The sequence below is a fragment of the Acomys russatus genome, chromosome 12 (assembly GCF_903995435.1).
Source record: "Acomys russatus chromosome 12, mAcoRus1.1, whole genome shotgun sequence".
NCBI classification, from domain to species: Eukaryota; Metazoa; Chordata; class Mammalia; order Rodentia; family Muridae; genus Acomys; species Acomys russatus.
The window spans coordinates 48,544,274-48,688,452 of NC_067148.1; positions in this window are offsets into that span (position 1 = coordinate 48,544,274).

Sequence of the window (144,179 nt, forward strand, 5' to 3'; positions counted from 1 at the left end):
TTAGTGATGATAAGAGTAGGTTTTGAAATCATAACTTCTACAAAAAGGCTTGTTTTGTCACAACTATTGTATTACAGAGTTATTACCAAGGAAAATATGAAGTTCCTAGCATGTTGCCCCAGTGAGCTGCACACACACCCATGCCATCCCATGTCATGTAAGAAGGTGAGGTGTATAGACCTTACATTAATTGGAAGAATATTTTTCTTCATTAAAGTTTATGCATCCTATGGGAGGAAGCTCACTTAGTTCAAGGTGCACAATGGACTGGCTCAGTAAAGAAACACCAAGAGGCTAAACCCTCTCCAGGCAAACTACTGCAGTTCATTACATAGTGAGATTTAGGTCTGGACTATTTGATCCTGTATTGCTTTCTGCAGTCTCACAATCTCTTTAATGGAAACAATTTGTTAATAAAACAAGCAGTCATAAAACAAAAGTATCTGCTTACAGCAATCCCCTTATATTTTGTTGCTTGTCATTATTCACAGACAAAGGAAACAATTAGGTCTGGAATACATCAGGAAGAAAAGACTCTACTTTTAAGAGGATCAGAGAAGACACCATCAGTCTGGTATCATGTCTGCCTCTGGGATTCTTGTTGTCATCCTCCAGAATTTCTCAACCTATGAAAGTAATAGATCTTGAAGCAGTTAAAAGGTATAATAACAGCAGCTTTTATTCTTGGCCTCTTGAAAAATATTGCCTTGATCTAAATGGTCTCTGTGCTTCAGCAATTACCTCACAAGATTTTCCTCTCTCTCAACTTGGGATCCTTCCCCCTATCCTGAAACAAAAGGAAAAGTCTAAGAACAACATATGTTGAAAGTAGATGATGATCCAGCCATGCAGTATATTTGTGGGAGTTTATCTTTTTATTCTGTTTGATTGTATTTTTGATAACTTATTTGGGTCATTTATATAATTGCCCTGAAATATTGAGGTCCATTAAAGAAAGCACAAGAAACATAATGAGACTCTTACAAAGCCAAAACAACATAAAAAGCTAATAATAAATAGCTATAGGCGGTTTTGATCTTTTGAAAGAAAAATGATTAGTTACATTGTTTCAATTTCGATGAAATATCTAGTAAGTACAGCAAATAAATAAGTTAGAAATAAATCTTTAAATTTTTTATTAATAAATATTAGTTTTATATAGATATTTATATTGATATTAATCAAAACTAATTTTTTATATCAATGGGGATAAGAATCATGAAAATATCTTCATATATCATCATAACTAAAGTCATTAAACCAAAGCTTTCTTTTACTTCAACCTTTCTTTGAAATCTCCAGCAACATAGACATCAAAATACCTTTAAGTTGTTATTTTTATTTTTGTATTTTAATATAGAAGAATGAGGAAAAATGAGGGAATTATCTTCCTGTGTGTAGCTTATTTCATTTAATGTAACATTCTCTGACTCCACACATTTTGCTAAAATGTCATGATTTCCTTCTTTCCTAGGCTGAATAATACTCCATTGTGTATTCACGTCACAGTCTGTTTATCTCTGTTGCTGGATATTTGGTTGCCTCTCCGTCTCTAGTAATAGAATATTAAGACAAGAAAGAAAGCATTCAATATTTCAAATATGTTTATCTGGTAACATTGCTCCAAATGTGTGATAATAAAGAATATAATATGAAATAAAATAAAATTTAAAATGCAGCTTCCTTAGTTTTTTTTTTTTTTTTTTTTTTCTGAACAAAACTCTTCTTCAATCATAGTTTTGTTTCCAGTAGCTTTCAATGTCTTAGATAAAAAGTTAAATTCTTTCAGAGTTAGTGCACAGGATTTGGAGGTGTGGCAAATGTTTTATTTAGGACTCCAAAACAATAGTTTTAATTATACTGGAGTAGCTCAAACTTAGTTACATGTGAAGTTATGGGAATCCAATGACTATCACACTGCAATTAATTATTTGTTGGGGGCCGAGTGCCTTGTGACTACTAGGTAATCGCACTTCCATCTGTCTTCACTCTCAGGCCCACCCACTTTAAACTTAACAATAAAGTAGATTTTCTATGGACTGACCTATCTTATCAAGGGTATCAACAGATGTGTTTCATTCAAGTTTATTCATCATTCTAGGGAAATAGAGATACAATAATGAAGGTAGAATTATATAACTCAAATCACCTTCTTGTTTAAAGTAGCTATAGCATTATTTTAAATATTAATTGCAACTGTATTTCCTAAAACATGCTCATACTAAAGGGATTTTAACATCCCATTATCATTCCCAAACGAAGGATATTCTATTGCAGATGCCTAGCTAATCTTTATATTGTTATAGAGCCTCATAAAAGCATTGCTATAACTCCCAGTTTGACACATTTCATAGCTGATGTCATTGCCTATTTTTAAAGCATTTTCTCTAATGTAAAACAGGAAGAGCCATATCCTGCTGTAAGTAGTATATTATTAAGCTAAGTCATGTTCAAAGTACAGAACCAGAAATACAATAAACACCCATAGTATTTTTGCTCAACACCAGTAGATATTAGATATATAATTCAATCACCTACAATCACTCTTGAGTTAAATTAGTGAAAGAAAACTTATAATAAGGGAAAGTATTTTTTTTCTCTTTTTTTTTTATTAATTTATTCTTGTTACATCTCAATGTTTATCCCATCCCTTGTATTCTCCCATTCCCCCTCCCCCATTTTCCCATTATTCCCCTCCCCTATGACTGTTCCTGAGGGGGATTACGTCCCCCTATATATTCTCATAGGGTATCAAGTCTCTTCTTGGCTACTTGCTGTCCTTCCTCTGAGTGCCACCAGGTCTCCCCCTCCAGGGGACATGGTCAAATGTGAGGCACCAGAGTACGTGAGAAAGTCGTATCACACTCTCCACTCAACTGTGGAGAATATTCTGACCATTGGCTAGATCTGGGAAGGGGTTTAAAGTTTACCTCCTGTATTGTCCTTGGCTGGTGCCTTAGTTTGAGCGGGACCCCTGGGCCCAAATCTGCCTATCATATTGTTCTACTTGTAGATTTCTAGGACCCTCTGTATCCTTTTATTTTGCTGTTCTCCCATGCATCTCTCATTTAGAGTCCCAATAGGATGCCTTCCCCTCTGTCCCAGTTTCCTGGTAAGTGAAGGCTTTTGTGGGACATGCCCCTTGGGCTAGTATGCAGATATAAGTGAGTATATACCATTTGATTCTTTCTGCTTCTGGGGAAAGTAAACTTTAGGTGTTTTTGAGTAATAACTTTCTTTAAACTAACTCTTTCAGCTTTAAAAAAAAAACCTATAAAGTTGGGGTATTAAGGTTACTTAATTTGTATTCCAACACCCTCCAGTTTCTAACACAGTGACTAGTAGAAACAGAAATATAATTATATAATATTATATTCATAGGGAGAGGCCATTTGCCTATGAAAAACATGCATTATTAGACCTAGGCAAAATAGGGCAAATGCATGTAGTTTCTTTTACTATCCAAAAATATGTATAGAGAGTTCTCTATGAGGAAGGCTACATATTTGTGAGACTCCAAGACAAATTCCGTTACAGATTACAAAAAGCATGTGCTAGTACAAAAGTATAAGCCTTTGAAGTATCACTCAACCTTAAATATAAGCTTTAATATAAGCTTTAAGTTTGCTTTTAACTTAGCAATTTATTGTGTTTGGAAATACCCATGCTCACTGTATACCTTGGTTTGTAGAGAGCTCATGTATCAACCATATAAACATGTTCAAGTTCATAGAGAGCCGATGAGTTAAAGGCAGTCACAAGCTAGGCAGTCCTGCACTCTAAAGAATATTCACTGCCTGACTCTAGAAACTGGTGGTGAGAGCAAGAACAACCTAGATGAGTTGTGGTAGAGACTAGCTAACAAATATTCCAGGCAAGAGGGATGACATTGACCAACTAGAATGTCATGGATATCGCCAGACCTCATTCTGCTTTATCCCAACACTCCTCATGTTAAGGAGCCCAACTTTTTGGTCTCTGGGTACCCCATCTAGGGACCAACGTAGCAGCTGTGATGAGCAGGAGGAGGAGGATATCAAGAACCATTCCCTTGGAAGACGTAACAACAAAAATAAAATTATTAATATTTTTGAAGATAGGGGGTATGCTGGTTAAGTCAACTTGACACAGATTAGTGATTTGAGAGAAGGGTACCTTAGGTGAGAAAACACTTCCATAAGATCAGGCTGTGGGATAGCCTGTAAGACATTTTCTTAATTGGTGATTAATTTGGGAGGGCCCATCCCATTGTTGCTAGGGCCATCCCTGGGCAGGTGCTCCTGTGTTCTGTAAGAATTAGGTTGAGCACGCCACAAGGAGCAAGCCATGAAGAAGCACTATGCCACGACCTTTGCATCAGCTCATGCCTGCAGGTTCTTGCTCTGTTTGAGTTCTTGTCCTGATTTCCTTTAATAACAAACTATGCTATGGAAGTGTAAAACAAATAAGCCCTTTCCTCTCCAAGTTGCTGTTTGTAATGTTGATTTATCACAGTAATAACAACCCTTGTTTAGACAGGGAATATGATTTCAATCATTGGCAGATTATTTTACTAACATCCATAAGATAATAGCAGGTATACTCAAAAGAAAGAAAAGAGGAAAAGGAAAAGGGAAAATACGTAATGTATAGACAGAGTCCTGGGAAATTACTCTATAATTGCTACCTATTCTGTAGCCAGAGCCCATTGCCAATGATCAGATGTTCTCTGGTTCCCAGTGAAAAACAGAAGGGAGGGAAGGAGAAAGATGGGGTGGGTAAGAAGGCTCCTTCAATGCAATCTTTACTAATGTGTGCACGTCTGGAATCACCTTGTCTTCCCATCACTTGGACAGCTTTCTGGCTGCAGATGTTTGGAGTTTGTGTTTATTATCTGCGGTGACTTTCCCTGCTGTCATGCCCACTGCACTCCTTGACAGATGTATCTAAATGTTCTCCCTCCTATCCTGGAGATAGCCTATTAGGGTTCTGCCTGTGACTTAATTAACATACTCCCCGGTATTCAAGGACAAATTCAGAAACTACAACTTGGAATTGAAACAATTAAGTACACACAGAGAACATGTGAAATTAGGTGGAACGATCTTGGGGATTCTGTTTCTATGACATTTATCTTCAGAGAAAAATGCCTACTCTCTCATCCCCACAGAAATAGAGATAGCACCAGGGGTGTGGATAGGGAAGTTTTCTCTCCTAGATCACATGATTTCTCCTTAAATGCTCAGAATACTCTTTTGTCGCACTACTCCTCAGCTCCATATACTTCTATGTGTTCAGCAACAGACCCTTAATTCGCCATCCTTCTTTCAGAACCTGCAGGTTCTATGGTTGCTATGGTGAATGCAATATCCCTTCCTGACCTGATTGTGATCCCACACCTGACATCACATATGGAAGCCTGGCATCACTGACAGCTCTCAGTTCTGGCACCTATCATCGGGCCCATTACTTTCATCCTGGGATTACCCAGAAGTTCGTATTCTCTTCATTTCCTCTTCCATGTCCATCATATTTTGCAGACCTGTACCTATTCCCTTGAGTAAGCCTTCCTGTCTTCTCTTTCATCCATTTCCATTTGATTTTGGAGACCCCACCCTAATAAACTTCCAATCTGTTTTGCCTGCCATCACAGTCTCCTTGCAAAATGTTGACTTTGATTCCATTTAGATATCCTATTTCTGGATATTTTCTTTATAGGAGGAATATTAAAAGGCAAAAATGAGTTGTTCCATCAAGTTCTGTTTTACCTTTATAGTATTCAAATCCTTCCACATATTTGATCAAAAACAACATATTTTACCAGCTTCCTTTCTACATTGATTCTATTGTCTTTATCATCCCTAGGGCAAACAGCCTTATTATTTTTCAGAAAAGCTACAATGGACTTGCCAAAATCTTAATTCACTACTTTGTTTGAAACTCTAAAGGCTTTGGGTATATACCAATTCATTCTTTCTAATGCTCTCCATGTGTGTTTAGGGGGAATGGGTTCAACTAAGCTTACTATCCACTCTTATTTTCACTATTCCACAGTTTTACTCCAAGATACAAGTAATTGGTGACTTGCTTTACTTTCTAAATGTCAGAAACAAAGACTTTTTTATACACCATTAGCTACTGTACCAGCCTCGCTGTTTCTAGTCCACAGATAGATTTGCAGCAAGGATCATCAGTTTAGATGAACAAAGTATCTGTACATTGTCAACTGTAAGCAAGCATTTACTTCCATCTAATTACCAACCATATTCTCACCAAGGGCATTCTAAGTAGTATTTAATCTTCTTCCTTTAAAGTATAGCAGACATTTTGCATTATCAATTATCCCTCTAGTCTTCCTACTCCCTCTTGAATTTAGACCTATATGTTTTTCTACTCTTTTCTATAGCAGCTATTTTTTTTGTTACTTTTATGGAATTTGTTTCATCTTCTCTATTACTCTTTGTATTATATTCAGGTCATTACCTGTATCTCATTTATCTTCCTTTAGTTTTTAGGTAAATTAATGTAAGACCAGGAGCTTGACCTCCCTCATGTGACCCAGAGAATATAATGAGGAAGAGATTATCTCTTCACTTTAAATAAGTAAAATATGCAGTAGAAATAATGATGCAACAATTTTTAAAGTAGCAAATAATCATCAATGAATGGCAGTATACCAAAAAACACAGAAAGAGTACAAGCTGTCTAAGTAAACGGTGCCCAGATATTGCTGCTTTCCAAGGAGTTTCTTGGTTGCAGTTTAGGAAAAATGTTCCAGGGAGAGATTAGCAGAGCCAGAATACTGAATTCCTGTAGCCAGAAATCTGGAGCCTTCACAATAGGTCCAGTTAATCGTCAGAGTGCCAGAGTAAGGAAGGGTTTGGAACAAAGTCTAGAAGACTTGTAGAGAGTCATCCTTTAACAAAACATTTGAGAAACTGCCTCAGATGTAGGAGAGAATCATTCATAAACACTAGTAGACACAGATAAAGCTAATACAAGGTAATGAATAGGCTCTGTTCTCCGCTAAAGCATATGCCCCACAAGGTAGATTACCTTAAGGTTGTTCCAGGAGTAAAAAGGATTATCTCAACAGTAAATACTGCTTTAGTTAACTAACAGTTCTTAATAGCATTCCAAAAGATTTAACTGCTTACGTATATGTTTTCCATATTCTTGAGAAAAGATCACACACACACACACACACACACACACACACACACACACACACACAGAGTAACAAACCGAGGAAATGTACTTTTTATTCAACTAAATGAAATTCACAATGCTTGGAATGCAAAAATAATTATATAGAGCATGCAAAACAAAACAACATAAATACTACTTACAAGGAAGAAAAGAGTACCATGTAATCAAAACCAAGATAAAACTTACACTCATATTATGATTAAGCAACATAGATATCAAAATATTTGTTTTTTAATTGAATTTGATATGTTGCAAAAGATCAAAGCATGTTGGTAGCAAAATTGAAGTTACAGAGAGTTCTTACTATTTCTCCAAAAAGAAAAACTATAATGTCTGAAAAAAGAATTAATGTATGAAGTTAATAAAGAATTTCTAAGGAAGAAAGACAGTGTGGTGGGGGCAGAACTCGAAGCCATGGCTTTATGAACTTTCTCAAGGGCTGTACTGCTTATATTCCTACCAGGTGTGTGGGAGGGTTCACTTTGCTCCACTATTTTGCTGACATTTTTTGTCTACTTAAGAATAATTATTATAGGTGTGAGGCTGTATTTTGTTTAGATTTTTATTTTCAGTACCTTGAGTTGTAGTGATGACAGTTTTTCATTTTTGTTTTAGCCTAGACTTCTAATCATTCTATCTACTCTTTTATAGAGATGCACACTAAGATATTTATCTGTTCTTCAGCTGAGGGGCATCTGGGTTACTTATACTCTCTGCTTATTACAAATAAAGCTGCTATAAACATAGCTGAACCAATGTCCTTGTTGTATGGTGGAGCATCTTTTGGGTACATGCCTAGGAGTGGTATAGCTGGGTTTTGAGGTACAGCTATTCTCAATTTTCTGAGAAACCACCAGATTGATTTCCAAAGAGGTTGTACAAATTTGCTCTCACACCAGCAATGGAGGAGTGTTCCATTTGCTCCACATCCTTGCCAGAATGTGCTGTCATTTGAATTTTTGATCTTAGTCATTCTTGCAGAAGTGAGAAGGAATCTCAGAGTCATTTTGATTTGCATTTCCCTCAAGAAGGAAGTTCAGCATTTCTTAAGAGCTTCTCAGCCATTAGATATTCCTATATTGATAATTCTGTTTACCTCTGTACCCCATTTTAAAATTTGATTTAATTCGTTTGTTGGTGGTTAACTTTTGAGTTCTTCATGTATTTTGGATATTAACCCTTTATCAGATGTAGGATTGGTGCAGGTCTTTTTCCAATCTGTGGGTTGCCAATTTTTCCTATTGACAGTGTCCCTTGCCTTACAGATTTTTTTCAGTTTCATGAGGTACCATTTATTAATTGGGATCTTAGAGCCTGTGCTGTTGGTGTTCTGTTCAGGAATTTGTCCTCTGTGCAAATGAGTTGAAGGCCCTTCTGCACTTTCTCTTCTAATAGGTTTTCTCTCCTAATAGTGTTTCTGGTTTTATGCTGGATTTAAATTTTGTGCAGGGTTATAAATATGAACCTATTTACATTCTTCTACATGCAGACACCCAGTTGGACCAGCATCATTTGTTAAAGATGTTTCCTTTTTTTCCATTGCATGGTTTGACTCTATTAATGATACTCTGCTATGCTTGCTGATGGGAGCCTGGCATAGTTGTCTTCTGAGAGGCTACAGCCAGCAGGGGATCAAAATAGATGCTGTGACTCACAGCCAAACATTAACGGGAACATGGTGGTCCTTATGGAAAAAGGAAGGGAGAATAAAAGGTCCCTGAGGAGATATAAACTCTACAAGACCAACAGAGTCAAGTATGCCGGGCCCAGGAAGGTATAAGGAGACTGAAGCACCAATAAATGGCCATGCACATACAGAATCTAGGTCTTCTACACATATGTAGCCTTTGAGTAGCTTAGACCTCATGTGTGTCCTCCAGTAAAGGGAGCATGGCCTGTAGCTTATATGGACTCTGTTGTCTGCTTTTCCATAACTTTCCTTTGGCAGAGCTGCCTTGCCAGACCTCAGTGGAAGAGGAAGCACTCAGTCCTGATGTGCTTTGATGTGGTATAGCAGGTTGGTAGGAAGGAGCTCCTGTTTCCTAGGGAACAGGACAGGGGATGTAGAGGGAAGAAAGAGAGAGGGTAGGACTTGGAGGAAAGGATGGAGGAGGGGGGTCATGATTATGATATAAAATGTATAAAAAGTTTTGGTTGTGAGCCTACCCTTGAACCGCTGAGCCATGTCACCAGCCCTAAACCTAGACTGGCTTTGAATTCATGATTCTCCTGCCTCCGAACCTTCAGCAAATCCTACTGGTGTGCACCACCACAATTGTCAATTAGACTTAGTAGGTTAGGGGTTAAGATGCTTTTAGATCAAGATAGATGTTTTAAGTTAATAGAGATAAGATATGATAGATATCAATCTCCATTCAGAAATTTAGACACAACAAGACAGGAAAGATGTTTACTAAGTTTGCCAAACACAAATAGCCAAATCACTATGAATGTAATATTTATATATTCCTGATTGTCTCATGGTTCTTCCTGCTGTATGTGGTTTATTTTACCCATATGTAATAATATAAATGTATATGTGAAAAAGAGACATAATAAACAATTAAAAATAAAGTGAATAAATAAAAATATTTATCTTTTTCTAAAATTTAGTGACTATGTGCCTTGATTTCTTTCTATTGATAATGTACAATGAATTCATTATAGGTTTTGAGAAAAACAATTCTAAAGGTAATTAATTTGCAAATATTCCTGACATTTTATAGATTAGTTTCTTACTCTGATGACCTCCTATTGGGTATATTTATCACCAGTCCTGTCAAGATTTCTTTTATATTCTTAGTGCTCCAATATGGTATATATACAAAAATCAAGCATGCATTTATTTAAGAATGATTAACACCCTGACAAAACTTTTCATTATTAAATAATGATCTTATCTGTTCTTGTGGATTTTTGTTTAAAGTTTATTTGTCTGATATAATAATGCTACCATTGATCTTTTTTTACTTTGTCTGCATGACATATGTTTTTCTCTCTTTACTCTCATTCTGTTATATTTTAAAAGCCCATGTAGTCAGTACAGAGCTGACTTCTTAATTTATGTTATTTGTCTTGATTTAAAAAAATAGCCATTCTTCAATTTTTTTGGAAAAAATATTTTTAATTTGCTTGCATTATATTCTGATTGTAGCCTCCATCTGTAGTTGCCTCCTAGCCCCACCCCCTCCCTCCCCTGCCATCCCCCTCCCCTTCTCCAAGTCCTCAGCAAGAGGGAGCCCTGCTCTCCTAACACCTGGAGCCTATCAAGTCTCATCTGAACTCCCTGTATCCTCTTCCTTTGTGGCCTGGCCCGGCATCCCCACCAGGGGGAAGTGTGATCAACTTGTGGATACCAGTGTCTAGGTCAGAAGTAGTCCCTACTCCCCACATTACGGGACCCAGAAGGAGACTAGGAGACTTGCTGCCTATCTATTACATCTGACCAGAGGATCTAGATCCGCACCATGCATGGTCCTTCGAGGGTGCATCAGTCTCTGCAGCACCACCACCCCCTCTTCCACCTGGGTTTGTTGGCCCCTTTGATCTCTTTGTAGAGCTCCCGTCTTGATTTTTTAAATGACATTTCATTAGTTCTTCGAGAATTCTGATCACATTCGACTCGTTCCCCAACACTTCTATGGTCCACCCACTTTCCCTATCCTTCTAAATTATTGCCCTTAATTTGTTCTGTCAGGGTCAGTTTGTGCTGCCTAAATAGTCTTGGATGTGTGGCCTGCCACTAGAGCATAGTCTAATTATCAGGGCTGAAACTCTAGGGAAAAACGCTGACTCTTTCCACAGCAGCTAGCAATTGACATTAACTCCTCAGCAAAGGGGAAGTTTCATACACAACTCGGCTCTCCATGACATGATATGATCTGCCTTGACCCTGATGGGTCTTGTGCATGATGTCACAACTCTCTGAGTTTTTCTATACATGCGCCTTGCTATTGCCAGAATGCATTGTTTCCTTGCTGTCATCTATTGCTTCTGACTCTTTGTGCAACACCATTTCCAGAATGATCCCTGAGTCTTTGAAGAAGTGAGTGTGGTATATTTGTTCCATTTAGAGCCGAGGAATTCGTAGTCCTTATTCTCCGCACCTTGGGACAGTTGTAGATTTCTGTGTTGATAACCGCCTTCTACAAATAGGAGTTCCTCTGGCAAACACTTAGAGATAATTTAACCTAGTTTTGAAGATGTTATTAGGACATGGTTTAAATTATGAAAGCACAATAAATATAAGTAAATTTTTCATTGGAATAATCACAAACATGGACCATCTACTTCATATATTAAAACTTTTCAAGAGGGAAAGCTCATAATTTTTGGCTAGTCTTTTGCACTGTCATTACAGCCCAGTTATTTATTTATTTATTTATTTTTTCTTTCTTTTTTTTTTTTCCGAGACAGGGTTTCTCTGTGTAGCCTTGGCCATCCTGGACTCACTTTGTAGACCAGGCTGGCCTCGAACTCACAGCGATCCGCCTGCCTCTGCCTCCCGAGTGCTGGGACAATTTTGTTTCTGAAATTTTTCATTTTAACCCATCTTTGTTTTTTTCAACCTGCAAATAAAAAGTATAAATAAAGACATATATGTAATTTAAAATTTTAATTATTTTGTAATTACACTTGGTAGTCAATAATTTTTAAATGTCAATAAAATTTTGTTATACATATTTAAATATAACTAACTTTTCTAACTCTAATCGCAGTGCCTTGCTATTAAATTCTTCATCAGAACCTCTTCAAACAATATTTGATTGCTGTAAGAAGTTCATGGAAGTACTTTAAAAGCTCCCAGTTAATTAACATGAACTTGCCAGGTAGTGGTGGTGCATGCCTTCAATCCCAGCACTAGGGAGGCAAAGGCAGGTGAATCCCTGTGAGTGTGAGGCCAGCCTGGTCTTCAAAGTGAGTCCAGAACAGCCAAGGCTACACAGAGAAACCCTGTCTTGAAAAACCAAAATAAATAAATAAATAAATAAATAAATAAAAACATGAGCTTTTAAAAGAAAGAGTTTGTAAGTTGTACTGTGCAGAATATTCTAGATCAAGGTTATTTAAGTTAATTGCACATTAGTGTTCATAGTGGCACTACTCATTGCAACAAGATAAAAGTGACCTGTATCAACACGTGAGTAGATAAGAAAAATTTGTACATATTGAGTATATAGAGACCATGGATGTTTATTCAGAACTTCAGAAAAATCAGATTATGTTATTCTCAGGGAAATAAGTGGAATAGGATATCATCATAATAAGTAGATATGCAAGGCTTATGCAAGTATCACATTTTTTTATACAAATTTTTCTGTCTTTGCCTCTGTCTCTGTCTGTCTGTCTGTCCGTCCGTCTATCTTTCTGTCTGTCTGTCTGTCTGTCTGTCTGTCTCTCTCTGTCTCTCTCTCACACATACACTGTGTGTGTGCATGCATAGAAATTGGAAAGGAAGAAATAGGATAAAAAGAATAAAATGTGGAGAATAGATAGCAAGGTAAAATTAGGGAAAAGACATATCTTGAGTATTTTCTCATGCACAAAACGCACACACACACACAGACACACACACACACAAATACACCCATACTTACATATATGAAAGGAAATCATTGAGCCGGGCGTGGTGGCGCACGCCTTTAATCCCAGCACTCGGGAGGCAGAGGCAGGCGGATCGCTGTGAGTTCGAGGCCAGCCTGGTCTACAAAGCGAGTCCAGGACAGCCAAGACTACACAGAGAAACCCTGTCTCAAAAAACCAAAAAAAAAAAAAAAAAAAAAAAAAAAAAAAAAGAAAGGAAATCATAAGTTAACTGGGTAAAGTAAATGGACTACAAGAAAGGAAAATGACCAAAAACATAAGGTAATATAAGGTAAATATGAGTCCAGTACAATGATAGGCATGCATGTAAATCCCACAATTATCACATTTTTGGGGATTTTAACTAAACAAAATAAAAATAAAGTTATAAGAGGAAGCAAATAGAACATTGTATATCCTAAGCACATCGGAAAACATTGTTTTTGGAATCTGGTATAGAAATACATATTTGTCTCGCATCTACCCAGTATTATAAAAGGCTAACTAAAGAGAAACTTATCACTTTGAAAAAATAATTTTATCTTTTGTTTGATAAGTCTATTACAAGGAGATCGAATATAGTAATGGATAATTTTGAAATTTCATAAATATTTAATGAAACAGATGAAAATTGTAATAAAAAGGATGTGGGGACTCTTCATATGTGCTGTCACAGAGTGTTTGTTTGCATCTACAGTCTGTGCATTTGGACTGTAGAGATGGTTCCATAGATAAGAATTCATCCTGCTCTTGCAGAGGACCTGGGTTCAATTTCCAGCTCTTACCTGCCTACCTCCAAATCTCTGTGTGCAAAGAGTGTGCATGTACGCACACTAGTACTCATTTAAACATGTCGGTTAAAAAAGAAAACATTTCTCTTAAGACTAAAAATATATTTTGAGTATTCCAAAGGAAACATGTATCTGAAGATTAAAAAGTACCATCTAAAAATGAAAGAAAAACATATTTCATTTGTATGTCTGGATCTGGGTCATGTAAGTCAAAGTGGCTGTTTCTGGAATCATCCATGTTCCTGTGCTTTTCCTAATTTTACTGTTTTTTAATTCCTGAATAATATTGAATTAAGTAAGTGAACAGCATTTTCACTAGTACCTGAAGTGGTGGTAGACATCCAGCCCGCCTCTGCTTCCTGGTTATTGTGAATAGAGCAACAATGAACATGGTAAGACAGATTCAGTGTAGTATTACATAGAGTCTGTGTGCACATATGGCCAAGCTAGTTATAACTGTGTCATCTAGTAGATCTATTAAGGGCCCTGAAAGGAACCTTTAATCTAATTTTTGTAGTGACTGCAACCCTTTGCTCTCCAATTAGCAATAAGTAACTGTTCCCCCTGCCTTACCTCTATGTTACCATTTGACCAGGCTATTTATTTTTATCTTAACAATTATGACTGTGATAAAATGACAGTTCAGTGTTGTTTTAATTTATAGTTCCCTCATTGCTAAGGAAGGATGTGCTATATTTTTTACAATTGGAGATCAGAGGATTACTTGTGGGAACTGGCTCTTTCCTCTTTTTACTATGTGAATTCTGAAGCTTGCACTTGGGTCATGGGTCTTAGTGGCAAATAAATGATAAACCATGTCATAAACTAGAATTGAACAAGTCTTACTTTGAATAAGTGATTAATATGTTCATAGTACCAAAATCTATGTTAGTAGCAATATGAAGATATGTCCCCCTCCCTCCCTTCCTCTGTAGTATCCTTTCCTAAATTTTGGCTGGAGGCAGTCTCTTTAATTGGTTTTTGTGTTTTGGTCTTAAATGAAAATGCCATTTCTCAAACAGTTGTCAAAAGCTTTTTATTTTTGTTTTGCTGTCATGGTTTCTTGTCTTATGGTTGTTATTTGTCTTTGCTTATTTGAAACAGAGTCACACCATGGCTGGCTGGAAATCATTTTCTAGAAAAGGCTGACCTGAAACTCACAGGAACTTACGTGTTTCTGACTCCCAAGAGCTGAGATTAAAGGTGTGTTTCAACAAATCCACCTATTTAATTATATCTACATGTATAGATATCAAAAATCTATAATACATTATATATTAATATATGTAATCTAGGAATAGTCCAATTATATATATATATGTATATATATTTCTAATTCCAATTTGAGTATATATAGTTTCCCTATACCATTTTATTGATAACATTAATGTGTTTCAACTTTGGATTTTTTTAAAATTTAAATTTATTTTTACATATATATATTCATATTATTATACAAATATACAATAAACTACCTACAATAAGAATAACTAAAAACAATCAGGAATTATACAAATGTTACATTCATAGTGTTTTGGCTATATTTGACAGTCTTGAAGAAAACATCTTTTTTATCTTAGTACATCTAAAATTCTGAAGGTAAATCAATATCTGTCATATCTCATCATTATCAACTTAAAACATCTATATAGACCTAAATATAAGGTCTTAACTCCTAAACAACTAAGCTTAATTGTAAGCTTCAAATGTGGCAAACAAGCTACTGGGCAAAATGTCCTCGTTTCTACCACAGACAGAATTCTGCCTCAAAATGAAAAAGCTTGGACACAGGCAGAGTTGATGGCCAAACTCTGTCAAGACAGTGTAAGCAAGTTGTCAATAGTTTCTTCCTCACAAACATGTCTTTCAGATATATTAGGCCAGAAGGCTGAAGATGATGCTCCAACATTATAGAGAGTGTTGGGTGACTACTCAGGCAGCAAACTTACCCCATCATCTTCTCATTTGGAAGCTGCTAACCTGCATTCCCTGTATACTCAGGTAATTAATTTTATTCCTTCTAAAGTCTCTAATGGGGGTGAGTACCAGATAGTTTTATTCTACAGAATTGGGTTTTTGAGAAGTTATCAAACCTCAGATCCTCATAGAAGGAAATGAATGTTTATTTCTTTTCTGTTTTCCTGAGTGTCTTTGTTTATTACAGAACTATTTCTTTTTGACTATCATAGCCTTGTAGCATATGTTGAACACTGCCTGTTTGGTGCTTCTATTACATTAGTCTTCATTTAGGCTATTTTGCATGCTTGTAGCTTTTGTGATTCTATGCACAATATATGAGGTATATTTCTGTGAGAAATACCATTAATATTTTTATATGGTTTGCATTTCATCTATATATATATATTGTATCTTTGGGTAATGTACACTAAAATATTATTGAGTTGAATTTTTGACATGAGATTTTTTCCCCATTTACTTGCATTTTCTTTAATTATTTTATCAGTATTTTAAGATGTTCATTTAAACATATATATTGCTACCTTGTTTTATTTCAATCATAAATATTTAATTATTTAGGCTGCTATTATATATGGCATTTCTATCTGTATTTGGTTCTGAGAGAATTTTTGGTTAAAGTACTTGCATAAAATTATTTGAAACCAATTATTTTACATATTTGCAGATTTATTCATTTAAATAGTTTTAGTTTTTCTAACATAAGATAAAACAGAGGGACACTCACTAATTATAATGTAAATGCTCCTTTCCTTTTCTTCACTAATCACTCTGAATAGAACATTTTTTATTGAATAGAAAAGAAGCAGTGAGATGGTCCATTCGTGTTTTTCCATGACGTGAAATAAAGTTTCCGGTTGACTCAGATGATACTGGAGCAACCTAGTGTCCATATGCCAGAAAAATGAGTGTAAAGACAGACTTTTCACCTTTATATAAAGTTAAAGATCATAGATTACAAGGCTAACTGTAAAACAAAACACTGTAAGGTAATGTAAGGCAACACTTTGTATATAGAGATGGGAACAATTGCATTCTGTGTCATTACAACTTCATGGTGCTTAGGAAACACCCAAATTATTGAAGCCAGAGAGAGAGCTGATGGTGTCAGGGATTCAGGAGAGACAAATTTATGTCTTGATCCCAGAGCATCTCTATCACCATAAAAAGGGTGCATAAGACACCCTACTGCTGCATTTATTTTTTGTGTCATGGATTCTGTTCTTATTGTTCTTTTTTGTTTGTCTAAATGTGTATCCCTGGCTGACATGATACTTTCTATGTAGCCCAGGATAGCCAGTACTCAAAAGAGATCCACTAGGCTAATGGCAACTTACTTTCCACCTGTTTACACTTTGTCATTATCTGTTTGTCTGTCTGCCTGCCTGTTGTCTGACTGTCTGCATCTATCTATCTATCTATCTATCTATCTATCTATCTATCTATCTATCTTCTATCATCTATCTATCCACAGATGGTGTATCTCCCATACTATACCTAACTGTATATAATCAATCACTATATATCTAAGTATCATCTATTTCCTGTCAATTCACTTACCTATCTGAAGGTCAAAAACCTAGTCTAATTTTTCTAACATATGCAAATATACATATTTAATCAGAATTATACATTTTTTGTCTGTTAAACTTTTTTACACTACTGAAAGTTTTAAATTAAACTTTGATTTGCCTCAGACTATTTACAAAATTATTCTGAATTATACAAAGAACCCCTAACTAATAAGTTAAAACTAGTCTGAGTTGCCCTTTAATATGTAATGCATTTCTAAATCTGTTTACTTTATGGAAGCTCTCCCTGCTAGGAAGGATAATACTATAATACTATTTACTATTTTTTGTCCCAATTATTGAATTGGATAAATAATTGGAAGGGGAAATTTAATGTTTGAAATGCTTTTGACTTTCTGTCCCCAATACTTTTTCACACCTAACAGTGAAATGCTAATTGTTTATTAGGACTGAATAACAGCTGCAGCTAAGGCAGCCCTTCTCAATGTTTGCACATAATACAAAGATGAAGGACTATAGATCTAGAACTACAATGAGAGTTAAATCCCAAATGATGTAAGATTGGATGGACAGAATGCAGGGCTCAGCTTCTTGTACTTTCCAAGCCTGCATGTTTCATTAAATATCCAATGACATGAGGTGATGACGATAGATAAGTGCTTTTAAAAGCTTTGCGAATTGATTCTGCGACTTACTCCTAAAACAACTACATGGGCACAACCATTGGGTTTTTTTTTTCCCTATGTTTTCAATAGCAACTCAGAAATGGTTTTCTTTTATCCATGAAACACTAGATTTTTGGTTTATTTTGTCCTCAAATAATACACTCAAAAGTGAACATTGCTCTTATTTGGATAAGTGAACACTAACAGAATGTCTCCTCACCTTGTTATTAGATTTACCGTACAATTGATTTATTTATAATAAAGAGATTCTTGTTATTATGATCATCCCATTATTCCAAACATCAACTTATGGTATATTTTATATAGGCATTCTTGTTTTCTTGGGGATAGGAAATGGGACAAAGAAAATATAACGCACAAAATTCAGGCCATGGATTCATAGAAACCTGATATTAATTGTGGACTTATCATTTTGTCATCTTTATACCTGCGGAACTTTCTCCCTTTAAAAATGGATATTTTGGAAACATAAATTATGAAGAAAATAGAAATATCATGGTATTTTGCCATGTATTCAAAGCATTGTCCAGAGTTTCCATTTTCATATGTTTCTTGCTAGCCTTATAAAATTTCAAATATGTTGTACCAATTCCTCTCCAAATATTCATTATTATTTTACATTGGAAGAAATTATTTCCTTAAAGTAGATGTTTATGTTCTTAATTGGGAGACTCATTTTTATCATTTATAATGTGTCAATGACTTATTGTCAAAAAAATGAGAAATGCAAATACTGATATACTTAAGCACATTTTAAAAATTAAATTTTAGAAATTATAATTAAGAATCCATGAGGGGAAACAAAATAACATTTCTTAACAATGTATCTATAAAAACCCAGGTTCTCAACAGACATGGCATAATTGCTTGAAAATAGAAAGTACTTAGAAAACTGTGTTTTAGTTCTTTCCTCTATTTTACTATTTTTATTTATTAAATCTGTAGACTTATTTTGCCTAAAATTAGCCTGCTCGTTCATGTGTCAAAGTTTTCTGAGTTGACCCTTGGGGCAAAAGAGACAGAAATATGTTATGTGTGCAAACTTGGATTAACTTAATCTTAGGCAAATCCACACTATGCAAACTGAGTGTGGTTTGCAATGGATTATAAATACAATGTAGTTAGATGCAGTTTGATATCTTGGGTTTTTTTTTTTTTTTTTTTTTTTTTTTTTTTTTTAGCTTCAAATTTTCTAAAAGCTCTCAGAATCACATACTAAATTTTTGGTATGCAAAATCATACAGAAAAAAAAAAACCAATTGATGAATAAGTCAAGTTTAATTTGGAGTGAATACTAAAATGTCTCTTAACTATTCAAGCAGTAATCAGATTGATGCAATTTTAAAGTCATCTCCAGTTTTTTTTTCCCCTTAGTGACAATCTCCTTGTCTAGAGACATAAGTTGAAACAATCCTGTTAACTTTGGATTTCTGTTATACATTTTACTTCCCCTAGTGTTCATAATTATAGGGTGTACTGTTTTTCTGGTAGCAGCCCAAGAACTCAATGGTAGATGAATTTGGTTGTAAGGGAAGGAGGGAAAATGAGGAGAAAGAAATCCAACAGTCATAACAGGGCCAGAAATTATGTAACAGGAAACCAAAAGCCATCATATTCATCCTATGTTTAAGCTTTAGATATTTCTGTGGTTAAAAAAAACAGTTTGTCAAGATTCACTTTCATCTAAAATCAATATACAACGATTGAAGTTATTTTTCTAAGCCTTCATGAGAAGAGAGAAAGACATGAACGTGACATCTCTAATAGAGGTAAACTGAAAATATCAGAGATGGACACATCAGTTTAATAAAGAGTAAAATAAAAAGACTAAATCCCATCAATGGAATGCCAAGCCAAGGTCATGGTTTGAGATTGACTAGTCTGGTGTTTTGTTTTGTTTTCAGAAACTCATAGCAGGGTAGGGTCAACTCCTGAGATGTTCACAGATATTAGAAACTGGATTATAGAACATAGCAGATACAATTAAAACAGTAGAGAACAATGCATTTGGAATGAAAGAAAAGGGGTACTTGATGTCATGAACTCTCAAGATGAATCAAAGAATACAACAAGAGATTATAATCACAAAGAGTAATAGTGACCACAAAGTGGAGCATCAGGAAAGAGGAACCCACAAGCTACATGGTGTAGGAGAGAAAACAGTTTCCTTAACTACACCTGTGAGCTTCTGTGATTAGAACCATATGCATTCTGTTTCATCCAAGTTTTGGGTAAGATATAGAACATGAAGAAAAATCTAAATTTGAAACTCAAGGTGTCCTTTCCCATCACCCAAAATCCTTATGTACTTACTTCCAAAATAAAACTGTGTAAAACAGAAAAGAAAGTCTAATTTAACTAAAAATGCCTTAGAAAGATAACATTCACTAAATTGGGATTTGGATTTTATTTTAAAGAAAAAAAATGAAATGGTTCTTGAACAGTGCTGTAATTACTTAAGTTTCAAATAGATGCATTGTGTTTTTCTTTCAGAAAAAGAACCTTTACTTGTTTATATTCTAACAAATATAAGAAAGATATATAGAGCATGACAAAAAGCAAAGAGTTAATAACTTCATCATGAACTCAGATCCATTCTGCCTTCAGTAATTAGAAGAGACTCTAAAGTTTATTAAAATACTTTCCTTAATTACTCACTATTTAACCTTTGCTATATTCTAAGTATCTCATTCTTTAGATCTATAAAAGCTGACACCATATCTATCTGGCTATTTGGCTATATTCTAAATGGACTTTCCTCTTGTTTTTATAGCTGTAGTAAATTGAGGGCCATTATTCTCTTGATTTTATTTCTCTTATCAGTGGTTCTGCTTAGATTTTAGTGACCAAGCATTGTGCAGAGAAGAGTTCAGGGAAGCAGGAGTATGGTGGCTAAAATACAGATAAGGTTTCTCACACCAGCTACAGTTGACTTCAGCAGGATAACAGGGCATTTTACATCTTTTTGAAAGCCTCCATATCAGAATAGCATTGAACTACCACAATGAGGCTGCTTTACTTTCACAGCGCAATATTACCTTTTGATATGCAATGCTAGTGTCCACCAAGACTGGAGGTTTCATTACATGACTGGACTACTGTTCTCATGGATTCATAGCAGATCTGGTTCTCTGCAAAGTTCAGGACAATAAACATTGCCACGGGGAGTGGTAAGAGATTCACAAGCCCCACTCTTACATAAGAACTGATGGGCTGGTGATAGCTTCTATGGGAGGTAGAGTTCGTTCACTTTAAGACATGTCTTCTGGTAGGGCAACCACATTTCAGAGGCTGAACCCCTGCATCCAACAATATATGAAAACAAATATTGAATTTGATCACAATGGCTTTGTTAAGAATATGAAGTTGTAGGGGTAGGGAAGATGAGGCTGTGCCTTTGAGGAGTTAGGGAGTTGGGAGTGAATATGATCAAAATAAGTTATATAAAATTCTTTAAAAGTTAATAAAATACTCCCTGTTTCCATCCTCACCTGTCCCAGTTCATCCAGAGTCTATTCTGTGTCTCCTTCCCAGGGAGGTATGTCTCCCACAAGACCTTTCATCTTTATCTCACTTCTCTGGGATTGTGGATTGTAGTGTAATTATTCTTTGCTTATCAGATAATATCTACTTACAAATGAGTAGATATATTTTTGTCTTTCCTTATTTGAGTTATCTCACCCAGGATGATTATTTCATTTGACTGTAAATTTCATGATGCCATTTTTTTTTCTAGCAGTCAAGTAATACTCTATTGTGTAAATATACCAAATTTTCTTTGTCTGTTCTTCAGTTGAGGGACAGTTAGATTGTTTCCAGTTTCTGGCTCTTGTGAATAATGCTGCTGTGAACATAGTTGAGCAAGTGTCTTTGCAGTAAGATGGGCATCTTTCGAGTGTATAGCCAAGAGTAGTGTAGCTGAAACCTTAGGTATTCCAATTCCCAATTTATTGAGGAGCAGCTATATAGATCTCCACACTGGCTGGAAGTTTGCCATCCCATCAGTAATAGAGAAGTGTTCCCTTTGCTCCACATGATCTCCACCATGAGCTGGCAGATGTGGTATCGAACTTGGACATTCTGACAGGTGTAAGATGGAATCTCAGACCTTGGGATTCTTGTTGGGGTCCTAACAATGGGACTGGTGTTTCTCTAACTCTTTTGCCTGTTCATTGGACCCTTTTTCTACTATTGAGTTGCCTCGTCCATCTTTGATATGAGGGTTCGTGCCTAGTCATATTGTATCCTAATATGCAGTTGTCAGTTGCTACAAGTGGGAGACTTCTTTTCTGAAGGGAAAAAATGGAGGAACAGCTGATTTGTGGAAGAGCAGAGGTGGGACCCTGGGTGAGGAGGCTGTGGTCTGGATCTATTTTATGAAAGAACAACAAATAAAAATAAAATTACTTTTGAAAAAGAACTCAAGATTTATAAAACTTGGTTACTAGGTTATATCATGGTGATGATGATAAGAGTTCTAATATTTGCTCCTCCTTGGCTTTTTATTTTATAATGATTAAACATGATCACCAATGTATATTATACTTAGAAAAATCTTAAAAATAAGTGATGTGTTTATAATATTAAATTTATGAAAGTTAGCCAGCTCATTAAGTAAGAGAAAATTTATGAGTCAGCTGGCAAAGCTGGCATTCATTTCAGAATCCTGAGACTGGAGAACTATCTCACTTGCCAGAGCAGATTGGCAGTGATTGTGAGAAGCTACCTAAAATCAAGCTTTGAAAACAACTCAACTTTGGTTAGCACTAATGGCATGAACTGGGTGTATGTCCATTCATGGGCAAAGAAGAATGTAAAGTAGATACCAAACAGCTTGAACATCTAGAAATAGGCGCCCCATTGCAACTAACAAAAGCAGGATGCAGATGTCCCCAGGCACATTTAAATATAAGTAGTCTAAGCCCCGTCATCTTGCTTTTGCCAATTTTGCTTCCTAGACCATCACTATCGACTTTGGGGAATGAGGTAGATGCACACACTCTCAGCTTACACCTGAAACAGTTTCAGAAAACAGAGTGTGCAGCCTAGAAATCTGTTCATGGTTTATTTTGGGAACTGATATGCAGTGCATTTACAAGCAATGCATTAATGTCATATGAAATAAGAGAACATTTTAGTGAAGAGAGGGCATCCCGAGAGAGTGATTTTAATCAAGACCTTGTAAAATTAGTAAGAAAGAAGTGAATATTTGTTGAGAGTTTCTTCTATTCTTCAGTATTTATTTAAATTTTACAAAAATAAGCTCAGTTTCTTTCATGCTACAGTAGGTGAGATTATCATGGCTATCTCTGTAATTACCCATGATGGTCATGGTTTCAGGTGGGAAAAGATGCATTCATAAGTCAGTGAAAACAGAGGGGTTATTTGAGAATGAAACCTGATTCAAATACAAGTTTGTTAGCCCTTTTGAAAACATGTTAGCCAGCCCTGAAGATTTCTCATCTTGATAATATTATACTCTTCTTTTAGCAATATAATCAAAGCCAAACCTAACCTTAAAATAGAGATGCTATCTAGCTGGGTTTGATGCAATGTCATTGGGTCTTTACATCTCAATCACGAGATCAGAAAAAGATGAAGTCTGGTTTGAAATCTGAGAATTCAATTGTTGTTTTGCTGCTTTGCAGTTAAAAATGAACATTAGGTAAGGGACACAGGGTATCTCAAGTTTGGGGAATGGCTTTAGGATTACACCCAGTAAGACAGTAAATGTTCATCTTTTAAAAAGGAAGAGGAAGGAAGGAAGGAAGGACAACCAAAAAAAAAAAAAAAAAAAGAAAAGAAAAGAAAAGAAAGAAAGAAAAAGATGTTCATCAAAAACTATCAAGGTTGGAAGAGTACCAACCTTATGTCCATATGGGAGCTATAGCCTTGACTGAAACCATTTCAGAAAGGATAGTAGGGCCAAAACAGACAAGCTGAGCTCCATCAAACCTCCAGACTCTAAGAAAGTATGAGTTAATAATTGTTTGGTAATTTTAAATCATAGTGAGCATGATAAATTGTTTTGCAGTATTAAAAAATGCTTATATGTTAAGAAAAATCTTTTTTGTTTCCAATTATATACTTATTTAAAATATATTTTATTAATTTATTCATATTACATCTCAATTGTTATCCCATCCCTTGTATCCTCCCATTCCACCCTCCCTCCCATTTTCCCTTTCTTCCCTTACCCTATGACTGTGACTGAGGGGTACCTCTTCCCCCTGTAGATGCTCATAGGGTATCAAGTCTTTCCTTGGTAGCCTGCTATCCTTCCTCTGAGTGCCACCAGGCACCCCACCCAGAGGATGTGGTCAAATATGGGCCACCAGAGTTTGTGTGAAAGTCAGACCCCACTCTCCAGTCAACTGTGAAGAATATCCTGTCCATTGGCTAGATCTGGGTAAGGGTTTGAAGTTTATGGCCTGTATTGTCCTTGGCTGGAGCCATAGTTTGAGCAGGACCCCTGGGCCTAAATCTGCCTATCATAATGTTCTTCTTGTAGGTTTCTAGGACCCTCTGGATCATTCTACTTTGCTATTCTCCCATGCTTCTCTCATCTAGAGTCCCAATAGGATGTCCTCCCCTCTGTCCCAGTTTCCTGGTAAGTGGAGATTTTCATGGGACATGCCCCTTGGGCTAGTATGCAGATATAAGTGAGTATATACCACTTTCTGCTTCTGGGTTAACTCACTCATTATGATCATTTCTAGTTCAGTCCATTTGTCCACAAATTTTGGGAATTCCTTGTTTTTAATAGCTGAGTAGTATTCCATAGTGTAAATGGACCACAGTTTCTTTATCCATTCTTCTACTGAGGAACACTTAGCCTGTTTCCATATTCTGGCTATTATGAATAAGGCTGCTATGAACATGGCTGAGCAAATATTCTTGTTGTGTGCTGGAGCATCTTCTGGGTATATTCCAAGGAGTGGAATAGCTGGGTCTTGAGGAAGCCGTATTCCAAGTTTTCTGATATAGTGCCAGATAGATTTCCAAAGTGGCTGTACTAGTTTGCATTCCCATCAGCAATGAAGGAGTGTTCCTCTCTCTCCACATCTTTACCAGCATGTGGTGTCACTTGAATTTTTGATCTTTGCCATTCTGATAGGTGTAAGATGGAATCTCAGAGTTGTTTTGATTCTCATTTTCCCGATGACTAAAGAGGTTGAGCATTTCTTTAGGTGTTTCTCAGCCATTTGATATTCCTCTGTTGAGAATTCTCTGCTTAGTTCTGAGCCACATTTCACAATTGGGTTATTTGGTTTGGTGGTGTTTAATTTCTTGAGCTCTTTAAATATTTTGGATATTAGAACTTTGTCAGATGTAGGGTTGGTGAAGATCTTTTCCCAGTCTGTAGGCTGTCACTTCCTTCTGTTGACAGTGTCTCCTGCCTTACAGAAGCTTCTCAGCCTCATGAGGTCTCATTTATTAATTGTTGACCTTAAGGCCTGGGCTGTTGGTGTTCTATTCAGGAAGTTGTCTGCTGTGCCAATGTCTTCCAGGCTCTTCCTCACTTTTTCTTCTAACTGACTTAGTGTCTTTGGTTTTATGTTGAGGTCTTTGATCCACTTGGACTTGAGTTTTGTGCATGGTGACAAATATGAGTCCAAATGCATTGTTTTTACAAGTAGACATCCAGTTAGACCAGCACCATTTGTTGAAGATGCTATCCTTTTTCCATTGAATAGATTTGGCTTCTTTGTCAAAAAACAAGTGACCGTATGTGTGTGGATTCATATCTGGGTCTTCAATTCGATTCCACTGATCAACCAGCCTATTGCTGTGCCAGTACCATGCTGTTTTATTTTATTTAATTTTTTTATTAATTTATTCTTGTTACATCTCAATGGTTATCCCATCTCTTGTATCCTCCCATTCTTCCCTCCCTCCCATTTTCCCCTTATTCCCCTCCCCTATGACTGTTCCTGAGGAGGATTACCTCCCCCTGTATATGCTCAAATAGAAGATAATGATAGACAGATTTGGGCCCAGGGGTCCCACTCAAACTAAGGCACCAGCCAAGGATAATCCAGACGGTAAACTTTAAACCCCTACCCAGATCTAGCCAATGGACCGAACACTCTCCACAGTTGAGTGGAGAGTGTGATATGACTTTCTCACGGACTCTGGTGCCTCACATTTGATCATGTCCCCTGGAGGGGGAGACCTGGTGGCACTCAGAGGAAGGACAGCAGGTTACCAAGAAGAGACTTGAAACCATGCTGTTTTAATTACTGCTGCTTTATAGTACAGCTTGAGATCAGGTATGGAGATTCCTCTGGAGGATCTTTTTTTGTACAAGATTGTTTTAGCTATTCTGGATTTTTTGATTTTTCCATATGAAGTTGAGAATTGATCTTTTAATGCCTTTAAAAATTGTGTAGGTATTTTGATAGGAATCACACTGAATCTGTAAACTGCTTTTGGTAGGATGGCCATTTTTACTATGTTAATTCTACCAATCCACAAGCAAGGAAGATCATACCATCTTTCATGTCATCTTCATTCTCTTTCTTCAGAGTTTTGAATTTTTTTCAAAGAAGTCCTTCACTTGCTTGGTTAGAGTAACTCCTAACTATTTTATATTGCTTGTGGATAATGTGAAGGGTGTAGTTTTCCTAATTTCTTCCTCTGCATGATTGTCATTTGTATATAGGAAGGCTACTGACTTTTTTGAGTTAATTTTGTATTTAAGAAAAAGCTTATGGTGCTTTTATACCTACAAATGTTGAGAGTGCATCTTGGAACTGGGCAATAGGAAGAAAACCAAAGGACTTTGAGATAAACAGATGTACACTCATTTAAACAGACTGTTAAGTATAGACAAGATTCCCCACAGTTCTGACAACGCATCTCACAGCTGAGTCTCTGTTTCCTGGCTTTTGTCTCACCTTCTCTGTGAAACAGCAATACTGATGGGAGAGAGGTGGAAAGAAGGTTTAGAAAGTCTCTCATTCTCTAATATGGCTAATCCATTAAAAAAAAAACTCACTCTCTTTTACCAATGTCATTTGAAATACAGAGAAACAAAGACGGTGAGTTTAAGCACCTAAGTGACTAGTAACAAGAGGGACACAAAAAGAGGGAAACGTTGTCAATAAAGATTAGGTTTTGAGCATATGTCCCACGAAGAAGGCAGAGTTAGGAGTGGAGTTAGCTCGACCAGATATGGTGCTTAAGCTCATGCAGAACAGAACAGTGCTTCCCATGCCATTATAAGAAACGATATCCCTTCTTGGCTACCTGCTGTCCTTCCTCTGAGTGCCACCAGGTCTCCCCCTCCAGGGGACATGGTCAAATGTGAGGCACCAGAGTACGTGAGAAAGTCATATCACATTCTCCACTCAACTGTGGAGAATATTCTGACCATTGGCTAGATCTGGGAAGGGGTTTTAAAGTTTACCTCCTGTATTGTCCTTGGCTGGTGCCTTAGTTTGAGGGGGACCCCTGGGCCCAAATCTGCCTATCATATTGTTCTACTTGTAGATTTCTAGGACCCTCTGGATCCTTTTATTTTGCTATTCTCCCATGCGTCTCTCATTTAGAGTCCCAATAGGATGCCCTCCCCTCTGTCCCAGTTTCCTGGTAAGTGAAGGCTTTCGTGGGGCATGCCCCTTGGGCTAGCAGAGACTTGATACCCTATGAGAATATACAGGGGGAGGTAATCCCCCTCAGGAACAGTCATAGGGGAAAGGAATAATGGGAAAATGGGGAGGAGGGAGGAATGGAACGATACAAGGGATGGGATAAACATTGAGATGTAACAAGAATAAATTAATAAAAAAAAGAAAATAAATAAATAAAAAATAAAAGATATGAGCACTACCTACTACACCCTGCCCTTTCCCTGCCATGGTAGATGCTTATCACTCTGAAAACCTTGAGACCAAATAAACTCTTCATTCTTAAAAAAAAAAAAAAAAAAAAAGAAACGATATCCCTATAGAGATGATCAAAGTAAGTAAATCAAGGTTATTAGTCACAACATGATCTTTTATACATTCTTTTATACATCCTGCCTATAGGATGCCTCCCTTTCCCCCCAAACAAGGACTGATTGATAATTTAGGAAACTTTTAGGCTGTCCATATAATAGATTCTAAATTTAAGATATTCCAAAAAAAAATTTGCACATACATTAGTAAAATGCTAGGGTATGAACTTGCAATCTGCTAAAATATTTGAAACAAAGAATATGCAAGAGATCCTCCTAACATTAGGAATGTGGAACACACTACAGTGGTTCTGTAAAGCCCCAGACTGCCTTCTGCTCCTCTCTGCAAAGACACATATAGATGTGCATAAGGAAGGAATCTCAGGTCAACGTACTCACAATGTGCTTGAGAAAATTCCATCAGCAGGGGTACTTCCAGGTTGGATTGAGAAGTGAGAATAAGATTAAAGGAGGCTGTCACACTCTCAACACTTACTGTGAGGATTCAGTCTGATAAAAACTTTCATTGACAACATTTTTTGCTTTCAAAGACTAAGGTGGACTAAAGTGGAATAACCTAGGAGACAGAACCAAATGCCCAGAAGATGGAGATATAAGTTGTTAAGGAGGAAGTTCATACTTTTCAGTCTGATAAAAGATTTTCAGATGAATTTTGCCCAAATGGGTAGCAAAATTCGTTGGTCCTGGTAATTCCTTTTGCACTGCATTCCTCCTTAATGCCAGTAACTTTTTTCAACTATGATAGGTTGTTTTTTGCATAATTAAGACAAAGAGGTATTTTTAATATCAAATGTTGAAGATAGAAATTCGACTCCCTACCCAGACCTAGCCAATGGACACGATATTCTCCACCATTGAGTGGAGATTGAGGTCTGACTTTCCTACAAACTCTGATGCCCCATTTCTGATCACGTCCCCTTGATGGAAAGGCCTGGTGGCACTCAGAGGAAGGATACAGGTCACCAAGAAGAGACTCTATACCCTATGAGCATATACAGGGGGAGGAGGTCCCCCTCAGTCACAGACATAGGGGAGAGGAGTAGAGGGGAAGCAGGAGGGAGGGAGGAATGGGAGAATACAAGGGATGAGCTAACAATTGAGATGTAATATGAATTAATTAATAAAAATAATAAAAATATAATTTTAAAAAGTAAAAAAAAAAAAAAAAAGAAATAATGACCAAGGATGAGTTATGTCTATAGGCATGTTAAGTTTTAGTTTAGTCATTTAGATGTGTGGTTTTATTTAGGTGGTTGAACTATGTCAGAGTCTATTGCACAGTAAGTATCTTATAAGTCTAAGAAATAAATTGAGGGTATTTTTCATTTAAGTGGGATATAAGTCTTTTGGTGTTGAGAAGGCAGACTAAGGTAGAATTTCAGGATGCTGCTGTTTCTAGTGGATTAGGAAGCTTGGCCTTGCTGGAGGAAGTATTACCATGGAGGTGGGCTTTGTAAACTTAAGGTCTCTCTCCCTTCCTTTCTTAGTCCCCCTCCCTTTTCCCTTCCCTATCACTTTCACTTTCTCCTTCCCCATCCCTTTCCCTCTCCTCTTCCTCATCCCCCTTCTCTCCCCTTCTCTCCTTCTCTCTTGACATTTTCATCCCTAGTATAAAACGACAAGGGCATAGAGTTCTGTGATCAGGTGTCTCCCATAGTCTCAAGCATGTAAACACTTGGTCTGCAAGTGATGCTGTTGTTTGGTGAAGATTAGAAAGCATGGACTTGTTGGAGGAAATACTACACTGGAGGTGGGCTTTGTAATCTTAAGGCTTCCCTCCCCCTCCCCTTTCCTCCCTCTCTCAAGATGTATACTCTCATCTTGCTGTTCTAGCCTTCTATGCATGATCTTGAACATGGTGTTTGTCATAACATCAGAAAAATAACGTATGCAGGTTCAATATCTAGAAATCCACATGCACATGTACGTGTAAACATATGTATGAATGCACACATGCACACAGACACAGACAGACAGACAGACACACACACACACACACACACACACACACACACACACACACACACAAAAGCTGTCAAGATTTCTGGTCATTATTGTGTGTAAAGTAGATTGTTTATTCAATTACAGTTGTTTTAAATAATGAAACCAAAGTATTGATAAAATGTAACTTTTGTTCTTTTAAACTGAATGCTGTATACTTTCCTTTATATAGGAGATTTATTGCAAACAATTTTTACCTTAACTAAAAGGGAACACAATCTTTGCCCTTGCTGTCTATTCCTATGAATGTGTGTGGCAAATCCCACTTCTAGGTCAGCAGCATTCATCCCAAAGGCAGTTTCTCATTTCAGTTCTTTTTATTTTATGCAGTTATCCTTAGAGTTTACCTAGAGCCCCAAGGTATTTTAACTCAACCTCTAGACTTTGAAAATAAAGTAGTGATTCCATAGATCATAAATAATTTTATTGGATTGATTCATTTGTTTCTTTAGGCAAATGGTACAGAAACTTTATTTTAGGCTATTCTTGATGCCCCAGACTTCCTTGCATTCATTCGTGCATACTCATTAAATTCTGTTTGTCTCTTTTTAAGAGACAGTGCTGGGAGCAGGACTTCACACAATAAGTTGTTGATGTTTCTAAGTGTCTCATAGAGATAGTCCATTCCTTTAGAAACATATATCTACTGGTAGCCAGAGAATAAGTGCTTTTTATCCTTAATGACACTACAAGTTCTGTCATCACATGGGTTGGACATATAACGTTTTAAGCCGATAGATTCATCAATGTTGTGGATTGCTAACTTATGTATGACTGAATTTAAAGTAGATGACAACATAAATTCTCTCGGGTATTATAGGGGGAGAAAATGAAAAAGTAGCAACTAAGTCCAGCTACTTTATGACATGTAAAGACAGGCTTCAAGCACTTTATGGTAAACACCACATTTGAGGTTGCTGTGGGTTCCTGGGTGATAGATACAGTTGAGAACAACATGTTAGTAAGTTTTAGACACAAATTAATGTGTGAACCTTTTATTCTAAGTGAAAATCAACTAAAGATAGCACTTGTCTTAAGTCAAACTTCATTTCTTCCTTGGGTTTAAATTCTCTCTGTGGAGTTGTAATTGTGTAAATCTTACTCTGTTGATACTGTCATATGTTGGTTTGAATATACTTGCTTAGATAAAATAATTGGTTATGGGAAATCTGAATGGAGACCTGTCTGACTCTGAGACAGAGAGCAGTTCTGCATGAAAGGAACATCTTAAACACCCAGAGTAGCAAATATTTCCTTGGGACCAAGATCCTTAACCAAAATAGTATTGCTATTTGCTATGATTCTAAATCTATTATGAATCTTAGCAGAAAGGCCTCTTTCTGAGCTTTATGGCTTTTCTCTGTGTAGCTAATAGGCTTTGCTTTGGACAAAACATCGCATTTTATCAATTGGGCTTTGAGACAATAACACATACATGCAAAGACAGATTTACATGTGTCCTGTTTATCAGACACCCTCTCTGAAGCAGCCCTGGAAATGTCAGCAGACCTCCTGGAGGCAGGAAGTGAGACTCATTTTAATTTCAAACTAAATTAATTCTGAGTGAAATCAAACCTATTCTCACATTTATTATGGCAACCTGGTCTGAGTGAAAAATTGCAGATTTTTAATAAGGACATTTCCATTGGTTTCCTTTCAGTCCCACAAACTCATAAATCAATTCCTGTCTGTCAGCCATTATAAATTTATCAGTTCTTATGAGTAGATGTGACAGCAAAATGTTATTTAAATCTGCAAGGCTATATCTCTGTTAGTGAGCAAAACAACCTTGGCCTCTATGACACTTCTTTGTATTCTAGGGTTTATTTATCGCAGCACATTTAAACTATCTTCAGTAATGGGGGAAACTATATACACATCATCAAAAAAGAACAAAACTAAAAGTATGCATTTCCTTGAAGATACTAGGAAAAATTAAATGGAAATGAAGTTAAAAAAGGAATTGTTCAAATAGTCTGAGAAATAAAAGAATCACATCCATGCTTATTAAAGAAGCAAATAACTATTAGGAAATTTAAAATTCATTCCTCAGTACTTTAACGTCTTTGTATACACTCAATGGACATTAATTTGTGGGTTATAAAATGTGGGTAGTGCCTCATCCACGACTTTATGCAGATCTCAGAGTCTCGGCAGACTAATTAGAAACATCTCATTTTAGGGAATGATCTTGCTCTTTTCTTCCTTGGTCTCTCACGACTGTATAAAATTTAAATAAATGGAGTATGTCTCCAGCTGAGAAAAGAGGGTAGAGAAATGCTAAGTAGAGCTACAGGCAGGCTAATAATGGGAATGCGTTGGGTCTGTAATTTATGTACCAACAAAAGCCCTTTGACATGGTCACAGGGAAAAAGCTGTGGTAATCTGACAAGTAAGATATTTGAATCTTGTAGAACGTACGGGGCTTCTCTGGACAGTCACATGCCAGGTGCAGTCAATAGTACTAATTGGTGCCCATCATTTCTTCTTGCCAGTCATGTCGCTCTGTAACTGAAATGCTCAGTAACAGTTTTCTACCTAAATTCTAATGATGCCCTTTATAATTTTCTCCTTAATGCAGTGCCTGAACTTTAAAAGGTTGTTCAATGCCAAATGTCAGTTCATTGTGAAGGGAGGTATCGAAAAATCCATTGCTCTGAAAAAGAGCATAGTGTTCATTCTGCCTGTTCAAAATCATGTTGTCGAATCATATGCTTAAATGGCTCATTAGTTTTCCACCATTAAAAAAAAAATACTACTGAAAGATCACTGAAAATTAACAATTTATTGCCTAACTTTTAAAACTGTGCCTATGAAAGATATGTAAAAATATTTTCAAGGAATATGTTTGGTAAATTTATTAAATGGTACAAAAATAAGTAATAATGTATTATGTTTTAAAATATATTAATTTTTTAATAACTTAACATAATGTATTTTGACCATACTTACTCACTATTCTTTCCCAATGCCTCTCAGATCATCCTCTTTTTTTATTTTTATTTTTATTTTTTTAAATTTATTTTTATTATTAATTTTATTAATTTATTCATATTACATCTCGATTGTTAGCCCTTCCCCTGTTTCCTCCCATTCTTCCCTCCCTCCCACTTTCCCCCTTCTCCCTTCTCCTATGTCTGTGATTGAGGGAGACCTCCTCCCCCTATCTATGCTCTTAGAATATCGAGTTTCTTCTTGGTAACTTGCTATCCTTCCTCTGAGTGCCGCCAGGTTTCCCCATCCAGGGGACGAGGTAGAAAAGGGGCACCAGAGTTCGTGTGAGAGTCAGATCTCACTCTCCACTCAATGGTGGAGAATATCCTGTTCGTCGGCTAGGTCTTGGTAGGGGTTCGAAGCTTACTGCCTATATTCTCCTTGGCTGGTGCCTTAGTTTGAGGAGGACCCCAGGACCCAGATCTGCCTGTCATAAAGTTCTTCTTGTGGGTCATACTATTTCCCCATTCTTCCATGCTACTCTCGCCTAAAGTCTCAATAGGATGTCCTCTCCTCTGACCCACTTTCTTGGTAAGTAAAGTTTTTCATGGTACGTATCCCTTGGACTAGTGTTTTGATATAAGTGAGTATATACCGTTTGTCTCTTTTTGCTTCTGGGTGAACTCACTCATTATGATAATTTCTAGATCAATCCATTTGTCCACAAATTTCAGGAATTCCTTGTTTTTAATAGCTGAGTAGTATTTCATAGTGTAAATGGACCACAGTTTCTTAGTCCTTTCTTCTACTGAGGGACACTTAGGCTGTTTCCATGTTCTGGCTATTATGTATAAAGCAGCTATGAACATGGTTGAGCATGTGTCCCTGTTGTGTGGTAGGGCATTTTCTGGGTATATTCCAAGGAGTGGGATAGCTGGGTCTTGAGGAAGCCCTATTCCCATTTTTCTGAGAAAACGCCAGATAGCTTTCCAAAGTGGTTGTACTAGTTTGCATTCCCACCAGCAATGAAGGAGTGTTCCTCTCTCTCCACATCCTCGCCAACATGTGGTGTCATTTGAGTTTTTGATCTTAGCCATTCTGATGGGTGTAAGATGGAATCTCAGTGTCGTTTTGATTTGCATTTCTCTGATGACTAACGAGGATGAGCATTTCTTTAAGTGTTTCTCGGCCATTTGATATTCCTCTGTTGAGAATTCTCTGTTAAGTTCCAAGCCCCATTTTGCAATTGGGTCGTTTGGTTTTGTATTGTTTAATTTCTTGAGTTCTTTATATATTTTGGATATTAAACCTTTGTCAGATGAAGGATTTGTGAAGATCTTTCCCACTCTGTAGGCTGTTGTTTTGGTCTCTTGACAGTGTCTCCTGCCTTACAGAAGCTACTCAGCCTCATGAGGTCCCATTTATTAATTGTTGACATTAAGGCCTGGGCTGTTGGTGTACTGTTCAGGAAGTTGTTTTCTGTGCCTATGTGTCTCAGGCTCTTCCCCACTTTTTCCTCTAACCGAATTAATGTGTCTGGTTTTAAGTTGAGTCTTTAATCCATTTGGACTTGAGTTTTATGCATGGTGACAAATAAGGGTCTAATTGCATTTTTCTACATGTAGACATCCAGTTAGACCAGCACCATTTGTTGAAGATGCTATCATTTTTCCATTGAATAGATTTGGCTTCTTTGTCAAAAATCAAGTGAGCAAATGTGTGTGGATTCATCTCTGGGTCTTCAATTCGATTCCATTGATACACCAGCCTATTGCTTTGCCAGTACCATGCTGTTTTGTTACTGTTGCTCTGTAATACAGCTTGAGATCAAGTATGGAGATTCCTCTGGGGGATCTTTTATTGTATAGGATTGTTTTTGCTATTCTGGTTTTTTTATTTCTCCATATGAATTTGAGAATTGATCTTTCAATATCTTCAAAATATTTTGTAAGTATTTTGATAGGGATTGCATTGAATCTGTACATTGCTTTTGGTAAGATGGCCATTTTTACTATGTTGATTCTCCTGATCCACAAACAAGGTAAATCCCTCCATCTTCTGATGTTATCTTCAATCTCTTTCTTCAGAGGTTTGAAGTTTTTTTCGAATAAGTCCTTCACTCCCTTGGTTAGAGTTACTCCTAGATATTTTATATTGTTTGTGGGGCTATCATGAAGGGAGTAGTTTTCCTAATTTCTTCCTCTGCCTGTTTGTCATTTGTATACAGGAAAGCTACTGACTTTTTTTTAGTTTATTTTGTATCCTGCCAATTTGCTGAAGGTGTTTATCAGCTGTAGGAGTTCTCTCATCCTCTTTTTTTTTTTTTTAAGTGACCAATCCACTCAGATTTATGCTGCCCATATCTTCTTAGGCATAGAGTCCACCCACTGGAACAGAGCAGGCCTACCTGGAACACAGCCTTAAAGAAAATTGTCTCTCCTTCCTGCAACATTCATGTGTCCAAAGGTGCAACAGTGATGTTTACGCTGTATCACTTTAATTAGAAACATCTAGGATGGAATTGTTACTGTAGCCTTTGTTATGAATATCTCCAGGTAAAAGGTGCTCTTACTTCCCACTCAATATATCCTGCAGGAGAACAATTTCTTTTTCCTTTTTTATTGTTGAAATAGAGAACATTTTGTCATGTCTGATATTACTTGAACATATTGTATGAATCATAAATTTCTAAGATCCACAAGATAATTTCACTAAATTATAATTTAGTGAAAATCAGAAACCTTCAGAATATTTCAGAATGAATAACTGATTTTTATTTTTTGTCTTAAACTTTGATGATAAATGTACATCTTATATTGCCCTGAGAAAAATGTAGATCAGTTTTTATTGGACACACACACACACACACACACACACACACACACACGGCTTTTAAATGTTGATTAATGTTATTAAATGTAGAGGAACTAAATTAAAATCAATAGCTTTATTTATCATGTTTGAAAATTTACTGCATTGTTTTCTATTTATACCCATTTGATCCTAGTCTCTATAACCTTATTGTGTAAACACGTGTGTATCATTTGTTCGGTTACAGTTTTGAAAGAATAATAACATAAGTTTGTTTTTGTTATGGAGCTAAGCCAGAATCATTTACAGGCGAACTATTATGATTAAGAAAGATGGTTACTAGATATGCCATAAAATAATTTTAAATGCTACAGCAGTACGTCTGGCCTGACAACACTCTAATTAAAGAAACACCACACATTTGATAGGTTGACAGCCTGGATGTTAAACATGGGGGTGTGTAAGAGAGAGTAATTGCCTTCATAGCCCTTTAAACCTCCACAGTGCTTGTGGCCAAGAACTGAGTGGCACTGTAGGAAAAATATCCAGAAGCAGAAGGCATATGCTCCAACTCTTGCAAGAGTAGAACACCTATAAAACATACGTCATTAACTAAAAATCTCAATTTTATGTTTGACAGACAAGCTAAATATTTGAGTAGTTATATAACCATGGTAATAAAGGAAAATTCTTCCAATGTAAATTTCATTTCCTTGGTTCAGGTGAGTTTGGTGTGTGTGTGTGTGTGTGTGTGTGTGTGTGTGTGTGTGTGTGCGTGTGTATAAAATAAAACTAAACTAAAAGGAAAGCAGGCCATTTGAACTTGAAACCTGAAGACATTTATCACATTAAGATTTCAATAAGCACGAGGATCCATGGGAGTGCTTGCTGGGCTCTAGGATGGAGACGCTATACCTTATGCTCTAGCTGAGAAGACATCTCTGACAGAATACAGACTGCACTGTAAAAAATGTTTGCTGGTATAGCTTACACTTCTTTTTGAAATGTGGCCCTTGTTTCCAGATCAATTTAGTAGGTCCAACTACAGTTTGTGCTAGACAGCTATAAATGTGGCATCTCAGAGTGAAGAAAAACACTACTCATAAATGGTAAATTTTCATGTGAGTAAATTGACTGCACTGACTTTACCTCTTACTTGAAAATATCAGATGGAGTGAGAAGTTTGAGAAGAATTCTTTTAGCATTTTACTCTTTGTTCAGATGAGGAGGAATATGCTCACTTCAGCCTACTACAGGGTAAGGAGCACTTACTCTGCTGTAGTCAGTGTTGGCATCAAGAGTCACACTGAGCTGACATATAAGGTTCTATAAAAACCTTGACATTCCCTCTAGAAAATAGCTGGTGACTCTTTTTTTTTTTTTTTATTAATTTATTCTTGTTACATCTCAATGTTTATCCCATCCCTTGTATCCTCCCATTCCTCCCCCCCCCATTTTCCCATTATTCCCCTCCCCTATGACTGTTCCTGAGGGGGATTACGTCCCCCTATATATTCTCATAGGGTATCAAGTCTCTTCTTGGCTACTTGCTGTCCTTCCTCTGAGTGCCACCAGGTCTCCCCCTCCAGGGGACATGGTCAAATGTGAGGCACCAGAGTATGTGAGAAAGTCGTATCACACTCTCCACTCAACTGTGGAGAATATTCTGACCATTGGCTAGATCTGGGAAGGGGTTTAAAGTTTACCTCCTATTGGGACTCTAAATGAGAGACGCATGGGAGAACAGCAAAATAAAAGGATCCAGAGGGTCCTAGAAATCTACAAGTAGAACAATATGATAGGCAGATTTGGGCCCAGGGGTCCCGCTCAAACTAAGGCACCAGCCAAGGACAATACAGGAGGTAAACTTTAAACCCCTTCCTAGCTGGTGACTCTTACATGCTCCCCAACCAGTGAGAACAAGGACCAAACCCATAGATACATAATATTTATCATATTAAGAATGCAGGAGGCTACAAAGGTGACTAGGTGGCCAAAGCAGGTTTGTGAAGGCCTGAGTGCTGATGAACAGGACCCAGATAGAGGCAGATATGCTATGTAAACCTATGATATTGTTCTCATTGCTAATGAAAGACTGAGCTGAAGTCAGGAGGTTTCCTGGAGGCTCATGGCCTACTTAGCCTGACATATGCAGGAGTACGGAAGGTTAAGGATAGATACCCAAGGCTGCCTATTGATCTTTGTGCTTGTCCTGCAGTATGCATGTACCAGGACTCACACATGAATATGCACGGATACACACACACACACATGCACGCACCCACGCACACGCATGCACATGCACATGCACGCACACGCACATGCACATACACCACAAAGGAAAATTTGAATGGGAATTTTGAGTGACCATAAAATGGATGCCAAATGAAGTTACCAACTTTAATAGATGTAATAATTAAAGTTACATTTACTCATATTTTGAAATCAGTTCACTTATATTTGGAAAACTATTTTGTATTGCAAATACAACTTTTTTTTTAAAGGACTATATTTTTAGTCACGACTGCACTCTCTTGAGGAATGTGCTTTTGAAACCTCTAGTATACTTATTTGAAGATGTTCTCTCTTTTTATTAAGAAGCTGATTCTTTGCATATGTTCAGAAGTGATATTAGGCATTGTTCAATACTATTAGCAAAGTACGCCATTCAGTCACGGAAGTGACCACTGGAAATGTAACAGCCTGTCAGAGGAATGTCTTGCCAAAGCGTCATGCAGCACTCCAGAGTGAGAGCTGAAGGGAAGCCAAAGTATTTAGTTCCAAGAGGGCCACCATTCCTTATCAGTGAGTTTAATTAAAATGTCAGAGTAGTGGTTATATGGAAGCACTAATACCTCTATCACAATAAACATATCAGGGCAGTTGTTTGTCATACCAAAGGGTAACTAGCATGACTTGAAGCGAATTTCTAAGAGTTTACATAATAACCTGAAAATTTGAACAATTTACACTTTCCATGTTGCTTCAAGCGACTGTTCCTGACTGTACGTGGCTTGGCTCTTACAGTAGAGAAATAAGCTCACCGTTTTCTCCAGACAGAGATATTGCATTTGTCAAGAAGATCTGAGTGTAGGTGAACCACACATTTGATCGCATTACAGGAAAAAGTAGAGTTTGTTGAATTTGTATGTCTGTATGGCATTGAAAACTAAAACAACAACAAACATAAAAAGTTCTCTACAGGAAAAACTTCCCAAGACAGATGGTGGAGACAGCTCAGTGGGTAAAGCCCTTGGTCACTCAAGCTTGAGGACCTCAGGCTGAATACCCAGCAGTAGGAGTGGTGCACACACATCTGTAATTGCAGGGCTCCTAGGAGTAGTAGAAGGCCCACACTTATATTTACAGATGTATATGCACACACACGTGCACACACACACATACACACACACATACACACACACACATTGAGAGAGAGAGAGAGGGAGAGAGGGAGGGAGAGAGAGAGAGAGGGAGAGAGAGAGGGAGGGAGAGAGAGAGAGGAAAAGAGAGAGAGGAGAGAGAGAGAGAAAGAGAGAGAGAGGAAGAGAGAGGAGAGAGAGAAGAAGAGAGAGAGAGAGGAAGAGAGAGGAGAGAGAGAAGAAGAGAGAGAGAGGAAGAGAGAGGAAGAGAGAGGAGAGGGAGGAGAGAGAGAGAGAGAGAGAGAGAGAGAGAGAGAGACTTCCGAAACTACTTGAGGAAAAACTATCAGTGGGTGAGAAAAGTGATATACATTGAAAAATAACAAAAAGAAATGTATGAAGATACATTTTAGAGGTCAACCAATGTGATGTTTGATTTATGATTCCATTTTAAGAAATGACATCTTTGATCTTTTCTTGCAAGATGGGTCAATGGATATTTCTCAGACAATAACTAGGGAATAATACAAAGAGAAAGGACAATTTACAGAGGTGGCATATATTTTGGGACTAGAAAATTGTTCTTTTACCAGAAAATAATTTTGACAAAAGTATTTCAAAATCTTTTGATTTGACGGGAAAGTTGCTGCATATGAGGTTGCAGTGTCTGAGTAAAGGTAACTTGATAACATGAAGAGTAACTTGCAGAAAGTCGGTTTGAAGGCGCAGGTGGCAGGTGCAGTGGAGGTGTCAGCTGAATATTAATTTCTTGCAGGATCACATTTTACTTGTTTTCAAAAATAGAAACTTTCCACCAGAGCACCAGAAGGTGACATTCAAAAATTACGTATTGAAGGGTTTTTTCCTCATAGTTTTCAAAGTAGTGAATGTACCTTTTCTTAAACACTGGGGCTAGTGAGAGGGCCCGGTGAGCAAAGAGGTCTGAGGTTTAAGCTGGACCACCTGAGTCTGATGCCCAGACGCCACATAGTTAAAGGAGAGAAACAACCCTAAATATTATCCTCTGGCTTCTGCATTACACAGGCAGGCTCCCAGTCAAAATACATACAACACCTACCCAGCACACACACACACACACACACACACAAATAACAAACACATGCATGCATGCATAGCACACACAGGCACAAATAATAAAATATAAAAAAAACTTAAACTTTTCTTGTTAAGAAGCAGAACAACAGTGACAACTACAATAATTATTTTTAAAAAAACATGCACCTACTTTTTATTGGAGAGGCTTTAATACCTTGTATCACTGTTTATTAGAATGGAGAATGAAATGATTTTTGATTCATAAGGCCAGATTTGAAATTGTTTTCTAATGCTAAGATGCATTAGATTTTCTGAATACCCCAAATTTTGGATTTCCTTTTCCTTTCCTATAAAATGGAAATAATAATATCAAGTACTTATTAGAAGAATCAGAGGAAGGACAGCAAGTAGCCAAGAAGAGACTTGATACCCTATGAGAATATATAGGGGGACGTAATCCCCCTCAGGAACAGTCATAGGGGAGGGGAATAATGGGAAAATGGGGGGGGGGAATGGGAGGATACAAGGGATGGAATAAACATTGAGATGTAACAAGAATAAATTAATAAAAAAATAGAAAAAAAAAGAATGCATATAGATAAATTTCTGAATTTTCTGGATCATTGCCTAATAAACAGAGCTTATACACTGAGTGTTGATTTTTCTTTTTACATCTGGGACTAGAGACATTTCTGATTTTCCCTACTTAGCATAAGCATTCTTATTTTTATACAGAAACAAGAAAATCCATTGCAGTTCTTTCTCCCCACTCTAGTCAAAGTAAAGCCTTCTATCCCAATCAAGGGAGATTTTAAAGCTAAAGTTAAAGTTTTACTTTTATTTCACTTATTACATAGAAACAAAAGAAATCATGCATTATGCTATTGTTTGTATATATAGAGAAACAATCTTTACAGAATCTCCCAGTGCTGTTCACAAAGTTAACAGCTGTTGGCAACAGAACTTCATCTCACATTCTAATTTCACAACATCACAGCATAACATATGCGCTGGCCCTCTGGGTGCAAAGTTGTCAACAGTTCATCAAAGAGCAGCTATGCTTCTAATGGTAGTGGGGAAACAATTAATCCTGAAGATGAAGCTACAATAATCTCACTATTAGTGCTGTGTGTGTGTGTGTGTGTGTGTGTGTGTGTGTGTGTGTGTGTTTAACTGAATAAAAATAATGCAGGATTTCACTCTCAATTTCAGGTACTACAGCTAAATTTTGTAAAATTGTTCAACATATTTTAATATCTAAACATAATTTTAAGTTTTCGTAAGCACCAATAGGAAACTAGATATATGTACCAGCCATAAAAGACAGATTTATAGGTTATAGATGAAAACAAAATAATAAATTCTAGCAGGATATCACTTCTTAGTTCATTTTGAGAAAAACGAATCTTTTCCATGCCTCACATTTCCGATCTGTAAAAAAGACAATAACCGTGGTACCAGTCTTAGGAGGTTGTCTAGAGAATTGAGACAAACTTGAAAATACTTCGGTATATTTTCTAAATCAATGTAGGTTTTGAAATATACATAACTCTGCATAACCTTTTTCTGGATAGAATAAACTTTATCCACTCAAATATAGGTATTAAATACTAGCTATACCATCTACCATTTTTTGTAAACATTGGCTTGTTCTACTTCCAATCCTAAGTTGTTAGTACCTTGGGCTTTGTTGGAGGACACAGATGGATTTTTCTACTACCAAATTCATTTTAACATTTATCCTAACCCAAAATAATGTCTATGAAATAGTCCTGTCAAAGTCTGAATGTGATTAAGCCACTCCCCGGCAGAATTTTTTGTGAGCATATTTTAAAATATACAATTATATATTCTTTATTTACCTGTTGTTAATGAGGTTGGAGGAGATAAGAATTTTCTAGAACTTTAAAAAGTTCACTGACAATTGAACTTCAGCAGTGGAAGTGTGTAAGAGATTTTTTAAAAATGGCTGTTTAAGTGATATTAAACAGTGAAGTGTTTTACATCTCGGCCTGCTGTGAGAGAAATGGTCTACTCAGGTTTTCTCAGGTTCATAGAGAAAATTCTCCTTAAGTTAGTTTTTGAGTATCATGAAGACCATATACAGGGCCTGGAGGAGTGGTATTTCTGAAGGACAGCAAATGACCAGGTAAAGGGTAAAAGTTGAGTGAGGGGTACCCGTGAAAATGTGAAAAGAATAATATTTAGAGCTAGGGGTGGAGGTGAGGGGAAAGTCAGGCTAGACATATAACTGGTACCAATCAATGGAACAACAATTTACTTTGTCAATGAAACACAGTACAGTGAAATAAAACATTTTGGCTTTTTGTTTTGAATATTTCATAAAGGTCATGGGACTCCTGGAAAAACACTAAATTTGGAGCTGGTAGTTTTACTGTCAGTGTTTCTCCCTTCCTTAGAGCCTCTTGTTTCCTGAGGTTTTCTCATACAGAGAAATGGCTACATAATGTACAGCAGAGAAAAGATTTGTGGAGCTGAGATTATGTTTCCAAATTACATATGGACATAGAGGAGTAAGAATCATTTTGAAGAATAAGAAGTGAGAATCTATTCACTGAGCAGTGTCTGTCTTTCACCATTGAGGCATCAAATAAACAACAAAAAGGTTAAGGTGAAAATTGAGCCTGTATTAGATCACTCATGGTTAGTTTAATGAACATCCGTTCATTTTTAAGGTAAATACAACTTTTTCAATAGTGATATGTAGGTGGGTCATTGGTCCATTTACATGTGACTATCTATATGTCTTGTGTGAGTAGCCAGTGACTTGAGCAATAACATCTTTATTTAAATTATCACATAGAGTCTCATGTGTTTAACTGTATAGGAAAAGAGATTTAGTTAAAAATATTAATTTCCATAGAAATGTGAGCATAAATAAGAAATATAATAAAGGAAGTTGGTTGTTGTACTGAGGGCTGAAATAGAAAAAAGAAAGAAAGAAAATTTTGAATTTTGGACTTTGGCTCTTTGAATCCCTTATTTGAGATCTATGAGACTGAAATCAAAACAACAACCATTATCCCCACAAAAGAAAAAAGAAAAAAGGAAAGAAAGAAAGGAAGGAAGAAAGAAAAGACAAAAGAAAGAAAGAAAGAAAAAAGAAAAGGAACATCCACTCAGGACTCTGTCCACTAAGCAGAATGTATTACCTGTACTTGGCCATCAAGATTTCTGAAATACAATTTATTCTGAGTTGAGAGGTACTATGTCTATGCATTTGACTTACTGTGTTTCAAGTATTACAACCAATAATGTAATTATACATTAAAACCTTAATAGCAATTATAGGTACAATGATAATAACATAAAAGCTAAATGAAAAAATTGAATGAGAGAAAAGTTCATAACTTTCCACTGATATATTCCCAAAGAAATTATGAAGGGAACAACACACAGCATTTCTTTTTTGTTTGTTTGTTTTAAGTTTTTAGTACATTTTTAAATGCTAAACTGTATTTTATTTATTTTTTATGCTTTTATTACACATGTATAAAACAAACTACATACTCAGGGAGAACCATGTGACAGTCATGAGAATAATGAGTCCTATACATGTTACATTCATAGTGACTTGGCCATCTGCATTCGTCCAGTTTGGAGTAAGTGTCTTTCTTGTCTTGTTGGGTCTATATTTCCAAATGAGATTCAATATCTAGCCTATCTCAACTCTAATAGCTTAACTTCTTTATCTTGATCTAAAAGGATCTTGTCCCCTAACCAACTTAACTTGGTTGTAAAACTATACTACCTTGTCTTCAATGCCCCTCAGAGATCTGAGAAGGAATAAAACTTAAATTCCTGAGTGAACCAGCAGTGTGGGTTAGCACCTTCCAAATTGTACAAATTGGCTTAAGACAGTTTACTGCCTGACCAGTCACCCAACACACTTTATAATGTTGGAACCTCATTTTCAGCTTTCTGGCCTAATATCTCTGCCAGACTTGTTTGCAGGGCAGGAACTATTGAGGACTTGCTTATCCTGTTTAGGCAGATTCTGTTTGTGGCAGGAATGAGGACATTTTTTCCAGTGGCCATTTTGCCACCTTTGAAGCCATGTCTATATGGAGGCTCTTTGATGCTCATCATCTTCTTTGAGGTCGGCTGGGTGTTGTTAGGAGTTAACTTGTCTTGTTGTCAAAGAAATTTACGATTGTAACAACAGCTTTAAATGCTATATTCTGTGTGTCTCTGAGGCTTTTGAAGACCTTATTCAACTATTTTACCTCATATATCGATTGAGTCATATCTATCTGTTAGACTTAGGATATACACTGACATCTTGCATCCTCCTAGTTCCAGCCCCGGATGATTTTGTTGCTTTTACGCACCAGAGTTGGACAGCTTCCTGGACACCATGGTAGAAAACTTCTGATACAATTTGCAACACCATTTCAATCTCCTACTAAGCCTGGAATTTCTCAACATTTAGAAACTGAATCACAAATGCAATCACTAGATTGCTTAACCATTCTCTCCAATTTTAGGGCCCACTCCAAGGTATTATTTGCCTCAATTGAACCTGAAGAAACCTTAAGAGAATGATGTCCCATTCCCTCAAGGAGGGGGGAGTGTTGTATAGGTTGCTGTTTGCTCACTTGATCTACAAATGCTTATTCTCATTGGGAGGTGGTCATAAGTCATTATTGGTCTTATACAAAGAAAAAAAGGGGAAACGTAGGAGCATTTCTCTTTGCCTTTATCTTGCATACATAGGCAAGGAGATGGGAGCTGAAAAGAAAGAAAGGGAGATTTAGGAACATAGAGGGAGGATTGAACAAAAGCTAGATGATTGAACCTACTCCTTAACTCAAGGCCTTAATTGTTACTTATCATGAAGGTTAAGTCTAAGTCATTGCTATAGAATTTAGTATATTGATACAAAACATGAGCATGTCAAATACTTGGCAGATTTTAACATCTAGCATTTCTTACGAGAGAATTCTGGTATGATTTTTTATTTACTATATTATTGTTTTCAAAAATTATACTAATTTTTTCATACATATATATATATATATACATGTTTTCCCCTTTCTGAATTTCTCCTAGGTCCTTCACAATTTCCTGCTTATCCAATGCCATTGTCTTTCCTTCTTCTTTTCTTTTTCTTTCGTTCTATAAAAGAGAGAAACAAAACCAAGACAAGAGGACATACATACAAACAAACAAACAAAAAAAATGAAAACACAAAGTGAAAATCAAAATAAAAGATCAAAAGAGTAAAAAGACAAAAAACAATAAAAAGCAGCAAGCAGAGCAAAACTAGACAAAACATCTGCAAAATCTATTTGAATTTGGTTTTGTTGTTGTTTTGTTGTTGTTGTTGTTGTTGTAGTTATTGTGGGCATGGGAGCTACCCTAAGGTGTGTCCAATATACTCAGTGAGGCTCCACTGGAGAAAACGTGATAATTTTTTTTTTATTTCTAGATATTAATGATGCATCTATAGAAAATACACATTTACGTATAATGGTTGTATTTTTACTTATATTTAAAAACATTTAGTTATATGCATGAATTTCTTGCCTGCATGTGTGTATATGAACCATATGTATGCAGGGCTTATTAAGTCAATGGGATCTCTTGAAATGGAGCTACAGATAATGTTGAAGTGGGACAACATGTATGTTGAGATTGAGCTTCAGTTGTCAAAGAGAAGGAGGTACTCTGGACTGCATGATTAGGATATATACATATATATCCTACCATTGACACACTTTAATCCATTTTACCTATTATCTATCTATCTATCTATCTATCTATCTATCTATCTATCTACTTAGCTATCGTCTATCTATCTATATATTGGATATATTTTTAACCATATATATGCATATATATGTACTTATTATGAATTATACTGATTGTATTTAATCATTGAAAAGAATGCATCCAGGGCTGCTCTTCTCCATTTATACTTACATGCTGAGGGGCTCAGTTGCAGACACAGTTCAATTCACACCAAGGCTTCTGGTCACTGGGGTAGTGTTTGCTTGTGAGTTTCAGCCCCATTCTCTTCTTAGATATTTCAGTGGTTTCTGCAGCCTTCTCCAGAAGATGCCTATGATGACAAAAGGTCTTGCATTCAAAGACTTACATACAAGCATAGAAACTGCCATTGGCCAGGTTCTGCAGTATCAAAACACACACTTGGTATCCACCACCCAGGTGGCTAAGTACACTAGAGGTACAGTGCGCATCTCAGAGCCTTGCTCCAAAAGTATCCTTGTCCCGGCAGAGTAATAACATAGATACTTTCCTGGATAGAGGCGTCTGCCTTCACATACTCGGTGATATCTGGCTTGCTCCTCAGATGACATTGCAAGTTTTTTTCTGACAATTGTCTTTCCAGAGAGGTCTCTTTATCATTCTAGACTCTAGATTATAGGGGACACCATCAGTCTTAGCTTCCCTTGGCTTTAGTTAACCAAGAGGAACAGAGACCATTGATGAGAGCTGTTTCTCCCTGTTGGCTTAGCCTCAAACAATGTGACTAACGCAGCAGGCCCTTCTCCACACACAAGGACCTAGCTCGTCAGAGAGAATACACCTCCGCATCAGGCAATGATCCCCACAGACAATGGCTCAATGAGGTCTTTTCCTCAGAGACGACCAGCAGGAAGCTTGCAGCAGAACTCTGCATTGTACTTGCAGAACACACCACTTCCTGTCATTTGCCAGTGTGGTACAGACAACGACGAAATACAACAGACCATCTTGTGGAATTCATCTGTTTCTGGAAGAACCCTGAGCACAGTGACAAACATCACCGCCCGATTTTAGATACTTTACCCCCGCTCTTACTTTTACAACTTTTCCAGAATCTTCACACTCAAAATCTACAACTGGACCGTGCTGTCAATAGTGAACATCCCAATATATCACACCTGTATTAGTGTCTCTTTTGACTCTGTTTCTGGGGTTCAGTAGTTTTCCAGGCAGTCCTCAGAGTCTGCGCACCACCAGGACAGGTTCTTTGATTTACCGAGGCTTGAGTGAGGGTATAGAATGCTCCTCTGCTCAGATGTAAAAACCCTTTTTCGCCACTGAGCCTTCTCAAATTAACATTAAAAATCAGACTTGTTTTAATGATAGTTTTGCTCAACAAAGGTCTTATATCGGTGGTCAAACATGGAGCCAAGGCAGTTGTGAAGTTTAGCCTTAAACAGAAGCACAGATGACCACAATCCCAGCAGAAGAACTGGATCTCTGCTTCTTTATTAATTAACTGCTAAGAGAAGCTTGACTTGCTTTCCCTTCCTCTTCCACTCCTGGAGGCATCAATTTGCTGTGGTGACATAAGCAGCCTGCTCAGCTTAAACTCAGCAAACTTTGGGAATGTGATTTAATGTCTGCTGGAGCCTGAAGGTAAACACACACAGGCCAGACAATACTTCATACAAGAATTGTCCCTATCCTCCTCTGTTATGAAGACTGATCTTCATGGAGGTAGGGGCACTCTATTCTCTAAATTGTTTTAAGATTTCCTTGTGGCTGGTTTAAGTCGATAGAGCAGTGGACTGCACCTTTTGAAAAATCTCCTGTCTTAGCTCTCAATACTCTCCATTTCTTTTCTCTTTCTCATTTTAAGCAAGAGAACTCACTGGCCTGCACTGTATAGTTATCTGTGATCTATTGGTTCAACTGTACTGGATTAACGCCAGATTTCAACACTTAGCTCCCCACTGGCGAACTACTTTCCCACCAGTGGTTAAAAAATGATCACTTTTACGTTTAAGCACACACATTGACATCTCCCGTCTTAAATTCTTCTGAAAAAGAAGAAAAATAGCTAGAGAAGTCTACCATAGCAGCCCCCTCTGGCACGAATTCAAAAGTAGAAGAGCATGTACCATTTCAGTCAAAACCAACTGGTTCAGAAAAGTTCAGGCTCTTCAGAAGCTAACAGACGGCTCGCTTTGGTCCCACCAGGATTGACATTCCTATCTGCCCAGTTTGCTTTTACTCAGTTCAGCTGTTTTGTTATTACTTATAGAAAACGTTGCCTCAGCTGGAAAGCGGAATCATATCAGAGGCCATTTTTTAGAGGAGTTTAATGATGATATTTCAGGGGGACAAAAGAAAAAGAGTGCCCCCTCAGGATTGCTTTAAAATCCATAAAGCCAACATTTGAAAAGAACATGATTGGAATGCAGTGAGAAACCTATCCTTAACAATTCCCTTTCAGCGAATGGCTTCCTGGTTGTTCTTTAAATGGCAACCCTTTATACTATAGGGCATCTTGGTGGAAAATGGCACCTTTCCCACGAAACTACTGCTATGGGTTTTATACAAAGAAATTCAATACATTATTTTCTTTCTTTCCTGGTTTTAGAAGAGTTTTCTTTCTTTCTTTCCTTTTTAATGGCACATTGGATTTTAAAAGGTGTCAAATATACTTAAAATAATAAAGACTAATAGTTTTTCCTTGATTTTTTTTCACCTTGATTATGCTAGGCAGTTACTATACCATCAATTTATTTCCAAATTCCTTTCAATTTTTAAATGAAAGAGGAAACACAAATGTAAATACTAGATACTATCCTTTCTTCAGGAGTTATCAATATACAAACAAAAACACAAATTATTTTGGTCAAACTTTAATCAAAATCATTTGTGGAAATTTTCTTAGTTATTTCTAAAGAACAGCTAAACAGATGAATATTTTAAGAATAACTATAAAATTGAGGACATATATCTTAAATAATACTCAGGTAAAGCTCAAAATAATGTTGAATATGTGCCTCCCTACACGAGAAAGATCAGGAAAACAGGGAGCTTGGCATAGAAAGTTAGATGAGCGCTCAGAGACGAATACTCTAAAGTAGGGATTAAATAGAGGTGAAGTCACAGCTTAATGCTTTAATGTTTCAGATATAGATATTTCTTGAAAGTCAGTGTAAAAAGAGGACTCTTCAATTCCTCGATGAATTAACGTTAGTACACACCTGAATGACAGCAGTAAAAAAACAGATACCAAGAGACAAAAAGGAGATACAGGACAGTACTTTCTTACAAAGTAGAAGACGACAACTGATGGAAACTCTCCATAAAATGCCTACCTGAAGGACCAAGTTCAACAGAAGGAAAGTGAAGTGAAGGACTAAAAACACAAATAAACAAGCAAAAAACCCTCTAAAAATGGTCAACTTTGCAACAAGACTTTTATTAAGTTGAAACACCGAATCCTGTAAAATTATTGTTTGAAGTTTTAAAGAGATGCACAAAACTTTGAGGGGCAATAATTAAATATGATCATAATTGTATTATACTTGAAAAGGAAGTTCAGAGTAATAAGACAGCATGCAATTTGATATACCACAAGGTTATATTTGACTATTCAGAGCAACAAGCCTGTAAGAATAGATATAGATATTCTTTTTGAGAAATCCACAATACTTAATAATAAATGATAAGGAAATCAATTAAATATATGAATAAATGAAATATATGAATATATCACAAATTAATACAGATGAATTTAGTTAATAGTAAGTGAACTAAATGACAAGAAAGATGCTAATCCACATAAAGTAGAAAGACACTATGCCCTTAAAACACCACTGAGATTTGCTGTACAAAATTATAAATCAAAGTCAGAGAGAGAGAGAGAGAGAGACAGAGACAGAGAGAGAGACAGAGAGACAGAGAGTGAGAGACAGAGAGACAGAGAGAGAGAGACAGAGAGACAGAAATTTGAGTGAGAATATGAAAACAGAAAGAAAACTGATAATTCCACATTTTCTTAGCCCCAGGGAAAATCAAGGTCATAGCGTGGCCAAGCCTTAAAATGTTTCTATAGCATAAAGAGCACAAAAGTAAAAGCTAGAATAAGATTCAATGCACCAGTAGCATTTGCTTAGGTCTTCTCTGAGTTTGGAATGAGTTAGCATTTCTGTACATTGTAACTGCATTGTAAACATGTGGCATTCCTGGAGTGGAGGCAGCTGTTCCTGTCACTTCAACACTGGCACCCTATTGATTTAGAAAATACAGTTTGTCTTGTTTTTAAGACTCTGGCAAGAAAAGGAAATTATATACATGTATACAAACTAGGGAAAACATTGATATTTGTCAAGGTTGCTCAGCTGTATAAGCTTGCTCTCCTATCCATGACTGGGACAGAGAGAAAATGAAAACACACACACACACACACACACACACACACACACACAACTCAGAAAAGTCCATGAGACCCTTACTAATGTTCTACTTGGTACTCACTGAGAAAAGAACTGTAAATATGTCTTTTCTAGTCACTTTGCCATCTTTGTTAGAGGCAGACCCTAATATTAGCACATTTAAATGTTTCTTTTGGAGTAAATTCCCAGGGGGCTTCTACTTTAGATTCCTACTTTATTTCTGTACCTCGTGGTTTAAGAAAAATGTGAAGAAAATGGTGTGGCTTATATATCACCATTTAAACAGCTGAACCAGGTATGGTGCTACATATCAAAATTTTAAAGCTTAAAAGGTGCAAGCTGACAAATCAGTAGTCCGTGTTCACTCTTGGACATGGAACTAGTTTGAGGCCAGTCTGTTGGGCAGGGGACCTTGACTTAAACAAGAATAAGTCAAATGAACACTTGAAACAGAAACTATTGCTACTATGAGTTTTCTCATTGCACATGCATATAACATACCCCTATTTATCAGAAAAATAATGACATTGAACATCATAATACGTTCTTATTTTATTTTATGTTTTTGAATGTTTATTATTCGTGTTTCTATGCATGCCTAAGACTTTTTTCAATTCAGCAAAAGTAATCCAGGTCTTCTAAGCTGCACATTTGCCTTAAACTGTGAATTTATCTTATATAAAACCAATCTGAAGATGGATTTTATAAAAGCAGAATGTAGCACTGTAAGTTCCCTCTATTACTTTTACAGTAGAACATAAAATTTCAAATCTTACATAATGATGAAAAATATTAAGTAACAAATTATATCCGAGAAGATTGCAGACCCAAGGAAGTTGCAAATTAGGCTCCACTATGAGAAAAGGGCTTGTTAAAACAAAATATATCCCTTGATTTCTAAAATACATCAGATCTGTTTGACTTTTCTCATACAACACTCTCTGATTTGAGCAGTTTATTAAGCTTTCAATCTGGAACCAAGACTTTAACCTTTTCAACCAGGAATTCCTAAATGCAGGCATCTTCTTGCCTCAAGTTGCAGTACAGCCCAGCTTGGGTAGCTTGGGGTAGATTTTGCTATCAGATATATACGTTGGCATTTTGTTATTTTACTTAAATATATAGACATTCTTTTAGATATTGTCAAAGTTTTCATTTTTGTCTACTTAATTATTATTTTAATGATGCCTGAGCCTGCCCAATGAATAAAAATATTAGTACGCATCACATCACACTATCTCTGCTATTTGTCAGAACTTTAGGATTATCATTCTTTGTTTCTAATTCATAATAATATAATGAAAGTGAATTTTTATTAACTTCTCAGCAAGTCCAAACACAAAGGTAAAAATTCTAATTTTAAATGTTTATCTGCATACACATGTAGTGAGTTTATGAAATATTTAGAATATACATGTGTTACGTGTTACTCTTACTCAAATATACTCTATGTCAAACCTTTTTTGGGGGGGTATGCCTGGTTTCTGAATCAAAGCTTTGTCTTTGATACCAAGATATATAATTTGCAGACAACGATCTCTTGCTCTACATACCTTTAAAGGAGGCCAAGAAGTTTCATCTCCCATTTCAGTCTCAAAGATTTTTTTAAAATATTATAGAAGTGGACAAATTTTATTAGTAAATATCACAAGGTATAATTCCCATAGTTGAGATCTGTACACTATTTTCTCAGGGCAGTCCCTAGCTGAATATCCAGACATCTGGGTAGTTCTCTTTATGGACCCAAGTCTTCACTATCTCCAGGGGTATTCTGTTGATAGGCATACACAGTCAGAGGTAGATTGAAGTTACATCATTTTTACTTCATAATCCCACTGAACTCATTCATTTTTCAACTGTTCACACAAAATCTTTAATGTTCTTTCCAAGATGCTTGCATATCAGTGAATTGGCGAAGCTATACCCAAATACCTGAGATTGGATTTTTTATAATTAGGAATTTCCTCACATTTATGGAGATGGAAAACATAAAGTACCACAGTCAACAGCTGTGCTTCTGGATGAGGCTGAAGTCGGCTTCTAAGGCAGCACCTTATGTTGAGTCTTGCAGAAGAGATGAGCCTCATAAAGACCTAATCCTTTTTGCTTCTGGGTCAACTCACTCAGTATGATCATTTCTAGTGCCATCCATTTGTCCACAAATTTGGTATTTCTTGTTTTTTTTTTTTTTTATTGCTGAGTAGTATTCCATAGTGTAAATGTACCATAATTTCTTTATCCATTCTTCAACAAAAGGCAAGACCCATGAAAGTCTTCACTTACCAGGAGATTGAGATAGATGTGAGGACATCACACTGGGACTCTTGGTAAGAGAAAGATAGAAGATGGGGAAATAGAAGGATCCAGAGGATCTCAGAAACCTACAAGAAGAACCTGGTAACAGGTGGATCAGGTCTCAGGGGGTCTGTTCAAACTATTGCACTAACCAAGGACATTACAAGTAGTAAACATCGAACCTTTACTCAGATCTAGCCAATTGACAGGACATTCTCCACAGTTGAGTGGAAAGCAAGGACTAACTTTGACATGAACTCTGGTGCCCCATATTTGATGACTTCCCCTAGTTGGGGAGCCCTGGTGGCATTCAAAGAAAGAATAAGCAGGCTACCAAGATGAGACTTTATAGCCTATGACCACAAAGTGGGGGAGGAGATCCCCCTTGGTCATAGACCTAGGGGAGGGGAATAGGGTGAAAGTGGGAGGGAGGGAAGAATGTGAGAATACAACTGATGGGATAACAATTGAGTTGTAATCTGAATAAATTAATTAAAAAGAAAAGAAAAAATAGACATATTCCTTATGTGTGAGCACTTGGGGGCTCCACTCTCATGACTCAGTCACATCTTAAGATTTAGAATATGAGGGCAGGAGAAATGGTTCAGCAGCTGTGAGTTCTGCTGCCCTTTCAGACGAACTGAGTTTGGCTTTCAAAAGCTGTATCAAATGGCTCACAATCTCCTGTAAATCCAGATCCAGGAGATCTGACCATCTCAGACATTTGCAGCCACCAGCACATGTGTGTTTGTGTGTGTGTGTGTGTGTGTGTGTGTGTGTGTGTGTGTATGTGTGTGTGTTTGTGTGTGCGCGCATCACACACCTTTGCACATACATACTTGCATAATATATTACTTAAAGCTCCAATTTTAAATATTTTTAAATAGTGCTAAAGTTCAAACTAAATGTTTGGAATATATATATATATATATATATATATATATATATATATATTCTACTATAACTATATTTCTATGAAAGAAGAGAAGTCTTAGCCCTTCCCTGAAATAGGAGTAAAGAGATCATATCATGGATAATTTCCTAAATTTAGTAAAGGTGGACTTGTACTACTGGGTAAATTCATTTATCTTCAAAATGACATTTCAAGTTTTTTTTTGTTTTTTTTTTGTTTTTGTTTTTTTTTAGAAAATCAACCCATACTTAAATTCTATAGTAGTAGTCACTGATCTATAAAAATATCTATTTCATAAAATATAAATTTTAATGAAATATTTTCTTAGTAAAATAAGATTATTACAATCATAGTAAATTCTTCATGGCATACCTAATATGTGAACTTATATATGTTGATCAGAAAGATGAAGAGGTTTATGGGGCTCATTAAGGATCATTTATTGTTTCATAAATAATTGTTGAGTACATATTTTAGAACTATGTACAATACATATTAAACTGACATCATTTATTCATTGGAAAAGTAAAATGTAATAAAATATATCATGCGTAAACATAACATGTAAGTAAATATTTTAAGTAAATGCCCTCCCCTTTCCTTTGTAGTGACTTCTTTCCAGGGAAACACAAAAAATATGATTAGTCAGAACAAAATGGAACCCATTTCAGTTGGAAATAGATTATTCCATTATCAAAACATTTAAAATTTGATATACTCTAAAATTTGATATACATACTATGGAACTATTTTTCTACAAGGAATAATTGAACATAAAGGGTTGTTTCATATTGCCCATGGCTACATACACTTTCTAGGCCCTGTTACTCAGGAACAGTCCGTTTACTAGGATACAGAGTAAGAACGCTCCAGCTAATCGCGTCTTCTTGAAGACTGATAAGGCACTTGTACGGTTGTCACTCTTCTCTTCCAACTGTCTTAAGAACGACAGGCCACAAATCACACCAGACACACTGAAATGAAGGTTTATATGTCAAGCTGTTTTTTACTCTCTGTGTTTGAGGATAGAGAAAAACCCCTTAAACGGCCCATTAATGGGAGGTAATTGATGTATCTTGACCAGCTCATGGGATGTCAGTCTCTCTGTGTATATACAAACTTAGCAACTTGGAGATAACTATTTGCCTTCCGGAATAGGAACAGAAAAAGACAATTGCAGAATTCTTGCCAGTTTATATAAATGGGAATAATTCACACTACATTACAAGGAGTTGTTATTTGGTTGCTTATTTATATATTTTTATCTATTTGTCTATTTGTTTTTAGAAAACCATTTTCTTGATTCTTTGACAACTGCATACCATTTATTTTTATAATATTGACCCTCCTCTCTCCATATAATCCTTTCCAGATGTACAATCCACATCCCTAAACCACACATCTCTAATTTTCTTTTTAAAAATTTTGACCAACTGAGACCAATTCTTACTGCCTATATATCGGTGAGTTTACGGCATTTCCTGGAGCACAACTAAGCTAGCAAGGGCCAAAACCGTAAGGTAGACTGATTCTTCCTTCCCCAGAAGTAACAACTGTGTGCTCAGCTGGAGGTGGGTAGCATGTGTCCCTGCTTGCCGTACTCTGAGCCACACCAGAGTGTTAACTACTTGAGCTTGTGTGAGTTTCTGTACAGACCACCAAAGCTGTTTTCGGTTCAGCAGTCCTATCATGCCTAGAAGATGCTGCTTTGCTCTGGTTCTGACATCTGGCTTCTTCAACCTTTAGTTATAGGATCTTACCATCAAGTGCTCATGGGCATCCAAGAGCACTGCCAATAGCTTGTGTTGTCTGGGGTCTATAGGACATCTTTATGATGATATTGTTCACCTGACACTGTTTTGTGGGTTTTTCTTTGGTTTTGTTTTGGTTTTGATTTTGTTTTAATTTGGTAACCCACGGCATCTTGGAGGAGCATTATCCTCTGTGTAAGGTTATTTCAGTTGAAGTCATGTGCACAAATACATGCATACAAATATATTGACCTAAAATTCTTGATTTATCTGTGGATTTTCCATATGACTTCAGTATTGGTTGTCCATTCTTAATCCCTGCCTTTGCTTTATCCACCCATCCCTTCATCCTCATTATCCTTCATTTTACCCCTTTCCAGTTCATTTCTAATATCCCTTAAGATCTTCTTTATTTTTTCTGAGACAGGATTTCTCTATGTAGCCTTGGCTATCCTAGGCTCACTTTCTAGACCAGGCTGGCCTCGAACTCATAGCAATCCACCTGCCTCTCCCTCCCAAGTGCTGGGATTAAAGGCATGCACTACCGTGCCCAGCCTCTTTAATATTTTTCATTCCCCTCCTCTTCGGTTTTTGTGGACTCTGCAATTTCCAAAAACTAAAAACTAAAATCCTAATGATACATCTATGAGACCTACTTATGAGCAAGGACATCTGATGGTTGACTGTCTGTGCATGGCTTACCTCAAGCGGTATAATTTCTGTACCATCCGTTTACTTGCAGATCTCCCAACTTTACTTTTCTTTATTACTGAATAGAATTCTGTTGTTCACAACTAATGTCCTCTCATTATATACTCATCAACTTATATCAAGGCTATTTCCAAGTCTAGATGTTGTGACTGTGTAATGGATGAGTGTGTCTCTATAGCAAGAAATAGTCCTTTGGTTATATGCTCAAGAGAGGTATAGATGGGTCATGTGGTCACATACATACGTTTTTGAGGAATAGCTACGTTGTTGCTATAACAATTTTCTTTCCTGCCAACAGTGTATGAAGGTTTCATTCCTAACATTTGTTCCAACACTTGTTCTCTTTTGTTTTCTTTGTCTTATACATTCCATTGTCTTAATTAAATTTCATAATAGTTTTAATTTGCATTTCTGTAATAAGTAATGATTGTGAGCTTTTAAAAACATTTGTCAGCCATTTGTATTTCTTCCTTGTGAACCTTCAATTACATAGCAACTTTTAATTTGCTAGTTAGTTTTCTTTCTTTCTTTTTTAAAATGTAAATAGATCTTTTTCTTAAGTATATTCTGACTATGGTTTTCCCTGATCCAATTCTCTCTCTGCCTCTCTCTCTCTCTCTTTCTCTCTCTCTCTCTCTCTCTCTCTCTCTCTCTCTCTCTCTCTCTCTCTCTCTCTCTCTCTCACAAACACACACAAACACACACACACACACACACATACACACACACATTAGAGTACAATTAGGCATCTAAAATAATAATAATAATAATAATAGTAAATAATAATAAATAGAAATAATACAAAATAAAATCAAACAAAGCAGAATTGAAAAAACAAACAAAAATACAGAAAAAAGAGCCAAAGAAAAATCACAAGAAAGACACAGACACTCTTTCCTTGGTGTTTCTTTGTTTATTTTGAAACTCACTCTCTGCCAGGTGTGTATCTGGGAAATGTTTCTCTTGTACTGTATGTTGTCTCCTCAGTTGATTCAGTTTCTTTGGCAGTATATAAATTTTAATTTCATAATTTCCAACTTGTTGATTGTTGGCCCTGTTTTCTGGTTATACAAGAACAAATTGGCAGTAGAAAAATGTGAATGAAATTTGAATAGAATTTCTAAGAGATGGGCCTTTTTATCACACTGCTATACTGATAATACAAACAGTTAAGAGACAAGCTCTGTGAGACTTAGTAGGCTAATGAATGGCTCCAGAACATATTTTTGGAAACATATGATTTGGATTTTGTCTTAAATCTATAATATTGTTTGGTTTTCTGGAAAGGAAAGGCACTTGATTTTTTAAAAAATAAATTTCATATTTACAATATTCTGAAATATTCATGTTAACATTCTTAGAAGAAAGTATATGCTTTTTAACTTCACTAACTATGTGCTATCCAAACATAAGAACATATTCCTGTTCCAGTCAGTTGTCTATCTGAGCCTTTTCCTACTCACAAATTCATTATGAGTATGAAAAATTCTATCATTTGAATAACTGATCAAAATAGATATAGTACTCTTCTGAGTCACACAAAGAAGCTGTTTGCTATAAGGGTGGCATTCAAAAGAGCTAGCATCCAACAAGCTGCCCCTGGGCTTAGCTTCTACAATACAGAGCTCAGGGAATGGTACGAAGAATTGGAATTTCACTTCTCCTGTGAAGAAAGTCTCTAGTTAGACATGAGATAGATGAAATCCAGCTCAGGTTTTACTGCTGCCCTGTAGGGATAGCGGTTCTGCCTAGCTGTATTGCCATGTTTTGACATATTTTACTACCAAGTACTTTCTTGCTTTTGATATTTCCTCATAAACACTGAGAGGCTTTAAATTTTTGTTTTTAAACATAATTTTTACACTGGACATAGTGGTTCACTAGGTTTAGATAAGAGTGTCATGAATTCAAGGCAAACTCACGCATCATGAGTGGTGCTGCCTCAAAAGACATAAACTAGCACACACATGCACGCATACACACACACACACACACACACACACACAAGTGGACAGCTTCATTTTAGGGCCATTAACACTGTCACACTAGACATAGGTCCTTTTCTCTTCTGCATAATCTTAAAAAGTTATATATTGATTAGTCAATTAGCTAATTGTGCAGTGTGGGCAGGGTACAGATGTGTTTGTGTGTGAGCACAGGCATTTCTGCCATGGAGCACCTGTAGTAGTCAAGGGACTTGAGCAGGGTTGGTTTTCCCTTTGTACCAAGTGAGTTCTCGAAACAGAACTGATCAGAGTCAAGAAAGAGACTTACACTCTGAGCCGCATCACTGACCCTCCATAAAAAGGATGCAAAGTTCTTAGAAAATATGTCAGCTACATAATTCTTTCTAAATATAGTACAGTTAAATCCTTCTTCCTCCGTATCTAATTCTACTATTGGCTGAAGCCCTGTTCAAGGTCAATGCTTAAATTTTAATGTGGCATAAACTCTGCAATAAATTCATCTCAAAGTCATTGAACTTCTAAGTTCTAGCTTTCAGAACAAGCTATATGTAGGTTTGTATCTGAATAAACTCTCTAATTATGACTCGACAATACTTAAATCCAATGACTAATTCTCAGAACTCATTTTTCCTGACCCATTTTCGGTAGAGGGTAGAAAGGAACAGTCTCTTGCTGAATGAAACACAGTTGCAATTTCTTTCTTAATCTCCAAATCTGGATTTTCTTTTGCACTTGTGGCTATTCCTTTTCAACCAGTTTTCCTTTGTGTGACGAGTTTTGTTACCTCCAATCATTCCAGTTCCAAGTTCTCCTTTTGAAACACACTTTTCTGTGCATTCATTATTAAACTTACTCTGGTTTCTTTTTTTACCAGCTAGATTTCCTTAAATGCTGCTTATACCGCGATGATTCACAAGTTATTTATTAGCAACTAGACCATTGTCTAAGTTTGTACATCTAAGACATATACTCATAGTTGTTAATGGGGATTGCAAAACCTACACAAGTCAGACATTGTAGGCTTCCATTGGGGAATCTTTTCTGGAATCTGCTTTTTCACAGAATTCTTCACCTTGACAATAGAAGCACTAGTGGTAATGTTACCGTGCTCAGAAATTTTGGTCTTACTTCTGTTTCTAACAACATTCACATCTTATCACATTTGTTGACACTGTGTGAGAGTTAACCCTTGTGGCAATTTGACTAGTCTGAGCTTAGTGAGATAACTGAGAAATGAGTTTTCGTGCTGTGTTCGTGTTTCCATTAGAGAATAGCGTTTATATTGGTAAGTTGAGTAAAGAATGTTCCCCTCTCAGTACAGACCCAACATGGATCTAAACAGAGCCATCTCAGAGAGATGCTGAGCTAACTTTCTTCCTGGCAGTCATCTTTTGCCACTCTCTGATGTCAAATTTTAGGTTTTTCACTTTCTCATCTTCATGATTCAGAGCCCTAATCCTTCAGTGTGAATCTCAGGCTGGAAGATATGCTAGGGGCTTGTGTTTTCCACAGGCATTTTTCTCTAGTTTTATAGCTGACAGAAATCCAGCTTTGGAATTCTTATACTTCCCATGTGTATATTCTAGCTCTCAAAATACGTGTCCTTTTTACTCTTAAGATAACAAATTTAGATATACAAATAAATAAATATGTGTATATTCATATAAATCTTATATATATATATACGTACAACACATATTTAGGACTGAGTTTGGAAATATCTTTACTTGTCTATTTACATGTGTGCCTATGTAAAAATACACATTTATGTGTAAATTGAAAAGGTTTATATGCATTTTTTATTTTGCTCTATCAGTCTATTCTCAGTCTCTGTGCTTCTTTTCTGTGTCTCTCTTTTTCTATCTCTGTATGTGTGTGTGTCCAAAATGATTCTTTATTCTCTGAAAAAAAAAAAAACCTGAGTAGTACACTTCCTTTGAATTACATTCCAAATAGATGCCCACATTTTATCATGGTTCTGCCCGGCATCAATGACTTTAAGCTACCATTATTTTTCTTTCAGATCACTGTAGCAGACTTTTATATAGTCTTCTAGCAATGAACAAAAGAAAAATCTCAAAAATGTTAATTAGGAATTTTATGTGTGAAGATATGTTCTTTCATGGGCCTAGTTGAATGCTTAGATAAAAGTTTACAAATACCTTGTGTCCCAAATGTTATGATTATGCATGTGATAAGGCTTGGAAATAAGATATTTATAAAAAATAGAAATCTGTATGTACATGGAGGCAGGCAAGGAAAGAAGGAAAAAGACACAGAGATACAGTAAATCATCGTTGAAGACCAAAAGAATACCTGAGTCTTCCAGGGCCTAAGTGTGTGGCATACTACAGATTTCACCCTCAACACCCAGAAGACAACTTCCACAAGAGTTTCAATATTCAAAACTTCTCAATATTAGATTCCAGACCTTCGTATCTGTGAACACAGAAATTTCTCTTATTCAAGCCACCCATTGTGTAGTGAATCTTAACTATAACCTTTAGATACGATTAAAAAACCAAGAAAATAAGAACAACCCAGCTAGGATAGTAGACTGATGTAGCCGATTTTTAAAGATTTCTAGACCTATCACTGAAAATAGACACACACATAGAGTAGTGCCAAAGAAATTAACTCTAGTCTCATTCTGTTGGCTCCCTGTGAGTTCACACCCAGATGTATATGTGTACGTGTAACACACATGTCTATTTTCTGAAAAGGAAAAAAAATATGGTATATAGAATGCTTTTGTAAAGACAAAAAGGAGTCACTTGGGACAGATTCTAATGATGCTTGTCCTATCCTATCTTTTTCCTTAACTGTTTTTCTTTTCTTTAAAATAAGAATTAGAGTGATTCAACTGACATAGATAGAACAGAAAACATATGAAACCAGAAAAAGTCATGCCTTGCCTGTTGCCTCAATACCTGATATGCTCTTCCTTCTCCCTAGGGTTCTACTGGCCTGTGGATCCCTTCATTTTTTTCCTGTTTGAAATGCTCTTTCCTGTCATACCTGGAGAACTTCCAGTCTCCCTTCATTCCAGTCTTTAGTCAAATATATGTATGTCACTAATTAATGCTTAAGCTTTTGTTCTACCAACTCATTTATTTCTCTCACTTGTTTTTACTGTTTATAAAAACTGTCTATTATATGATTTATTGACTCCCAGGGTTGTAAGAAGCTTAAAGTGACTGCACCATAGGGTAAAGAGCCCAGGTATCTCAAAATTGATAATTCCTCTTCTATATGCATCCAAGTGATGTTACATTAATCACTGTTGTAAAAGAAATGTAGAGGAAGAAAGGTGAGTAGAGAGAATCATGATTTCTGTGGACAAACACAAAGCAAGTCTATGCTTTACACAAAGCAGTTAAAGGCTCATAATGAGTAGCATGTTATGAAAGAATGCAGTTGAAAGCAGGAAGTATTCAAAACGAAGCATTAGTATGAACCAGTGGTAGTTACAGGAGTCAATGTGGCTTTGTGAAAGAATTAGAAATTACTGTTACCGTGCAGTCCAGCAAGAGGTGTGAATAAATATAGTCTTTGAACATTTAATCAAGAAGTAGTGACAATACACTAAACAAAGATATTCAACATATAATTTTAGCTATATGGGAATCCACATATAAACAAATAATGAAAATGCTAAATATGCCGTGTCAAAATAAATCTAGACACAGATCTTAAATGTCCTGTGTTTACATTTAATACTGTAACACATCTAGAAGTTTGTGTGTGACTAAACTGCAATACCCAAGTCATGATTAAAGAATGCCCTAACAAATACATACCTACTTAAAAATAAATCTCTTCCCTGTGAAAATGAAAAGACATATCATAATCTTGGGTAAAACATTTGTGAGGGGTATGTGTAATAATGGACTCTTATGATACCTACAAACAATTCTCAGGATTCAATAAGACAGCCAATTTCAAATTAAAAAATGAACCAAAAACCTTAATAAGTATTTCATAAACTAAGATATAAAATATAATAACTAACAATACCAAGAACTCTTATGAACATGAGAAAATAAATTTCTCATTCAGTACTTATGGGAGTCCAAACTAGAGTTACTTTGGCAGGGAATTTTGGCACTTTCATATAAAAATAAATATACGTTTAACAAATGATAAAGAATTTATACTATTTGGTATTTACCCAAAGGAATTTAAAATCTGTGTTCACACAAAAATGTACCTACAGCAGTTTTGTTTTGTTTTTTTAACATTATACTTAAAATAATTTTCTATTCCCCCTACAAACTCCAAAGTCTCCCACATTACCTTCCACACTCCCCAAATTTATGGCCCTTTTTTTTTTTTTTTTTTTTTTTTTTTATTTATTTATTTTTTTATTATTAATTTATTCTTGTTACATCTCAATGTTTATCCCATCCCTTGTATCCTCCCATTCCTCCCCCCCCATTTTCCCATTATTCCCCTCCCCTATGACTGTTCCTGAGGGGGATTACGTCCCCCTATATATTCTCATAGGGTATCAAGTCTCTTCTTGGCTACTTGCTGTCCTTCCTCTGAGTGCCACCAGGTCTCCCCCTCCAGGGGACATGGTCAAATGTGAGGCACCAGAGTATGTGAGAAAGTCGTATCACACTCTCCACTCAACTGTGGAGAATATTCTGACCATTGGCTAGATCTGGGAAGGGGTTTAAAGTTTACCTCCTGTATTGTCCTTGGCTGGTGCCTTAGTTTGAGCGGGACCCCTGGGCCCAACTTTTTTATTAGTGGTTATTGCATGCATGCTTGCACAGATGTTCATAAATGCAAGTATCTTTGTCTGTATATGTAACTAGTCTCTACGTTTTCAGGGCTGACCATTTGGCACTGGACACTTGTATACTCTCCCCTGAGGACGGCCATGTCTCCAGCCTCAGCTCTCCTCAGTTATCTGTTAATTTGTGGCTTTGTGGCTTTTCACTCTCCATGATGGCATGTTTATTGGTGTCATTCTTTTTCACATTACATTTGGGAAACCATGTTGGTTAGACTTTATAGGTGTAATTTCTGGTTATTAAGAAACACAATCTCACAGCAAATTGCCTGATCCTTTTACAATTTTTCCACCCCCACTTCTGCAATTTCCTTTGAGCCTTTGGGGAAGTATACACTTAGAGCAGTTGTATTCTTAGCTGAATAAGTTGTAAATCACTAAAAAGTCATTCAATAGATAAGTGAATAAATCAATTGTATAATATCTACATAATAAAATGTACTGAAAAGAAATAAGTCACCGGGTCACAAGATGATATAAAAGAAACTTAAGGGCATATTAGTAGGTCAAATAAGACCAGCAGTACACACTCTGTGTGACCCAACTATGTCTTGGTGAAAATGACAAAACTAGAAAGACAATAGTACGATCAATGTTTACAAGACTCATGATAAAATAAAAAAGAATAACATGGAGAACTTTCAGGGATGTGAATGTAGCCTGTATGGTCTAATTGGAGATAGACCTTACCGGTCATTAGTTTATCTTTGTAGAGGGCACAACCTTCAGAGTGACCCTGATGTAAACTATGGGTTCTGCATCATGATATATTAAGATCATGAATCCTTTGTACCAAAACCACAATTTGGGTAGAAAATATTGGAAATGGAGGAGGTTATGCACATATAGGGACAGCGATAATCGTGTCCTTATAACTGTTCTAATATGAAACTGTTCTATGTATTTAAAGTTCTTGATCTCTCAAGTCCTCTGCAAGCACCATAAGCATAGGAATATTCTTCTGTTTTGCTTACAGTTAAACTCTTATTGCACCAAGCAGAGGTCCACAAAAGACTCACAAACCTTGTGTAAAGGTCTTTTTATTTTGTGTTTCTACATTATTAATAACCTTAGTTACTCAAGTTTATTATAAAGCCTATTCTAATTACTACTAAAAGTCCTGGTATGATTCTTTTCAGTAGAACAAATGGCATTATTTGTGTTGATTTTTAATGGCTTTCTGTAATGACCAGTGAATCCTTAGAGTCCAAATATGGGCAAACGCATGCATGTGGCACCTTCCTCATAAGCCTACAGCATTCCATATTAACAAATAATGCAATTTTAAGAAGGATTTGCATACATTCTCAAATGTAAGGAGTCATTTTATCTTCAGTCTCTCTTCTCCTATCTACTTTTCTTGTAAAAAAAATGTAAGCAATAATGGCAGATAGTATTTATTGTTTTGTTTTGTTTGGAACTATTTTGAAAAATTTGTTCTGGGGCACACATTGCGTTTCCAAACACATTTCTCTTCAAAGAAGGAAGTGTAAATAGGCAGTACCACCAAATTGCTCTGTCAACTCCTTGTATAACTATAAAGAAAAAATAATGCTATTTTTATTGCTATTCTTTGTGTAGATCTGATATGATGGATACTAGGTAAATATGTTATTACTAAAAGCCAAGCGCAGTTGACTACTTGAAATATCCCTATTCTTTGGAAGGGTTTTGGATTCCAGTGCAGATTATTATACTGATTTTGTGGCTAATAATCTTTGCAATATATTTTTTCCTTTCTACTATTCTCCTTGGTCTTGTGTCTCTTTTATTCTAATACAAATCACTGCCATGCTTCAGAGTAGATCCTTATAAGTCTCTCACAGTGTGTCTGCATAAACATTCAGGCTGTTCCTAGATAACAGCATTTGGTCATTAATGCATTGTATGAATAAAGGAGTGAAAACATATAGAGAATAGCATCTACAGATGAGAAGTCAATTTCTCATAGATTAAATCCCCCTAAAAACATATAATTTTCAGAAAATCTGGCAAACTGAAAAATTAGTCACAAATAACAAAGTTTCTTATTTTAGCCAAAAGTTAAAATTAGTATGTCATCAGATGTCTTTGTTTGAACACAATGCTGATATAGTATTTTTAACAATAGCATTTTCCATGATTCTCTTCTATTTCCCTTTGTTCAGTGCAATGTCCTTTCCCCAGTCCCCCAGTTTCCCAGTCCCCCAGCTTCCCAGTCCCTCCGTCTCCTAGTCCTCCAGTCCCCCAGTTTCCCATTCCCCCAGTTTCCTAATCCCCCAGTTCCACAGTCCCCCAGCCCCCAGGTCCACAGTCCTCCAGTCCCCCAGACTCCTAGTCCTGAATTTTAAACTCTTCAAAATGTTCTTTTTTGTTCTAGGAAAAAGTTCCAATTGTACATTTTCTCATATTGCTATGCATTGTTCTTGTGTGCCCATGGAAATTTTAAATTAAAATGTACTTATCTGTGTGTTTTGCTTGTAGGTATGCCTGTGAATAATGTGTGCAAAGCCTGTGAAGGCTTAAACATGACATAAAAATTCTGGGACTGTACATAAAGACAGATATGAGCTTCCATATCAGTGCTTGTGTGTGTGTGTGTGTGTGTGTGTGTGTGTGTGTGTGTGTGTGTGTGTTTGTGTGTGAGTGTGTTTTTAAAACATCTGGTGAGGTGAAAGCAGAATAAAAGTGGTTTATGAATGATGGATGTTATTATCTAGGGTATATTATATTAAATATAAATTGTGTTTATAGGCAAAATTAGATAAAAATTTTTTACTAAGGAAAATAAAATTGAAATAAATGTCAAGGGGTATCAGTGAGTACTCTTCATATAGTTCTGCAATTCCTAAGGAGAGTTTAGGAGACTACCAGAAGGGGGCCTTGTGTGGGGAGTTTTTGGAATATCTTTGCTGAAGAGCTTTGACTTTCACTCATGGTGACCTAAAAGATACCATGAAGCCAGGATTGGTGGTGTAAGCCTTTAACTCCAGGTCTTGGAAGCCAGATCTTTGTGAGATCAAGGCCAACCATAACTACAAAGTGAGCCTCAGACTCAAAGTAAAACAAAACAACAACAACAACAACAAAAAAAACCAAACAAAAGCAAATGAGTAAATAAGTAAATAAATAAGTAGGATAGGTTTCTCCTTCTAATTTTAGTCAGAATTTGCTCACGCCTCAAAAAGACAATTCTGGGAGCTTGAAGTGTGCAGTAGCAATTGAGAAAGAATGCTAACTTTACAATTTTGGTAGTATTAGCTGTGCAATATATGGCTCAAACTTACTGCCATGGCATGAGCTCACAGTTCAGCACATACCTCTCCTACATTAATAATTGAAAAACAACTTGATAACAGAGGAGACCAGTGTAACAACACCAGGAATAAGCAGTGCAGTACCCAACTGGGTGCAATTCTGCATAGCCCTTCTGCCACGATGAGAGGGCACATGACATGCAATCTGAAAGTCGTAGTTTTCAATAACCCTCAAATCTGATTATGATTCCAGAGTAGCCATCAAAAACCCAGGTGCTGGGAAAAAGAAAAAGAGAAGGTCACTTGTAAGTCTCTGAGTGCTTATCTGTTTTCAAAGAGGAAATTCTGTCTGCAATGATGTGTCTAGAAGCTATCATTTATGAGTCAATTAAAATTTTCATATGCTCCTTTCCAGCTCTCCTTTTTATTTATTTTTAAAATTCTTGTGAGTAGCAAAACACATGAAGCAGTCAGAGCAAGTGAGTTTATGATGTAGTAACAAACACTTCCTCAATGTTTATGGCCTAATAGGTAAAAATATTCACACACATTCCATGTTTCCTTTATGTGGTTATATAGTTGACCCTTATCACAATCATTTGTAGACACATTTTAACAGGCCTAGTCATTTATAAACATTGTTCAAAGGATTTATTTCTCATTGTCAATCAATTGCTAATGGTTTCCTTTACATCTTCTATGGACTATTCATGATGCCTTATTAATTCTAGGAAAAGCAGTACTGCAATATGCATAGAAGATATAGATTTAAAAAAATACTTTAAAAACATCACTAACAAGACCATGACCTGCTTAATCTTCATAAGCACACATGCATGTGCACACACATGAGAGAGAGAGAGAGAGAGAGAGAGAGAGAGAGAGAGAGAGAGAGAGAGAGAGGGAAACTCTGACTGTGTGTGCATTCATAGTCAACACCACTCTTAACAGAGAGAATACGAAATTCTATCTCAGTCTAGAGACCCAATGTGATGACTGCCAGGTGCCAGTCCTGGTATGTATCTCCTCAACTCACAGGACCACAAAAAAAGATATAAGTTCCCTGCTATAACAATGACAGAGACAAACCTGTAGATCATTTCTTTTGCAGCCACATTGTGAAAATATCTGATGTCAATTTAAAGTATGTTTTAAAGGTTTCTTATCCTGTTGATAGGAGCGAATTAGGGCTTTGCTTGATATACCCTGTGGTTAATGATGCTGTCATTCTGTGACACCTGCGTCCTCCGAGTGTTTCTTTCTCACTGTCCTCTGATAACATCAACACTGTCACAGAGAGAAGCTACTCCTGAGATAAGCCTGTTTCCGGATATCTATTGCCATGGTGCGATGGGATCATAAAATATTACTTTGTTTTAGGACTCATAAATTTCAGCAAGCTGATGGTTCTTTGACAGTAGTACTTACTGAGAGAATTGGGAAACATGTAAAAATTAGAAGGCAATCCTTTTAACTCTAGCCATCTCCATATCCCAACAGCCACTTCTTCAGCTGAGTTTTAGACAAATGTCCTCTTCTTCCTGTTGTTCCCGACTCTCTCTCACTCATGAATTAATTGCAAGCTGGGTATTGTGATGTATGTTTAATATTTCAGAACCTGGAGCTGAGACAGATATACTATTGTGGGTTCCAGGCCAGCCTGGTGTAGAGTGAAACCCATTAAAATAGAGAAAGAAAGAGGGATCTGTTCCGGGCAAGTAAGTCTTTGTGTTCAGAGATAAGCTCCAGGAATGTTAAACATATAGATAATCAGGAATGTTAACCTTGCAGGGCTGTCTCTTCACAACAAGAGATATAAGACCTCTTTCCACCCAGAATGCTTGGAATGGATGTAGTTAATAGCCTGTTAACCTCAAGGCTATTTGTAGGGGAGGACCATATCTTCACCCCTGTGCAAACCTTGCAAACAGAACCAGAGGTGGCTAATAGCCTAGTGACCTTTACACTATCTGTATGACTGAGACCATACCAGATCCTCCCTCATGTCATTAAGATAACACATATAGTCTACCTATAGGATTCCTCTTCAAAAAAAGGCGTCAGGTACTTTTAAGAGTTTTGATATCATTACGCAATAAGCTGTATTGTGCACAGAGGCCTATATTGCATCAGAAAACTTTTTCCTAGATTGTACTGTACTTAAATATGCCTAAAAGAAACTTCTAAGTGTCAGACACTAGAAGTTGGAACCAGCACCAACTACTGGGCCATGTTGAATTGGACTTCCTTCATGCCTCTGATGGCTGTGCTATTTGAAGACAGGATCAACTGTAATGTCATCTAGGGTGTCTGTGGAAATGTTTCATGAATAGATGGTCTCATAACTCTGAGTCGTTCTGTCAAAGTAGTTCAATATCAGACATCCGAGGTAATCTGTGCTCCAAGCTTAGCAAGAGCCATTTCTCAGTTTTAGTAATGGATGAAAATTTTGTCTCCTAGTCAATCAAGTCATTCTCAGTTCAAAACTTTGCTACTAGTTGATGGGATGCATTTACAAATTTCAGCTCCTAAACTTTCTACATTCGCTGGATTTCCTGTTTTCCCATTATGTAGACAAAGGGTATTTCTTTCTGTTTTAATATTCTAGTGCTTGGGCTCAAACTCAGAGTCTCACTCAAAGCAGGCACATACACTACCAACAAACTGCAGACCCATTCCCCAATTTTATGACAGTTCTACTAGAAAATCAGCTTTTCCCAAAAGAAATTGACCATGTAAATGTTTGTCAGCCTTTGGCAATTCATATTGAAAGTGTTTTTTATTTGTAAGTCTTTTGGTTTGTTTGTTTTTGTTTTGTCTTTGCTTTTTTTACTCTTTTCGTTCAATGTACAACTTACTTAAGTAAAATCTCAAACTATGACTAATTTGTTTGACATATTCTAGATTCCAATATGGTAAGTTTCTTTATGCTTCCTACTTATTCTGTTAAGAAGGCCCACATAGATTAGTAGAGTGTGTGTGTGTGTGTGTGTGTGTGTGTGTGTTAGTATAATTGTACAATTAGGAAATATATTTGATCACTGTATCTAAAATAAATTGAATTTTTGCCTCCATCTTATAATAATCTGCCAAAAATATCTAATGACTTTCCCTTGCTGATTATTCATCAAACTGTTGACAGGGTTTCACATAGTCCCACAGTGTCATGAATAATGAGGTAAAAAATAGTTAAATAAATGACTGAGGAAGCAAGATTGATAACAGACTTGGTGAAAACAGAGAAGACACTGGTACCAACCTTCCAAACAACAAGCAGCTGGCTCTTTGTTAATTTGGCTAAAGGCAAGATAAGATCTGACTTTAAAATCATTTTCAGACATGGTTCTCTCATTTGATTGATCATCCTAAGTCTAAATGGTGAGGCGGTTTTATGACTTTAGTTGCCAGAGGTCTATCAAATAGTGGACAGAAATTACTATATCAATCTACGTTTTCATTCCATAGCCCACTGGAAACATTTTGGAAACACCTCTGAGACTGTTATCCAGAATAATGTTTATTTGATTCAGTTGCCGTCTCCTGGTAAACATCGTCATCATAGTCACCAGTACTTACATTTGTAAAAGTGTTGGGTCGCAAAGCTCACTGGGTAAAGCTTCGATGATTGCCATCAATAAATAAGGAGCCGAACATGATACTCTCCACCGTTGAGTGGAGAGTGAGATCTGACTCTCAGACGAACTCTGGTGCCCCTTTTCTGACCATGTCCCCCGGATGGGGAGACCTGGTGGCACTCAGAGGAAGGATAGCAAGTTACCAAGCAGAGACTTGATATTCTGAGAGCATATATAGGGGGAGGAGGTCTCCCTCGGTCACGGACATAGGGGAGGGGAGAAGGGGAGAAATGGGAGGGAGGGAAGAATGGGAGGAAACAGGGGAAGGGCTAACAATCGAGATGTAATATGAATAAATTAATAATAAATAAATAAATAAATAAGGAGCAAACCTACTAGAATCAAATCCTGCAATTCTCTTTGTACCCTGGAGGGGGAGACCTGGTGGAACTCAGAGGAAGGATAGCAGGTTGCCAAGACGAGACTAGATGCCCTATGAGCATATACAGGAGGGAGGAAATCCCCCTCAGTCACAGTCATAGGGGAGCGGAATAAGGGGAAAATGGGAGGGAGGGAAGAATGGGAGGATACAAGGGATAAGATAACCATTGAGATGTAACAATAATAAATTAATAAAAATTTTTAAAAAAGAGGGGAAAAAAAAAAGAAAGAAACACAAAACAGTTTATTAGGATTTGCAACCCACAGTACTCCAGCTTAGATTCCGAGTACTTCAGCAGTAAGTACTAGCACTAGCATTTCACTTTGTCTGAACTAAAATAAATTATAGTCTGAAGATATTAGCTAGCTCACAATAATTTTAATAGCACTAGAAGACTAGGCTCAAAACCGATAGAAGATGGACTTTTTACTGACTCAATCCTCCTGGGTTCTATGCCATTTATAGGATGGGCAGCGGAGTTCTGATTGTTACTTCGGTCACAATTTAAATTCTGAGGAATTAGGTAGCTCAGAAAATCTTATGTTGATTGCTAATCCACTCCTTACTGTATCTTGGCCATTCAGAATAATCTAGATTTTATAGAAAAAAAATTGCAGTTATATTTTTATTATTTTCTTTGTGGCAGAGTATATCATCTACTTTATGACTGTTGTTCAAAATAAATAAAAAATTATGTTCCCCAAACACTATATGCTATTATAAGTATTAGTGGTTACTTGAAAATAAGACAGAGCAGGCATCCATGCCCAATGAATCACTGTGACATGAAGGAGCAGTGTGTGAAAAACGTAATCTCAGAAATGCTTTATTTATAGAAATAATATTCAAGAAAAGTATTTTCAGAAGTAGCTTTGGGTTAGTATCATGTTTTCTCAGAAAGATACTTAAAAATGATTAGATTAACTGCTCCAGATCACTAATTCTTGGCCCATTTCCTTTATTCTTCCTTGAAAACCAAAGCACGCTGCAAACTAGAGTCTTAGGCTCTAACCTACCTTTAAAGGGCAAAGTTTCCCTTTGGGCTTCCATATCTACCCAATTACTAGACCCTAGCAATCTGATTTAAAATTTGCAATGTAAACTCGCTGATTTATATGAATCTTTCCGGACAATCACTATTAATTTCTGGTGGAAGCAAGGCCTGAGGATGCTAGTGTGATAGTTGCAGCGTGAGTAAATTATGATCCTGCTGATGTCTTGGAGCATTCAACACACGTTGAAAGATTACACGAAGTTTTGTCATTACAAATAAGCTATTACATAATAACAATAATGCTATTCATTAAATGTATGATGCCAGTGTTAGGGCTAATATTATTGACTAAAGGAATCCTTTAGCATGAAGAGAAAACTGGCCTGGTGTTTGCTTGAAACACAGCAAGAGAAAGCTATTTTGACATGTACTGTGTGATTTTTGGGTTTTTTTTTTGTGCATTTTCTTTTTCTGTGCATTAAAAATTAAACCCTTTGACTGGATGGCAGTTGGCAAGGGTTCATTTTCATTCACCACTGTCCATAACTGGATTGAATAATTACAATTTGTCCTACCATCTGAGTCCCTCCCTGACATTTGGCTGCCTCTGCCCTGCTGTTCATTTGTGCTTAAGTTTGTACCTGCTCATTAACTGATTTGTCCTAAAAATAACTTTGAAAGTCTCAGATCCCGAGCTGTTAGTAGTTAGCCTGCACAGCTAAGGTTATAAAATCAGCATCTGGCATGGGCTCAAAAGCTGACTCTGTGCTCATTTTTAAGGCAAAGGCAAAGGCGTGTATATTGGAACCGGCTTCTAATTAGCTCTAAAAACTGTAAAACACTGAGGGCTAGCACGGAGGATGTGTCTCATTGTACTGAAGAATTTGTCACTTTATTCCCAGTTTCGGAATTCATTATGGCCACTCTTTTAGATAAGTGTTGATGGTTTATTGGCTGTCTCGACCACAAAATATGAAGCCAAGAAGCCAACAAAAGTGCTATTTCTTGCTTAAATGTTTCTATGCAGATTTTTTTTTAAGAGAAGAGGACTTATCATGTTACCTGCTTAAAGCATTCTAAATTTTTCAGCATCCCCACATCCTAGAGTTTAGTTAGTCACATTAATGTTTATCTTTGAGTTAAAGATTCACAGGTTTAGATGAACTGGTCCTTCATTTTCAAAACAAAGGCTGATACAAAGACAATCCCATGTTTGTAAAAATTCTAAAAATTGTTTTATATTTCCAGCAGCCCATGTAAAGAACACTGACAACTGCATTTGTGGGTTGGGAGAAAAATTACTTTATATTTTAATGATTATTAGTAATTAACTGTTTTACAACAACAAGTAACAAATCAAATTTTGTGGTAGAGGTAGAATGTAAATAACAAATATAAACAATTGCAAATATTGGGGTCTAAAACTAAATTGAATTGTTAATATTTAGTGACATGTCTCCTACTAATTTGTCAATTAAAATTTAACGTGGGTAATCATTGTTCTTATAATATCTCTTATTCAAAAATATATAAAAAACATGCTTCTTGTAGTGATTCTGTTTTGTTAAATAGCACAAAACATAACAACTATAAGGAAGCTCTCCATTCGAAACTTTGTATTAGTAGTGTAACTTAGAAATCTGCCCAAATCAATACCATCAGTCAACTGCTTGGAAAGGAGGTAACACATTTTCAAATGGCTTTTAGTGTAATTTAGCCTCCCTCATATTTCCTCCCTTCCCAGGTGCTCCCAGTTCCCATCCCTGAGCGAGAATAACAACTGTCTTGCCAAGATAAGCAATTTTCATCCATGATCTCCAGCTGATAGGTCAGTGACAATTACTTATTATCAGACTAGAAATGGGTTTTGTTTTTTATTTTTTTTTTGTTTTGTACTTTCTTAATTTAGAATGGGTTTTTTTGATAGGTTTTAATTTACTGCTTTGAAACCTTAAATATACTGTTATTGTAAATGTATTAATCTATTAACTATACAAAAACATGTTTCAGACCTGTGCTTTTCATATTCTTATTTATCTCCCCAAATACTTTACCTTTACCTTCTATTTTCATGGTTTTTATTCTAGATCCCATAATGAGAGAAAATACATAATATTTGTTGTTGTGAGTTGGGTTTATTTCTCTTAGATTATCATCTCCATCTCCCTTTAGAAAAGAGCATACCTTCAAGAGATAACAACTAGATATGACAAAACAGAATGCCCAATTAAGGGCTTTTGTCTTGTCCTATTGTATCCTGGCTCCTGTAGCTCCTGTCTTAGCTTTCTTGTATGAAACCTGTAAGCCAAAAACAAACAAACAAAAAACCCAAACAAAACGAACGAACACCACCAACTAACCAACCAACCAACCAACCAACCAACCAAAAGAACTTTACCTCCTCGTGGCTTTCAGTCTTGGTATTTATAGCAGCAGCAGCAACAGAAATCAAATGTGAACAACCCTTCTCAGAAGCTTTATGTTTTCTTAGTTTTCAATTATTAACCACTTGACATGCCAAATGCTGTATGTACCAACTATCAGTGTTTGCTATCACTGTCCAACTCTATGGACCGTATATTGATTTCCCTAATTCACATTCCATCTAACCCTCAATTTCAAAATTCCCAAAAGCAAAAATCTTCGGAATGGCACAAACACTTTCAGATACAAATAGGCAGTACGTGGTTGTGTATGTGTCAGTGTAGAAGTGTAAGTCTGTGTGTGTTTATCTGAGTATGTGCGTCTGTGTGCATGGAATGGGACACGAAGCCTTTTCCCTGCCTAGCAAGTGCTTTCAACTGACACACCTATGTCACAAGATATTTATTTGAAATCAGAAGAATAGTGCATATGGGGAGGTTTCCCTGGTGGCATTAATATTACTTGTTTCATCCAAGTTTTTATGAAGAAACACTTCTTCTGAAAGACTGTGAGTATATTTGTCAAGTATAAATTTGTCTTATTTTATCAAATTGAATATTTTACCTGAAATGCATAATTTAGAATAGTACTTTTATTAAAAATTAACATGCTGTGGCAAATGTGTAAATTTTGCATGAAATGTATAGCTAAAATATGAAAGTCCAAATGCACTGAAATAGTCTTTAGCTTTACTTGGCAATATCTATGTCTCTTATGGAACCATCTCAGTAGGACAGCATGGGAGGAAAATACTAAAAAATGTCTGGAGTAAGAGAAGTTCCACCCAAGGGGGAAAAGTGTGGATTCCCCAGGTCTTACACAATAAATATATTTAAAATTCTTTTTGGGTCAGAGACTAGAAAATATGAACTAACAAATCCTACAAAACTACTCCAAATAGTATAAAATACTAAGCTAACTCAACTACTTGCTAAAAACTAGAAACTTAAGTGGCAGTGTAGCTGCAACACACATTTGGGTTTTGATTTGAGTTCAAATATACATACATACATACATATTCTTTACATATAATGTTGTTAGATTTATTTTGAAATAGTACATAGTGGTTATAATGCATGTTATTTAAAATCCCAAAATTATGTGTACTCACATGTTATAATTAATGACAGACAAAATGTTATACTACATTTTTGTGATAATATAAATAGTCTTTGATCATAGTATGCATATTGCTAATCATCTTCGTAACTTTTCTCTAGACATGTCACTCAAGTAATATGCATACAATACTAAAATACTAATTCACCTAAACAGAGTCTACATTTATCAAGATAAAGAAATATGTATTGTTTAAAATAACATGAGTACTTGTAGTTAAATGACAATCCAAATATTTTAACTACATGTATTTGAGTGTTTGCAACATAAGACTAAGTAACAAAAATATTTAAAATCTGCATTAATGTAATTTAAATTTAAACGAATTTTAAAAATATTTATCTAGGCTCAGGGTAAAGTTGCTTGGCATCAAAACGACAACTTGAATTCAATATCGGAATTCACATGGTAGAACAAATTAAAAGACTCCAGCATATTTATTCTCTGATCTCCATAGATGCACCATAACTCATACAATTGAGCACACGAAGGAAACACTCACGTACATGCACAGACACACAGACACACACACACACACACACACACACACACACACACACAGAAATATTTATTGTACATTGTTAATATCAAAACATTTAGTAAATGTATAAGGAGTAAACCAACTTCTTTTTTAATTTATTATTTTTCTTTTTTTACACATAACTTTGTATTAGTACACATATATACAAAAAACTACCTACAGCAAGAAGAACCAGGAAACAATCAGAAATTATATAAATGTTACATTAACAGTGTTTTGGCTATTTGTATTTGGCACCTTGAAGAAAACATCTTTCCTATTTGGTTAGTCTAAAATTCTGAATCAATATCTATCATCATTCATCTTTATCAACACAAAACACCTCTGTTTTCTTTATACTATTTTGTTGTTATTTTTTGTCCTTCAGCTGTGTGCATGGGTTTTTGGCTTATTGAATATAACTTTGTGGTGGAGTGCTGTGTGTGTGTGCGCATGCGCGCGTGCGCAAACATGCGTGTATATGTACACATACATGCTTGGGCATATTTGCATGCTTGTAGGGGATTTAGTGGAAGCTAAGTTTGACATTAGAATGTATCCTTAAATTGGTTTTCAATCTCTTTTTTTGAGTTGGTGTCTTTCTCTGAACTGGACTATGCTGGTTTGTTAGGGAACACTTGGTATCTGCACCTCCACATCTGCCACTGTGCTGGGCTCCGGTGTCGGTACTAAAGATCTGAATTTATGTCCTCACAACAGCACAGAAAGCATTTTACTTGCTGAGCCATCTCTCTAGCCCCCAAATCATGTTTAAAACCTCTACTTCTGAGTTAACAGATTCTGAGATTTATCTTCTAATTGCTCTTGAAATACTCTAGACTGTTTTTGGAAACCTGTCGTGTCTGCAGTGCTAATTCAAACCTCAAGGGCTCAGTAAGGAATTAATCACAATCACCTGTGGTATTAGCTTTGCAGGGTTTAACCTCTATATGATAAGCTCTTTATTGCAAAAAAGAATTTCTCCAACAGTAAGTGCAATGGGAGGTTTAAGAAGAGAAACACACACACACAGACACACACAGACACACACAGACACACACACACACACACACACACACACACACACACACCCCAGCTAGTATATATTGATTATTTGTTTTAAGTAAAGTCTTTTGAGAGAGTATCTTAAAGAATTGTAGAAAAACAACATGAAGAAGTTAAGGTCAGTGTTGAACAGTCTATCTTTAAATATATTGAGAAGGAAGTGTCCAAAAAAGAATATTGTCTTGTTTATTTTAGTTGGAGTTTTAAAGGTAGGTTTTAAGATTTAATAGAATTTATAAAATGTAGGTCTTTGGTAAAATTGTGGTTCAACCAAAAAGCATAAGGAAGCATAAGACGTTATAGACTATGATTGAAGAACAACTTACAAGTAGTAAGGACATGGATCACACCCAGGTGATCTCTGTAAGACTAAAATATAGATACATACTTTAGTATGGAAAGGAAAAAATGCCACATTTCAAGATTTCCTTTAAACTTACATACCAAGAAAAGCCTTAGGCGTTCTAAAATGGGAATAGTTGAATTTGAGTTATATTTCATTTTTAAATTTTTTTCATTTTGCAATTGGCTTGTTATGTGATTAAGCAGATAATTTTTGTAGTAGTAGGAATTATACATCAGGCATCTGCCATGCTAGCTTGCATACTCAACCCTATAAGCTAGGCCTAGAGTGACTATTTTAACATGTCAGTTCAGTAATATTGGGTAAATACATCAAAATTATTTGTAAGGAAATTGAACTATATAAAATCATGGAAACAAGTATGGACACTGAAGACAAAGGGCAGTGATAGCATTAAAGGGGGAAGATGCAAGGTGGCAATATTAAAAATATTGAATTATTAAATATAGAAACTCACATGAAGGCACAATAGAGGTAAGCACAATTTTCCAGATATGCTGAATGAAAGACTTTTGGTTATTAAAAGGAGACTAGTAAGGATAAACAGTCAGATAGAAATGGGAAAATATAACTTCAAAATCACTGGCTTTCTTAGCATTGTCTCTCTATATAGTTGAACATTTATCATATATTATTCTCATTTAAATATTTTACTTATTTCTTTTGAGAGAGAGATGGAGGGGGTGGGGAGAATGGACCATGGCAAGTATGAAGAGTCAGATAACAACCATGAGAGTTGGTTGTCTCTTTCCAGCATTTGTGTCCCACAGATTGTACTCAAGATAGTTGAGGTGACTCTGTTTATCCCGTTGTCTCAGTTGCAATATTTTAAAAAACATTCTAAGGAGTTAATTTTGAAAATCTCATGTAGTGAACATAAAATACACATGGCACATACAGATTTTAAAATGCTCCCTGGAAATTTCATTTTTTAAGGTCTGTGAGAGGTACAGTAAAGAAATTCCCCACCTAGCCCTTCATTTAGGGGAAAGGCTTTTCTTGTGAATAAAAATAAAAGAGAAAACATCCAAAGGCATCTTGAAGAATCCAGAGCAGGAGGAAAAAATAAGTAGACTGGACATGATTGGGGCTAGGGAAGCACAAGTAATGGGTAGAAAAATAAAGATAGATGATGGCACGTTAGTAAGAGCAAGTGAGAGAGAATATTGAGATAGCAAGAGAATAGCAAGAGAGTGAAAATGGTGGCTTTAAGAAGATTGAGTAGGTGGTGGCAGGGAAGAGCCAGGAGGCTAGTTTGGACTTTAAAATGTAAAATGGGTACTTTAGAGTAGAGGCTGAGGAGCCTAGCCTGGGCTTTGATATGCTGATAGATGCCACAGTTAGCCATATGTTCCTTCTGCCAGAGATAAGGAAAATGACTCCTCTTTGGCATAAGTGATTCAGTTTCACAAGCTCTTAGTAATGCTGGCTTTCATCTAGCCACTAGATATCCTAAAGACCAGCTATACCTCATTTCTGAATATATGGTCTTCCTGAGACCTAACAGTTACTGCACCGCATTTTCTTTTAATCTGCAGTCTGACTTTTGGCCTGTGAAACTCACTCTCATATTCAGGAACTATCACAAAAAGTCTAAACTTTTTGCTTCAAGACAAACCATTTGACAATCTGTATTTTTATCTTCCCAGGGTATTTTGTATCTGTTTTAGATTTTATGTTGGAGTATGATCTAATGCTTTGTATCTATCAATTACTTGCCCCCTAGATTCTTACTGCAGACTGTCATGTACTCCAGGTACTGACATTTAATCTGCCTCCATGTTGTAAGCAGTTACCTATGCTGGGCTGGGAGAAGGTGGCATGCAAAGTTCACAGGCTTTGGGGACAGAGAGGTGCTTAGGAAGGAAAGCATTAGAAGAGACTAGAAGAAGATCTTGGGAGAGAGGAGAGAGAGAGAGAGAGAGAGAGAGAGAGAGAGAGAGAGAGAGAGAGGGGGAGGTGCTCGAGGAGAGAGAGAGAGATAGAGAGAGAGAGAGAGAGAGAAGAGAGGAGAGAGAGAGGAGAGGAGAGGAGAGAGAGAGGAGAGAGAGAGAGAGAGAGGAGAAGAGAGAGAGAGAAAAGAAGAAGAAGAAGAACAACAAGAACAAGAAGAAGAACAAGAACAAGAACAAGAAAAGAGGAGAGGAGAGGAGAGGAGAGGAGAGGAGAGGAGGGAGGCCAACTTATTGGGTTAGGTGAAGTAAGAAACACATGGTTGGCTTGGATGGAAGATTTGGCACAGATGAAGAAGATTAGCAAGTATTTTGGATTATGGATGGGTGGTAGCTTGATAGAAATTATTAGAAGCAGATGGTATGGAATTGGAGCATGGAGATATGGGAGGTAGCTTAGGGGATTAATATTTGTCCTGTCCCAGGTAAAGCAAGGCTATTTTAAATTATAACAGGTGTCTGTGTTTTTATTGATTGTTAGTGGGTTAGAAAATACCAACAGAGTAATTATAGCCTAATAGCAAACATATATGAGGCCATACCTTTAAATTAACCACAACAATATTCAGTATTTCTTATCTTGAAAATATTGGGATTTGAGCGGGACCCCTGGGCCCAAATCTGCCTATCATATTGTTCTACTTGTAGATTTCTAGGACCCTCTGGATCCTTTTATTTTGCTGTTCTCCCATGCGTCTCTCATTTAGAGTCCCAATAGGATGCCTTCCCCTCTGTCCCAGTTTCCTGGTAAGTGAAGGCTTTCGTGGGACATGCCCCTTGGGCTAGTATGCAGATATAAGTGAGTATATACCATTTGATTCTTTCTGCTTCTGGGTTAACTCACTCATTATGATCATTTCTAGCTCAATCCATTTATCCACAAATTTCGGGAATTCCTTTTTAATAGCTGGTGGCACTCAGAGGAAGGACAGCAAGTAGCCAAGAAGAGACTTGATACCCTATGAGAATATATAGGGGGACGTAATCCCCCTCAGGAACAGTCATAGGGGAGGGGAATAATGGGAAAATGGGGGGGGGGGAGGAATGGGAGGATACAAGGGATGGGATAAACATTGAGATGTAACAAGAATAAATTAATAAAAAAAAAATAAAAATAAAATAAAAAAAAAATATTGGGATTATCTGTGATAGGATAAAACCAAAAGGGGCAAAAAATTCTACTAACTCATACTCCACATAATTTAGGTAATACAGGATGAGACAATGGGCTATAACCTACAGAAGAGAATCACAAAACACAATTATTTTTGCCTATGTATTCAAGGGGCAGAATATCAGGAAATTAATCTCTTTCTTTGATTGGCCACAGTAGTGTTCCAATGTAACAAAAGGATGAGAAATTCTTTCTAGGAGTGTGCTTTGAAGTAAGAATGCAGCTTATATGTAACTATATAAATATTCTGTGACCGAAATTCTGGATTGATTTGCAATGGTTTGGTACGGAAATACATTGTGCGCTAAGGTATACTTTTGAGCATCATGACTTTTCCTTTTAAACTGAAGATAGACAACTTGCTTTGAGGGACATAATAACAACAATTAGTGTGAATTGTTCCTACACTCAATTTGCAAGGGCAGAGTTTCAAACTAGTATAATTGCCTATTCCACTCTAGAGATGGGCTGTTGACTGCTTCATTACAAGCTGCATGAACCAGGCTTTGAGCAATTTCAGATACTGTGAACCATGCTCCTTTCCTTTCCCCATAGACCCCAGTATCCAAATCTACTTACCTTTTATCCTGAAGAGATGGAGGACACAATTTGATTGCTGAAAGATGCTCCTGATGGGTACTGAAAAAGATGTGCAAATGCCCTAGGTCTTGCTCTTACCTTGCAAATGCCCTGGGTCTTGCTCTTGCCTTATCCTCCAAAGGTAATTACTAGCTTTTTGTTGCTGATTAGGCTTCACTGGGAAATCAGTGCTCTTCCCCAACCATTGTCAATTTACTTAACTTTACCAAAAACCCTGAGGCAGAGGAAAAATGTTTAACAATCTATTACTAAACAGAGTACCTAGTAGCACTGGATTTAAAAATGAATGGATAGCAAATGTTGCTGAGTTTTAACTCACCACATAGTACATCGCTTTAGTCCCAAGTAGTGGCAATGAAGGGTCCCTACAGCTAGGATAAATATTTTTAAAAATCGTCTGAATTTTAGGATTCTAATTGATATAAACTATTACAGGATTATTTTTTGGAGGAACACTTTCTTCCAGTTTAAATTATTTAGACTATACTAAATGTGCCACTTAAAACAACATTTAAAATCAGTAATCATTTACTTTTGAGTTACAGAACACATTGCTTTCATAAGAAAATTTTGTGCTTATATTAATGACTTATGAAGGATATTATAAACAGAAAACAAGTACTCCCAACAATTGAAATAATTTCAAGTTGTAATTATTGGTCTGAACAAAATTAAACAAAATTTATTTATTTTATCTCTATTTATTAATTTAAATTTGTCTGATATTTAGTCTGTACCTATTAATACCTTGTAAAGGAATTTCAATCCAGGAACATGGCTGCTCTGGCAAGGGATCACACCCAAAAACTTAAGTCTGTGTGATCAGCCTAGAATGCAGACACATCACATTTAACCCCTTAGATGGAGTATAGGCACACCATTGGAACACACCTGTATTCCAAAACAGTACTACGTAATTGAGGGAAGACAAAGTGACAGATCAGTGAAAGATTTGACAGGATAGGATATTTAGGAGAGCACATGGAGAGGCGGTGTAGTTTAGAGAATTGAGTTCAGCCAGCCAATTGAGAGTCAGCTGAGAGTCAGTGCAATGGAGTTGAGTTTGTAGCAGTTCAGTTGGTGACAGTTCAGTTTATGGAGTTCAAAGGCAGTTCTCACTGGGACAGTTTTACAGAGACAGGCTGTAGACAGAACAAGGTGGTCAGATAAAGACAGAATGAGTCAAATAATAAAAAAGAGCCAGAAGATTAGAACAAATTGCTGGAGCTAGTTTGAGGCTAAACAGAGCAATTTAGTCAAAGGCTGAGAGAAGCCAGTTTGAATCAATCAGTGTGGACAGAAGTTTGAGTGAGAACAGCTGAGTTGAACCAGCCAGCCAGAATTCTGAAAGAGCTGTAAAGGGTGAGCTTATTCAGCAGGAAGCCTCAGAGATTACTATTACATCTCACAAATAAAATACACATTTATATCAGGCACCTAACATGAATGGAGAAGAAGAAAGCCCACCAATTTTGCAGAAAGCAGAACACACCTGTCAGAAATATTACAGAAGACAGGAGGCATCTGACAGAAAGCCACAGAGGAGAAATTTTCTAGGGATCATCTCCAGAGGAGGCATCAGTTCTTCGAGTTTGCCTGGATGCCCCAGAGAGACTCAGGAGACTCTGAAGAGGCAGGATCCTCTGAGCCCAGAACAAGGAATGATGCAGGAGCCTTTGAGGCAGTGAATCACAGTAAGCTACCCCAAACATAATTTCGATTATATAGACAGGTTTTTTCCTGCATTGAAAAACTGGATGCTCAATTTCAGATTCTTTGTAACATGGGTAGGACTTGGGAGGATGGAATCATTACTTGAAAAAGCCATCGCAGTACTTCATTGCAATCGTGGCCAGAGAAGAATTTCTCCCTTCTTTTAATTGCAATTTTTATGTATTTCCTCTTAAAAAGGGTTGAAAAAAAGCTATAGAACAAGAAAAGCTAGTTATGATAGTACAAAGGATTGAGAGATAAAAGGTGGATGAAGTGCTTAATTGTGAACCAATTTTACCTAGTGAAATTAAAGGTCAAATAGGAAACCCACTGAAACTACAGAGCCACCTCTTAATGCAACTGAGGAAACACAACCATTGACTATCCTAGTTATCCAGTAACAAATGCCAAAAAAATGGTGTAAATTTACAAAATGAATAACTAGTTTGGAATCCTGTTATAATACAAGATCTTAAGCATTTTAGAGAATCAATTCTAACTTATAGAATGCACTCATACCATGTTCAGAATTTCTTTTTCAATCCAGTGGGCTACCCAAAACAGGATTATCCTCTAGTCTGCGAGAATTAGGCAGCAGTTGTACTAGAAGTTGGTTCTCAATTACTGTGATGTAGGATAAAGAATAAGCTGAAATTATGGGAAATCATAATAGGTATAAAGGTGTCAATATTATGAAAGACCAAATGTTAGGTAAAGGTCAATTTACAGATTTAAGACAACAGATTCAATTTGATGACTCCATTAGTATACAATGCTCTATAGTGGCTTTAAGAGTTTGAGATATGTTGGAGGGACAAGGGAAATGGTCTATGTCATTCAAAAATATTATGCAAAGTCCCAAATAAGCTTTTAATATTTTTTAAAACATATTAATCTCTAGATAGAAAACAGGTACTAACTGAAGATTTAACTTAAAAAAATAGAAATTCAAAATATAAAAAAGTTCTTAGACTTATAAAATCTAGATCAGTACCCTTGGATGAATGTATTAGAACTACTGTTGATAGTGGCCCCAATGAGTATATAGTTGGAAAAGCAATGGTCAATAATCTTAGATATCAAAATGTCTCTTGTTTTGGCTGTGCACAAAGAGGTCGTTTGTAAAGACATTGTAGGCAAGGTGTTCCTACAGACTTTCCTGGAAAAATCTCACCTCCCAGGTAATTACAGAAGTACTAGTAAGGGTCGATATTAAGCTAATGAATGCAGATAATCAAAATATATGCCAGGCAGGCCTGGCCCTGGGTCAACTAATGGCCCATGGAGGACAGGAGCCCAGTTCCCATACTTTGGACCAGAAGCTGCCTGCAAACTGCAGCTGGGCTCTATAACAGGAAGACAGTATGTGTGACTGAAATCCTGCAGTGAAGCACCAGAGCTCTTGGCCTGGGGAAATCTCATGAAACCCAGAGGATCTGTGCTCAGACCGATCGAGCCAAAGTCTGTACATGCAGTAAACATCGAACCCCTACTCAGATCTAGCCAAGGCACAGGACGTTCTCCACAGTTGTGTGGAGAGTGGGCACTGCCTCTGACGTGAACTCCAGTGCCCTATATTTGACCACTTCCCTTGGTGGGGAGGCCTAGTGGCACTCAAAGGATAAGCAGGCTACCAAGATGAGACTTGGTAGACTGTGACCATATGGTGTGGGGGGGGAGGTCCCCTTCTATCACAGACCTAGGGGAGGGGAATAGGGTGAAAGAGGAAGGGAAGGAGGAACGGAAGGATACAAGTGAGGGGAAATTGAGCTGTAATCTGAATAAATTAATTAAAGAAACAAACAAACAAAAAGAATGAATAAAGAAAAAACGTACAAAGTTTCAGAATTAAAGCCAACCAAATTGACATGTTTTTAAATGTAAAGATATTAACATGATCCATATTGGCAGGAAGCAGTAATCTTATATAACAGAAGATTGTTTAAAAAAAAAATAAACAAAATTCTCTCATTTATATTTTCTTTGTTTATTACTTTGAATCCTTTCTTTTTGTCTATGGGTTGTATTTTATAGACTTTTAAATTCTCTAGAGTTTGGGAATTACATGTTCTGTCGACACTTCTTCAGGTTGTTATCTTCTGCTTTTCGAGTGTATTTGAAGCTTTTATTTCCCTCTGGCCATCACTCCCCACACCATGTACCTTCAATACTTTATGACTTGCATTGCTTCCTGCTTCTTTAACGTCGATGGTTCCCCCTCCATTCTTTCTTTGCTCTACACACTTGAACATCTTGAAAGGTGCGGCTGTAGTTTGTGAGCTGTCTATGAAGGGTACTGTTCATGTCTTCTGCATCCCACAGTAGGTCATTATCTAAATGTTAAGTTTCACATATTTAATTTGGATTGATTTGTTTTGCATCTGTATTACTCAATGATTTCTTGGCTCCATCTTTTGTTTTTTAATAATTATATTTTAATAATTTGAGATGAAAATTATGATAATTTCCTTAAACTATAATGAGCTGAACTTTGACGTAAAACAAACCTTAGATCGTAGGGTGGCATAATGCAACACCTTAACATTTTTAACCTCAACAAATTATTTAGAAATTGGTTCATCTTTTGTGCTTATGACTAGCATGGGATAGTGGTTGATACATTTGTGTGTCCATGACTGAATGTGCGTTAGTGCATTAGAGCGCATATGCATGTATGTGGAGGCCAGAAAAATACACTGGGTTTCTGCCTTTCTGCCTTGATTGCATTCGATATTATTATTTATAGTGTGTTCTCTCATTAAATCCCATGGATTTGGCTTGGCAGATGGCAGATTAGATCCAAGCATCTTCTTGTATGTACAGGCTCACTCCAATAAATCAATCGAGTTATTGATACATGGCACTACTACTTACTTAGATTTTGGGTTTGGTTTTTTTTTTTTTTTTTTGGTCTTATATGGGTGCTTAAGATCCAAACTCCTGTTCTTACGCCCACACTACAGGTACTTATCTGACTGACTGAGCAGTTTCTAATTAATGCCATCTTATTGAGAATAGTTGTCTGTGTGTGTGTGTGTGTGTGTGTGTGTGGTGTGTGGTGAATGCACATGAATATGTGCATATGCATTTAAATATAGTAGAGATATATTCATTTGTATTTATTTCTCCCCTTTCTTCAAATCTGAACTAATTTAACGGAAGTCAACAAGTGATATTTGGTGCCATTATTTTTAGCATTATTTACTTGATGATATAGCTTAGTTCTGTGAAGTTAAGTACTTCATTGACTAATGGACTTATAGTCTGAATAGGTTTTATATTTTACCCTTCAATCAAACTTCATCAGCACTATAATTTATTTTAACTCTGCCTAGATTTTCACATGTCTGTCAGTATCATATTTCATGTTATTGATGTTTCATAATCCCTTCCTTTGACTTTTGCATTATGTTATGAGCAAGTGGAAGACAGTAATCATCTGATCCTGTCAGCCTGAAGACATTAAATCTGGTTTTCACCATTGTGTTATTTTATTTAAATTATACTATAGCTTACTGCTTCTATGTAATTCAAATGAAAGTCTAGATTGATAAAATTGTATCTTTGTAACATGAGCAAATATTTTCTGTGAATAACCATTAATCTAAGAGAGAACATTGCTCACTCAAGATGACATAGTCAATCAAGGCCAATAAGATTTAACTCGTCTTCAAAAAGATTTTTAACCAATGGTCGAAGAATAGAGTATTTTAGAAGACCAGAAAGAACACAGTGACAAATACTAAATTAATTGTCAACTAAAATAAATATGAACAAACACCAAGGTTTAATTATATTTGTGTCTTAAAAAATAATATATTTATAAATCTACTGGGTATTTTATTGATATGTAACTCTAAATGAGAAATAGCAGTTAACTAGTCCTAAAGTTTTAAGAAGTCTCTGAATCATACTTAATACATGATAAAGTCTGAAAAACACATAAATGAGAGATTATCTAAGTAACAATATTCTGTAGATGTTTTATAACGTATGGTTGCCATGTATTCAAATTGCTATTTTACTGGTTGTTGTCTGAAATGGTAAATTACAGATAGCAATATTTTTTGTTAATAATAATCAAATAATGAACAGCCAATGCAGATTCTATAAATAAGTTATTTAGAATTTCAATTAACATATTTTTCAGGATTTAAACCCCAGAGTAGATTGCCCCCTTTTTGTTATGTTACTCTGGTTGGCCTAGAACTCCTCCTCATTGTCTTTTTTCTCTTCTTCACTGTGTATGTTTCCTTCCTTCCTTCCTTCCTTCCTTCTTTCTTTTTTCTTTTTCCTCCTCCTCCTCTTCGTCCTCTCCCCTCCTTCTCTTCTTTTTTCCTCTTTGTCTTCTTTATCTTTTTCTTCTTATTTATGTGACATACTACTGATCATATCTAATTTAGAAAAATGTGTGAATATAATGTAGGCTTTAGATGTAGATGATACATTATAGCATTCCTGCTTTTTGGTTTGTTTGTTTGGGTTTTGGAGACATATTTTCTTTGTGTAGTCTTGCCTGTCCTGTACTCCTTTTGTTGATCAGGCTAGCCTCACATGCACAGAGATCTGCCTACCTCGGTCTCCTGAAATACTGGCATTACACCAGTGCCACCCGACCTGGCTTCATTCTATCATTTTTTTATGCTCACCTATCTTCTGCCTAATTGTGCTATTAATTCTGATAATGTGGTATAAAAATATGAGAATTCTGTTATAAATCAGTTCCTCAATGTATTGTTGCAAATTTAACAACATGTATTTTATACTCTGGTATTGAGTGCATCTATATTTAGAAATATGTCTTCTTGGTGTATGGATCTTTTCAAGGAACTATGACATATAACTCTAATATATATATGATCATTTTCCATTTTTATCTTCTCTCATCTATTTAGAACCCTTTCTTCTCCCAAACTGTCCTTTTTGTATTCTCATATACATATATGGAAGAATGCCTTGAATGGATGTTGCAGTTTTTAATAAAGTGCTGTTTAACCAATCAGCTGGGCAGAATGGACAGAAAGTGGAAGGCAAGGATTCAAAAGGAGCGAGGTTGGAAGAGCAAGTGGCTGGACACTTGACAGAAAGAAGCCACTGGAGGAGGATCAGATTGGCAAGTGATAGGGAAATATGTAGGTTTTAAGGCCATTGCAGCATACATATATATTTTTATATGAGAGTAAACCTACTGAGGTTGTCTTTCTGAACCTAGAATTGGACATAATTGTCACCAAATCCATCCATTTTCCTTCAGAAGTCATGATTTCATTTTTCATTATAAGCCAATAAATTTGCATTGTCCATATGTACCACATTTTCTTCATTCAGTTGTCCAATCTATAGTTTATTAATTGAATACATGGTTCTTAAATCATATAGAAAACATAAAATGGTATAAATCTTTCTGCAATTCTGTCAGGCTTTAAAGTGGCAATGCAGTCACTTTACCACCTTACCAAGATCTTAAGTTCTGTGTATGGCTTTAAGTTATTGTCCAGTATTCTTTCATTTCACTCTGCTTTCTTCTTTTGAGTATTTTTATCTGGATAGGAGAAGTGGTAATTACTAATTGAGATTTTGTTAATGAGGAAATGTTCTAAGTTCTCCTAATTTTGTAATCTTGCTGAATATAGGATTAAAGTGATTTTTTTTTCATATTTCACTCCCGAGTATTTAGATTTCAAACAGGGAAACCACAGCAACAAAAAAGAAACCAGCTCAGAGTAGAGAAGGAGTAGGCAAAGTAAAGTTGCTTGCAGTCTTGTTAGTACCACTGTAACCAAATACTCTATTACTTACAGAATGGAGCATTTTTGCTCATTCTTGATCTTCCAAGTCTACTGTCTATTCTAAGCTTTCTCTCACAAGTGTACTAAAGGCTTGGGTGAGAATAAATAACTCTGCTAAAATAAGGGCTCCAAACAGGACAAAGTTTACTTCACACCATTTCCAATAGACACTTGAAATGCTAGTACTTCTTATTCTGCATTTTTAGTTCCACTTCAAATATTTAACTATAGCACTTCAGAACAGTGCAGTAGATAAGGCACATTTACTGCTTATGTAGTACAACTGTAATACTGGAGACTCATCCGTGTGTACTGTAGTTTATACCAGTTGCTGCAGTACTACTTGCATGTCTTTCATGGTAAATTGTATAAATATTTATAAATAAAGAGACATATGCTTATATAAATACATTCTTTCTATTCCACATTTGTAATTTCAGGATCATAGATGACAAAATTTATTTTCTATTGTGAAAAAAAGAATACTAATTTCGAGCGGGATCCCTGGGTCCAAATCTGCCTATCATATTGTTCTACTTGTAGATTTCTAGGACCCTCTTTATCCTTTTATTTTGCTATTCTCCCATGCGTCTCTCATTTAGAGTCCCAATAGGATGCCCTCCACTCTGTCCCAGTTTCCTGGTAAGTGAAGGCTTTCGTGGGACATGTCCCTTGGGCTAGTATGCAGATATAAGTGAGTGCTCAAACTAAGGCACCAGCCAAGGACAATACAGGAGGTAAACTTTAACCCCCTTCCCAGATCTAGCCAACGGTCAGAATATTCTCCACAGTTGAGTGGAGAGTGTGATGTGACTTTCTCACGTACTCTGGTGCCTCACATTTGACCATGTCCCCTGGAGGGGGAGAACTGGTGGCACTCAGAGGAAGGACAGCAGGTAGCCAAGAAGAGACTTGATACCCTATGAGAATATACAGGGGGAGGTAATCCCCCTCAGGAACAGTCATAGGGGAGGGGAATAATGGGAAAATGGGGGGGGGAGGAATGGGAGGATACAAGGGATGGGATAAACATGGAGATGTAACAAGAATAAATTAATAATAAAAAAAAAGAATACTAATTTCTCAAATTTTGTAGTGAATGTCTAAAGGCACTGTGTGTTGTACAAGACTAATGTTTACTTGTATAACATGATTTAAATTAAATAACTCAGATTGCATATTCCACGATTTTATGCACCTAATTTGCACAACCTATCCAAGTGAGTCTTCATGAGGTGTGGTTTCTTCTAAGATTCTTAGCTTGTATTTACATTTTAATGACAAAACATGCAAGACAACATGTGTCATACAGGCTATCTACAAAGGATGACTAAGAAGGTCAAAGTCGGGCTAGCAAGGCAATAGGAACGGTATTTATTTGAGCAATGCAACTTTACTTGTTAATATGATGAAAGCTAATACATCTTGGTTGTCATATACAGTATAAGACAGTTTTCAGGTTTCAGCTGTAATGGTGGTAATGGTGTTTGAATCAAAGAAATTTTATTAATTTCTGCGTTCTTCTTTTAAGCAGAAAGGACAGTGTTGGGGAGGACTGACAAGCATGGATAATGCTCATTTTGACATTGGCAAGCATTGCAACAGGAGAAAATTCACAATTCTTCTAGTTTATGGAACATAAAAGAAATTCAGTACCAGAATTGGCACAGAATTCAAAGCTTTTTCTTCATCAATATTCGCTCCCTTAAAAGCTTAAGCTGTCTGTTTCTATTGCAAAAAAATGATACATTTATAGATTGTACAAAAGCCCATAACAATCATCCCTCTAGATGACCAAAATGCCTGGTATAAATATTATTAAAAACATATATGTATATATGATGTCAGCAATTCAGCGACCCTGTAAGACCTTCCTTGCTTGAATTGTCACTGGAATGAACTTTTGTACAATCTATAGTACAATATACATACACACACATACACACATACATATACGTACACAATGTGTATACATATACACACATATCTATAGGTGCCACTGAGTTGTATATTATGGGAAGTATGTACTAGAGCACACTAGATGACAGCATCAGACTTGAGACGCCCAAAGAAGTGAAGAACAATAGTAATTTTCATGGCAAGCATACATTTCAAATTGTTTTCAGGATTGATTAAATGGAAAAGAAGAGGTTTTGAAATGGTTATCAGTCAGTAACTCACTCTCTTTGATTTTTCCATTATTTTAGAATCTTGGCTATAAGAGACTAATATAATCAAGAGAGTGCATTTTTATTTCAGATTAACTCCATTGTGTTCAATTAGCACTTGATTTATAATGAATTTAAGTCTGATGAATGGCCTGGGGAGTAGGGTCCATAGAGAATGGTGTAGGGAGAGTTTGCATGACTTAGCATCAAGGCTGGCATAGAAACTACACCATGAAGTGGGAGACTCCAGCAGAAGACAGTGATCTTAAAAAAGGACTATTGGAAACGAAGTATCTACAAATAAAGTTTAGCAAGTTGATTACTAAATTATGTAGATTATTTTATTGACTATCTATTAGAACTAGTAAAATATTTTATATTTCAAGTAATTTGAAATATTTTGCTATATTCATTCTTAAATTATGTGTATGTGTTAGATGTCTATATACTACTATCATTTAAAAAATTGTGACACCTGTGAAATATAAAGTTTATTGTGTTAAATGAAAAAAAAAACATAGAAATAAATGTCCCACATTTCTACCCATTTCAAAATACTTCATTGACATGTATAAATGATGTATTCTTAAAATATTACAGCCATAATAATGATAGGATTAGAAATAACATTAATTGTGTTTCTAGCAAATTTTAAGTTAGTTATTGTATGTTTCAGAAAATTTAATTCAGTTAAAATGGAACAAAAATCTAGAGACTGTTACAACTATTGAGGAAGAAAATATGTAAACTTATTTAAGAGAGCCTCAGCTGACAAACGCTGGTCAGTAATCTTCTGTCCTTTACTGCCCTATTATTTAAAATACCATGTTGTGAATTGAAGTATTTTGATAACACATATTTTTAGAACGTTGCTTCAGATAGAGAATTAGCATGATAACAGGAAAGAATAAATATGAGACACTTGTGTCTCTTTATTTGTGATAATTTATTGAGAAAATGGCTGACAATTGTGAGTGTGCTTTATGTTAATGGTTATAGTATAGTAACATTGAGAAGTTTGTGTGTTTGTTACACACACAAAAGGTTCACTTGATATTTGTTGTATGAGTTTAAGAATTTACTGTTTACTTTTCCATATGAATAATTATTTTAGATGTGAATAGATGATATTCAGATAATCCAAGGCTAGCTTTGATATTTTGAACTCCCCACTACATGTGTGTGTTATACATATACACACACATATATATGAGTGTGTAGGCATTTGTGTGCTAGAGCATGTGTCTTGGAGGCCAGAGGACAAGTTAAGTGCACACCTTGCTTGCTTCAAGCTCCCTTGTTCACTTCTGGTTGAGGAGCTTCAGAATCTCCATTTTTTTATTATCTTTTTCTTAATTAATTTATTCTTGTTACATCTCAATGGTTATCCTATCCCTGGTATCCTCCCATTCTTCCCTCCCTCCCATTTTCCCCATATTCCTCTCCCCTATGACTGTGCCTGAGGGTGATTATCTCCCCCGTATCTGCTCAGAAGGATCCAGAGGGTCCTAGAAACCTACAAGTAGAACATTATAATAGGCAGATTTGGGCCCAGGGGTCAAACTATGGCACCAGCCAAGGACAATACAGGCAGTAAACTTCAAACCCCTACCCAGATCTAGCCAATGGACAGGACATTCTCCACAGTTGAGTGGAGAGTGGGATATGACTTTCTCACGTACTCTGGTGCCTCACATTTGACCATGTCCCCTGGAGGAAGAGACCTGGTGGCACTCAGAGGAAGGACAGCAGGTTACCAAGAAGAGACTTGATACCCTATGAGCAGAATCTCCTTTAAAAAAAAAAGAATATCCTATTAGGAGCATGTAATTAGAGAAGTGTGCTACAACGGCAACTTTTGGAAGATAAGCCTTTGCAATTGCTCATGTGTCACCGCCATAACTAAATGGTCACACGGCACACATTTGGGTTGCAGAGCATGGATAAATCAAGCTGGGATATTAAAACTTACCTGGAAACTTCCTGCTTGCTAACTTTCATACTTCTTGTAGTTACTGTGCTGGGGGCTGCAGTAGATAATCATCTGTGGTAGAAGATAGTACCGAACTGTTCATAGTACAAAATTTACCTGCCATGTAAGAAAATTCCATTGGTGCAATTGTGGCATGACTGTTTTGGTGGTGTCAACTATTTTCTGTTTGGATTTGGGTTCTGCTGTGCAGGAAGAAATTTGTGTCTGATACTGTTACTGAATATTATATAGGCTCTAAGCGGAACTTACCATCATTATTTTCCCAAATGATAATGTTTTCAAACTGTCTTCTTATATTTACATTTAAATCCACATGATTGCACTGTTTTTAACCTCAGTCAGAACATCTCCTTTCTAAAGTAGGCAGTGGTTAAAACAGGTCACGAGCATTTGAAATAAAATGAAAATGCAGATATTTATTCTCTCTCACTTTTTCTCTCTTTACACACACACACACACAAGGAGAGAGAGACACAGAGAGAGAGAGAGACAGACAGACAGAGACAGAGACACAGAGAGACAGAGACAGAGACAGACAGAGAGAGAGACAGACAGAGAGAGAGAGAGACAGACAGACAGACAGAGAAAGAGAGACAAACATAAAAACAGAAAAATCCACATAAATGAATGTTAAAAATTATTCTGTGTATAAAAAACAAATGTACAAGAAATACATTGATGTGAAAACTACATGTTAAAAGACCTGCGTGGTAATTGCACATCTCTGTGTGCCAGCAGATATTTTTGTGAAGTACCCATGCAAATGTGTTGCTGTTAAGCAATTCTTTAATCAGATAAAACAATAAACATTTAGTATTACTCATTTTACACATATATGTAATAGGATTTTAGTAGTTTTACATTTCTTAGAATATTATAGTTTTATTAGTAGACATTTATTGACTCTCAACTTTTACTCTAACATGTCAGCTCATCAATTTTGCCCTAGGCTACATATGTTTTGCTGATATTCTCTGATTTGGTAAATAAAATGCCCTTTGTTATTATAAAAATTGCTAACAATCAAATATTCAGTTGTTGGCATAGACTATGAGAAAATGATGCTGAAGTTATTCCAATAACAACTCCTAAACAGCCATTTACTTAGGCAGGTTTGTTCACACAGAAATTGTAAAAAGAGTGATTTCTCTTGCCCAAGGGGTCTGAGATGGAGAAGGTTAGTCAATGATATCCTTCTATTTTGTCATTTATGTTCAAATTAAATAATATGGAATATAATCATAAATTCTATCTCATCAGGTCAATGTATGCCAGACACTGAGTTCAGTTCTACATGAATGTTGTTATATATGAGATGTAGGGTGCTATAATTATATTTAAGCAGTAAAATTAGGGTTAAAGCACACAGACACTCACTAGAACAATACAGATATTACTTGGCAAAACACTACATAATCCTCACTCTAGCTAATGGATGTTTAGAATCATAAGTGCTCATTTCTCTTGGCCATTACCTTATTTGTTCATTCTTTCTACTTTTATTGGACTGAAAATAGAAATAAGTGAGATCTAAATGATCACAAATCAGAAAAATTACATTGAAATGCCATTATGATTAACCGAAATCTCTCTGATATTTGAAAGAGTATATTATGTTCTGACCCTGAGATATTTATGTCAGTTACTATAAAACATTTTTGACAGCAAAATCAGTTATACTCTTAACAAAGTTTTAATGATAGTGACTGAGATATTATCAGCCCAGAAATATCAGAAGAAAAAATGTTATGCCTTGTATATATTATCCATGGAAGATAAAAATACTTTTGTAGGAATTAAGAATTATGTGAACATAAGAAAAGACTTAGGGAAAGTAATTTAGATTTATATTTTAGTTTGCACCAGTTAAAGTGTTATGAACAATGCAAGTTACATCTTAATAAGTAATTACATTGGAATTTTGTAGGCTGAAGGGGTTTTCTATAAATAATGTGTTGAAATCAGTTAGCATCCCTAATCAAATATATAGGACAACTCCAAATGACATAAATCGAAATATGTAAAAGCAATGCAATATAATTTTTGTGAGAGATTTAATATGTTTAACTTGGAGCCATACCAAAGATTTCACCTTCTGTGAGCCATATTTAAAATCCTGTCAGCTAGAATCAAATTTGATATATTATTTTAAATTAGATTATTATGCATGGAAATGCCTTTGGAAAAAATTGAACTTCCATAAATATATTTTACACTCACTAATAGCATAGCCTTTGCCAAAATTTACATTAGGGACAATTAAAAATCAGGCATGGGTGGTGGGACATAATGAAAGTGTGAAGAATTTCTGAAAATGGCCAAAATTGTAATGGGAACAATGAGCTAAGAGAAGAATTAGGTGAGATTTGTTTGTAGCTACGTAAGAAAATTCAATTTTTTAAATGGTTCTCCTCCTCATAATTCTAGAAATTAGAAGAACAGATAGAGTATGTGTCTGAAAACCTGTGGCTAACCACACAGCTGTAGAAGCCTAACATTGATATCCATCCTTGGAATTGTGGCAACACACAGTACAGAGGTCAGTAAGTTGGTGGGTGATGGGTTGAATAAATAAGTTAGAAAAGGTTAGGAATGCAACAAGCTAGCAGAATGAAAGGAGGAGGAGGAAGAGGAGGAGGGGGAGGAGGACAACACAGTAATAGAATTATGGTTTGGGGAGTCTCTTGCACAGCCCTAGCCAAGAACTTCAAGGAAGGCCTCTCATGTCTGATTTTGGGGCTTTTGTTACATGGTCTTCATCCTGTAGACGGAGCATTACTTTGCCACATAAAAATTTCCTTAAGACTATGTATGTCTCTTTATATATTAAATTGTACGTTTTATGCTATTTTAAGTAAATGGTTAATAATATTATTTTGTGGCTTTTTTAGGCATCCTTGTTTTTGTTTTACTCACCTCCCTCTCCATTTATAAGGAGCCTTTTTTTTTTCATTTTACATAACAGACCACTTGTATCTTCTATTACCTATTACCCTATTTATTAGCCAGAGTTTTCTATAGAAACAGACCCTCTTATACATACACAGATATATGTACATATATGTATACACACATATATACATATATATGTATGTATGTTTAACTAGGAGACAAAGTGTACCAGAAAACTACCTGATCTTCTGATTAGTTATATTTATATATATGACTGTTAGTATATGATATCGTTTTGACACCTGTATTTCATGAATAAGATACCATGCCTTGGTACTCGGTAGATGGCTCAGAAGTTAAGAATGCTGACTACTCTTCCATAGAACCAAGATTGTATTCTTGGTATCCGTATGGGGCTTACATTCATCTGTACCTATAGAACTTGGAGATCTGATTCACTCTTCTGGTCTTGTGCAGCAGGCAATCACATAATACAAATAAGACAAAAAATGCACATACAATAGTAAAATAAAAAGCAAGAGGTAAAAATAAAAATTGAAAAAAGATATAATTCTTTGGTTATTAGTTCAGTGGGGGGGGGCGGTTGTTCAACAGTAGTATTTATTTGCTCCTTATAACAGCAGTAACAAATATTCTCAATTTTATTATAAAAATCAATCAATATTACTTCTTAGTTCTGAAGACTAGAACACTTTATATTATCATGGCTTGGGGACCTGTTTTTTATTATAGGCTTTGTAGAAATTAATTCTCTACCTTTTCAATCTTCTGTTGCCTGTTGCCTTTTATTTGTCTTTTGAGAACATTCCTTCGATCTCTGCCTTTATTTGTAGTTGCCAACTATCCTCAAGGCTTCTGTCTTGTTAAGACCTTTCTTACCTATTCAAGTCATGAGGGATAATATCTTTATCCACATCTCAAGATAAACTTCTGTATAGAATAAAATGTATAAGCAACCTTTTAAAAGATTTCAGTCCTAATGGATGAAAGCAGAATAAACCACCACATTTTACCAGAGAGGTAAAGAAATTATTCCAACAGCAGAATAGCTCTTCACAGAGTGAAAATTGGGGCACAATTAAGCCAATATACCTGATGATCAAATTGAAACAGAAACAAAATATCCTGACCATGTACAGAAAGTCAATGCGGCAGCACTAGTGTAATGAATAATGGAAGCCTTATGCTGACACTGAAAGAGAAGATCAGAGTTCTCCTAGGTTTTTTTTAGCAGAAAGTATCAGAAAGAAACAGAAATAATTCTCTTTTGGTCATGAATCTTCTACATAAACTGAATGTGGTGAATGATAGAACTATACAGCATAGAAATATTTGATATGTGCATTGCATTAGCTGTTAGATATTATAGTATAATTTAAAGTGCGTAGTTCCAAAGTAAAATGTACAAGTTCTAAATTTGTCTCTAGACAAGCAATGAATTATGTGAATAGTAATGTTTTGTTCTTGCAAAGATAAGGGTCTAGTTTACTGTTCAATTTGGGAAGGTAAACAATTTTTATTTGCATGCATATTTTATACAGTGTTTAAAATATATCAAGTTAAGTAGGGCCAGTTGCCTACTTTAGCATATTTCGAGACTTTAATGAATGTTAAATCCTCATAAAAGTCAGTCTAACACACACACACATACACACTATATACCAATACATATATATGTGGTATTTATAAGCATACATAATGGTTTCATGTCAGCCTGTGGCCATCGGTATTTTTTCCAACCATACAATGAAATTTTAAGAGAAGGCTATTGTACATTTGCTACGTAGCTTAGATTATCAGGACTGGTAATTTTGAAATTCAGCCTCTTTCTTTTGTGACTGTCATTCCTTAGGTAAACCTTGTGCCTTATTTCTTCTTAATGGGCGTGATAGCAGTCATCTCTACAGCCTTCCAGTATTCTTCCCTACTGTGCAATGAAAAAAGGATGAGCCTGAATTCACTTGGTTATAGAGTTTGAGATGGAGACATTATCTCCAAAGTTCTAATTTAGTTGTGAATATATATATATATATATATATATATATATATCATCCACAAATGTCGGATTTTCTCAAAGCTCATACCTATCCTAGAATGACAACCAGAAACTGTAAAGTTTAATAGAATCAACTTTCCAAGAATAAATGCTTCACTCTTAAATTTATGACAGAATTTATGATAAAAATATTTCTTTTTAAGTACTACGTAGTAAAATATAGTCTAAGAAATGAGATTCAGACATTTTTATATTTGTTCAGTAATTTTTGATAGAAATATCTCAATAGTTCTCCAATTCTCCTCTGTATTTAGAATTATCTGAATGTTAGCTATATCCATCCATCTGTTCTTAAAGCAGTGTTCATAAATCTAAGTATGCACTAATTTATTAATCTAAGAAATTATTAGACACATAGAATGAATTAAGATACAATTTTTAAAGGTGGCCGCTATTATGATTTAAGTACATTTAAATTTCAGAGAGGTAACATGCAAACCATTCTTCCTCTCATCTCCATAGACCCATGTTCCGTTCATAATTAATATATAGTGTATTTAAACTATCTACAAGTGTCTCTAAATTCTCATCAATCAACTGGGAAAAATACTGAAAGGAAAATACGTATTCTGGATCTTTGCTTATTATCCCTCTATGTGATGTAGTGTTGAGCAGGATCTTTTCTCGTTTGTAATAGTGATTTTTAAGTCCATATTTGAGCTATGTGAAATAGGCTTTTCATTAAATCATAATGACTACAACAGAAATTTTCATAATGCTATGGGAAGCTGATATCCCACAATTTCAAAGTTACATGTCCCAGAAATTCAAGGTGAAATAATCCCACTTAAAATGTTAATTGTGTTAGTGCTGGAGAAAATGACTAGCCTTGATAGGATGGATCTCTAACATTGTATACATGATGGGTTTTAGAATGATTTCTCCTGTGTATTTACTAATCCAGATGATTTGAAGGTACTAGTCATTTGAATATTCATTTTGTCAGATGATTTTAGTGTTTCGCTTATATTAGATTTTTAATGTTTATGGATCAATCAAAAGTATAGATATAAGCAAGGTGTTCCAGTTTTCTCTTTAATGAGATAATGTTAAACTTTTCTCTATGAAGTCAACTAATTATTCTCAAATAAATAATTTCATGAAATATGGTAGATTTATATAGCTAAAGTGTAAATAAGGTGGGATTCAATTTTCCACATCTGGTAAGAATTTTCTAATTGATGTAATTATAAGCAAAAGTAGAAAAGCACAATAAAAGTGAGGTGCAATCTCTCCTTAGACAGAATTAACTATTCCCAAAGAATGTGCAATTTAAAAAAATAATATTCCTTTAATGCTAAAATTAAACAAGTTTTAGCACCACAAGGAAAGCTAAATCTCCACATTCTGTTTCTGGAGCAATATATTTGAGTTTATTTCTTCATTACTGTCAAAAGTATAGGGGCTTCAATGTTATTTTTGGTACAAACTGTAGTTAAATATCATTAGAGGTGTTCAGACTTACTTCTAAAGCATCATAAAATATTCAACACATAGATTAATACTATCAGAGTATATAAAGATTATTTATTTCATTATATATTTCAATATATACATATTCAAAAAATTATTCAAGGTAATGCTAGCTGTTTAATTTGACCCTAGTAGAGCCCTTACCAGTTTTTAGACTTCTTGGCTGTCAGTAAATCTATACATTTATTAATGTCCTGAGAGTAAATAAATAAGAATATTAACAAGAATTGTACAACTTTACTAGGCCATTAGGAATATTTTTCTTTTAGTTAAGAATGCTTACGTGAAAGTCAATTTTCTTTCTCTAGTTGAGAGTCTTTATGTTTGTATATATTTCTTTTGAAAAATAATTTTGAGTTCTATTTACAACACAAAATCCCCAAGATCAGATTTGTTACTAGAATTTTTGAATGTTAATAACAATTAACAATTTCATATCAAAAGATTATATCCAATTCAAGAATTCTTATCAGATTTTGGTTTAAAGGGCTTTAGGAACTTATTCTTTATGTCATTGGATATACACTATCTGGTGCATGGAATAAGGGCTGATGAGAAGGTATAATTTAAGAAATGGTAGGCAGGTAGGGAAAAGACTAGAATAATGTACAAAAATGAGAAGAAGAGGATGGGAAATTCGTGGGTAATCTCTGAAGGCATATTGTAGGCTCATATTTAACACAAAGCTTGGCATATTCCTAGAGTTAGGGTGCTTATAACTTCTTTCTTTTTATTACTGTTATTCCTTCAGACATGGATAGATACAGGTATAATTAATCCTGACTTCTTTTCTGAACAAAAAAGACAGTGATTTCAAGCTGGACTAGATTATTACTGAATTTCACATTTTTTTCACATTGATATGAAAAGCCAAACTCCCATTTACAATGATAGAGTACATGGCATGGTTATTTGTTTTTCAAGTAATATAGTGACAATGAGCTTTGCGTGGTTATTTAAATGTAGCTGTAATTTTTATAAATAAGAAAAAAAAAGATCTTTAGTTATCCAACTCTCAAAGTAATTCATATGAAATCTGACTTCTCTTACCACAAAATATGCATACACCATTTTTACAAAATGCAGCTTTTCAGCAGTTCTTTAAATTTGTATTATTTCTTGACATTAGTGCAGAATTATACATTGATCACCAGTCTCACATAACTAAAAAGGACATGGTAAATTGAGAAAGCAAACATATGTTGTATTAAATACTTGAGCTGTTGTTGGCCATGACAGCCAACTACTGTTAGAGTAAACGAAAAACCAAAGGGTGACCTGGAGGAAAGAGCTTGTGACATTCTCTACAGAAGGATTCATTGAATGTTCTTTCTGCTATGCTTTTGAAAAGAATGATGCTCAGAATTTCATGATGTTTATTGTTAGTAAGATATAATGAATACAAATATATTGCTTCCTTACATATGATCCACTAATCACATGGCCTAATCCATACTCAAAACTTAACTTCCTTTTGTAATGAGAAGTAGTTAAGAAAGACTCTCCTAACTGGACCAAAATCCTGATGATAAGTGACTCTGAATGTTCATCTCAAATGGAACATCTACATTAACCCAGATCTCAGTGATTACTTTGGAAAGAGATGGTGGAAACAGTGTAAGGGTTGGAGGCTGAGGAGTAGTACTGTGAAATGCTGTCTTCTGGGTGTGGCAAAGACAATGTATGCAGGAACTCATAGTGATGGTGTTACTTTGCATCTGCATAAGACTTGCACAATAACATGATAGTCAAATTCCTAAAATGGATAGGAGAGACTTAAGAAGCCTGTGCATTGTAACCTCCCATAGAAAGTCTTGGTGGTTCCAAGGAAGGGAGAATTAAGCAGTCAGGGAACAGTTGATTAAAGAGTATTGGTGAACAATTAGCTAGAGGAACTAATTATTGAGGAGAGATTGAGGAAAGGAGGAGAAAAGAAATACTGAGGCCCAGGCATAAACTGTGGTACAAATTGCAAGGTCTCCTAGCCCAGGAGAACTTAATTTTTCTTCTGCTGTGCCTTGGTTACTGCTTGGGCCAAACCCAGCACTTTATTTAAAGTGAAAATATGATTTTTTTCATTACAGATGATATCATGATTTTCTCATGCTTTACAATCAATAGACCATAAAAAATCAACAAAAAACAATCTAACAAAGACATACAAATATTTCTGTATAATCTACAGTAAGTAGCAAAAATCAATCAGTTTTCAAGCAGTGATCAACATGACCTGATCATTATTTCTTAAACAATACTTGGGAAAGTTTAATCATAAAGCCATTGTATTTACATAATTGTCATAGAAACATAACTTGAAACTAAATGTTCTTAACATAGAAGAAAACTTGACTTCCTCTCATCCCCAAACCAACATATGTGGTATCTAAGCCTAGGCTAACTGCCAAGGGGTCCTCTACTATAAAATATCTGTAAAGCATGATGTTCCAAGTGATCCTTCTATTTTTCTCAAAGAATATTCTAAAGAAACAAGTTTTACTTTTTTATATGTAACAATATCTAACCAGGTACTGTTATTTCAAAGTCCTAACTTTCTTTTTTTCTTTATTTTTTATTAATTTATTCAGACTACATCTCAGTTGTTATCCCTTCACTTGTATCCGCCTGTTCCTCCTTGCCTCCCTAATCCCCTCCCTTAGGTCTGTGACAGAATGTACCTCCTCCCACATAATATGGTCCCATCCTATCAAGTCTCATCTTGGTAGCCTGCTTATCCTTTTCTGAGTGCCACCAGGCCTCCCCACCAAGGGGAAATGGTCAAATATAGAGCACTAGAGTTCATGTCAGAGTCAGTCCCTGCAGAGATTTTCCTGTCTCTTGGCCACATCTCAATAGGGGTTCAATGTTTACTGCATGTATTTTCCTTGGTTGGTGTGGTAGTTTGAGCAGAGCCGCTGGGTCCACATTCACCAATCATGATGTTCTTGTAGGTTTCTAGGACCCTCTGGATACTTCTGTTTCCCCATTCTCCTATACTACTCTCACCTAGAGTCCCAGTAGGAAGTCCTCACATCTATCCCAATCTTCTGGTAAGTGAAGACTCTCATGGGACATCCCTTTTGGGCTAGTGTCCAATTATAAGTTAGTATATACCATGTGAGTCTTTCTGCTTCTGGGTTAACTCAGTCAGTATGACCATTTCTGTTTCCATTCATTAGTCCACAAATTTCAGTATTTCTTTGTTTATAATAGCTGAGTAGTATTCCGTAGTGTAAATGTACCACAGTTTTTTTTTTTTTTTTTATCCATTCTTTGACTGAAGGACAAAGCACTTTCTTCCTGGCTGCTTCAGAACAGTCAGAGTCAAACTTTCCTATTATCTCAAGCCTTTACTCAGATGCTTTCTTTCAACATTCTCTGGTGGGAAAAGTTTTCCAATATAAATTTCATTAAGGCTCATAATCAGGAGCAAAACAAATTTCAAAGTAGTTTTTAAGCAAAATTACAGCTGGGCCATTGTGATAATCAGCTGGAAATCTTTGGAACTTTGTCAAGCAAAGCCTCAACAGTTGTTCTGGATGTCTAAAGGTCATGTTGGGTAGTGGGAAGTCTTTGGAACTTGTCAAGCAAAGCCTCTACAACTTGTCCTCATGTCTATGACAGTAACCTCTATGTTAGAATAGCATAGGAAGTATATTCTAGGGCCCTTGGCTCGTCCAGATTGCCTGCTTTGTGAATTTCAATTCAGTAAGATACTGTCTCCCCATAAAAATTGAAGATATTTGCATTAAAAACACATAAATCTGTTCTCTGGCCTGTCTTTGTGTGTGTGTGTGTGTGTGTGTGTGTGTGTGTGTGTGTACACAGACATATTTATACCATATATGTGTGTACCTGTGTAAACAAACATATGTATATACAAACAAATGTATACATCCTGATCTCATTTTCATATAAAGCTGTACCACTTCTCTCTTTCCCTACTCTGTCTCTCTCTTCCTTGCTGTTTGTCTTTCTCTTCCTTTCTACCTCTCTTCTTCTACATATGCACTCATGTAAAGAAAAATATATGTATAGACTATATGTATATACAATAACAATTATCTTGTAAACAAATAAGTATTGTTTACATTTTGGTTATAAAGACAAATATGAGATCTTACGTCATGATGTATGTCATGATAGTCAAAATAAAATGAAGACTGAAAAATTAAAAAGGTAAATTTCCTGTTTTGTATCTTGCAATTTACGAGGTCCATGTAGCACTAAAAATAGCTCATGGGTGGTGTACATCCTACCCATACACAAATGGAAGAAATGTGCAATTTTGATAATTACATATTCTTTGAATGTTGCTTATTTTAAGGAGTATTCACTAGACTGACATCTGAGGTTTTTATACTGGGATAATTCTTTCAGCAATCATTTAACATAAGGCAACGAGTATTTGTGACATTATGCAGTTGGAAAGTATTTGTCATACAAATAATAGCCAACACTTTTTCATCATAATCTATTATCTCTATATTTATCTTGCTGATGCAATATTTACATTGTGGAGTAGAGCAGTTACAGAAAAAATCACTTGATGACATCTATGAGAGTTCAGCATGTGAGAAGAGGAATAAAACATTCAAGTTTCCTGGATGACATGGCTGTACTCTTTTAAAAAATATAATAATGGAGGTGCACATTATTTTCTTTCCACTACTGTAGATTTTATGGGCAGCACAATCATCTTCTGCATGTGGCTTTCGTGTATATGTCTCTTTTTTGGAGGTAGGCCCTATGTATCATTTTCATATAAATCATCATCTCTTTGATCCTTAACTCCTGAGTTGCCACATTTGTTAGAGGCAATTTTGAATTTTTGCATGTTAATAACTGTGGGCTTTTAATATTATTGTTAAGTGGTTAATAACTCAAAATGTTAAACGAGAACAAAGCATTGTTACTGTCTATCTTACGTCAATTTGATGTTTGCATATAGCAGAAAAAGGAACATTAACCAAGCAATCAAAATAATTCAAAAGTAGAAATCAGAGCAGCTATTAGCTTTTAGGGCAAGTCATATATTATTAAAGTCTGATACCGCAGATCTGTATTACAAAAGTCTTCCCAGACCCTCTCTGCTTTCTTTTCTTTTTTTTCTTTTTCTTTTTTCTTTTTTTTTTTTTGTCTCTTATTCATGTGTAATATACAATGATGTGTGTCCATAATTCTTTTTTTGACATTTTTATTAATTTATTCATATTACATCTCGATTGTTAGCCCTTCTCTTGTTTCCTCCTATTCCTCCCTCCCTCCCACTTCCCCCTTCTCCCCTCCCCTATGTCTGTGATTGAGGGAGACCTCCTCCCCCATATATGTTCTTAGAATATCAAGTCTCTTCTTGGTACCTTGCTATCCTTCCTCTGAGTGCCACCAGGCCTCCCCATCCAGGGGACGTGGTCAGAAAAGGGACACCGGAGTTCGTGTGAGAGTCAGATCTCACTCTCCACTCAATGATGGAGAATATCATGTTCGTTGGCTAGGTCTTGGTAGGGGTTCGAAGCCTACTGCCTATATTCTCCTTGGCTGGTGCCTTAGTTTGAGGAGGACCCCAGGACCCAGATCTGCCTGTCATCAAAATGACAAGAAGACAACGAAAGAACATTAACAAAAACCAAAATAGTTTGGCAAAAACTCCTTGCTTTCTATATTTTTGTTTGTTTGTTTTATTTTTGTTTTGTTTTCAAAACAAGATTTCTCTGTGTAAGAGCTCTGGCTGTCCTGGAATGTGCTTTATAGACCAAACTGGCCTTGACTCAGAAAGAACAGCTTGACTCTGCCTCCAGATTGCTGAGATTAAGAGTATACACAACACACCCTGCTGTTTTTTTTTTTTCAGGTTTTAACCTCATTTTTCCTTATCTCTTGATGATAAATTGTTTTAAGTAAACCAAATTCATGAAACATAGATTGAATAAAATTTCTATCTGTTATTTCTATCATAAAATATCTTCTCCATCTTCATTTTCAGTATAAAAGTAAATTAGAAATGGGAAATTTTGAACATTTTTGGCATATTGTTATTGCAAAAAGTTTCATTTTCCATTCGTAACCATCTAGTGTCTATCACAGTCCTATTACTTTGCAAATGAGTAAGCTGCCTTCAGAAATAAATTTAACAGTATATAGGATAGACATACAAAACAGAATAGAATGAAGATTTAAAGTAAAACTGATGGCAATATTTATTGTAACAACATGGGGAAATAAAATGCTCACTTTATTACAAAGTTTGATTCTGAGTAGGGAGATTACATATTGGTGTTATGATATCACAACAAAGTTTTCTGTAATAGTGACAGTGTATGGATGTGCTACATCTCTTTCATTTGTACTTCTCCCTGAGGACCCTGATTATATCAGTGGAAATGGACCAGCATTCCACCTATGTTTCAGGTTAGACATCTAAAATAAGAACTAATATCAGATTGGAAAAGGAAACTGGAACCGAGATCAGTGTTTTCATGGTATTCCTGGTTGCAGGTTATAAGTAGTTTTTACTGTTCACTTCAAATAAAATCAATAATGTTTGAGGTGACTTCCTATTCAGCAATTACCTTATTAGCACATAGGAAGGATTTCTTTTCTTATTTTTTTTTCTGAAATTAAACATCCTTTATATCTTCTTTGAAACATAATTACCATTTTCAATTCATAAACTTTTTTCCATCAATATGTTTCAAAGAGCAAGTGTAAAGAATGTTCAAGTGCTTCTAAGTTTCATATATAAAATTGAAATAATAACATAATAGTTATCATTTATACACAACTTAATGAGTAATATAAAGTGTATCTACAAAAATTTTTCTGCCCTTTAGTCAATAGTGTGGTTGGAAAATTAAGAGAGTAGAGGGACTATTAACATAAATAAAATATACTTCTTCATAATGTCTGCCTATATTATTTTTGAAACTTCATATATTTAATAAGAAGTCAATATTTATATTTTCTTTGTTTTGTTCTCTCTCTTTTTCTTTCTTTTTTTTTCTTTTTTTTTTTAATTAATTTATTCTTGTTACATCTCAATGTTTATCCCATCCCTTGTATCCTCCCATTCCTCCCCTCCCCCATTTTCCCATTATTCCCCTCCCCTATGACTGTTCTTGAGGGGGATGACGTCCCCCTGTATATTCTCATAGGGTATCAAGTCTCTTCTTGGCTACTTGCTGTACTTCCCCAAGAGGAGTAGACGCCTGGAAATAATCAAACTCAGGGCTGAAATTAACAAGTTAGAAACTAAGAAAACAGTCCAAAGAATCAACAAAACCAAAAGCTGGTTCTTTGAGAAAATCAACAAGATAGACAGACCATTAGCCAAACTAACTAAAAGGCAGAGAGACAGTATGGAAATCAACAAAATCAGAAATGAAAAGGGAGACATAACAACAGACACTGAAGAAATTCAAAGAATCATAAGGTCCTACTTTGAAGGCATATACGCCACAAAATTTGAAAATCTTTTTTTTTTTTTTTTTTTTTTTGTTCCAAAAAGTTCTAAAACAGAATCAAAGAACAGCTATTTCTTTGTCAGCATGAGAGTAATCCATCTCCTTCACTCTTGGAGCTTACTTAATCAAAATGCATTATTTGGGAAACAACAAAATCGAGAAGAAATATTAAATTTACCTCCCAGCTTTTTCTACGTAGTCACAACAACTGGAAAACTGACAAGAATTCCTGGTAGCTGGTGACAACAATGGACTTAAACCATATAATTTTATCTCCCATTCATTTGGAACAAGTACATAGGAAGGGGACAACATTAATTGTATAAAAGCCCACAGTTACCATAATTACAAGAAAACATCAAAGCGTCAAACTACCTGTGAATAGCAGAATAAAGAAATAAATAAGTGTGCAAGTTAAAATATTAAAGAAAACCAACAGACCCCTTAAGGTGTCTCATGGGAGAGGTGAGAGTGAGGCCAAGTGTCAGACTGTCTGAAGCTCTTCCCTAACAATAAGCAGATCACAGATGATTCTTATATGTGTGAAAATAAAGATTATAGAGGATCGCCTCTGACATTCAATGACATCTCCAATAACAAAGAGCTGGAGATGGGAAAAACAAAATGAGGAGTTAACTGGAAACAAAAGGCGTTCCTCCTTGGCTATGGGATGCAGGATAGCAAAGGTATGTGTGAGGAAAGTACATATTTTCAAGGCTGAAAAAACTTTAGAAACCCTAAAATATGTAAATATTAACAAACCTGCTCTCTACTTTCGGTCAGCATGTCAGTTCGCTGTATCCGTGAGGCACCCTCTGCTCTCCAAGCTCCTCAAGCAGGAAAAGTCTGAAGCACGACTTTTTCAGCTGAGTTTTATCCTCTAAACTTTACTTTTCTAGTATAAAAAAAAATTAAAGAAACGTAAAATTCTTCGTTTTAAGATTTATCTTATGTAATTTCAACTATGAGTACATGTGAGGGGTATACACACAGGAGCGCAGGCGTCTGCAGAAGGCTTCCAAATCGGAAGTCCTCAAGTTGTTCAACAGCTCAACATGGGCGCTCGGAACTGTAGCACTCTTTCTTTTAAATTCTACTTTTCGGGGGCTGTTTTAGCTTCATCCTCCCTTCCAAGCTCCCAACCTTACTTGGAGAGAAATGATTAGTGGGGAGAAGAGACCCAGTTGTTTAGGGGCCGCCATTGGGTTCTTTGGGGGCTATACCCATCTCTCCCAGCAGTAGTCACAGCCTGCAGTCTTCTCCAAGCCGCTGCTCCCTAAACACTTCTCTTTGTCTGTCTGCTCCAAACCGTATTATCATCTGTCTCTGATCTCTTCAAACTGCTACACTCCACACTCCAACACCGCACACCACACCATGCTCTCTCTGTGCTCTTATTTACATCCTCAGAGCCCTAGACCGTGCCCCTCTCAGTGCTGAAGGAGGAAGGCCTTACCAGGTGGCAAAAGTCACGGCCCTCATGAAACAATTAACAGGCGCGCAGAAACTAAATCTCAAACTAAAACCCCACACTTGCGACTAGAACAATAACATACTCTGAGTATCAAGTCTCTTCTTGGTAACCTGCTGTCCTTCCTCTGAGTGCCACCAGAGGAAGGACAGCAGGTTACCAAGAAGAGACTTGATACCCTATGAGCATATACAGGGGGAGGTAATCCTTCTCAGGAACAGTCATAGGGGTGGGGAATAATGGGAAAATGGGAGGGAGGGAAGAATGGGAGGATACAAGGGATGGGATAACCATTGAGATGTAACAAGAATAAATTAATAAAAAAAATTTTTAAAAATTAAAAAAAATAAAATAAATAAAAATGTTAATTTTGTTTTGAACAATAAATAAATTGACATTATTGACTAAAAAAAAAAGAACAATAACATACTTACATAACACAACTGAGTTTACAAAGAAACCAAGACTTCCATTACAAGGAATCAAAGTATGGTCATCTATAAGGGAAGTATGTACCTTTATCTATTTACCTGGCCCCATATTTGTTTTCTTCTTAATAAAGAGCAACTTGGAAACAAGCATAAGTAAAGGCCACAAACACTGAAAAGATTAAAAAATAGTCTAGTGAAAAGGCAGGCAAAGTAGGAGAATTTAATAGTGTCAAAAATTGTTGCAGTGTTAACAAATATATGGTATTCAAATCCTTAGAGAATTTTCTCCTAATATGTTCATTGCTAACATAGCTCTTTATGTTCATGACAAAAGGACGTAGAACCACGTAGTCTAGCAGAAGTCATGTCAGTGTTTGAAGTTGTTTTAAAGATTGGCGTGAGAATGATAGATGATGAGTATCTGTAATTCTCGCACTTGGGAGAAGAAGGAAGTAAAGATAGTATTCAAAGTCATGCTTAGCTGCGTAATGAGTTACAGGCCAACCTGATGTACATCATAGGCACTGTTTCTAGACAAACAAACAAAATAATAGTGTTTCTTAGTAGTAATAAATACAACTATCCTGTGTGCAGGCTGTTTTACTTAATGTTTGTTTACATATTTTTGCCTTGGTCGGTGTAGGTTCCCAGGGTTCTACTTTGTTTTAGTCTATGTGATACAGAGTGAAAATGTGTTAAATATGCAGAATAGTTCATTATAAATATGAGCTATAATAGCTCATCATAAATAGTTCATGTAAGTAAATAAAAATTTCAGTAAAGAATATTTTTGAACAGGCTATCTTTATAAAAGTCTAATTAACAAATCATTTTGTAGTCCAAATGCTATCTGGTATTTGTTTTTTATTGTTAACGATTACAGTCTGGTCATATTGGCTAGCCTAAGAGTTTTCTATTGAGAAATAGCATTGGACTTTTGAGTTTTTCACATTATCTAAAATGAATTGTTCCATAGTTAACTAAAGAACTGAAACTGTCATATGAAATTTGAACTGTCACTGTATATTAAAATGCCAAAATATTTGTTTTAAGTTGTTTTTTTGTCTTAGTTTTAGTAATGTAACATATTATTTTAATAACAACTTCAGTGGATTAGATAAATCATAATTTGTGTTCCTGTCGGCTATTAAAGTGTCCAGCTGTTTATTAAATGGCCCTTCCAGGTCCAACATGTGTTCTTTTCTCTGGTCCATAGTGCTTACTCCTATCACCACAATTTCTTAGACCAAAGAAGACAGAAACATGAAGGAACGGAGGGAAAAATGTTCATTTGTGGGCAAATACAATCTCTGCTTATTTTTAAATATCAGGGTATAACGTTCTACTCACAATAAGTTGTGAAAAATTGGTATTATTAATTTAAAGAGAACAATTAATATCAGCATATGCTTTCACATAATTAATTCAAAACATCAGTTGTTTTTTATTTAATTACAGTATTTGGTGTTTGATTACTTTTGTGAAACAAAACTGAGAAAGCAAGCATATGCCAATACAAACCACTTTTACTGTAATTAGGAAAACAAAAAATTGATAATTTGATAACCAATAAATTGGTAATATTTTTGTTAAACAATTTGGTACATATCTTTATTTTAATTAATTTAATATTATAGAATCATGTTCAGTGTTAAATTATCTCACTGAGAAATATATTTGATTTGCTTAGTAATTACTGTAGATAATTTTGTTTTCCATTAATTCCAATGTGATACCTATTGCCAAGATAGAATGGACAGTGTTTTCATTATGAGCATTTGTGTAACAAACTGAGCCTACTTGGTTCAATGATCAAGATGTAGGTGACAAATTGATATAAATGAATGAAAGAACACAAGTAGCACCTTTGAGCCTATAAATAAAGTTCACTGAATTACATCCACATAATCCCAAGACAAGCAGAGAGCCTGGGAATCTATAAGAATTTCCATTTCACTCACAGTCTTATAAAAATGCAAGCATCTCTCAGGTCTCTATTCAGGAACAGAACATATTTTAATTGTTTCCCATAGGACATGGCTATACCTTCTGATATCGAAATAAGCTTGATTAGATTTACAGCCTTTGAAGCGTTCCCATTATTCCTCAGTATTATTTTATGATATCTGACTCACTCCTTCAGACTTAAATGTTGATGTCAATGAAATTACTTTGGCTTGATCCTTCATGTGACAACTTCTAGCAGACAGGATGCCCATCAGAGTGTCACCGATGTGTTCTAAAGTCAGAGAAATGTTGACCTGTTTTCTCGTGAATGTTGTTTCAGACATGAACATTTATATGAAAAAAAAATTTCTAAACTATCACCTGGTTCTGAACAATTCAAACATCAGTACATTTAAGGTTTAATTAATCAAAACAATCATTCAAATATCTCCTTAAGAGTGGGCTTCTGTTGTCCTTCTTAATATGATATGCCATCCATTTATAATAGAATTCTTCACATTTTATATTTTTATACTTATATTTTAATTTTTAATGATAGGAGAAAAGTGGCATTTCAAGTATCATTCAATGTTTTCATGTTTTCTAAAGAGAGATGAGCCATTTGACTTTATGAATCATCTATTATGTATATATTTTAAAATATTGTACTCTGTATCATTAACATATAGGGAAGACTTTACTGTTGTTTACAAATTAAGTAATAGTAACACAAGCAATAAAGATTTGGCAATATACTCTATAAATTAGCATGAGCAGAGTGGTAACAGTGTTAAGCAGACATGAAGTCTACAGTCAGTTTTCATTTCTTAAGGAACACATTTCCTATTACTGTAAATGTTTTATTTTGTTCTGTTGCATGAGAGTAGAATCAAGTTTGCTACTTAGTAATTAACAGATCAAGTCTTTTTTAATATGTCAGTATAGATCATTGCCAAATAAAAAGCAAGAGCCAGATGGTGCACTTTATGTTAAGCTACATTTCATATGCATCAAGACTCCATTTCCCCTCATAGGAACATTACAACTTATTTTAGAGCAATCTTTCAGGTCTGGGAACTATGGAGAAAAGAGCTGTTTTACCAGGATGAGTACATAAAAGTTATATCATTATTGCTTGTTTCATAGGTTACTTTTAGAAGTCATATATGATTCTTTATTTTTCTTCACCTCCTCCTTTTCCTTATCCTTTTTTTTTTTTTTGCTTCTTTTCATTATTATACAAAGAAGTGACATGTCCAACTAATGATGAATTGTCATCAATTGATTCACTCTTTTGATGTTGTTTTAAGTATCATGTAGGGCCACAGCCAAACCCAATTTTGATCTAATGTTTAAACTTTATTCCTTGGTTTATTTATCTGGCTTGCAAGCATATATATATATAATCTGTTGTTCTTTTCTGCCTTTATAATGGTATTTAAATGGTGAGACAAAGTAATCTTTATTCATCTATGTATTCCAGTTGTCATGTGAAATTCAATTAAGTATGTTAATTATAAATCACAGGGAATAATGGTTAGATATAATGAAGTATGTATGAGCTGCACTATATAATCATTAATTTTATAAGCATTACATTTCAACTGGAAACAGTGTTTTCCTCACCATTCGGTTTCTTTTCTATTAACAAATTAAAATGTAGTTAGTATACAAGTAGAGAGCATATATCTTGAAAAAAGAATGAAATATTGGTAAGATATATAAACTTTGGAAATTAACATGTTGTCCTCTGTGATTACAAATAATCAAATGAAATAATTATAAAGTTCACAGATGATTTGAATGCAATATTCAAAATAGATTTAAACAAAATAAACTTTTATTAATATAGAAAAACTAAAACATTTTCTAGTATGGAAAAATCAGAACATTTTCTATTCTTTTTTATTTTTACATATACATTTATATTATTACACATATATACAGCAAACTACTTACAGCAAGAAGAATCATGAACAATCAGGAATTTTATAAATGTTACATTCTTTGTGTTTTGGCTATTTGTATTTGACAACCTTGAAGAAAACATTTTTCCTATCTTGGTGTGTATAGAATTCTGAATCTATCAATATCTGTCATAGCTCTTCATTATCAACTTAATACATCTATCTAGACCTAAAAATATCTTAACCCCTAAACAACTAAACTTAATTGTAAAACTAACCTGTCTGGTCTTCAACACCACTAGAGTTTTGAGAAGGAATAAAATTAATTACCTGACTATACAGAGGGTTCAGGTTAGCAGCTTCCCAAATGGGAGCGTGAAAGAGATAGTTGCTACACGAGCAGTCACCCAAAATTCTTTATAATGTTGAAGCATCATCTTCAGCCTTCTGCCCAAAAATACACTTTACAGACATATTTGTGAGGCAGGAACTATTGAGGACTTGCTTACCCTGTCTTGCCAGAGTTTGGCTCTCAATTCTGCCTGCATCCAAGCTTGCCTTTTTTAGGCAGAAATCTGTCTGTAGTAGAAAAGAGGGCATTTTGTCCAGTGACTTGTTTGCCATATTTGAAGCCATTTCCATAAGGATGTTTTTTGATGCTCATCATCTTGAGGTAGGCTGGGTGTTGCCAGGAGTTAACCTGGGTCATTGTCAATGAATCTTTAAATGCCATATTCTTTTGTTTTTGAGATTTTTGAAGACCTTATTTTACCTTATATCTATCTGTTGCACCAGAGATATATATTCTTGTGATAATTATAGACTAGTTATTGATTGGTCTTATTTAGAAAAAAGGCAAGGTTGGACTAAGGGATGTCTCTCTTTTCCTTTATCTTCTATTCTTAGGTTTGGAGAAAGGAGTTGAATAGAAAGACGGGTGAATATAGAAATATATAGGAAAGATAGAACAAAAGTAGATTAGTGAACCTACTCTTCAACTTAATGCCTTAATTGACACAAGGTTATTTTTAATTCACTGGTATAGAATTTTATATACAGATACAAAATATATTTAATATTAGATACAGTGGTATATAATTCAAATTTAAGATTATTCTTCCCATACATTAAATATATTTCTACTCCAATATGTGGTATTTTACCCATATAACTCAATTATAATACAATGTTTACTTCCAATACTTTGAAAGTGCTATTACAGGCTATTTAGGATACATAAATTATACAAGTTAATTGTCAGTTGATCAAATTTTTATTTTCTTATAAAGATAGTTTTTAATGAACAAGTAAGTATATTGCTACTGTTAATAAGAGGGACAAAAACATTTGCTATCTCTGAGATTCTGAAAATGGGTATTAGAAATAATTTGTAAAAGTAACTCTGTATAGTTTCCCTTCTGTCCTTTGATTGGTCCGTGGTGAGCTCTGCACTGCCTGCCCTTAGTACTCAAAATTCAATGTCATGTCATTATCATTATTTTTCATAAAGAAAATAGAGACAACATGGAAAAAAACACTTTGGGAAGCTAATGTGCTTGTACACAGCTTATCGTTTCAAAATTTGCACATAATATAATTATACGTAATTGCTATTTTTATTTCGGCAGGTTAGGGGGTAGGGTGAGAGCCATTCTCAAGCCTTTGTAGCTCCTTCTGAACATACCGTCTGGCTCAATTCAGCTGATCAGGCCTACACAGCTTTCCAAGCTGACTGATTCAAACCAGCTTCCCTTGGCATCTGACTGAATTTCTCTGCTTGGTCTCAAACTTATTCTGACAATATCCTTAAATCTCCAGGCATATTCTCACATTCTGGCTCCTTTTGTCTTCACCTGTGTCTAGCTTATTCTCTCTGCAACCTATGTCTGTGAAACTGTCCCAGTAATCAACTCTCGGTAAACATCTCTCCCTCTCTTCATGCACTTCTTATAAGTAACCTTTTTCCTGTCCTATTCTCAGGTGTGTTGGGCATATGCTAATCTCTGACTCATCCTGTCAAACCTTTTCTGATTTGTCACTTTGTCTGCCCCTCAATTAGACATCACTTTCAAACACGGCTGCTTCTTTGTACAAACCAACTTTATCTTCAACGTTAAGGATGAATGGTATGTAGAAATGGTGCGTCTGTGTTCCAGACAGATCATACTGTAATCCATAACATGCCTGCAATTCAGCCAGATTGCACAGATCTAGAAGGTCTTTGGATGTGATTCCTTGCCAGAGCAGCCATGTTACTGGATTAAAATTCGTCTACAATTGTCTAACCAAACATTAACAACTGTGAGGTGGCAGAAGGGGATTTAACTGGGGTAATAATAGAGAGGAGATGCTGGGTGTGGAATGAGAATGCTTTTCATAATGTGTCAAAATTTTGAAGATAAGATACAATTAGTGAACAATTATGAATGAAAACATCAACTGAGCATTTCCAATATAATTTTTCATAAATTTTTAAGATTTTCATTGGTATACTGAAATTTAGCATTGAAGGAACAGAATGTAGAAGAGAGAAACAGAATGATATATAGATGATATATAGATGATATAATGTGAGACTTTTGCTCATATTTTTCATTTACTGTTTTGTAAAGTGTGTTCAGGTTAATAAATCTCTCTATTATTTTTGGAAATAGTAATCTTTTAAAGGCAATCTGATGAAATGTGTCTTGATATACACAATGTCATGTGTTCTAAGAAATGAAGAAAGTTGCTAAAAAGTGGCATATATTAATCTCTATTATTGTTTTTATTTTTTGCTACAATAGTGAGATGTTTTTAAATGTAGTGCACTGAAACAAAAACTCAGCTTAAAACACAATTTCACAGCAAAGAGATACAAATCTGTCATATTAAATGTTAATCTCCTCCTTGCTGAGTTCCCTATACTATAGGAAACATCTTAAAACTCTCTCACTGTTTATTTCACTATGGCTATTTTAAAGCTATTGTGTGTGGAGGGTTTGAAAGTGTGCAAACCTTTATATAACTCCACTCTAAAAAGTAAAAGGAAAAAGGAAAGTCTAACGCGATGGAATGAATAGAAGTGTTAGAATGGAGATTCACCATTTATTACAAATTACCTTCCTTTTATTGGTTTCAGTCAAGCTTTTGAGGTTGAATAAACAGTTTTCTGAGATTGACTGAGTATGCTTCATTTGTACATAAACATGTTCAAGAACCATAACAATATTAGAGTTTGAAGAATGTTGTATACATTGAACAAATGCACACGTTTTATCTTTAGGTACTATTTATTCAGCACTTGTCATGCATTTCAATGCCTGAAAATGGCATGTGCATAGAAAACTTGTTTATTGGAATCAACAGAGAATCTAGCCTACCGTCTTGAGGAGACCTGGCATATGAAAAGAGTATTTGAAGCGTTCACTGCCATTCAAGTCTAGGTACTGAATAAGCTTACAGTCACTCAAAGTCAGATATATTAAGGAGAGAAAAGATTGCAAATAAATAAAAAAAGTAAGTAAATAACTTACTTTAGAGAGCCATTTAGAAAAGAAAAGACTAACTTTTGGTAGCTACGGTGTGCTTCTGGCCATTATAGGCTCAAAGATCAGCACAGTTAGATAGGCAACAAACCAAGAATTTGCTTTCAATTATTTGACCTCTCCATTTAGGTCCAATAAGGGTCATATGGAAACTTTTAATATTGCAAAGACTTTATGAATTATATGCATGTATGAAAGAAATATAATAAAATTTCAAAATAATGTGCAACAGAGTGCAAAATGGATACCTGTCATCACCACATGAAGCCTCCAATACAGGGTATTGGTTACATTAAATGAGTTGTTGGCTAGAGGGGTCACATAAAAATCCCCCAACAATCCAGCCTCTTGCCTGGGCTTGTGGTTGATCTTACAAATTGATGGTAAACCACTATTGCTTAGACAACTCCTACACAACCCATCAAACATGGAGTAGTTGAGCTAGTGTCTAAAAGAGAATTTGCCCCTACTGACTATTGATCATAGTACAAGGATGTGTTTGGCATGCCCAAACACAGAATACAGAAGAGGTAAACACTGACCAAGCTACAAAGTCTTTGACCTATAATAATGAATATCTGCAAGATGTGCTATTGTGACCGTGAGACAAAGCTTGTTGCAGTAACCAACTACTCTCTGATAGGATATAAAGCCCACCAGTATAATGGAACTCATTTCTGAAACTGCTTAGCTGGGTAAGAACCAGGGTCTAGACAAGCCGTGGACCTATGGTAAAGCCAAGTACTACTGTTCATGTAGCAATAAAATGAATTTTTTCAAGACAGGGTTCTCTGTGTAGCATTGACTGTCCTGGACTCAGTTTGTAGACCAAGCTGGCCTCAAAATTGCAGCAATCACCTGTCTCTGCCTCCCAAGTGCTGGGATTAAAGGTGTGCGACACCACCGCCTGGCTCTTTGCTGTATTATAATAAGAAAAAGAAATATGTGGTTTTGGATCAGAGGAGAGGTGGGAGGTGGGAGGGTTGTGTGAAAGGAAACTTTAATCATAATACCTAGAACTAGTACATAAAAAATTTACCTTCAATAAGAAAAAAAAGAGGAAAATATTTAATCAGAAAAGCAAAACCAAGTCCTAATTTGTCCCACAAAGAAAACAAAGCCTTTATACTAATTTCGAGAAGAGAAATTTTTATTTAACCTTTTTGTTTGCTTGTTCGTAGATGAGTTAAAATTCAATTAAACAGATTTCATATTAGCATTATTATATCCCAACTACAGATTCCTCTCTCTCCTTCTCCCAGTTCCTCCCCCCAACCTCCAGTCTATCTCCCCAGCTACTACTACTACTCTGTTTCTCTTAAGAAAAGGGTAGGACTTCCATGGGTAGCAGCCAAACACAGGGTTGCAGTAAGATGAGGCACATTCCCTCATATTAAGCCTGGATTAGGCAACTTAGTATGAGAAAAAATGGTCCAAAAGGAGGCAAAAAGATCAGAGACAACCAGCCCCTGGTCCCACTAGTAGGAGTACCACAATTAAACCAAGAGACACAACTGTAGCATTTATGCAGAGGGCCTAGGTCAGTTATACACAGACTCCCTGATTGTCAGTTCAGTCTCTAAAGGTTTTCTTAAAAATATTACACTTTTAGTCTTAATTATCTCATTTTGTATTACCGAATTACTGGATTTATTAAAGTACTAATATGAGAAACAATAATTTAAAAAAGTAATGAAAAATAATTTGAAAAGCAGATCTATGACAATAGTAAATGAATTATTATTACAAGAAAGGCAATATATTATTAGGTTAATATAAAGGCGGTGAATTTGAGCAATTGAGATCCAGTGGGAAATGTACTCTTGCCTATGTTTCTTATAGACTGAAATTATGACATATCAATTTCTTGAGTCTTGGGTAATTCATCTGAGAAAAGATAGAATTCTACCCATCTTTCCATTTTATGACATACAGGAGGGGCATTGTTTGAAATGGTTTTTAATTTTACTCCTTCTCAAGTCACTGATGGGGTTGTAGAACAGATAGTTTCGTTTTACAATTAAGCTTCGTTGTTTAGGGGTTCAGATGTTTTTAGGTCTATATAGATGTTTTAAGTTGATAATGACTAGATATGATAGATATTTATATTAAGAATTTTAGACTCACCAAGATAGTCAAGATGTTCTCTTCAAAGCTGCCAAATACAAATAGACAAAACACTATGATTCTCTATGACTTATATCAGGCCACTTTTAGTATGGCATGAAGGAAGATTTGCAGATCTTACTTCTGCTCATACAACGAACAGAGGTCCAGCTTTAATTGCTCTTTCCATCCCACACACATCATACAATTATAATATTAGACCTGAATAATGCTTGTGATAAATTGCTTTCAGAACAAAAGAACCAGTCACTGGTGCTGGATCAGACCTGACAGGATTCATTCCTCTCAACATGTAGGATGCTGGCACCCTGCATCATCTATGTTCCAGGCCCAGATACCTCAGTTGCTGGTACCTATCAGAATTTGACAGCTCCCAAAACAGCATTGTAGAAAGCTTCTGATCTCAATTGGTCCAGCATTTCAGACTGTCTGACACAAGACTCCTATTAAGCCTGGAATTTTGCATCAATTAGAAAATGGACCACAAATATTATCCCTGGCTTGCTTAACCATTTCCCCATTTTTGGGCCCTTAAAACGTCTCATTCACCCTAAATCAGCCTGAAGTAACCTTAAAAGAACAATGTCCCATTTCCTTTAATGGGGGTTGGGTAGGTTTCTGTTTCCTCTCTTGGACTACAGATGCTTATTTTCATTGGGAGGTGTTTATAAGTTATTGTTGCTCTTATACAGAGAGAAACTAGGTTGGACTCATGGATATCTCTTTTTTTCTTTATCATTCTTTTTTAGGTAAAGAGATAGGAGCTGAAAAGAAAGAAAGGGGGATATAGAAATATAGAGGGAATCTAGAACAAAAGATACATTATTGGATCTACTCCTCAACTCAAGGCCTTAATTGTACTCACAAATAAGGTTATTTTTAATTCATTGGTATAGAATTTTGTATATTGATGCAAAATAAGTGTAATTTGAATGTAACATTTATATAATTCCTGATGTTTTGTGGTTCTTCTTGCTGTAGGCAGCTTATTGTATATATGCATAATAATATAAATGTATATGTAAAAATATTTTTTAAAAGTTTGGCCTACTAATAAAATAAAGAAAGAAAATAATTATACATTATGATGAGGAGGTTGGTAGTGAAGCAGGGCACCCCTAAATATTGCTAATAGAAATGTAAGTTTGTCTAGCCATTATATTTATCCTCAAAAACATTTATTTCATTTTTAATTAAAATTAATCTACTCATTCACTTTGCATCCTAATTATGGCATCCTCTCTTCTTTCCTTTCCAACCCTATGTCCCCTTCCCCTTAGAAAAGGGGAGCCCTCCACTTATCCATGCCAGCATAAGTCCCATCAGGACTTAGTGCATCCTCTACCAAGGTAGACTGGTGAGGCAGCCCCACCAGTGTGAAGTGAAATGGTAGAAAACCATGCAAGAAAGGCCTTGTCAGAGACAACTCCACATCTCCTCACTAGGACACCCATATAAAGATCAAACTACCTATTGTGTATGTAGGTATAGGGAGCCGAGGTTCAGCCCATACATGGTCCTTGATTGGTGTTTCAGTTCCCACAAGTTCCCTGAGGCCCAGGTTAGCGCCACTGTTGGGCTTACTGTGGAGCTCCTGTACCATCCAGGTCTTACTCTTCTTCCTCCCACTCTTGAACAAGGTGCTCTGGGCTCCACCTAATGTTTAGCTGTGAGTCTCCGGATCTGTTTCCAAAGGTTGTTGGTGGAGCTTCTCAGAGGACAGCTATGCTAGGCTCTTGTCTGCAAGCGTAGCAGAATGTCATTAGCAGTGTCAGGAGTGGGTTCTCTTGTATGTTCAGGCCAGGTGTTAGTTGTACATTCTCTCAAATCTCTGCTCTTTCTCTATTCTGTGGAGGAATGTCTTGAGTGGCGGTAACAACTGTCAATAAAGCGCTGTTTAGCCAATCAGCTGGGCAGAAGGACAGGAAGTAGAAGGTGCAACTTTCTGTAAAGGAGGAGGCGCCAAGAATTGAGAGTTCAAGTGGGAAGTTATTTGTATCATTTTGGAAAATAGAAGAAATGTGTTATTTTTTATATTTTGTTAACATTTAAATATTCATTTAAGCAAAGGATTAATACTTTGTTAGGTCAAGATGATTGCATCATTTTAAGGCTTTGATACTATAAAAACACTTTTGGTTTCATAAGAGAGTGAAGAAAGGATAAAACAGAATTTTCAGAGAAGTGGGAGTCAAGCGGTCTGGGCATTTGTTTGGAGAAAGTTCAGAATCCTAGAAACTCAACATGTTGATTATGTACAGTCAAACAGGGAAGCAGGATTGTTGCATAAAGCTAAACAAAGAAACAGGTTTACCTCATCTCAGTAGGAGTGATCTCTGAAGGGATCCATCAAGCTTTGGGCTGTAAATATCTAGGTGACGAAAGCTCTTATAATTGTTTTCTTCACATAGTGACAGAATCCGCATGGAGACCACAGCAAAGCTTTGTCATCACTTTGTGCTTTCCATGGGTAAGGACTCATTACTCCTATGGGACCAAAGTGTTGCTGCTTGAAGTGACGTGCCATGTCAAATTACTCATTCATTAAGGACTTCACTTGCGTACTATAAATTTGTATATATCAAGTGTATAAAATGATGCATTTTATTTTGCATAACTATATTCAAAATGCCTTGGTTATATTGACTCGCCTGTTCTCCTGTATCTTCTATCCTTATCCTTCCATATTACTCACAGTTTCTCTTTAACATTCATGTATGAAATATATATATATATATATGTATATAATTTCCCCCTAACATAAATCTGTGAATGCTACACTTTTAGGTTGTGGGTTTATTGTGGCTTACCCTGGTAATTCTAATTTTCTATTTTTTTAAAATGGCAAGTATTTGTTTTCTATTATGATTAAATAAAACTCCATAGTGTGTATAAAACTTTATTACTCAAATGAGGGCCACCAAGGCTGATTTCATAATTTTAACATTGAATATTCTACAGTAAATAGTGAAATGTAGGTCATTGTATGTATACTTTGGCTTTTGTATAGTTAACTATTTTTCATGATACACTGGCATAAAATGCTTTATTAGGACTTTTTATTATTTTTAGTTTATGTTAATTTTTCTGTGAATATTTTTATTATTTAAACTGAAATGTAGAGACAAATAGTTTAAAGCATGAATAATGTTAGTCATGTGCTATAAATTAAAATAGGCTGTGCTTCGAATCTTTCACTGGCTTTCTTACATATAAATAGGAATTTTTAAATTTTCTGCATTGCTATCCGTTTGTCTTTTATGATTAACATTGTAATGTAGTCTAATGTTATGTCATTTTTAACTTCTCTCATAATGCATTTGACTACCATGTCTTAAGTTTTTACTTTTCTTAAAGCTATCATAATGCCACTATTATGCCAATATTTTATGAATATTTTTATTCTTGATTAATCTATTGAATATATGTTTTAAAATGTAGGTAATTAGAATATCATCATGATTATCATTATATTTGATTTTTTAATATTTTATTTAATTCTAAGTTCTTTCTTCATTTCCCATAAAATAATTTGTACAGTGCTTCAGGAAAAAATAAAATCAATATTGTCTTTGGTAATGGCATGTTGATATAAATTATTTCAAATATTTCTCTTATAATGGCATTCAGGGTTTTTTTGAAATTCTTCTTGTCATTTGGAAAATAAAAATTCTATATTTTTAGGGTAGTTTGAAAATCCTTGGTATTTTGAGACAGAATCTTCCTGTGTAGCTCAGACTGACCTTAAACTCAGACTATAGCCCAGGGAAGCCCAAAATCCACAACTTCCTACCTCTGCACACCTGAGTCAGAATTATAAGGATGAACAATTATGCTCAGCTTGAAAGTTACTTTTCCTGGATTCAGGTTTTCAACTGGCTTTTGTTGAATGCAGCGGTCTGATTGGCAGCTATTCTGTTCAGTCCTTTCCAGATAATTCCTAACATTCTTTGCTCTTTTTCTTTTTAATTCAACTTTTCAGACATTTTGTTGCCTTTCAGAAAAGCATAGTTGACTATAATAGCTTTCTCATTTATAGACATCCATTTTTTTCCTATAAAATATACCATGAAATTTTTTCTGGATGATTCTTAGAGGTTCATGAAATTATAGCTTAATACTTTAAGGTTTGCCAAATTTCCTTTGATGAAAACATTACTTCTCCTTTACGGATTTTTAAAAAATTGTCATTAAACCATTTTTGGACTTACAATATTTCATATTTCTATTTTGTTGCTTTTTGTAATTTGAATTGTTGTCTTTTGTTTTTATTATTATTTATTTTTCTTTAACAATATAATTATAGTTTGTCCTTTTTCTTTGCTTCCTCCCAAACCTCTACTTTGCCTGCCCCTACCCTGAGATCTTTAAATTTCATAGCATCTTTTCTCATTAATTGTTATTACACTACCACCAGGGACACATGCATGCATATCCTTTTTTTAATACATAAACGCAACATGCTCAATCTATATGGTATAGCTTGTGTATGTATTTTTGAGGCTAACATGTGTTACTAGATAAGCAATTACTATGTGCTTTCCTAAGAAAGGCTGTTTCTCCTGATCTCAGCGTTTCTTAGTTACCTTCAGTTCTTTGCATAAGGTTGAGGTCTCTCTTAACTTTCATCATCCACTTAACCATGCTTATTGCTGTCATTGATCAGCTTACATTTAAACAGTCATGTTGTAAGACTTCATGGATATCGTCTCTGAAATTACTAGGTGACACAAACTCATCAACAACGATGTAATCCCCTGGATGTTAAAATATTTCTGCTTTCTTTTCCACAAGAATACTTGGCCTAAAGTGCATGCATTGTAGATGTATCCATTAGGACTGGGCTTGACAACTATTCATTTTGGTTGGGTGTAATTCTTATATGGTCTCCACACTTTGTAAAGAGAAGATTTCTTGGTGAAGGGAGTACATGTGGAATGGCTATAAAGCAAATATGTAGATAGAAGTTAGGGATTGTTCTGGTTTAGTACAGTGGCAGTAGAAGGGTCTCTTCCCATATCTAAGCCATCGTTAGTGCCGGGTAGTTGGTGTGGTTTCTAATACCAGATACGTTATCTGGTCTTAAGTAGAATTAAAAAGCTCCATGTTATCACCACAATATGCATGCCACTACTGCACCATTAGGGTTTTGTGCCTTGCTGGTGGTGGTGGCAGTTCGTAGGAGTCACAGTTGGGTCAGATTGTTAGTTGCTTTCTTTCTTTGGAAGTTTGCAGGGCCACTTCAGGGATGACAAATGCTTGTCCTCACTAAAGAATCTCTCAGATTTCTTCTATCCAAGAGGCCTCTGTGTCATTATTTTTCTTTGTCTTTCAATAATTATCCATTATCTATTCATTGTGTCACATGTCAGAAAGAATTTACTCATTGTTTTATCACTATAATTCTTAGTTTTCAATTTGTTAATTTTACAATATTTTAGAAAAATTCTAAATTCCTCCATCTATATAGTGTGATCACTGTAATGCCTGTAGCTGGTCTTCTTGATCTTTTGAAAATGAAATTACTGATGTAATTTCCTAATATTTTTTGTTCTTTTTCACGTGAAGTCACATCATTTTAATCTTTGTGTTGAGAATTTTACATTTTATATTCTTATTCTATTTACATTTTCTGTGTTCCTAAATCCCATAAGGCAGCTGAGATTTGCAACTTGGAAACTGATGTAACTTAATCTGAAAAGGGTGTAGAAAATTGAAGCGCGACCCTTATCTTTGTGAAGAGTTCTTTTTAACATTTCTCCTAGGATTAAGCACTGTGTCTTACCAGCCAAAGCCTACAGAATTAACAATGATTTGTCCAATTATCTCCCTGTACCTAATTTCATACATTCTGTTCAAAGTTTCTCAGATCATTAACCTGGCAGCATCTGCTGTATATAATCAAATGCCTATTGAAGGGAAACACTACCAAATTCTAATCACGCATGTTTGAATCTTTACTGCCTTGTTTACATTCCTTATATTTCCTTTTTGTAACATGTACATATACAGATAAACTACTCCATTGTTTTAGTTATATAAAACATAACATTCTAAAATAGGATTGCTCATTCTGAAACTTTAGGAATCTCCTTTGACTTTCTAAGATCAAGAAGTGCATAATTATTTTAAAAAACTCATTGAACATTGCATTGCTCTGTTAATGTTTGCATCACGTGTATTTACTTGCTCTCAACTCAATAAAGCCAAATACCATTACAACTTTCTCCTACCCCCCGCCACCCCGCTTCCTATACTGATACTAATCTAGATTCCAAGTTGATAAAATTTTTAATGCTATAGTAAAAGAAGATTCAAATGAATGTTTATGCAGAGTCAAGAATTAGCTAACCCTGCAGACAAGGTTAGCAGGTGTACTAGATGAGGGTTTTTAATATAGCATGGCAGGCTTTTCAGGATAGTTCTGTAGCTGAGTTTGGTCAATGCTTCCTCTACAGTCCAACTCTATCTGTGCTTCATCTTTCAGGAATTCATTCTGATTTTTGGTTCATTGATATTTGGTCATTTATGGGAAATTTTAATAAATATTTTTCTAATAAGTCTATGGACTCACTGAAACTATATACAGTTTTCATGAGAACTTTCCATGTCAGCAGCCAAGATTTTCAGGAGGTGAAATCTAATCTTTTATTGACTTTGAAGTAATCCACAGCTTTTAGTTCTCTGTGGAAAGTAAGACATAGACTCTCTTTTAATGCAACAAGTTCCTTGATTTCCATTCTGAGGTTAACATACATTCTTAAATTTGTTGTTTATCCTTTCACTTTGATATGGTGTTTATCACTGATAGTAAGATATGTTTCTTAGACTCAGCAGAAAAATAAATCCTGTTATCAAACCCAAGTTAGTCTGGGGTTTTTATTGGGAAATTCAGACAATTGAGAGTTATCAATGAGCAGTGTCTGTTGATTACTGTTATTCTACTGTGGATGTGTTTTCTTTCAACTCTTGATTTGATGGTCTGAGTTTTTGTGCTCCTTGTGTTTGATCAAGTCGGCTAAGCTTCTTTCAGTTGACATTTTCCTTTTAGTACCTACTGTAGAGTTGTATTGTTAGTTAGATAAAACTTAAATTTTGTTTTATTCTTAAGAGTTTACCTTTCCCAATATATTGTTTGATGGGTATTGTAGTCTGGTCTGGCAATCTTGGTGTTTTAGAATTTTGTAGAACATCTTTCTATAAGCCTCTAGCTTTAGAATGTTCCTCCTAAATGAGGTGTTATTTCTAATGTTTCCCTTTATATGCTACTTTGTCTTGTTACCTTGCAGTTTTTAATATTTTTTTCTTTGTGCTGTAAATTAAGTGTGTTAATTTTTATGTTTCATATTTAATTTCTTTTTTGGTCCTTTCTATTTGAATTCTATATGCTTCTTATATCTTTCTAGGCTCCTCCTTCCTTAACTTGGTAAGTTTTCTTGTATGATTTAGTTGAGAATATTTTCTTTTATCTAAGTTTTGTCTCCCCCCCTTTTTTTTTTACTATTATTCATAGAGTTGATCATTTCTTAAAGTTTCAGATGTTATGGATATTTTATTCTTGGGAATTTTTTAGATTTAACATTTACTTTGCCTGAGGTATCCGTTTCTCCTACCTCGTCTTCACTGCCTGAAATTCTTTGTGCCATAATTTGTACTCCATGGTTATAGCTAATTTCTGAACATTTTTTGCTTCATTGCAATGTTTTTTGTTTTCAGTTTTATCTCAATTTTTTAAACTTATTTTATTCTTTTTAAAAAATCTTCTCCCAAGTCTTGAATTGTTCTCATTATTTCATTCTACATTGTGTTTGTATTTTTACAGACTTATTTAAATGATTTATTTATCCCTTCATTTCTGTAGTTGGGTTACTGGTGTCTGATGGAGGTATCATTTATTGGCTCTTTGTATATGTGTTTTTGTGTTGGTTCCTAGGCATCTGAAGTTGTGATGATTGAGGTGACTCTAGGTGTTAATATCTCTTCTTATTCTTGCTGTGTTGATGCTCTGTATCTTTATTTGTGTTACCCTCTCTGGATTGTTGGAAAGTGTAGTTGTAGTTGTTGTTGTTGTTTTTATTCTAGACAGTGTTTCTGCATGTCAGTGAGTAGCAGAGATGAATAAAGAAGGGCTAGGAGAACACGATGCTATGGAATGTTGGAAGGACCTAAGGGGATCTTGACCTTTTCAAGAGACAATATTCCTAAGGCATTGATGGTATAATGGGATAAGGATTTCTTAAAAGTAGGTTACAATAAAGCAATGAAGAACAAGGTTAAAAAGAGTTAGAAGGATCCTGGGTCTTTACCAAGTATTGGAATCTCCAGTGAATTGAGATGAGATAAAAGGAAGGCACTTCAGGGAAGTTGTTACAGAGCTGAAGACAGGAAAGGAGATATCACAGTGGAAGACAGAATGGATAACGTGAATCACCTGACGGAGTCCCAGCCCGTTGTGGCCACTGGAGAAACCAGGTAGAAAATGTTTCTAGGTATCTGGAGCTTACTCAGAGCAATGGAGATAGGCTAGAAGGTCGGCTGAGAGGATGCACAGAAAGAAGCAAAACTTGGTCCATACAAAGGTTCAACAGAGTTCTCAGGGAATCTTGAATATTCAAATGTACAATTTAGGATGTACAAAGAATGTGACTGAGTTGTTAGTATCATATGGACTAAAATAGAGAAATCATATAAAATATATAGTTTATTGTTATTAATACTTTTGCAGTAAAATATACCAAAACACATTTTTCTGAGATATCAGAGACAACAGCCAGGGTCCATAGCCTACTACTGAACTTGAGAGTCACAATACTACTTACAAGCTGGAATGGTTGGAAATAGCACTCACTGTTGATTGCAATGTGACAGGCTGACCTTAAAACAATTAATTGAAAGTTACACTACATTAAAGAGGTGAGGATTGTTTTAATAAGTATTATGAAATGGGGAAGCTTCGATTAGGTCTCTAGGCCTAATGAATCGGTGTGACTCAGTTAATGAGATGTAAACCAAAAATAATAATGCTCATGGAAAAGAAAGCATTGATCCCCTCATCTTACTCAGTTTTCCAAATATGCTGCTAAAATATCACATTTCTTCAAATGTGTTCTGCAGATGTGCCAGAAATGAACATAGTTGTTTTCCGGAAATACTTTTTAGTTGTGATATTGTATGCTTTTCACAGTTACTGTTTCACTTCACAATTTTGCCCTGATTAGTATTTTAAACTTTAGAAGTATTTCCTGTGAGCATTGGGTTCCAAATTGACTGTCATTTATTCCTAGGTAATTTGAACTAAATTTTGAAATTTCTAAGCCAACATTTGAAAAAACATTGATAGATGAATATATGACATTCATGTTGGAACCATTGAAACCACAACAGTAGTGGTCAGCCCTGAAGCCATATGCATTCCACCAACAAAAACAGACCCAACAGGGACTATCAACATAATAGTAGAGAGCTTAAGGGAAGGGTTTGTGTAAGGAAGCTGGAAGGTGCTAGAAAAAGAAAAGAAGAAATTAATTTAAGTCTATTTCAATTCCAAACTTGATTGTACATTTAATGATCCTTTAAGACTTCCTTAATCAATACACCAGTTGCCCAACTTCTCAATATAAACTCACTTCTGATAAGAATTTAAACAATGAGATTCAAAAGTATGGAAATTTAAAAATTGTATTGCAGATTCAGCATGATTTATGATTTGCACTATATGATTTGTTTTTAATCTAGTATGATGCATATATGCAGTATTTACATGAATAAATTACCCTGTGTGCCTTAGGACATTTTATGACATCTGATACCATGGACTGAAAAAAATAAAGGGCACAGTGAAATATTTTTCTTCTCAATTCACTGAGCTCTTCCCTAGCTTTATAACATTTTGAAACTCGTGCAGGGATACGGTGAACACATTTTGAATTCAGTAGTGTCCAAAGCCGAGTGTGCATGAGTCCATAAGAAAAGAAATTCTGGTTGATTAACAGAGCATGCCCATTGTGGACAACAGAAGCATAGGCATGCCTATTATTCTGCATGGATAATATATATTTATATGTTTGGAATAATTCTTAACCTTCAGATATTTGAGCCTAAAAGAAACATGACTAGAAGTCATAAATTTTCAATTGGTTCAATTTGAATGTAAATATAAAACTATACATATTCAAACATTCTGAATTTTTAAGATTTATAAAAACATTATTTTATAGAAGTGGGATTTATAATAAATAGCATATAATCTAGGGTAGAGATTTTTAAAACAACAAAATAACATGTACAAATCGGAAGTAAGCCATGTTTTATATGTGCATCCGCATTATGTTTCTTCACTGACAGGTGCTGATTATATAACTGGTCACCCTAAAACTGTATTTAGTACAGATTAGTGAGCAAAAAGAAAGAGATGGATAATACAAACCAATATCTTCAAGAAAGTCCCCTTCTAAGCTATCATTATAAAATCCTGAGAAGGTAGTATAATGGTTAGACACCTAGCAAAGGCATTTGAGTTAGATATGATCTGTACAGAATTGGGAGGGAATGCTTTTAGTACTTAAGACTTGGATGGCAAAGCGGAACTTCCATCAGTCCAGAGCAAGTGTGTGGCATCAGCTCCTCACACCAGGGCATAGAAATAAGCAAAGTCTCTGGGAATAAGGGTCAGGCTAATGTTCAAAGTTTATTGAGAGTGCTGAGCACAAAATTTCTGAGGGTATTTTGACTATGGTATCTCATTGAATGTTCTGAAAAATCCAATGAAAACAAATAATGTTTACCCAAGCTACCTTAATTCAAAGCTTATGACATTAAATACAATTGTTTCAAACAAGACAGGTGACTATTCCTGTGCTCATAAAGAGCACAAGCAAGCATAAGTGTTAGTGTTTTCATCCCAGGATTCCATCAGGGCTGACGGTTTATATTGACATCATAAATTCAAGGATGGAAGTAATTTTGAAGGGTCACCTAATCCATTCACCCTGACTTAAACTTTCCTGACAGATGAGTAGCTACCTTAATTCTCTACTCCTTCAAAGAAAAGTACAGCTCCCTTCTATCCCTTATTCTTGGATTTAACAGCCCCCCACTACAGGAAATCTCCTTTTATAGTATAAATCCTGCTCAATGTTATTTAAGCTTGTTGGTTTTGCACAGTTTCTTGAAAACACATTGTGATGTCTAAATAACAAGTTTTCTATACTTAAAGATAGATACTGAAAATATTTTTAAACCTGTAATTCATGTTTTAATATACAAAATTGAAAACAGTTACTTTTAACAACATAAGTCCTTCAGCATCTTTTTGGTGATAAAGATTCTTTTTTTCTATTTTATTTTAATCTTAAATTCTCAGGAATGGACTCAGACAAGGGAGATTTACAGGGGTTTGGCCCTGGTTTCCTGGATATTCCAGGACACTTTTGTTTAAATCGCATTATAAATGTTATATAGCTGCCCTGTGGTCTTCATCAATATTGAGAAAACACTGATAATAGGATCTTGATTTTAGTCTCCCTTTTGTTATTTTCTTACAGCCTGTGAATATCTTTGACTAATTGTGTGATAAGAGTACAGAAGCAGTTTCTGTTTGTGCTCAGGAAGGCTTCCATCCCATGCCTTCTTCTGGGCAATTGGTTAATAATGCCTTCAGAAGGCTCACTTACCACGCTTCCTTTGCACTGTACTTGCCTGTAGGATCATCTAATTCACATTGTGTATCTCAGAGAGACTCATTTCTACAGAGTTTCCTATAAGAGATTAAACAATGAAGACTTTCCTAATTAATTAAATTAAAAATATGGAAATAATAGCTGCCTATGTAAGTGTTCCCCATAGCTCCTTTTTGAATGTTTACTTCATTCTTAGTACTGGTTCCTGCCTTCAGATTTCTAAAGCATTGCTAAGTTTCATCGACATGAGTACTGATTCTGAATATGATTTTACTCTCTGTGATTTATTTTGAAAATGGTAAAGATCATCTACTCAGTTGATTTCATAGATATAGATCATTCAAGAGGTCACATAATAAGATAGCAATTGTTATCAATTATGGCTTTAATTAAAATGTGGATAATAACTGAATAAACTTTCTTTTTTATGTCAATTTCTAAAACATCTTTAGCCCTGTGTTTTCAATCTTAAATTTCATCAAATTCTAATTAGTATCACAGTATTTTGGAACTAGTTGGTATTTTATTTTTATGACTCCAAAATATGAAACTGAGGTAATGTTTGCCTTGTTACCACAAGTCACTTTTTGTTGATGTCTAAAAAAATATACTATGCTAGCACCCAAGATTTCCAATTACTGCCTCAGAAGCCCCTTCTTAATTTCTGTCCAAAATGAGCTATCATTTCCTGTGTCTTCATGCTGTGTTTCATAGAAAGCAAACAAACCAAACCCCAATTGTAGGAAACAAGAACATTTTATAAAATATTCAGAGAGCAAAAATAACCCCTGAGCTTCTTCTATATATGGAAACAATTCATGTCTCAGATGCCATAGACTAGCAAACCAAATTCATCAAAGGTGTTCAATAAACTCCAAAAATAGTCTGTGCTATTGTCATTTTCTTTATTATCTTTCTGAACTTGATGGAGAAGCTATTAATGGATATACCACATACTTGGATCATAAAATTTTGGAGATATAAAGCTGGTACTAACCTAGAAGCTTTACCTATATTAGCTAGCTTCTGTGGTTCTAAAATCTGCTCTGAATATTGCTGTTAACTGTCTTACTCATCTGTGTACCATGCAAAATATAATAATGACCATCATGGGAAAGTTTGCCCTTTTGTGCATTAGTAATATGACTGTTATGGAACAAACAAACATTTTTTCTAAATGGATTCAAGGTCTTCTCCTGAAGATAGAATTAGGGCCTGGCACTGTTAACTAAACCAATAAAATGCAGTGAGGCTTTTGTTCATAGGTGTCATAGGTCCAACACAAAACAGTATGTTCTCCATAAAGGTCTATCAATCTGCTAAATGAAATTGCCTTCTAAATACTTATCTTAAACTCATATATTAATTCAGGTCTCAATCATCAGCACATATGCTCCTTACAATAATAGATGGTGATACAGTGAAGATACAACACTTCAAAGAATAAGAGACTGTGGAGTGTTTTTCAGTCCCAAATAAAACATTTGTAATAAACCCCACACATCAAAGCTCACATGCGATCCTGGAAGTTTCTAAGTGGTTACAGAAGAATACTATGAATCATTGTTTTCAAGATATGACAGTCTGTTGCATAAATGTATTCACAGTGACAGTGGCCTCTTGCACAAAACCTGAAAAAAAAAAAAAAAAAGATCAATCTAACAAAACAAAACAAAACAAAACAAAACAAAAAACCATCCAGCATAAATATGGGAAGGAATCATGAAGTTCCAGCCTTACCCAAGGAGATACTCACAATTGAGAGTTAATGGGGAAGGAGAGTAAACGCTCCACTTACTTTCTGCTGCTGTGTGATTAAGACCACAACCAAAAGGAACTTGCATAGGCAATTGCTTATTTCCAGATCACAAACTATCATTGATGGAAATCTGGGAAGGAACTCAATCAAGGAAGAAACATATAGGCAAAAATTCAGAGCAGAAAACGTTGAGGAAAACTGCTCCCTGGCTTGCACTCTGGCTCATGATCAGCTGGCTTTCTTACATAACCCAAGCTCTATTTGTATAGGGCTAGTGCTACCCACAGTTCTATGTGCTCACCTATATTACACATCAGTCTCAATAATCTCTTACAGATATGGTCACAGAAAAATGTTGCCCAACTGAGACACCATCTGATGATTCTGAGATGTGAAAACGTAAAGCTACTGCTAATGAGGACAGTCAGTTTTGATTTGGTTTCAAGTATGGCTGCTGATAGGTTGCCCATGCTCCGGTATGCCATTGCTCTGTGCTCATGGATATACTGGCAGTGCTAAGTGAACTCTGGGAACTGTCAAAAGAAGTCCATGAAGTTGGATGAGGAATTGTGGGGAGAATATGAGAAATAGGAAAGGTAGGAGTAACAGGTAGATTTGAACAAAAGACTATCAGAATTATCAAATAATAAAGACAAATTATACACTATGAGACATCAACTGAGGGCAGCAATAAGTATAAAACCATGGGAAATCAGAAAACAAGTACTTCAAATAAATGCATTCTTACTAACTCCTATGCTAAACAGCTTCCTCCTCCTCTTCTTCCTCCTGCTCCTCATCTTCCTCCTTCTCCTCCTTCTTCTCATCTTCCTCCTCCTCCTCTTCTTCTTCTACCTTTTTTTTTTTTTAATTTCAGGTGTTTGGGAGGATTAGAGAAGGCCCACATACAAGCTTCAGTCTATTTTGAATAGTTTCCTCTTTTTAAAAGCAGTGACCAGATATAAAGATAACAGTGGCTGAAAGAGAACACCAAACTGAAATACATGCATTTCTTTTTAATTTTAAAAGTCTTAGTTTGTTCATTTTACACTCTGATTGTGGCCCCCTCTCTCATCTTCTCCTGGTACCAACCTCTCTTCTTCTTTTCCCAGAAGTCCTCGAAAATGGGGAGCCTTCCACCCCTATCATCTGAACTCAGCCTTTCAGATTTCATCTGGACTGCCTGCATCTTCCTCTTCTGTGGCCTAGCAAGCAAGGGTAGTGATAAAGGTGAGGGCACTAAAGTCCATGTCAGAGATAGCCCCTACTCCCCATATTATGGGACCCACAAGGAGACTGTACTGCCTATCAACTACATCTGAGCAAGGGACATCAGTCTCTGTAGTCTCCCCACACCCAAGGCCAGAATTTTTGGATTGCTGGGCCCTTGTGGAGCTCCTGTCCCTTATAGGGCCTTCTATCCCACTACTCTTTCACAATACTACCTGTGATCCACCCCAAAGTTTAGCTGTGAGTCTCAGCATCTGCTTTGATGCCCTTCTGGTGGTATCTTTCAGATGACCTCTATGGTAGGCTCCAATCCTGTTCCTTCTCTTCAACTATTCCCACTGTCTATTTTTATTTACACTTCTGAATGAGAATTAAGCCTTCTTCCTGGGGTCCTCCTTGTTATTTAGCTTCTTTAGGTCTGTGCATTGTAGTGTGGTTATCCTGTATTATGTGGCTAATATCCGCATATGAGTGAATATATACCATGCGTGTCTTTCTGGATCTGGGTTACCTCATTCAGGATGATCATTTTTAGTTCCACCCATTTGCCTGAAAATTTCAATATTTTCTTGTTTTTAAAAGCTGAGTAGTATTCCATTGTGTAAATGAACTGCAGTTTCTTTATCCATTCTTCAGTTGATAAATATCTAGGCTGTTTCCAGATTCTGGCTATTATGAGTAAAGCTGCTATGAACATAGTTGAGCAAATGTCCTTGTTGTATGATAAAGCATCTTTCAGGTATATGCCTGGGAGTGGTATAGCTGAAACTTGAGGTAGAACTATTCCAAATTTTCTGAGAAAGCTCCAGATTGATTTCCAAAGTGGTTGTATAAGCTTGCACTCTTACCTCTCCTTTCTCCGCATCCTCACCAGCATGTGCGGTCACTTGAGTTTTTGATCTTAGCCATTCTGGTAGGTGTAAGATAGAATCTAAGAGTTGTTTTGAATTGCATTTCCCTGATGACTGGGGATGTTGAGCATTTCTTTCAGTGTTTCTAGGCTATTCAATATTCCTCTGTTGAGAATTCTATGTTTAGTTCAGTATCCCATTTTTTTTATTTGGATTATATGGTTTGGTGGTGTTTAATTTCTCGAGTTCTTTATATATTTTGGATATTAGCCCTTGGTCAGATGTAGAGCTGGTGAAAATCTTTTCCCAGTCTGTAGGCTTTCTCTTTATTCAGTTGACAGTGTCCTTTGCCTTACAGAAGCTTTTTAGCTTCATGAGGTCCCACTTATTAATTGTTGTTCTTAGAGCCTGAGTTGTTAGTGTTCTGTTCAGGAAGTTGTGTCATGTGCCTATGAGCTCAAGGCTCTTCCCCACTTTCTCTTCTGACAGATTTATTGTGTCTGGTTTTATATTGTGACCTTTAATCCACTTTGATTGCCAGGGTTCATTCGGCTAATCTGGCTGGACAGGGCAACGTGTTCTTCCTCCTTCACCACTCCATGTGCACCCCTCCCACGGCTGAAGGCTCGGCCAAAGAGGACAACTTTTGTGAATGCTGAACTTCTTAATAGATTATGCTACATTGTAGGAAAGCTAAATTATTCAACATTTGTTATATGAAGTGTTTAGGCTTCTCTAATTATGTTTAGACCACAAAATAACTAAACAAAAGAAAATATTTGATGACTAATTGAGACATCATAACATAATTTCATAGGCTTTTGATCTTTGAGCATGAAGTCGAGTTTTCCTGGCAGGATTTTAATTACTAAATACATGAAACTACATGTTTATAAACTCATTCCTATGCAATATTATTTTATTTTATTTTTCAGACACAAGGTGTTTAACTATATTATCATCTTTCAGGTATAGATCCAAAGTGGTACAGCGCAGTCTTGAGGTCAAACTATTCCCAATTTTCTGAAAACGGACAAGTTGACTTCCAAAGTAGTTGTACAAGTTTGCACTCCCACCAGCAATGAAGCAGTGTTCCCCCTTCTCTACCTCTTTTCTTTTTTCTTTTCTTTTATATTATGCCTTTTTTCCAGTGTTTATTATGGCAGTTCTTTGTTCTTATGAGATTCCTGAGTGTGCAATTGTGTGTGTCTGCATCTGTAGACTTTTCTTGTGCTGTTTCTTTGACATCTTTTTCTTCTTTAATCGTTTTTTCATTTTCCAACTTGTGCATTTTTTGTTTATCTTATTTAACTTTTGTAGTTAAGATTTGATGATTTAAATTCAGAAACTTTTCTGCCTTCTTAATTGCCATGTATTTTCATAAAAGCATTGAAAAGAGTAGAGTTTGGACCTCCAGTGTTTCATTGCAGGGCATTGCCGTCTTGCCAGAATGCTGGGACTATGCGTGTGTGCTGCAACACACTGCAGAAGCACTGTATTTAAATAGCAGGATAAGCTCAAAATATTTTTCTCTCCTTTTATGTAATTTGGATTATATGGTTTAAGTATGAATAGCGCTATTTTTTACTACATTGCACTTACATATAAAGTAAGATTTTACTTTGCAAACATTTTAACTATTATTACTATATATAGTACTTTTTTGTGAATTTGGCATTTAAATTATAAAATTTTCTGATTAGGATGCATTGCATGAAAGTGCAATATATTAACTAGTTTTCCATCATGTTTATTAACATTACTCAATTATTACAGAATATTAATTGGAAATAAGATGACTTTTTGAAAGTGGGTAGTGCTGAGAATTGACCAATAGGCCTCGTGTCTGTTATGTGGGCATTCTACTACCAAATCAAACCCCTAGCCATGCATGCCCTGGTGAGCCACATGAATATGAAAACCTAGGTGATAGAAATGCAGAACAATGCTACTGGGTTCTCTGCTTATCAAGGGAGGGTAAGTAGTTGTGTGCATAGAATAAATACTGACAGATTTAGTATGTTGGAAAGGTACAAGTAATGAAAAGCCAAACACCACTTTCATTTATATACTTTCAGTTCAACCTAGGAGACAGAGCAGGTGTTATATTTGAAAATAATCTACAAAAGGGACAGATGTGACTACATATCTCACAGAATCAAAATGGCACAAATATTATGCTCACCTAATTTTACCTTTCCAGAACCTAGTAACTCATACAATATGGAGTAATCTTCACATAGTATTCCTACATTAAAAAACAGAGTATGTAATGTGTATAAGGAATAATTTATACAAGAAGTAAAATAAAATAGTAGATTTTTCTTCTACATTTCAAAAATATCGGTTTGCCTAATTTGTTTGAGGAACCATTTCTAAAGCACAAGGGAATACCAAACAAAGAACAGATGCAATTTTCTTATTTGATCTGTAGCTCTATTGTTTCTATGTGGATGGAGAGCTCATTTCTGCAGAGCTTGGCATATTTGTAATTCATAGAGGAACGTTATTCTGGTCTTTTTGTTTTATTTTGAAGCCAATAACTTAATATTTGCAGCTCTATGTGAGTCTGATCTAAAAGATAGAGGTGGCCTTAAGGCTGGTTGTTGTAAGCTGTAATCAAACCTAAAATAAATCTATATAAGAGGAGCTAAGTTTTATAACTAAATCAAATTCAAATTTTCTTAGAATTCATTCTTTCAATAGTCCATATCCATCATTTGTCCTATGTGGAGATTTATACTAAACGCAAGTTTCACTTTCCACAAATATAGAAAAAATATAATACAAGTAAGAGGCTTTTCATGGTATGTAAATCAATATTTTAGCAAAAAATACATTCTGTTAACTTTTCTCCACTCTTATCCAAACCTCAGTCTAATGACACTTCAGTATTTCCAACATTAGATAAATACTTTATAACAAAAACCTACTTTTGAAGCCAAACACGTCTGGTTTTGATTTGTTAACCCTGAATATGTACAAAACACATCCTGCTTCCCTCTGCTAGGGCTTCAACCACAAGTATGCTTTCTCTAGTCTGTGAGCCTGATGTATAAAACAGACCCTTTTCCTGAAGGAGGAAATGCCGCTTGGAATAAAAATAAGGCTCCATGGTTTGGAACTTTCAGCTAGGTATGAGAAGGTCACATTTTCCCCAAACGATGACTCAAATCAGTATTTTTCCTTCTATTATTTTCTTCCCTTTTTCTTAAACATGAAAAGTAGATTGTTTATGATGGGCATTTCAATATTGTTCCTATTAACAAGTTATTAAATTGTATTAAAAGCTAAATCTATTCTGCAAGTGAATGAAAATAAAAAAAAATATTATTTAACATCTTTTAAAAGAAGTCCCACCCTATGGTATTTCTTTGAATATGATGACATAAGTCATACTGTAACTTACTTACAAAATGGCCTTTTACCTTTGAATGTGGGCAGCCCTCTAAATCTAGTTAAATGTAGAAAGTATCAAACACCATGGCATGTACCAAAAGCTTTTTTGTTTTAGAAATTTATTGAGTTATAATTTTGTTGTACTACGAAAATTTTAATTAAGTCGGTCCACATTAAATCCCCATTTGCTAATGGCACAAACCTTTTGTTATGACTATGACAAATGCATCCATGCAACAGCATGACCTTCTGATGGAGACAAAGTAATAGACGACAAAGAGGCATTTGACCACACGTTAAGACTGCATAATTCATTTTATTCTTTTTATGTGAATCAATAGAAAACCCTACATCTTGACTTGTTTTAACAATCTTTTAGCTTTTAGACAAATACCATATTATTCATGTGATATTGTTTCTGTAGATATTACATCATAAAAGATAAATTTAACTTTTAATAACTTTATGGCTTCTTTTATTGAGTAACTTAGCAAGAATATATGGGTATATTAATAGCTTTCTCAAAGAAGCCATTTGATATCATCCTAGTTCATATAGGAACCACTTGGAGAATAGAACTCTGCTAACTTTAGAATGTAGTATAGTATTTAAGAGAGAAAAACATGATTTTTAAAATAATGAATGAATCTAAATTTGAATTTTGCTCTATAAAAACATAAAAAGGGGGAATAATATGTCCTTAGTGTGATATCAATTATTTTATAAATAGTGTAGTGTATAGATAATGGATCATGTAGATTACCAGATTTCTAATCAAATGTGATATAAGTGTTTATACTTTTTTTAGTGTGCTTTCCGCCCTCTCCCTACTCCGAGCGATGAGGAACAAGCCCTTGTGCATGAAAGTAGACTCTAACGATCAGCTGCCTTGCAAAACCCAGGTTTGCCACCGTCTACCTGTGTGTTATAGCTAACAGGATGGTTTTATTTTTGCTCCTGTCTATGTTGATACAATAGTTAGCTTTATACAAGCCTTGATGATACTGTTTTTTCTGTTACTTTATTTAGGCGGCCACTTTTCACACCTATGCCTCCTCTCAGCAGGAGATAAGGAGGTAAACAGCATTACCTACTTGGATTTCCCATCAGCGGCTGATTGGTGTTCTTCCTCTGAAGCACAGAGGCCCAGTTTGCTTGATTGGCAAAGGAGGGCTCTCTCACTATGCTCATGCATGCTGTTAGCTTTGTTTGTCCATTTTACGGGATTAAGCTCCATTATGAGGATTTGCAGGTCACCCACAGTTAAATGTTATTCTACCTTGATGGGCACTTTGATCAGCTCAACTCACAAATTTTCTTTGAAGATTACTCGTTCCCTTTCAAAAGACTTCTGGGGAGAAATGATTTTAAATTAAGACATCAAAGAAAAATAATGCATACAAGTTAATTAATACATTCACCAACATGGCATGTCTCCACTCTTTTGTCTCTTATCCTGATTCATGTAGTTAACATAGATAACGTGTACTTTTATGTGACCAAGTGAGAAGTAAGAGGGATGGAGAAATATACTGCTTTCAGACTGTGCTTGTTTAAGATTCAGGAATTACCTTCAGCATGACTCAATGGAACAAGAAAACTAGACTAAAATTAACATTCTTAATCCTGAAATGTGACAATATTATTATAAATTTGTTGGGTAGCACAGATATGTTTACCATTGATTTAACTGTGAGTGGAAAGAATGCTGATCATAGAACACTTCTAGATTAATAGGAAATCTGTTTGGAGATGAAAGACATCTGAAGATTTAGTGCTCAAAAACCTTTGTTTTTTGTTAAAGACTTAAATTATTTGACATTAATATTTTCTGGTATTTCCATCAGAACCATAAACATATAATTAACTGAACAACCATTATACTGTGGAGACACTAAACTTTAAATGTTCTATTAATTACCACATGTAAAGACAAAATGTTAATATCATCACTTTTGGCATGTAGAGTGATTGAGTTTTTCTCTGATTCAGCTTTCACAAGGGGGGCTGTTAATATTATTTATTCCCTTAAATAGATATGCATGTATGTACATATCTTCAAAATTGTAATTAGATACATTATTCTTTTTACTCTCTTTGATGCATTAAACTTGTTGTACATTAAACAATAGCTCAAGTTATCAAATACCCAAAGACATTGATAAACTTTCAGTGAGTTTCAAATACATTCCTACTTAAAACACACTTCTAATGAATTCCACATCTTTGTTTCTAAAAGGAATTTTATGTATCTGGGTCTCCAGGGTATTTCATGTCTGTAGATTATAATGCAGCAATTAAAGCAAGGTCTGTAGTAGTGTTCTCATTATTTGAACTAAAATTCTTCCTCTGGAATTGGCAGACAATGTTTAATGCAAGACATTTAAGGAACATTTGTTTTGACAAGGCGGAAACCACACAGTGGGTCATATTACTTTCAAAGAGATTAAAGACTGCAAAATGTTAGAGACACCCAAGGAACTTCCTTATTACAGAAAAGACAGGAGACCTACATAGAGTGTTCAAAAAAAAAAACCCTGCACTGTTAAACTTCACCCATGGGACTTGCAGCACACTACCAATGCTATTTTTTAGTCCTTCTACATTTCAATGTGAAATTTCCAGAGACACAGGAACATAATAACATATTAAGATGGAAATGTTCTGAAGATCTTTATCCACATTTTTTATTTGATACTACTAATATAAGGCAAACATTAAAGTCATTCTAAATTCATGCACTGTAGAATTAGAATATTCATATTAGAACTACAATTTTATTATGTAATATACTATAGGAAGACAGTTTCAATACTCCTGGGTTCAACAGGTTGAAAGCCCCACTTTATTTATTGCTCTTTTAAACAGCCAAAGACTTTTTGTTCAGTCTCCACTAATTTCTCAGCATCAGGTGACCAAAGTATGTGGTGTCTTCATCAGTTGTGTGTTACGATTAGGTTGTGGTTGACAACCAAAAGCAATGGACACACCCTGTATTGTTTGGTATCTCAGTGAAACACTGAGCAGCTAACCAGTGGAAAGTATGTTCATCTGGCACTGGGGTGTTTGCTATTGCTTCTTGGACGAATATTATATTCCATGTAGGGTAACTCCAATTAAAATTTGTAAGAAGCTTATAAAATAGTAAGCTTCAATATGATATTTTCAAATGTCCTGAAGTGTTCCTAGTACAATTGCTTCTTGGTGGCTAGGTATTGTTCTTTAATATTACTTGTATTATCAGTATGATCAGTATTCTTGGCTAGCAATCAATTAAGACACTGACACTTCTTTTATTATAAAACAGCCTTAGTTAACCTGGGCCAGGGCAAATATCAATCATCTGAATTACTTCCCATAGTGGGGCAGGTATGTGAAACATGCCCCAATCCCACACCATCTGCTTCTAATAACTTCTATCAAGATACCACCCATCCATAATCCCAAATACTTGCTAACGTTCTTCATCTGGGCCGGATCCTCCATCCATGCCAACCATGTGCTTCTCTTCCATTAACCCATGTGGATTTCTTCTTTCTTCTCAGGACCCTCCCTTCTTCCCTTCTTTCTTCTTCCTAGGATCTCCCCCCCCCCGCCCTCGCTCTCTCAGCCCGGGAACCTTAGCTACACCTCTATCTCTTGTGGGGCCCAGGTGGGATGGCTTTTTATTAATCAAAAGGTGGGTCACAGAGACAGCAAGCAGTAACTAGCATCAAAATACATTAGATTGTACCCTAACAGCTAGCCTTCTAGTAAAAAAATGTACTATATGTGTTTCTGGGGGGAAGACAGCAGCAACCAAAATCTAACAGTCTTGCCCAGCTGCAAACCCTGTAAACCACAATGTTTACCAACATGGCAAAATACCTGTGGATGAAATACAACAAATGCCAAATGAGTAACCAACAGCTTTGTTTTTGAATTCTAGGTCACACTGAAGGAAGAAACCCTTGCTTAGTAGTGTAAATATGTCCCAAATCTCATGACTAAAGAACTCATAGGTTCTAAGGGTGACCCCTTTACTATCATTCTGCTAAGTGGACATAATTTCAAAGTACTTGCTAAATTAGTGCATTTCTCAGTCCTCATCAGAGGACTGGTGTGACATAGTTTGTCACAGTGCAGAGAATAAACATCAGTGGATATTTCAGCCACAAGTGGAATATCTATGTCATGACCTCTTCAGATCTCATGGGCCATCGTAGATAGGGGCATAAAGACTGAAAAATCAAATGTCAGAGAGTCCTTGAATGTACTATTATTTTCTGAATGTGAAAGGATTGTGACTCTCATAATCTCACAACAAGTGTAGATGCCTAAACTACACATGGATGGGATTAAGTCAGCCCCCAGAGCGCATGGGGGCGATTGGGACTCCCTGCTCTTCTCCCCTGATGATTCCTGGGAGTGGGACTGTCAGCGTTATTTAGGGCTGTGTCTCCTAGAGATCTAAGGTACAGTAACTGGGCCTCTCTGTACTCATCGTTGAGCCTTGAATGGACATAAACGTGAAAGAAGGACACAGAAATGAGGATCCAGAGAGATATAGAGGTTGATAAAGGTGGTGGATATGATTAGAAAACACTCTATATACATTTGAAATTCTACAGGATTAAAATAATAATTAGGAAGAGTAATTCCTGCAGAACAGGATGTTTCTATACATCATCTCACTAACAAGAAGGCTGTTACTTACAAGAGTGTTACTTCTGCATTTGTGATTATATTTTACATTATCATATTTATTTTTGAGATATAATTATGCAAGGTATAATGCTTATCATTAATTTAATGTGGAATTTTGTTTGTTAGATTGGTTTTACTGATATTGTTTAGCTCTTTCCTTGTACTTTGTATAACACAAGTTGGGACATCCACTGGAATCTAATCACACATTTTTACCTTTATAAAATAGGAAATAGCAAAGTGCAGAACTTACCCTTCATCAAAGAAACATAGTGTTGGAACAAAGCAAAGACCATTACAGGAAACAATAGCTGATCATAAAATCAGAGGACAAGAGATTGTGCCGTCTGAGTCCTAAGTGAAACATGTACACCAAAATTCCTGCACCCACAGCTTAGTGACTGAGGAAAGAGGCAATGGAAATATTATAATAGTCAGCGTAAGAAGAAGTTTGATGAGGGACTTTGTATCCTAGAAATGTCAGAGATATTTTACCCATGAAGTTATTAACATGACTGTTTAAATGATCACATCATTAAGAATGCTAACATAGAAGAAGAAAAATACAAATGGCCTCATCACTTGACAAAGAACTATGGTCCCTTGGGAATTTAGAGATGAGGGTATGTAGTCCTCTCCAGGAAAGAACACCAACTGATCAAGGAAAAACACAAAATGGTCATCCCTGAAAGCTCTGAGGCATAAAGTGACATCATATCGACATATACATACATTTATATATTTTAAGTATATAAAACAACTTGATCAGTCTATATTATTTATATAAATATGTGTGTGTATATATATATACACATACATACAAACAATTAAAAATATTTGACAGTGAAACACAGGTGTGGGTGGAAGATTTTGTAGTAAGGAAAGAAAAGCATACCATGATATAATTACATTATAATTTCTTTAAAATCATAAAAAGAAAAATTATAAAGTATTCCCTCTGAGACACATAAATTTTAAAAATTCTCAAAGACAAATTTCCTAATCAAAAAAAATTTCAAAAAAAGAAAAATTGCAGAGTGGTATTATGCCTGCCTAGTAGGTACAAGGCTCTATCCCTTATCATTTACACCAAGAGAAAGAGAGAGGGAGAGGAAGAGGGGGAGGGAGGGGGAGAGAGAGAAAGAGAAAGGGAGAGAGAGAGAAAGAGAGAGAGAGAGAGAGAGAGAGAGAGAGAGAGAGAGAGAGAGAGAGAGAGAGAGAGAATTTCCTGCTCTCCCTTCATTTTGAACCTTTGTTATGATTTAAAATTTTGCTTATTTTACATATTTATTAACTTAATTCCACTAATAGTAATATATATTCTATCAAGTACACAATATACACCTTTTGACCAATATTGTTCCTTTGTGGTTATTACTATTATTCCACCACCTTGAATGAAATTTCAACCCCCGCTGTCAACTGAATAACAATATGGTCTATTACAGACAATAGTTACTTCAACTGTAGTGCATTATTGCAACTTAGATATTCACTGTGTCAATGTATTACATGGAATCAGACATTTGTGATCAGGGTGCTGGGAAACATTCAACTATATTTTTAAATTCCAAGAAGCACATAAATTACCTTCTTCATATGGATATAGGATGAACTAATAATTATGATAACCAAAGATTTTACTCTACATTCATCTTCTCAAATTAGCCTGATCCTCTTATAGAGTTTGACCATCAAATTATAGAACTTCCATTACCCAAAAAAGACCACAGTGTGAAAAGAGATAATCCTGGAATAGGTTGTGCATGCCATGAACTCGAATATCCACCATAATAGCATAAGCTTAAAGAGTACCCAGTTTGGAAAGAATATATGAGGGAGGTCCTACAACTGCGATGTAAAGTGAAAGTAAATAAAATCTAAAATTAAAATTTAAATAATAAAAAATATATAAAAACAAATCAAGCATCTTAACTCAGAAAAATACTTTTAATATTAAGGAGAAAATAATATTTACCCAAGAAATGACAGAATATTCTTAAAAGGAAATTTTCTTAGAAAAATGTTGAGAACAAATCCAAACCAATGAACGTGTTTCTAAAATGTGAACAATATACGGAGAATGCTTTTTCTCAAAAACAAGCCTTGGCTACAGGCAGAGTCTACGGCCAAACTCTGCCAAGCAGAGTAAGCAAGTCCTCAATAGTTCCTCTTTCATAAATATGACTGTCAGATATATTGGGCCAGAAGGCTGAAGATGATGCTCCAGCATTACAGAGAGTTTTGGGTGACTATCTGGTAGAAAACTGTCTCTGTCAGCTTCTCATCTGGATAGCTACTTACCTGCACTCCCGGCATACTCAGGTAATCACGTTTACTCCTTTTCAAGTCTCTGATGGAGTTGAAGAACAGGTAGCTTAGTTTTCCAATGAAGCTTAGTTGTTTAGGGGTTAAGATGGTTTTAGGTCTAGATAGGTGTTTTACGTTCATAATGACAAGATATAATGGAGATGGATTTACATTCAGAATTTTAGGCTCACAAAGATAGGAGAGTTGTTTTCTTCAAGTCTGTTAAATACAAATAGCAAAAACACTAAGAATGTAACATTTATATAATTCTTGATTGTGTCATGGTCCTTCTTGCTATAGGTAATTCATTGTATATATGTGTAATAATATCAATGTATATGCAAAAAATTAAAAAATACAACCTAAAAAATAGAAGAAAAGAGAAAAACGAGGCAGTAATTGTTCATGGGTCAATATGACAGAGATTTCTCAAAGCACATCTGGAGCAGTACTCTGGAGGAGAATTATTATAGATATTAAGCATAGTATGGGCCAGAGACCTAGGATAGAATTGGCCATGACTGGCCAAAAAAAAAATCAGTGGAATGATTTATGATATTCTGCTATACTCATAGACCAGGGCCTCACCCAGTCATCTTCAGAGAGGCTTTATCCAGCAACCAATGGGAGCAGATGTGAAGAGTCAGAGCCAAACGTTAGGCAGAGATCAGGGCAGCCTGCCAAAGGAGTGGGAGGAAGGATTGTAGCAGACAGAAGGGTCAAGGACACCCTAAGAGCATGGCCCACAGAATCAGCTAATGAAGGCTCATAGGCACTTACAGAAACTAAGGCTACAGTAAGAGAGTCTGTATGGGTCTGAGCTGGTTCCTCTGCCTATGTATTACAGTTGCATAGCTAACAGTGGGAATGGGGTTATCTCTGACTCTTTTGCCTGTTCTTGGGACCCATTTCCTCCTACTGAGTTGCCTCATTCAGCACAGATATGAAGATTTGTGCCTAGACTTATTGTAAGTTTTTTTTATCCCATGTTTAGTTGATATCCCTGGGAATCCCGCTCTATTTTTAAAGGGAAACAGAGGAGGATTGAATCTGAGACAGAGGGGAGGATGCTGGAGGTTCTGGGAGGAATGGGGCAAAGGGAAACTGTAGTCAGAGTATAATAGTTAAAAGTGGAGTAGAATAATTAAAAGAAAAGAGATTGAAACAGTTAATTATAAAAATTGTAATAGCAAGTTAAAATATCACAATTCTCCATATGAGAAAGCTTCTTGAGTATTTAGGTTGTTTTATGTCCCAATGGCTTAGAGTTTATAAATGATTGTAAATGATGAGTAGAAAGTACAAACATCGATGTTTCTCAACTGTCATGTTGGACATCA